Source organism: Phaethon aethereus (genome assembly GCF_964289735.1).
Source record: "Phaethon aethereus genome assembly, chromosome: 3".
NCBI lineage: Eukaryota > Metazoa > Chordata > Aves > Phaethontiformes > Phaethontidae > Phaethon > Phaethon aethereus.
The window spans coordinates 103,429,019-103,562,440 of record NC_138576.1 but is presented as its reverse complement, the minus strand read 5'-3'; the positions used below and the strand labels follow the sequence as shown (position 1 = coordinate 103,562,440).

The window sequence follows — 133,422 nt, the reverse complement described above, 5'->3', positions numbered from 1 at the left end:
GGGACCTGGGTAGTGTCCAGTGTCCAGAAAGAAAGACAGTGTTGCTGTCTGGGAGGGACGGCATTTTAAGAGCAGGATCTGGTGCGATGGCAATTACCCAAAGCCACTCCTGCTTGTCTGCTCCAAAACCTCCATCTAGCTACTGCACAGCTGTGTCAACCCTCTTGTTTATCCATACGGTGTGTGCTGGACTACGGCTAAACTCCAGGGACTGGGGAGATGTCCAAGCTAAGTCCTATCAAGTTTTCTAACTGCTGTGAGTAGTGGCTGGGGAGATGCCATTGCTTTAGTTTAAACAAACCTGTGCAGCAATACTCAAGATTTCAATAGAATATGCTATTTCCCAAATTTCAAAAAACAGAAGGAGGAAGATGTGGGGAAGCACTAGCGTATTCCTGTATATTTTCATTGTGGTTACAGTATATTGATATCCAATCCAGTGCTCATATCCACTTTCACCTCCATCTCCAGCAGCAATAGCAAAGACACTATATATCCAGTCCTTTTCAGGCATCCATTCTGGAGCTCAACAGTGACACTTTTTTTGCTAAAAGGAGAGAGATTTTTAAACTTCACTATCAGTTCATCCATCAAACCACCAGGAAAAACTGAATAATGATCAGCTTCAGTTCAATTACTCAGTTGATTCATTTTTGTCATTGCAATGAAATTGCAATATGAGCTCTAAAATAAAATTTAGAACTCATGTTAAATCTCTCAAGTGTTTTTTAGCTCTGGCTTAGCTGCTGTTCCATGATAATGAATTAAACATTCCTTTCCTTCCCATGTCTACTTCTGCCCGATGCGTTCCTGTTCGCCGTCCCTCTCTGTTACACGTGCTCTCTGCTTTCCACAAAAGGAGGAAAAGACCTTCCTCTCCATGCTTCTGGGGACCAGGCAGTGCCAGCCCAGCTCCCGCTGAACAGTTCCTCAAGCTCTCCTCACGCCGTGGACAGTTTGACTGAGCGTAGCAGGACTGCCCAGCCCGAATAAAGCTGGCAGAACCTGGCCCTGAGAAGAAAGATCCCATCAGTCCAAAGACAAAAACAAGCTCACAGCAACGTCACAGGGTGCAGCTCCAAGAGGCTCCAGCCCAACTTGAGGACAGCAAGGTGCCAAGTTTCTCTTACAGCTTGGGAGAACTTTGCGCAAGGTTACCGGGGGATTACGCAGACCTGGAAGAGTGATTCGCTGGCGACAGTCTGCTCGAGCAATTTATTATTATGAGCTAGGGAAATACACCCCGGTTGTCTTAAACAGGAGTACATCGCAACCTCTGAAGTATATATCATCTTAAAAAAGAAATCCCAACCTAAAAATCTGGATGCTGAGAAACGTTCCATTCAATTACAAAGTAAATTATATGAGCCTCCTGTGTGTGCTTCTGCTCTCAAAAAGCATTAGCAGCTTCCTACTACTTTACAGCAATGAGAGCATTTTCTTTACCTAGAGAAGCACAGTAAATCAGAAATAAAAGGTCCTCAAGAAAAATATCTAGGCAGCAGTTCCTAATCTGAGGGCCACAAAAGGAGTTAAAAAACAGCAGAGCATAGCCAGTGATTGAGAAAGAAATTGGTAGGAGAAATTATTCTGGGAGCCAGAATGGGTCACAGTAAGTTAAACCGTAGACTGTGTTTGTTGTCTGAAATTATTAAAAGCAAAATTATTCCAAGAGAGAAGGATAAATATCCTTGAACAATCCAAACTAAAAAGCAAATATAAAAGCAAGAATATGACTTAGTTGGATTCCAAGTCCATATCATCTTGAAGGAATTAACCACTCACCCAGGTTTTGCTCTCTATTTGTTTCTAAGTATGGAGGGAACTTAGAGGGAACGCAGGGAATCTCAGGCAAAGCACTAAAATTAAGTTTCTTATTCAGTTTATATACGGCATATGTTTTTAAATATAGTTGATTTTGCCCCCAAAATCTCAGACGGGTAACATGGAAGACATGTGATGTTTCAAAGTGTACTTGTACAAAGGAACAAATCACTTCAATAAAAGCCCAAAGTTAATACTTAAACTTGAATGCAGATTTCAGAATTGGGGTTCACTCTCAGGGCCGCCCTACTCTGCAGCAGGGTACCAGTTAGCCTAAGTTTGATTCACCTGGTACCAGCAATTCCTCACCGAGGTGTAAACATTAAGGCTTTTAATAATTCCAGAGTAGGTAATGATACTTGGCATGTCAGGCCCTTCTATGCCTGTGTGCTAGGAACTACACACCCACTATGAAGTTAAAAACAAAAGTAAATGCATAGTTAAAGAAGGAATAAACAAACCATGATCTCTGTTAGTTTAGCAAGAATTTAGCTCTAACAGACAGCATTAAAAAAATCTAAATGAATGGATTTGCTCTTTTCTCATTCTCATCAATGAAAGCGACCAAGCTGGCTACCTGTTGTTGCTGCTCTGGGGCTGTCCTGGTGCAAGGCAGCATTAATGCATCAGCGTTTCCAATTCCATATTGAAAGATTTAAGCACTCATATAAAGTTTGACTTGTGTATTTTTTTAATCTCTGACGTAAATACCTTCATCCGCATTTTAGAGGCTGTTGCTTTTAAAGGTATTTCTGTTGCAGCTGATAAAGTATCACGTACTAAAGGTGGTTTAAAATAAGAAAATGTAATTCCTTCTGTACATACAGTAACTTACATTTTGGGGTTCAGCAGGCTGACACAATTCTTTTCACCCGGAGAGCTTCAAAGGCAAACAATTCTAGTATCTGTAAAGCATCAATTTTCCTTCATTTTTATGCTGCCAAGGACTCTTTCGGTCATGCTTTTTTCCCCAACCATTAGCTATATTTAGAAATAAATATACAAGAAATCCAAAAGAACTGATGGGTATGGAAAAATCTATCTGAGGAAAGCAGCAAGTCTGGAGACCTTCCTCTTGTCCAGTCTACCTGAAGAGCTTAATCAACTTGTTTGAAATGATTCTGCAAATCAGCAGGATTTTTGAAACTAAAAAGTAAAAAAAAAGCCCAACTCAGTTGAATCCAATGTAGTTCAATTCAATTTAGTTCAGGATTTCTTTACTTGCTTAGTGGCTATTTCTTAGTATTGATGTGAGGGTTATTACTAAAATACATGAGCCAGCTACTCCTCCTGCAGGTCACCACATTGACATCTTTGTTGATGAGAAAATGGTTCTGGTGTTTCAGAAGGTGGCCTGTTTTTTTTAATGCCCCAGCCTGATTACAGGCAGCATAGTATTTCTGGAGGGAAATGAGCATTTTCTTCTATCTCTTGCAGGAGAGAGAAAACTGTGATCTCAATTGTTTGCATTCATTAAAGATCCTCTAATACGTTTCGTAAGAGTAGGTTCTTTAACCTCAAGGCTTTGGCCAAATTCCAACTCAATTACTGTCTACCTGAAAATTCTCCCATTAAATTAGGATTGATGTATTTGTCTCCTCCCTTAAACTGGTGTGCAGCAGTGGCTCAACCTGCTAAGAGCTTTCTAGGCTTCATCTTCAAACTAGCTCATTTCAGGGTTAGGTTAAGAACATCAGTACACTGACTTGACGTAGGACTATATACTGCAACTAATATTTGTTAAATATGAAAGTGAAGAGCATAGCTCCACATTGTATCCAGAGCTCCACATTGTATCCAGAAAAGAAACTAGGTAAGATTACGTGCAATAACTTGCTGAGAAACCCACTGACAAACAGAGTTAGTGGGTGCAAGCAAAGGCTGAAGATACAACTTGCAGACCGGCACAGTAACATTTTTTTCAGATCCACCCCTCGCATAAACTACAACGTTTCTACTTTTTGTGCAAGGCAGAAATGTTTGTCATCCAGTGGTTACATAGAGTATAAATTCATTCTATAGCTTTTGTTCTTTTGATTGCAGCATTTACAGGGCATGCTTAATTTGGATTGCCCAGAATGACAATGAACAGTTTAAGTATATTCTGTATTTCAGGCTGTTGCTGTAATAGATCTTATGCCGTAACAGATCTTATGCCGCATGTCTACCTTTTGAGAAAGCTTTCCGTGAAATATTAGGCATTATTGGAGGGTGGGATATGCACTCAGGGAAGAACTTGAAATATTTCTGGCAGTGAAATGCTTGCCCAAGGGTGCAACCCCATCCCCTGGAAAAGCCAAGAAGGAAGCGGAGGAGCAAATGTGCGTGCGAGATGCGTGGTGGTTTGGGTACCGGTGTCCTTGGATCTTTACAGATTGTCTGGAAACGCCTGCTTTTGAGTGGCCTTCAGCACTTGTGCGCTCTCAGCTTCCTAGTGGTGCTGGTGCTCCCACACGGGTCACACACCACCATGCTTCCTCTCAAAGGGCTCCCTGGGCTCCAAGCACCGACACCCGCAATCCTCCTACAGTGACTCTCGTGTCAGCTGGCAAGGGCAACCTATGTCCTTGAAGTGGGTCCTGCTGTGGGACAAGTGTTCTGGGGTTAGAAGAAGGAAAAAAAAAAAAAAGAGGGATTGTTGTTGGAGGTTTAGGAGAATCCTCCCCAAATTACATCAACTATATTAAATGTACGAAATTTTAGAGGATGACATTACTATACATTGTCTAATTGATTTTTTGAAAGGACGCATTATACCAGAAACAAATAGCAATTTCTGTCCCATCAAAGTGACTCTCTATGGTGATTCAAAAGCATTTAGAATTGTTTCTGCCTGCCCCTATGAATTTAACTTCTAACAATTTTTCCAAGTTTACTTCAAAACAGGATGAGAAGTGGTTGGATAGATTCATCACAGGCAACAGTCAGCAATGTCAAATGCCTCCATATTCATAACAGTTTTCTCAGGTAGCGGTTTCAGCATCATGTTTGGCCGAGCGAAGAGCGGATGGCCAGGGAAAGGCCAGCTCGGCTCCAGCGGTGCACTTCCACTCCCCTCCTTGCGCTGGCACTGGCACTCATTTAGGCTCTAATTCAGTCTCGCTGGGGAACTGATCCCACTGAAAACTTTTTCAAAACCTTCTTAGGCTTTACCCCGATCCCTCAGTGACTCTTTGTGATAGCAAGAATCACAAAAAGACTGCATAGCTGAGGTATTCAGCATGCATATTTGGCATGTTTAAGCATAAGCAGAAAAGCATACTTCCGAATATAGCAACACATGCACCAGTTTCTATATAGTAATTTTTTAGAGAGAGTATTTCATACTATCTTTCAACAGAAGAAAAGACATTCATCAGTTTTACTGATGAATTTTAATAGTATGACAGGTCATTTAGTGCCTGGGTACATCAATGACTTGGAAGAAAATGGGAATTTTGGCAATGAGAATAAGGGCCAAGTAAATCAGCTAAGGCTACAATGCCAGTCTGCATCAAACACGGAATTAAAGGGTATTCCCCGATTCCCAGCCCCATGCTTAGACCAACAAATACCACCACACCCTCACCCTGCTTTATGAACAGGTCTGCTCAAGAGCCTGGGAGCAGCCTGGTTGCCATTTCCCAATCAACGCTACTCCTTTACAATAAATACCGGTGCTGTCAATGACAGCAGTTTGTATTCGCTGGCAAGCCTTCTGTGGAGTGCAGCTAAAAAAACATGTGCTTGGAAGTAAGGAAACATATAGGACGACTCCATCCCGACTGCTGGCTTGGCTGTGTGCTTAAGAGACGGTGAAGGCTGTACGGTTAACTCTATTACTTAGCCTGTTGGCCTGGCTTGCGTGCTCCGAAGTGTTTCAGGCTGCCTCAGAGAACTGCAACAAGCTTGTGTGATGGCTTGCCACTGAGGCTTAGATCTAGCTACGTTTTCATGACTTTTAGCCTAGCTGACTGATTTGGAGCTTTTTAAAACAGTCGATTAAATGACTTTGCTTTTTCCTGCTTTTTTAAAAAAAGGGAATGATCTCTATGTTCTGTATCTCCCTGATTTCCTAAGAATACCAGACGTTTTCTGGTGAAGTCATTGATGAGCGAAGGCTTGTCTGACTGACATTTTAGTCCACTGGTACTTTAGGTCTCCGCATAGGCAGATGAAAATGCTGTGATAGTGGAAAACATGTACTTAACTCTAATAAACAAACGGGGCACAAATCTGGTCTCCTTCGGCATGTTTGAGCCTGCTCCCTTTCCGAACTGTCAAACCACTGTGACAGGAACTGATAGGACAGGATATAACTGAAGCTTTGATTACTGACTGATTATTATCTTTTATACTCTTACTCATTACATTTATAAAGCTGAGTTGGCCTGGTATTCTGAATTTCTGTTTACATTGAACCTTTAATTGTTAACAGTGGGTGACAGAGGTTGAACTACCTTCACCGGAGTTCTTGAAACCAGGACTTTCAACAGAATGAAAGCTGATTTGAAGTTTTCTTATTTCACACTAGCAAAATTAAAAGCAGAATGTTATTTTTGCATAACGCAATGAAATAATATGAAAGGCTATGAGGGGAGATGTTATTCTGCCTCTAAAATATACATATTAGTTCAACATGTTCTTACACAATTTGACAAGAGGATTTTCATTATTAATAAGATGAAATGTAAGGCTTCTAATTAAGTGGAAAACAAACGAGTGTAATCTACACTCGGAACACACAAACCTATTAGGTTTTGAATTTAATAATAAATCATTTATCTAAAGCCCAGCTGATTTGTTGCCTGATCTTACTTGATGGGAGTTTATTTCACTTCTGCATTTTTTGCTTCCTTCTAACCTTACTATTCTTAATGCTGATACAACAGTAAATTTGTTTTTCAGAATCCCTATGCTGAAATGTAGCTACTCAAAATGATTAGCCGGTAACAAAATGCCTCAGTAATGGCCTCAATTTTGGGGAAGCAGAGTAATTTATGAGTAAAATACAGTGTCTAATATGAATCAAACACTAAATTAGAACTGCAGTGATAGACTGTAAAAACAAAAATACTAGAGAAAGAAAAACCATGCTATGAGTTTCAGCAGGAAAATTGCTAAATAGCCCTTACCCACAGGATATTTTGGAAACAAGTAACTAGTGACTTCAAAGCAATTTAAAATAATATCTAATGTGGAATTTGCCACATGAAGACAACTATTCGGAGAAAACCTTTGACAGGTAAAGGTGTATCTGCATAGAAGTGATGTAACTTGGCTCTACCTGTCTGAGGCAATTACTGTTACACAACGAACTATTTAACAGCTATGAGCATTTACACGTAATTCAGCTCAGCTGCATGCATGAAACATTGCTGACTCAGAGGTGCCACACATGCAGCTGAAAGCTAAATTTAATTCACAGGTGTATTAACTCTTTTTTCTGTGATCTTTTGAGTAGGAAGCGGCTGTTCATAAGTGGTGAACAACTACCACCATACAGGTATCTACTTCACTTACTCTGCCATGTTTTCACAGCTTCATAAATCCTCACTTTTTAAGCAAATATCTAATAATTCATATTATCACCTTTTAACAGAACTCTCATCATCTGGGGAAACGTATTTGTGGTTTTCATTTTCCAATAGACAAGGGTACCAAATGTCTTGCGACATCTTCTAAAGAATATGGACACAACATTAAGTGCTCCTCTTGAAGTTTCTCAAGTACCAAACATGTACCAGTCTCCATATGGAATGACAAGTTATTTTTAAGTATATAGCCTTTTGAAAACGCCAGCCTTAACAGCAGCAAGTACCATGTTATCTTATTTGTAGAAGTCCTAGGACTTGCACAGATGACAAGGATGGGTCCAGATGATCAGGATCATATAGCAAAGAAACGCAACCCTCTCTCCACTTTCATCTGGTAAAAGTCACTGGACTATGCTCCTTTCATCTGCAGAAATGGGAAGAAATGATCGAAGATTTTTATAACTATGTCTGCCTGCCTTTAGGAGAGGGAAAAAATGCTTCAACTGTTGTAACAATTCTTTTTTTCATGTATGCTAATATGTATTAAAACGTACATATATTCAGGCACATCCTAAAGCAGAGCTGCCATCAGAGCCCAGAAAGCTTTTTTCTAATGTGTACCACAAAAATCATTAGAGGATAGTATAGAAGGTCTAAGCTGGGACACAGTAAAATTATAATTGTTCCTTATGGAAAGTGTTCTTTCATGTTTAAATCAAACTTCAATTATTTCAGCTTACTTTTTCCTTAGAAAGTGGAAGTTAAGCATAAATATGTTAGATGAGATCTTTTCTGAGAAATAGATGTGGGACAAAGAAGCAGAGATAATCATAGATGACCGCAGAAGAAAACTGTGTAGAGTCAATCAGAATGATCACCTGAGTGTGTCTTTATTTGCCAGTATACACACCATATTTGTCAGAATGTTATCACACTGGTTAATTTAAAATTCTCTAAGTAGAAGATTCATGACATCAACAAAGACTGTGAGGAACCAGAAGGGAATTGGCGAAACTTAGGGAATTTAGAAACCAAGCCAAAAAGTGTGTAAGGGCTAGGAGTAGTTACCTTGCCAAAATTAAAAAAGTTTTTCTTCTCTCTAACGCAGACAGCAGTTCCAATGGTTAACACCAAGCATCGCTATCTTCTAAACAGTGAAGTCCATTACATTTGTTTACGACCTAATGAATTCCAAAGGAAAGTGACAACAACCCATTTTAAAAGTGATTTTTCTTTTTTTTTTCCAAATATTTTCCAGCAATTAAGTTCACATGCAAAAAGCTGATTCCACATACAGAAAATAATTTGAAATACCCAAAGGATACCCATTCCAGTCCTCAAATTGACAAAAATACATTTCACAGAGTAATTAATACAAATAGAGAGAGCAAACAAAATACAAATCCACAGCTGCAAAGCTTCAGGTACGCAAAATGACTGTTTTAATGTTGTGACAGGTCCACGGTTTGAAAATATACTATAGCATGTTTTCATCAAACTAACATGGGATTAAAGTTACCTGTGCTGCACAGGTAAATATAACTAAAACCAGCTGGTGGCATTCTGCCTCCCCCCCAAATCAGAAGAGTAATGGGATGCGTATGCTGAAAGTCCAGCTTTTTTTTTTTTTACAAAAAGAGAACTGACAACATTAAACTAACCTTGCGTACTGGAAACCCTCAAAGTTAATACACAGTAGCACAAAATGATAAAAGTAGTTTTTTGCTAGATAATAATAAAGAAAACAAAACAACAGGTATGTGACAACGCACAACAGGAGATACTGTAGATATAGTGTGACACTTAATTATAAATCCCTCCGGTGATTTACAGTCCGACACCCAATATGCAGATCTGCACATTCATTGCCAGAACTCCTGTTTTCACCTGCTCTGGACCAAAATGCCATGAAATGTATGTCTTCACCTGGATTATAATGACAGTTTCAAACAAAGTCCTAAGACTTTACTAAGCTGCATAAACAGCTGCAAACAGTCATTTGCTCTAATTATGTTACTGTCAAAATGTAGGAAAAAAAAATTAGAGAATTTCAATTACTGCTTATTCAACTTAAAAACATAGCAGAAAAGCAAAGCAGCTCAAGGAATTCTGAAAATAGGGGGTGAATTTGGTGATGGACATTAGTTAGGGGCTCCAGGGTTCTGTACAGAAATGAAAGTATGAAAACAAAATAAGCAAATTCAAGAAAGGAAATGAGCGCTGACATTTCACCTCTAAAAACTTTAGCAAAAATGCTTTTTTTAAAATGCATCTATTTAGGAGCATGGTTGATAACATGACTGCAATATAGCCATTTTCTACAATCTTTGATCGATATATAAAAATAATTCTCTGACTTCTGTGCCAAACAGGACTTGCAAATATAACCTATACCCATTAAAACTGTGCTTGGTGTCTTACATGTTTAAGGCTATACATGCACTGCAATTTAAGAAATTTCAAGTTGAAACGGTAGTTGAAAACTCTGTTCTATTACAGAAATTATACAGGGAAGGGATACTGGTAGGAAATGCACGTACAATGCAGCATGAGTCTGTTTCTGTAAGACCCACATACACTAGACAGTTCTTATATCAGGCCTTCAGACACAGAAAAGCCGAATCTGTTCTCAAAGTTGCACACTTCAGATATAGGTATAAAATGTGTAAAACAAGCTAATTTGACAGCACTGACTGACTTATATTTTTGCTTGTGATAGGATTTTGATTAAAACGCATAAAGAAATACAACTCAAACACTTTGCTACTGATACAATAATGCACAACCAGTTAGAAAAGAGGTATCTTGAATTCTCAGCTATGAGAAGCTATGTCACATTTACAGAAGCCTATTTTATATTTGTTCAAAGAGATCCATTATATCATTTCTGTCTTCAAGTAATAGCAAGTCCAAACATTATTTGTCCAAAGAATTAGAAACAGACTTGGTTCTTTGGTTAACACCATGTGACTTACATCGGACACAGGACTCAATTAAGAAGAAACAGTCATATGAGGAGGTTTCTTGGAAAGGGGGGTGAGGAAGGAAAGGGGAAAGCTTCAAATTCAAAGAAACACATTGTCTTGAACTGAACTGCCATTTGAAACCTCCTGTACTAAGAATGATCAGGTTAAGACATCTCTTCAGTTGCAGTGACATTGCTTACACACCATACCTTTAGTTTCTCTACGTATTAGTTTCATACAAAAGCGAGAAGGCACCGAGTGCATCGGTGGCATACAGACAGTATAAAAGTATGCAAGAAAATGCTACATACTGTATAGTTCATACTTTCTAAAAATGCGGTGAATGTGTGCTATCTCTATGCAATAGAATGCTTCACAATTCCAATTCCTTATATCCCAATGAAAGAATAAATTAAAATGTGAAACACATTTTAATAATCTTGCTGATAACAGCACGATTCAATATTTGTATTCACTAAGATCAGTTATTAGCTTATAGTCACCAGAAAACAAGTTCAAAATTACTGAAGATCAGGGGAACTATAATCTATAACTAAACTTTTGGGACAGAGCCAGCAGCCTTTACTCATGACAGATGTCCCACTAAGAATGGAGAGGAGGCTCAGTTTTACCACTGTTATCCATGTCAATAGTGCCTTTCTCTGAGTCATCCTGGAGAAATAGATGGAACTGCTTATAGGGAAAGGTACTCCACAACATGAAAGACATGTGGTTAAAACAGGACCAGAGTAAAAGGCAGTAGGTTCAGGCCCTTGGTCATTATATTAGCACTTTAGCACTGTAACAGTGATATAGCTTGCTCATAGAGCATTTAATTTTACATCATTAAATCATCTTATATAAAAATAGGTAAGAAAGCTCTGTAAGAAAGTATATATACTATATAAGGAGAAATACCTCCTTAAAAAAAGCAAAGAAAGGGAAAAATTGAATCAAACGTTTCACTAATTACACTTTGTCATGAAAATCACATTAAAAACAGTTACCATAAATGAAACAGTACTGAGCACTAATGAACCTTGTGGTTTACTGGAAAGGACAGCAAACTAGCTGTATAGTAAAAAAAGATCGTTGCTCCATCTCCTTTTTTGTAAATATTCCCTAATACATCAACTGCTTAGAAATTTTCTTAAAATGTCACAAGCCATTTGCAAGATTTACTATCAAAATGTGTTCAAAGCCCTGCTCCTTGCTTGCACTATGGCCTACAGATTGCATCTCAACGCTATGTTAATGCTTCTAGTTCATTCTGTAAATTCATTCAAACTCATGCTTTAGAAATGAACCAAAAGTTATAAAGCAATCCACTTTAGTCCCTCGACATACAGTGAATGTCCACAGGATTTGCAAAACACAGCAAAAAAGTTAACTTGATACAATGGGCAAGACTCCTGTCCTCAGGTATAAGAGAAAAAAGGATGACATGAATTACATCCCTGAATGTCCATGAGGTATTCCTTCCGTGGTACGGCATTACTGCTTCTGCTCTCCTGAGTAGGGTCCTCAGACAGGCAGCTTTTGGAGGCTTTATGCCAGCTCGACCAGTAGATGCTTCCAAGGAAGTGAATGAATTCTCCTTGCTGTTAGGCTAGCCTTGCCCGTTTTCTGGGCATAGCTGTCCCCTCGTCTTCATTCCTACAGGAGCAATACTACTCACTTTCCTGACCCCTGGCACATTCCTCTCCATAAGGATCTTATACGTCATACCAGCAAAAGCCTGCACAGCAAAACCTGATCAACGTGCACCAGACTGATATATTAATTCGGTCACACCGTGTTACACGTGAACTAAGCTTGCTAGCATTAACATCATTGTGCTGTATGCAGGTAGGCATAATATAGGCAGATAGGCTGGGTGCATAAGACTTCTGCATAGTCTGCAGAAAGGAAGAAACCCTGCTTGAACTTAAGGAGGGGTAGCGATAAGTTCTTAAGGCTAAACTAATGCATGTCACTGTAGGCCAGCTGGTACTCACCCTAGGCAAATAAATACCATCTACCCTGCTTACATCTGTAAAGTCCACTAGGTTAAAAGCCATGGAGTGCCCACACAAACCTGTGCTGCTTTGAATGTATGACCTCCCACAATTCACGTGCCAGGGTTTCTCTGAGCAGGGTACTCCGAGGGCCACAAGGCTCCAAGAGTGGAACTGGAGTCACCGTCGCTGCCACTGAATGAAGCTGTCTCTTATTTTAATGCTCTCACTCTCAGATGTCTCTTCATTAGCTGCTGACAAGCAATCATTCCTGTGACTTTCCCCTCAAAAACTACCACCAGAACTAAGTAGTCTGAAATCCAGCTGTAATGCCCTACAAAATCTGGCAGTTGAGATAAACAGACCAAAAATACAGAACATTCCTGATGCCTCGTTCTACCAAAAAACTTTGCTGAATGTTCCAGTTAAAATGATCAAAATGTTTGGGGATTGCTTTAACATTTTTAATATTAACTTTTAAAAATACTTCAGAAGCTGAGGAAAAGATGAAACAAAAATAAGAGATAATAGTTAAATAACAAGTTTGTGACAGTATCTGGTATTTATTTTTTTACCTCCGTTCATAACTGAAATCACATTTGATTGCATTGCAGGTGCCATGCTGTACCACCGCTCTAACCTACTGATCCTATTGCACTTCACGCTTTCGGGGTCAGGTCCACTTTCCTGTTGATGCCCATGGGCTCCTCTCATTAACATTAATGACAGGCAGACATGCACATCAGTGGGAGAATTAAATGGATATTTAGCTGTCACTGAGAATTCAGCTTCAGGAGGAAGTCAGTCTGCCTTACAAGTGATAAGTCATAATTTTAAAGACTGCTTTAAACAAGACAGCTTTTTTTCCTCCAGCAAAGTGTGATGAATAAGTAAAGGGCTCAATACAGCTCTGAGTTAAATGAAAGGGCATTCTTCTATTAGTTTCAAGTTTGAACAGCTCAGGCCAAAAGGCCTCCCCTCAAACCTCATTCTGATTTTACTACAGACTTTTTGTTAGAACTTTTATGTTTAAGAGTGATCTGTATTCAATTCCTACATTAAAATGTCTCCTTCAAAGCAAAAAAAGTTTTCTTCTGCTGCTTCACTATATTAAAACTGACAGTTTGCATTTCAGAAATCTTAGGGAGTTAGACAGGTGACAGAAATTTTGCACCAGTACCTTATTGCAAGAGGTGCAGAGTACCCTTGACATCTAAGGTCCAGTGACTGCCACAGACAGCTTCTCAGGGTGCTGGGGAGTTTGCAGGAGCAAGTCATTAGGGAGAAAAGAGAAGAAATCAGTAACACAAACACAAATTTTAGACAACAAAAAGAACTGCTCCAAAGGTGTGAAAAATGTGAAGGTACTGATGCTGGCACTGCATTTGCCATCAGGAATGGCTGCAAAAATTTACGGGTGAAAGTATCTCCTACATTAAATGCCATAAAATCTGTTTTCAGCTCAAGTATTCTCCTAATTGATAAACAATGTGCAGCTCCAGCAAGAGCACATACATTGATTCCAAGGGCTCACCATATTTTGAAATCTAATCCTTAATGAGGTTAGAGGATTTCCCTTGGATTTAGAAATTATGTCATATTTCCCCAGTAGCAGAACTTATATTTTGCCTAACTTCTGCCTCAGCAGAAGACCTAACTTCAGACCTCGCAGTGTGGTTACAATGTGGATGTCTTAAGTCCTGAGCATGAGGCAGCACCATAGGGACCAAGCTTTGAACCTTACCAGCACTGTCCTCCCTCCTGGGGCCTCCTAGCTGAACGGGGAACAGAAGCATGGCTCCCACGTATGTGGGAGGCAGCCATGTTCTGCAGAGGCTGTACAACCTCTCATCCTTCTGCGCAGTGATTTCATGCTCGCTTGTACTGCCCTTCACAATCTTGCCCTCACCACAGAAAGGAACTAACCAACTTTTTCGTATTTATAATAGTTTAAAGACGACCTTATGTGAAATGTTCTCAACATTAAACCAAATAGATCATATGCAGAAAGGATGCAATATTTTCAAGAATAGAATCTGTAAGAACGTCACTGCTCTATAAGTATAGATAGGAAATTGATATTGATAGGAAACCAATTCAATTAAAGAATCGTAAACTCTACGTGGTATATTGGCACACAGAAAAGTAATTAAGTAACTTTATAAACTCTTCCAAATACTTACTGTACTTTTGAACAAAGGTAAACAACAAAAAGTTATGAAAAAAAAAAAAAGCACAGACAACTCCGAGGAAAACACAAATGCCTCCAATTTGTTTCCGATTCTTTGTTCTTTACAAATTCTGTTCCATGCTTAAGACTTAACTGAATGCACAAAACCACACTGTATACATAAGCCCTTATGCAGCATTAAAGAAACAAAATATCTAAAGGCAGATTTCAAATACAAAAGTATATGTTTGCACAAAGCAGTAAGAAAAACAAAATTACAAACAAATCATAGAATAATCTAGGAAGAAAAAACAGCATGACAGCTATTGATACTATAACTAATTCATAAAAATCCCAGGGCAAATCCAATTATTGGTGTGACTGGTTTTGCATGGCAAATCCACATTCTACTGCTTCAAAATTAAACATTCATTTCCATTCTTTATACATTCAGTTCCCAGACTTTGTACAGTATAAATCCAAGTAAGCCAACCTCCTTCTGTGAAGCACAGACTTGACCTGGATACCTTGGAAAAGTCACATGGATCTACAAGGAGATTCCTCTTCCCAAATGTGCCCAACAGAGACTACTATAGGTCTCTGCCATGTCTAAACTAAGATTTCAGTGTCTTAGAAGAATGGCTAGATGTAAAACTGAAGCAATGCAACCTACGAACAGAAACCCCAGTCATGACACAGTTTAGTTCAGTCTGGTTCTGTAAGACGTTATTTGCTGCACCTTCCAAAGTGACTTCTTAATTTGTTCAATGGTGATGTTAACTATATTCTTCATTGGAATTAATTTCCTCAGTTCTTGCTGTTAAATACTGTACATTATTTTATAAAGCAAAACCCATACAAAGAGACAACCATCAAGAGACAACTTTCAGGTTTAGGAAAGAGCATGTAAATATCCACAAACAGAATGAATAAAAACACTTCCACACCCATTGAAAAATTGCTTTTGATCAGCTTCAAAGTCAGTTGGGAAAATCTGAGCATTTTCCTTATGCATATAAAATTAATATTGATTTTTTTATTAAATTCTACACTCAACATTACATTTCACAAACTGAGCAACAAAAAGGACTGAAAGAGACAATTTGTATTACTGCAAGACCATTCCTCTTTAAAGAAAGTTTTTGCATTATTTGTATTTAGTAAATAAAGCTTCTGTAAATGAAGCAGCAGCACAATACCAGGGGAAAAAAAAAAGCCTGTACTAATGTTTTAAATCTTTAAATCAATAAAAACTGAAAGTCTGGCTCTGCAAATAAGCCCCTCAAAAGGCACCAAATAAATCAAGAAGTGGAATTACAGTATCCTTTAAAAAGGACTTAATGAAATTGTTAAGTAGTGTGAGAATTTGAGAACCATGTAAAATATCTTTATTATAGCATACTCGCTGTCTCCAATCTCACTGTACTTGACTGTCTGTATACCCTAAAGCCAGGATTGTTCAAAGATATTATAAAGAAATTCAAGAGAAGAACATTTGTCCTGATGAGAGCACTCTAGGCTACCACTAATTCTTTCAACAAAATCCAAAATTTCACTCTTCTACCCACCAAGTGCTACAACAGTTAGGGAGTTCTCGTATTTGTAAGACATCACCATAATTTATAAGACAAAAAACTGCTTGCTTTCCATAGAGCAACAATTAAAAGTAAACAAAACTTACAATTACAGGCAAAAAGAATATTTGAATAGGGAAACTATTTAAAAATATGTTTACTCAATAACCCACAATTTCAGTAATATGAATTAGATTCAGCAGTCAGTAAATTAGTGTGATTCCATTTAAAGTATTTGGGACAAATAGGAATCTCAGAAGCACTGCTATTTCCCTAATTTCAGTGGAAGCCATGAGTGTTTATCTGATGGCAAACTTTCTTGTGGGTACTGTGGCTTCTCAATTGTGTCATTAGAAAGCTGTGTTTCCCAACCTGAATATAAGCAAAGCAAACTTCTGTTTTGGGTGTGAACATTCATTCAATTGCTGGCAAATCACTAGAAAAATAACTTACCGAGTTCTCTTCTCCAAGAAGAAAGGTAAAAACTCCTGGTCTGCTCTCTACTTACAACAAACGGCATATGGTAATCCCTAAAACAGCTCAGAAGAGACTCAGATGGATACCTATTTCAACCAAAGTCACAGTATTTCACATTCATTCAGAGTAGTTCAACTGCTGCCACTTCCTTCACAGTCTTTAAACCCAACTTCCAACTTCTGACATTTTAAAGAAATCTGTATCAATTTGTTTAATGAAAATATATTTTAGTAAAGTCGTGCTCTATGAGCTTCCTACATTGGAATACATGAATACAGGAAGTGCTTTCAACAGAAAGTTACATAGTTTTACAGTACAACCTGTCCAAGGAGATTTGGAAGGGACCAAACAAACGATCTGGTCTCTTTGGATTAGGCAGAAGTACAGGCAAGAGGGAAAAACCCAATTTATGCCATATATAGAGCTCGTTCCTGTCACAGATTGAAGAAACATTAGTTCGATGTCAAAGTTCACCTGATGCCCAAATGCTAGCATTTTTCAAACCAACTGCATATCAAAAAATGAAAACTTACTTGTACTAAGCTCCTGGAAAGAAACTCAGTGTAAAACAACAGTATATTCATATTTGCTGTATTACTAAGTGTTCTCCATCAGTGGTTTTTTTTTTTTTTTTGCTCTACATATCATTAACTTTTTCTCAAAGTGCAAATTATTGACCATTAATCTGAATGCAGGCAGGTCAGAAGCTACAGTATTAGAGCAATACAAAAAGTACACAAGGAGGAGCTTACATTAATTTGGAGAACATTACATAAAATGTTTCTGAATTGAAAACCACAAAACAAACCCAAACAAATACAGCATCAGGTGGATAGGGGAGGGACTGCTAACATATCTGTGTACAGCAAGGCTTCTCCGACACCAAGGAAGTCTCTGACACTAAGTGAAGATTATATATTAAATCCCGCCATTTTGCATGTTGTGCATTCTTTACGATGGAATGTTAACCTCAATTTTAGTTTTTTTACTTCCACAACAAATCTGTTGATTGTGACTGTGGATGATGATCATCTTTGAGAGACTAAACTCCCTTAAAACCACGACTGTACTTTGTACCGTCTGTTACGATTCTAGTAAAGTATGCCATCTACATACTTGCTGTCCTTTAGATTCTTTCATTTCAGTCCAGTGATTGAGTTCATCTTCTCCTGAGCTGTTGAGACCTAAGGAAATCCACCCTATCATCTCTTTTCGTTTCATGCTGCGCTTATTATATACAGACAGTATAAGTGTCACATCTGAAAGCTGAAACAGCGCCACTTGGAAAACGAAGGTTTCTTTATACACTGGATTTGGCTGTCCTCGGCGGATTGAAGTTTTGCATTTGGACATCTCTTGCCCCATCGAGTTCAGCAGTGTTAACTTAACATATGTATCTACAAAATAAATTGTATTTTGGAATGTCAGATATCTTAGAACAAAAGTTTTTGAGACAGAGATATGTACAAGATACAAGGATATGGTGTATACCAGGCTGACTGAACACAGCTTAGTTTAGACATATGCAAAAATGACAAGTAAGCAAAATATTACAAACACACTAACAAATTAACTAGCTTCAGTACTATGTGAATGGGTTAAATTAAAGGTATACCTCATAATCCTTTTCCCATTGACCCCCCTTATTTGTTCTAACAAACAAACTTAAATTGCATTAACATGTAGCAAGCTCCAACTAGCCACAACACTGCAAAGCATACCACTGAATTTTCAGAGAATAAGAATAAACAAAGCGGAATGAAGGCAACTAATGAAGAGAAAAAAAACCAAACATTGATATGCAACGATGATATCAAAACAGACAGAATGAAATGCTTAAGAATAATCTCTGCATGGATGTGGTTTGGGCTTTTCAGTTTTATTTATTTTAAATACCAAATGTAGCAAAGTGCATTCAAAGGTAGAAGTTTACACAACACAAAAACCCTCTTAATTCCTAGGTCCGTAAAGGAATACATTGATACACCTTTAAAGAGAAATAAATGTTTGCATAATTCAAAATGGTTGTTTAAAACATAGCTTGTACAGTGCTCTTAGACGTACATTTAAGAAACTGATGCAAGTAAATGTGGTTAGTACACACTGGCTGGTAGTATTTGGGTATAAGCCCTTATTTTTAAAGCTCTATTTTCATTTGACTAGAAGCAAAAAGCCATGCTCCTGCAGAAGGATGCGCATTTCATGAAGTTAACTGATTTTAAGAAATATAAAACTGTATAAAACAATCTGGTGTTTCATCCTTTATTCCTGTCATATTCATGTTAATCAATAATATTATTAAAGGATTGGAGTTTATGAAAAAAGAAATACGTTGAATATTTTCACTTTGCAGGTACACTGAAATCCCAACATCCATAATCAGAGATAAATGCAACTTTTGCATTAGAGTGCCACAAATTATAAACATTTACTTTTATAAACCAATATGGTAGGCAGCTGTGGATAGCTTTACTGCTGGCAAGTTTTCTTTTGCATGAAAAAGACAACATCCAATTACTTTCTACCTACTCACCTCGGATTATATAAACCTGTCCACCTATCAAGTGTTTTAGACAACAGAACAGTCCGTCTGACAACAGGGGGTGGAAGGCAGTAAAAGAAATAATGACCAGATGTCAATAGTTGGGTGAGAGAGGATCAAAGGTTAAAGTTTAAGAGGAAACACTATTCACTGGAGTGGAGGAACACAAAACCTTAGCAGCATAGATCAGAAAAAGGATCGAACAAAAGGATTGTTGGGTAAAATTTAATGAAATGAAACTTTTGTGCAGTTTTTGTGTAATCTTTAACAAAAATTACACTGCTTACATAATGGGTTATCTTAGCACTAATAGCTACTGGGTTCTAAAGCACACTCAACATAGAAAGAATCATGCAAATGATTAGGTTATAGAAGACTCGGTAAAAATCACTGTATCCTTTTTACCAAACCTTATGCTTTTTCATGCAAACTCCAGCATATTAAGAAAAACTGCACACAGTAATTATAGTTCATATATTACAAGCAATAAAATGAAAATCACTGAACTGAAAACTAAGCTGGTTTTGCCCTTAGCTTTTATAGCTATAGATGTTTGATTGTAATACTTTAGTTTTTGAGTAGTGATGGACTTGGGCACGAGAATGACTCTAAAAATGGTTGAGGGATGCTTACATCTGAAATTCAACTATGGGTCTCTATTTAAAATGTAAAGATCTCACTTGTTAAAATCCATGTATTCATGGATTTGATGTGTGTGTGCATGCATACACAGACATGCATTTAATGTGCAAAAGCTCGTACCCCATTTCAAGACAATTTTAAAGGATACTAACAAGCATCTTTTTTTCAGACAAAATATTAACTGTCACACAGAGAAAGGAAGACACATTCTAACATCAACTGTTAATGCCTGCAGGATTTGGCCTATTTGCCAGTACTCAGTTGCTAAATGAGTTACTATGTAACATATAAATATGCAGCAGAGGAGTATATATTGCCAGGAAGAAGAAATGTAGGACTCAATCCATATTTGCTGCAGAAGCATTTCACAAAAATTGCGTAGGTTCACAACCCCTAGACTACAGAAAGGATTACACGTGGGAAAGAATAATTGCTTCCCTTTCTATCAAGGTTTCTCAAGACCTGAATGAAAACTGACCTGTGCATGTACTTTGCAGCACTCAGGATTTTGGACCACTGACGGTCCAAACAACAAATCCGATCAGAGCATTTCATCATCAACCCTATGTGCCTTAGTTTTCATTTTGTGGAAATGATGGCACAGAGAGAGGCTGGTATGCGTCCACGATGTACCTGACAGGGTGTTATAGAATGGCAGTGGTATGCAGGTCCAGGAGTTTACAAGAAGGTGCTATCACTGCTGTTGGGGAGGGGAGAAGGATGGCACAAAAACAGCTCACAGGAAAAATTTGGATTCCACAATATTCTGTCCACGGTCTTACCAGACCCAGAAAGCGCATTAGTTTCCAGCTTTCTAGAAACAACAGAACTCCAAACCCACATTTGCTTAAACAGAAATGGACTATTATTATTATTGTTATGAATATCAAAACTTCCCCCTGTCCTTCACAGGGGATGATGAAAGGTAACACACAAGATCTTCCCTCCAAAACGATTAGACAGAACGTGGTATTACAGGGCTGTGTGCCATGTTCTATGCTGCTTTCTTGCAATCTGAAACAGATTTTTGACCCCAGTGACACACGCAACTGTCAGCTAGACAGCATGCCCACAAAGCACATTTGGGGAATTAATACAGCAGGGAATGAACATAGCTGTCTTCAAAACAAGTACTGAACCCCCATCTAACTTGCATATTCTAAATATTAACAAAAACTTGGCTTTCACTAGAGATTCCAGAAAGACAAGCATAAGCCACCTACTGTTTTTTGCTTTAAGGGAACACATGGTCCCTTCTCTCCAAGTCCTCTCTCCATTTATTCCTTTCCCCACCCCAGTGTCCTTGGGCTCTCTTGGCTTTCCCTATCTATTTCTATGCTTTGTCTCCAAATAAGTGATTCTGGGGCAGCTACCTCATCATGTAAAGGTATTAGAGATTCTTCTTCCGCCTTCCTTCTGTGGCCATGTTAACAAAGTCCGGCTCCATCCATGTGAAAAGTATAGAGAAAGCAAAGCAGAGTATGGCTGAGCCAAATGTAATTAATGAATGGAATAAAACATAGGTCAAGAAAGAAAGATAAGAGTATCATTCTCAAGTTGGCTTACTTGAAGATACTCTGAAGATAAAGTGAGATGTGCAAACCACTTAAAAAATGTTGGCAGCCTGCTATGTAATCTAGCAGTGCCAGATAATCTGCTAGTGCCATACAAATCTGGGGATTAAGAAACAGAAAGAGGGGCTAAAACCTGAGCCTCCAGACAAAATTCAAGAGGAACAGGTAGGTATGTCTGGCTACAACTTCTGTAAATCAGACTTGTCATCTAAAGAACAACAAAAAAAAATTTTTAAAAAGTTCATTACTGAACTTTCTCATGCCATACCAAAGAATTACAGACAGTAAAAACATTCTGTGTGACATTCCATTTGGCTTCAATTTAGAAGTATATAAAGGTCACAGATATTTCAGACAAACGTATTTTTGAAGAAATGCTTGAACACACAGTTCAAGTCCTTTCCAATGGCGAACATTCCTTCTGCACAGTAAACATGCCAAAGGTCTCTCTTTTTTTCTCTGTTGTCTTCACTGATGTTCCCAAGTTACATATACTACTGCCACATATACACAGGCACATAAGCAATTAAAGATTGTAGTATCAACCCCTCTAGGAAAAGAAATAACTGTGCAGAGTGTATTAGCTGGCATGTACTTTCTCTTTAAACAGTAACTTTTTATTCTTGGCCTGTGATGTGAGGCATTAGTAATTTAGCAATTAATCATTATGATAAAGGTAATTTATTAGTCAGTCATCATGAAAAATTAAAACAGTCTTGTCAACTTACAATTAATATTTTGAATTTTAGATTTTTGCTATTTCCCAACTGACTAGAAATATAAAACATGAAACAGATTAGTTGATGATTGCTCTATTCCATTTTGATTGGGTAAGACTAAATGATAGGATTGAAGTCCTTGCTACTGAGAGCCCCACCAGTACAGAAGCATTAGGATGAAAAAAGATTTTCACTCACTGGGTGGTCTGTTCGCTGCCAAGTTTTTGAAGTGGCTGCCTTTTATGACTTCTGCTGATAATCTTCCAGTTGTAGCGTTATAAAGGAGGCCAACGAGGATTTCTGGAGCCGAGCCATGTACCAGAGACTGACAAGAGGAGGTACTTTCACTGCAGGACACTTCTGACATGCTCATTTGAGAGTCACAACCCTATAAAACACATAAAATGTTCTATGTATTTTATGGAATGATGTTACTGGCAAGTCAATTTTTAGAATATTGCATGGAAAGTTAGGAAAGCAACTTACTGACAGTAACAGAAATTCCATTCAATCACCCAATAAGAAACGTACATCCTTAATATATATTCAGTTCGCATACGTTAGAGGTAACAAAGACTAAAGCGATCTGGAATCAAAATAATTCTTAATCTTCTGTTCTTGTTGCTTCATAATTCAGGAGAAATAATAGCAGAAGATGAAGAGCAACTTTTATGGTCCCTATTCACTTCAATTGCTAAGATAAGACCTGTAACATAATTTGTCAGTATCCTGGAGAACATTAAACCTTGGATCTTTTACTTTCCAAAAATGGAACACACTAGTGGAACTTTGAAGATAACAAAATGCATGAAATTCTTATTCATCCTTTGTAAAGGTTATTCTCTAGACTGAGAATTTATGGGTAGCAAAATAACAGAACACATGCAAATATAAAAATGCACTCTGTCTAGAATAAATTAGCTTACAAGGACTTTAATTGATCCAGGGATACAAAATTGCAATAGACCCTTTGTCTTGGGTGGGAAAGGAAGAATGTCATCCCACAGCTCAACAAGTGATACTTTAATTTCCATCCTGCAAGGTTCCAAAAAATTAAGCTCTCTCATGCATTCTCACTACATCACATCTTTGATGGGAGCTTCTAATACTTATTTTTATCATTTTAACCCCTCATTATCTGCCTTAAAAAAAAAAATCTTTATGCTGTCATGCTGATCATACCATAGTTGTTCCTACTTTCATTTCTTGCTTTCATGCACTGTTACGTAGAGTTGTACCACTGAAAAAAGAAACTGGCCAAATCTAGCCAACAGCACAGCAATTCACTTGGTAGCCAAGAAGAGACTTCTGAATTATCAGTACATCCCTTTATAATGCTCTCAGAGAAAATGTAAATTGGATCCACAGATTTTTCAAATACGGCTTGACTCATTTGGGAATCTGGCAGCACTCTTTCAAGAAGTCATGATGATTTTGTGAAGCTAATTCTTCCAGATTCCAAATGTCTCTATCATCTCCAGCAACAGCTGACATGGTCGCAAGATCCATCCTAAAACCTAGGTAGCACAAACCCTCATCAAAATAAAAGTTAACTTTATAAGCAAGTAACTTAGTCTGATGTATAAAGCCCAAATGCATTACAGAATCTCAAATTATAGAAGATGTGATACCTACAAGAAGATACTATGAACCTAAAATAATACCCTTCATATTGACATTTTAACTTGTTCTTCTCAACAGAACGTTTCCAAGAAGTCTGGCAGAAGTTTCAAGTAGCAATCCAGTTCCTCATTATTAAACATTCACTGTTGTTAGCAAATGTAGTCTTACTACTAAAGAAGGACCTCAACAAAATTCCGTGACTTCCATTCCCCAAGCTGCAAATTCTGAATTTTAAATCTTTGGTTATTTCTCCAAAAGTTCTTTATCTAATTCCAGGAATAAATTTCAGATGGGTTGCAAATTGTAAATTGCTGAAAATGAATTACAAGTATACATTCTCTGATTCTTGGCACTCACAAACCAGGAAACATTTGATTCCTCACTTCAACAGTAGAATACAAAATGGAAAGTTTAAAACTTGATTCAGCAGTCACAGTATACACTGCACACTTGAAAGTCTCAGCCTATCACAGCTGCAGCTATTACTTAAGTTTTCTGGTCTTTCAAAATTGTAACACATTGACCCTATGGTGCTTATTCATCATCTTATTTTGTTGGACTAGGAATTTAACCACAGTCAACCTGACGCTGTTCAAAGCTTAGGTCTCAAATTTGATTGTGATCATGCTGCAAGTCCACAAAAAAGACAACACAAAGCAAGCAGCTCCCTCCCAAACCCTCAAAGGGCTTTGACATCTGTACTGGTGATGATAGCATTTTTTCCTAATTCTGACTTATTTGTACAGTTTACTGATGTTCTAATAGGGACTCAGTCTAAATCAGTTTATGACAGAGTTAAACTGACCACAGTGGGTATCAGAATAACATTTAAAATGCTAGAAATAGCAAATAGTAAACGAGTGATGACTGAGTGGGAATGAGTCCTGAAGCACCTTGCAAGGGAAGTAGCTTCTGTGTGATGTAACAGAGATGGGGGAAACAACTGAAAAATTAAACAAATGTGATATTACAAAGTTACTTAAGGATGGGCTAGAAATACCATTCCTTTACAGCAGAATCCCAAGTGGATGCGAGAAGGACAAGACTGCGTTTCTCAAGGCCAGAGAAAAGATCTCACCAGCTGAACAGTGGGATGAAAAGACCTAGGTGACACATCAGATCTGTAAGTAGATGGAAATGCAACTAAATGTCTGTACCTTAGAACTGTTGCACAGAAATAATTGGTAGATGTAGCCTTGGTGAAAATCTGAAGACAGGGTGTAACTTAAATGTTTTGCTACAATAATTTCTAACACAAAATATTTTGCTTATTGTTTTGAGACAGGTGGCAGGCTTGGAAAAAAAAAAAGCATGTTGTTTAATCCTTAGTGTATAACAAACTTATGAATCTCCTTCCTACAAAAGTTGTGGTGACAGAAATTAAAAGACATTATAAAGCAACCAAATTCACTGATGAAACAATCTAAATAATACATTGTTTTCCGTTTCACATGAAAAAAAGACTCCAACACATTTTGTTTCATGCCAAACCAAACCTATTTTAAAAAATACTCTGCTTTTCAGTTATGAACTGGAAAATCCTAATATAAAAGAAAGACGTTAAGAAGAAAAATGAAGCAGTGAGGTGTGAAGTAGATTAGAAGAAACACTGATGTTACTGGGTAAAAATGGGGTTAAACAACATCAAGTTTAATTAAAGTATAATTTGTGTCTACGATAAGGGAGAAAACAGAGAATTTGGGGCAAGCAGGTAAAAGACATGAGAAAAGGGGAAGGTGAGGTATTTTCTCAGTTTTCTTTTGAAAGAAAAATCTTATGAGGAAGAGAAGAAGAAACAGGAATCGGGGAAGGCAAAGAGACAGTGGAGATCAACAGGGCTCAGAACAAAAACTGAAGAAAGACTTTTCATTGCAGGACAAAGTTAAAATCAGGGATACTGAGTATTATTTGATGTCTTCTCAAAAATGTATTTTGGCACAGAGTTTATTGCTCATGTTGTAGAAATCCATTAATTGTTTTAAGTAAGGTATTCCATGATAATGACATCTGTTGGTAAGTAACCTGACTTTGTGTTACATCTGTAAGCTGCACTAGAATTGAAAGTAACAGTTTTTCAAGTCTCTGTTTAGCTGGTTTTTTTCTGTTTACATAGTCAAAATTGAAGAATAGTGCTAATAAACTCATCAAGAAAAAAGCAAGACAGAAAGTTACATTTTTACCTGCTCAAAATAGAAGCTTCATGACCACATGCCAAATTGTAAAATATTAACACTGAAATTGCTAATTGGTACAACATGAGTATAAACTTGGCTACAACAAAGCTTTCATCTCATGACAACATTGCAGTGCTACCAGATGCTTTTCATCTCCATACAGATCTGGATTCAATCTATCTGTAGGCCACTTTGATACTTTAGTTTCACTGTGGGAAACGTAATATTTAGACCAAAAGTTATTATTTGTTTGAAATAATCTGTCTGTGTAAGTTTATTTTTATCACTCTTCCCTCTCTTCCTCTATAAACACTGGGTGTATTTTAATATGCAGGGGAAAAAAAGGACTAAGGTTCCATAATAGCAAAAGGCTTTCAAGGTCAGTGAAGCGCCAGAATAGCCTAGTAAGAACTGTTGTAAAATCTTAACTGTAGATCTTTAAGAATTTAGATGAACTGTCAAGGTATTGATGATATGGCCACAGTGCAAGGAGCTGTCTCTTGAGGTTGTCTCCAGGATATTAATGCTAAATCTCTAACCTATTTTTGTCAATTTAGCCATAAGAAAAACATATTATTAACAGTAAACACAAGCAAAAAAAAATTAGGTTAAGTCTATTCCAAATATTTGGTTCAAAGGTCTGCCTTAATACAGTAAATTACAAATTGTCAGCTTTTCAATTTTATAACACAGAGCTTTGCACAAAGGCCCTAAACCTTTCCCATGTACACCACAGGACAGTGCTTTATTACAAAGTCAGGCGTTTTTCATTTGATCAACACTTACAAGAGTCACTGCTTTTCACTGCATTATAAGAGTAATATGTGTTATATAGTCTGTAAAAAATTAATTACTAATTCTCTAAATTATTGATGACTTCTTTGCATATATTATCTAGGGAAGAAACATTTTCTAATAAATATATAATAAAAACATTCCTATTAAGCAGTGTTTGTATTTCACATGTTCCTATTGTACAAAAGACAGCAATCGAAAAAAAGCCCACTCTTTTTTCCATAGTGCCAATGGAAGTCAGTGCATACAATGCATGGTGTCAGACCTGAACCCCTAACAAGTATTTTCAACAATCACCTTCTCTGCTCTCTGACAACATAGAGAATCCTCTATTTGCAACAATGACAATATATGTAAAATGCATTTATTTGTCTTCCTTCACCATAATTCCATGGAAACAGGACATTTGTTACTTACATATTCATCTCCTACTGTTATTTTTTTATACCCTTAAGTTCTGCTTATAAATTCTGCTCTTAAGCCAACTGGAGTTAATCACAGGGAATAATGTGGCCATGCTCTGAGGGCAGTTAGAAGTTCATTACAGGTTAAAATCATGCTTCTGTAGGCTTATGAAACAAGAACATCTGATTCTCTTGGCTTTTCAAAATATACACAGGAAAGATGAAACCTTGCTGACAATCCTTCAGCAACAAAAATCTGATTCACAGCATGTTACTTGTCAAAATGTCTCTCTCAAATTTTAAATGTTAATGTTATACCACTAATCTCTTAAAGAACTTTTTTGCATGTTTCTTTCTTCTACTTTTGTATCAATACAACTGAGAGGTTAGGGAAGGAAATTTGAATCCTAGTAGGCAAAAGAGGGAACTGAATCCAGGACTCCAACATTTTAGATAAAAGTATTCCTCTCTCTTAATCACCAGCCTAGTGCTGAACCCTGAAGCTACTGTTCCACTTTGAGGTAAAAGCTTGCTGAGGTGATGAGAGCACCCAGGTACCAAACAGCTCTTAGCCTGGAGCCCATCCCCTACTTCTGCTCTGAGAGCCAGAGAGGAGAGAACTGAACCTAGAGGCTCCACATCCCTCATTAGTGGCTTAAGCACTTTATAAAAACACATCTCAAAGCTAAAATACTTCTGAAAAATATCAAGATCATTCCTGTGAAAAAGAACTTAAACCACCTGAAGAACTCAGTCCTGAAAACAGAGGGATGTAAAATAATTAAGACTGTCAAAGAATGGAGCTTTATAATTTTGAATTCTGGCATCTAAATCCCATTTATATGCTACACTGGACACTTTGATGCTTTTGTGGAGATGTTTTCCACAGTTCCTCATCACTTCTGTTTCCGTTTCCCCTAACTCATGGAAGGACTGTGAGGATCGATATACTTGAAAAAAGGAAGTCCTCAAAAATACGATACTCATAACAAAACAGTTCCTTAAACTAAACCATTGATACTCTTTTTGTTTACTAATACCTGTAGGAAGTATCAAGGGTTTTTTTCTTAAGGTGAAACCCAAGTACTACATGATGCTGATGACAATATTAAATGTTTGAAATAATAAGATTATTATTACTATGATGATTAATAATAATAGCATCTAGAAAGAATGTTTCAAAATAACAATTAAATGAAGAAGCAAGCACCAAAAGGTTTTTTGTTTTAAAGGTTTCTTTCTGTACTGTATACCATTGCCATTTTGGGGCTTTGGCTTCATGCACCTCAAAGTTTAGGAGAGCATCGTTATTTAAGTCAGGTAATTATTTGGGTTTTTTTGCTTAATAACTGAAGCTAGTTCCAATGAAGTATAATGTTCATTTTTATTTATGTACTTATACTTTACCGTACATATCTAAGTCAACTTAAATCACAATCATAAAACTAAATATTCTAATAATATTTCCATTATGTAACTGGATTTTAGGAAACAAAACATACATATTTTGGGTAGAATGGAATGCTTTAAAGGCTACCAGGATTTCCTATCCACAAATTCCAATTTAAAAATCTTTAGGAAATAAATACATTCAACATTAATGGCATTCTTCAAATCAAATATGGAATTGTTTTGACGATTAAACTACACAGAAAAAACTTCTGGATGCAGAATTTAAAAAAACATCATTGTCTCACAGATGAAACACTGGAAAATGGAGATCAAATGAAAAAATAATTTTCTTGTTCACTACAGTCAAAACCTTAAACATTCTATGCACAGCTTTAATTTATCATAGCCACTAAAACGTACAGAGCTACAAAACTTCCTTAGCTACATGATGATAAAATTATTAAATCTGCCAAAGAAAACATTAATTCTCTACAGAAAATAAAACATTTTAAGTTTTCTATAACCTTTATTTGTTTGCATTTAAATTGCACCTTTGGCTTCCTTGCCACATTACGAAAGGACACCTAGTTGTTCCATAGATTTAATGGGCCTGAAATCTGCATAGCAAACCCGAGCAACAGTGGAGGCAATTGGAAATGAAGGCACAATGGAATTTACAGCATTTACAAAAGTGCTCTGTTTTTACTTTGCAAAAGCCTAGCAGCTTTTTATACAGCCATAGGCGAGAGGAGGAAAAAAGGCAGGAGGCCTTTCATTATTGAATCCTGTTTTCTGAGATAAGAAACATAGCATAAAGAAACATTCAAGATGTTTGTGCTAGCATTTTAGTTAAGAACATATGACACAAAATACAGACATTTTACCTGCACTCCTGAGGAAGCTACACTAACAGCTCCTACCCAGACTCACTCACACCTCCCCCTCCCTTTATACCCTGTGAAACTTGTAAGACCACGGAAATGTTACTGTGGGACAGCTTCCAGACCACAGGCTTCTTTAAATTATAATGCTCTGTCCAGATGGAGTTACTCTCTATGCTCACTGGGGACATCAATGGCAAATAATTTAATTTTTCTCTTTTCGCTCTTGATTATACTCTTTCAAACTGGGAAAAGAGAAAAAGATACAGTGAGCAAACAGTAAGCTTAATTTATGAGTAGGCAATCTACGGACTAGTATTTGATTGCACATTCATGCAATTATTTTCTACAATGAACAAATCCGTAACATTTAAGGTATGTTTATAATGCATTTGTCAGTTAAACTACTTGTGATTCAGAGTCCATCCAGCTCTAATTAAGTCTGCTAGTGGTACCCCTTTTGATTTGTTTGGGTCATGTTTAATCTCATGATCTGAGGATCACCAGGTGTTTGCAGTTGGAAGGGATCTGCTTCAGTTTTTAGAGCGATCATACACACCACAAAGAAGTGCAAGAGGTGGAGAGAAGATGGATTCTCTTGAGGCCAGCTGACAGCTGATTAAGCCCAACAGAAGGACAGGAGCTGTGAAAGATGCAGCTCAAGGTCAGACAATATAAGTGCTAAGCCCGACAAGAGGCTAACACGCTAAGAATAAAAGGATCCCTTGCTAAAGGCACCCTATAAACAGAAATGTTTATCTGATACCAAACACAGGCTGCTTGAATATACAAAAGAAGTGATTACTTGGAGATCCTCAAGTCTGAAATGAAGGATGCTAATAAAGAATACTTACATTATACTGCAAAGCCCAGGAGAAGAAGAATCATCCAGTAAGAAAACCAAAAACTAAAATTGAAAGTTCCACAAACAGGTATGTTATAAATTTGCAGACTAGGTAACCTCGTCTGTGCAATATCTCTGATTAGGGTTTCCCCCAATGGAAATAAATTGGAGGAAACCAGTGCACATGCTTTTGCTGAAGGGTGTTCAAACCTGCAAATAGAAACTCTGTTTTTCCTTTTTTTTTTCCCTTGAAAGACAGCAACAAAAGTGAGAACATGTTTGGATGTATACATACATGCAAACAAGGAAGAATTCAAATTATAAGAAAATGAAATAGTTGGGAAACACAGTAACTCTAAGGGAAACAGAAATTTCACTTGGATTCAAAAGTTACAGAATATATCTCCACTGAAAGAGTTGCTTGAGGAAGATTTAAGCAGCAGCTTGTAGTTTTCAAAAGTGGAAATTTCACACTAGTGACAACTTTGATAATCTTTACTTATAACTCTTTCTGCATAGCTACTTCTGGGATATTTACAGTATGTTTTTACAGTATGATTATTCTCCTTACTGCTCTTTGAAACTGCAGTCCAGGTTGGGAAATCACACTTATGCCACAGAGAATGATGAAGTAGATGAAATTCTCATTTTTCTAGCTTTATATATTGATGAGCTTCCCCCCCGCCATTTTATTTTTTTAAAGATAATCAGAACTAGACATACAATTCAAGACAATGTGCTTGTCACTGATGGACTGGTTTTCTGAGGAAATAAGAGTATTGCTCAAGAGGATTACTTTTATTTCATTTAGAACAGTCATTGACAGCCTGCTGTCATTTGACTGGGGGCATTTTAGAGACTGAAAAGCATCATCATACACTCAAAAGAGTAATATTGTGTCTGAAATGTAGTTTCCATTATTTATCAAAGATTGTGGGGATCAAACTGAGTAAACTTTTTCAAGCAACTCGTTGATTAAAGGCAAAAGATACCAGTTTCTAACTGTTATTTTATTCAGTGCACAAAACTTAAGGTAGAGAGACGATGTACAATTCTGGCTATGTGACCAACTGAGGAATTTGACAAATAGATTAAATTCTTTACATTGCTGACATCAAAGAATTCTCCCAGTATCCTCCATTCAGGGTCATGGTAATAGGTCTAATTACCAAAGTAGGAACTTGTCTCTCACCTGGAGATCACAAGGTAGTTGAAAGTTAATGTTAAATTCAAGTTCCATTTTTTGCTAATGTGTTGGAGAAAGCCCTGGTGTTATGCTGGCATGTTTTTTAAACCTCCAAATACCTGAAGACCAAGTGCACTTCGTTAACTCTGCCATGGCAGTGGCATATACATTGAGAATGCTTTGACTAGCAGCATTAGTCAGCCTATCTCAGAAACGTTATACAAACACTACTTTGATAGCATTTTTATTAGCTCTATTATAATAGAATTTCTGGGTTGGAAGGGACCTTTTAAGGTTATCTAATCCAAATCCCCTGCAACGAGCAGGGACATCTTCAAGTAGATCAGGTTGCTCTCTCCCATATTTTGAGGGATGGTGTGTCTACCACCTCTCTGGGCAACCTGTGCCAGGGTTTCACCACCCTCATCATAAAAACTTTCCTACTTATCTCTAGTCTAAGTCTACCCTCTTTTAGTTCAAAACCGTTACCCCTTGTCCTATCACAACAGGCCCTGCTAAAAAGTCTGTCCCCATCTTTCTTCTAAGCCCCTTTGAAGTACTGTTAAGGCTGCAATAAGGTCTCCCTGGAGCCTTGTCTTCTCCAGGCTAAACAAGCCCAACTCTCTCAGCCTGTCCTCACAGAAGAGGTGTTCCATCCCTCTGGTCATTTTTGCGGCCCTCCTCTGGACCCGCTCCAACAGGTCCATGTCTTTCCTGTGCCGAGGGCTCCAGAGCTGGACGCAATACTCCAGGTGGGGTCTCACCAGAGCAGAGTAGAGGGACAGAGTCACCTCCCCCAACCTGCTGGCCATGCTTCTTTGGATATAGCCCAGGATATCGTTGGTCTTCTGTGCTACGAATGCGCATTACCAGCTCTATGTCCAGCTTTTCATCCACCAGTACCCCCAAGTCCTTCTCAGCAGGGCTGCTCTCAAACCCTTCATCCCCCAGCCTGTACTGATACCAGGGGTTGCCCCAACCCAGGTGCAGGGCCCTTGGCCTTGTTGAACCTCATGAGGTTCACACAGGCCCATTCCTTGAGCTTGTCCAGGTTCCTCTGGATGGTATCCCATCCCTCAGGCGTGTCAACTGTACCACTCAGCTTGGTGTTGTCTGCAAACTTGCTGAGGGTGCACTTGATCCCATGGTCTATGTCATTGATGAAGGTATTAAAGAGCACTGGTCCCAGTACGGACCCACTCATCACCCATCTCCATCTGGACATTGAGCCGTTGACCACTACCCTCTGGCTGCAACCATCCAATCAATTCCTCATCCTCCAAACAGTCCACCCATTAAATCCATATCTCTCCAACTGACAGAGAAGGATGTTATGGGGGACATCCCTGACTATCAGCAATAACTGAAATCTAATTATTCTTCTCCTATCTTATAAAAAAGTCCATCAATAAATGTGAGAAATGCAAATTAATTAAGAAATGTGGTGGATGTACAAGATTCAGCTCAGGGCTCTCACAGCCTCATGAGAAGTCAGAAGCTGAGTTCCAGAGAATTAGGATTTTTCATCTGGAAAAGCTTTATACTTTTTAAAGTACTGATAGAACAGGAATTGCAACCTCAGCTAGCATAGACATGGCAAAACAAACCCTGAAGTGTTGCTTTGTGGAAAGCCTCCTGAACTGATGGATGAGGCCATACGATGGTATAAGCTAGAGCATTCTGATGACAAAGATCCTTCTCTTGATCACAGTGGAGGTAATGAATGATCCATCAAAGGGCTGAAGCACTGAATTTAGGTATACAGTTTAAAACAACTTGCAAGGACTCTTGCCTTTTACTCTGGATTCACTCAAATAACTGGTTATTAATTTATGTACAGGTTGAGGAAACATTCTAGTGTTTCTGGATAGCTCACGTGAGAGGCTTGTTCAATCTGTGACAGAAATAACGATATCACCCTCCACAACAGTAATCAGTTATCAAAAACAAGAAGCACTGGTCAACCATTTTGCTCCTGAGAGGACAGAATGGTTGCAGTCACATGAGACAAAGTTGTGATTGTAAATAAAACGAAAAGTATTGAAAACTATCTAAAAATGGTCTACAAAGTATCAAGGTTATTCTATATGGGACTGAAACAGTCTCAAAGTCTCAATGCCTACGCCAGTGCTTCTTGGATGAATAGACTAATTGCATGCCAAAATTTGCCATGAATGATTAGACATATTTACATAAGAAAAAATCAGGAGCTAATAGCACTAATTTGGAAAGCCAATTAATTTTTAGCTGTGACAACTGAACTTATCTAGTGGGAGGTTCTTATCATCTGGTCAGATTCTATTTGATTTTTCGAAACTCATATCTGTCAGAACAGTGCAGACACACTGTTGGTTTTAGAGCACAGTAGCCACAGTTGTCTTTGGATTCTCCCTGCACTCTCATATCCTGATGAGACCCGATAAGAAACAGCCATGGTTTAGCAGTTATCTTCTCAGCTGTCAGAAGCAGTGCTTGGGGAGCGCCACACAAGTTGAGGTAGCCATGACCTAGAGAAGACAACGGCTGCTGCTTGCTGATACTGCCATGAAACGTTGCACAACCAGCCAAACACAGGGAGTCCACTTCATTTCATAGAATCATTTGCCAAGTACTGTCAGGTTCTTCTGCAGCCTCAGTAACATGATCACCACTTTCCAACCACCTAGTAATTTTTTTCAAAGAAACTGCAGGAATTATCTTTCTTATTGTGCCAAAGGACTAATTCTGATCTTCCATGTTTTACACCACTAACTCAAATGAATTCGGCAAGCTATTCCTGAGATAAGAATGTGCTCAGTGTTTAAAGATAATTGCTCCTTACTCTGATGGACATAATTTTTACAAGCTAATTGAAAGCATTTTCACACCATCACATAGGAACTGATCCTTTTAGGTAGAATTCTAGTTAAATAAAACATTATAAATGAAATCTTTTAAAGTCTTTTCCTAAACAAGTCTTAGTAATTTATGTGTTAGCTGTTTTAAAGTATAATACTGGTAGCTACTATTCAGTAATGACATGTTTATACATATGGGTTTAAGTATTTACCCTTCCAAATACTTTTCTGAATAGACCATGCCATATGAACACAGTAGTAAAGTCACCAGCAGGTCTAAAATATTAGGATTTGCACAAAACCTGGCAGCTCAATTCCATAATGGCCAAGAATTCCCAAGAAATATTCCCAAAAATAAATAATTCTTTTTCTGAGACACTTATAAACACAGAAACATCCATTAGGAAGAATACTGAACATATGCCACACATAAAGGGCAACATGTAATTAATGCCTTAACCACAACGCATAAACAAACGTGAACTAGATTATTAACCACTGTCCTCAAAGTGGAGAAAGCACACCTGTGTGTGTGTAAAAGTGAGCATTTTTATACTTTGTATGCATTAATGCCTTCACTCAAAAAAATTGTAATTAAAATAATTCTCGATACTCTGGATATTTATAGTAAAGATATACAAAATAATCCTGTAAGCATGTATGATTGCCCACACCATCCATTCTTTGTTATAGGGATCACATCTGGGAGTTCAATGTTAGAAACGGAAAATGTTATGGAAAGAAGAAAAAGAAATCTAATTCTCCACAGCAAACATCTTGTAATTGACAGTACATAATGAATGATTACTAGATTTGCTTAGCACGAACAGGAAAAGGTATGTTTTGGTTGTCTAAATTGTACTTCCAGAATCAATTAAAAAAGAAAAAAACCCTCATGATTTTTGTTATTATTCTACACCAAAAAGCAACCTATGAGATGGTGAAGGGATTACACTTGGTTTTTTTGATCTTTTTGAAAGATATTTCACTCAATAAACTGCTTATATGTTTTTATAATTACATCACATCAGAGGCTGTTGTTCACTGTCAGGAAAATCTCTTTGGGTAAGAAGAATGAAGAGATACTAAAAACAGGTCCACAGGGATTTCCTGAAGAAAAATAAACAACATCACAATAGATTCTAAACTCCAAGGCGGTTGAAGAAAAAATTGTCTACTATTGTAGATTAAAAGGAAAATTTCTCTAAAAGGATCTTCCTAAGCAAACTATATCAGTCAAAACAGTGTGTAGACCTGCTATTAACATTTGATGGAATGGCCACTTTCTTTGAAATCTGAAAAGCATAGTCTTGGTAACGGTGACAACAGCACTCTGGCTATCCCATATTGGTTCTGTTGCTTCTTCCTCACTCAAACCTACAGTGAACTTAGAAGGAAGGGTGTGATAAATAAGGGGGCTGAGGATACTGTGTGAAGAGGAATTCCCTGTTACATGGGAGAACTGCAGCAACACAGGACTGTTAAAAGACAAACAGCAATAGGACTGTGGATAATAGCAGCTAATTCAAGACATTATATGCAATGTAGAAAGGTGAGCAACAGGGTGGAATCTTGGGGGAGGAAGATAGTTTATATTTGTAAATGTGAAGCCAAGTGTAGCTTTGAAACCTAAGGAACATACCAGTATCATGTACTCACCATGACTTGCACTTGTCCACCTTTTAACAACAACCAGAGCATTGCAGCAGGTGCCACTCATGTGAGCATGCCACTTTGAACTTGCTGGTCTACCTTTAACCGGATTCCTTTGTGAATAGCTTTAAGGTATAACTGAAAAAATACTAAACTTCACAGGATATAAACTGTTCTTATACAATCAGAAGGCAGATGATTAGCTAATGAAATACATTAATACAATAGCAGGCACAGATGGAAGCAAATAAAATACTTTTCCGCAGAAGAGATTAGCATAGATGTTTCAATGGATTAGGAAGTTTCAGTGACAGAAGGTATATTTAAGATATAAAATCCATATAATGAGAAGCAGTGGAAAAAATAGGGCAACTGTCATCTGTCTAAGAAATATCTTCATAAAAAAGCTGTCAAATATAAACACTTCACAGCAACAAAACACTCTGCAGCTGAACAAGGCAAATTTAATTCAGAATTTACAATGTACCTCATCATGGATTTTATAATTACAAAAACCCCTGAACAGCTGGATCTCTCCAAATTGAAACAACACTTACCTTCTCCCCTTAAATAACCCCTGCCTGTCATTTATGATTAGTTGGACATGAAGATTGTTGTTGGTTTATTCTAGCAAAAGGACAGTTGAGAAGGAATATGACCAATGCATGTAAATAGACGCAGAGGCAAACACCTGAGAAAGGTAAGAACTAATTAAGCTCAAGGACCATGCTGGCCTAAGAACATATGGTTATAGACTGGTCATGAAGAAATTGGAATTGGTAATGTTGGAAATGAAACAACTGGATGTTTTCAGGTGAGAATTCACAAATGTGTGATCAGGACAACCTGGCTGCCTGCAATAACAAGGGCTTGAACTCAAGTGACCCAGGATGCCGCCCCCTTCCAGTCATACATCCTAAAAACACAATAAATTTTAACAGTCTTGCAAAATAACTGTGTGTTAAATCCTGTAATAAATACACTCACTGAAAAAATATGGTGTAGGCTATAAATAATAATAGAAAAATACCTATAAAATCAGATATGAATGAATTTCCAATGGTTTAAAAACTGATTCGTGTAGTTCAAAAAACCCGTGGATATTCACTCAAGCTATCAAGACTATGAAGGTTCCTTTCCAGCAGCAGGTAGGGCTAAGATAAACCTGCCTAAAGGCCATTACAGCAACAAACTTTGGAAGACAATTTCACTTCCTACCAATAGTCCTTGTTCCTTCCCCCCAAAAATAAGGAGAAGAGTAAAATGCAGATATGGCATCCCTTACCATCACAGAAAATAAATAACAATCTTATCTTTGATGCCTTCTGGAATTTTTTTTTACTCTTCCTGCCACAAAAGCTCAAGAAAATAATACAGAAGAATAACCAATGCACTTATAGGGTATACCAATCAATCAAAAGCCTGGCCCATTCATTGGCCTCTTTCACTGACTTTGGTAAATTTTATACCAGAACCTACAGAAAACACACACAAACTTACGAAATATGTTTAGCGTATTCAGTGTTTTGTTTCATGGAGTGCTTTTTTCCTAGCTGTGAAACTAGCAACCTCTGCATTAGGAAAGTTCACACTAGGTAAGTGAACCATTTCATCCTTGGAACAGTCTGATTTGTACTTCTTAAGGAATCATAAAAAAGCTGTTCTATTGTCAATTGATCCTCCATCAGATCTAAGTTTTAGTCTCAGCTTTTACTAATTCTAATTAATATAATTTTAGCCATTAAATACAATGGCATTTTATTTTGAGTGCCTTTTGTAATAGTCACATTCCACAGAAATGCCATTTCAATTGATCCAAACTTTTTTTGAAAACGCAGAACAAATTAGCTGCATTGTTTCACCTGAAAAAAACTTTTCCTTTCTTTCCCTTCTCATCTTCTTTTGCTTTTATTGACAGTTTAGAAAAAACATAAAACACATACAATGTTTAAATAAGGATGCCCTTGCTAAATCACCTTTCTCTTTCACCCAAAAGTCCATTATTTAGCACATATACAGCTCTTAAGCAATGAACATTCAAGCACTCTTAGTCTAGGAAGTTCTGACCACAACACCACAAACATTGTATTTCTGGACAAAAGCATACTTAAATACTTACAAAAAAGAAAAAAGAGATACTGATCACCACCCATACAGTAATCTCCTGTGTTTTTTGATAGTGATACCTACGTTCTCCCTTAATTACTGTTGCTTTTCTTTCTTAAAAATATTAAAGTTAAATTATTTTGGGGGACAAAAAATTTTGTTCAACAGATAAGTAAGGGTTTTTTTCAGCAAACAAAAATCCTTTTCAGTTTGAACTACTTTTCACACTATTTTTCACTTCAGACTGAACCAGAAATCAATTATTTACAATGTTCTAAGCAGAAATTATTAAAATGGCTTTGTGCTCTCAAAATTCCTCTTTCCTATCTTTCTTTCTTGAAGGGAAAATACCTTTTGCAACCAATATTTAATTGGAGGAGGAGATGGAGGGCACTTGTGAGTATAGCTTTTTTCTTTTTTCCTCTCTTTTTTTAAAAAAATTGTCATGCTGTGGGTAGCAGAGTAAAGATTATACTATTAAATGCATGTATATGTATTTGCAGGTATACATATATTCACCACTATATCCCTATATATAGACTGGCAATTTCTAAGTAATTAAAAGGGAAAATATGGGCAGCTTTTGCAGGTGGAAAGTTAATGTACTTACAGAAACTCGAAGGAAATTATCGGTGTGCTAATATGGTGCTATGACTATTGAAAAAAATCAAGCGGATATGATCACTCTATAAATATACACACTATTCTTACAAAATTCAGGACACTGTATATCATTGCATTCTTATCCTGTCTCATTTAATACTCACAGACAGACTGTAAGAAGGTTCCAGTATCACTGGCACTGACATCTTCCCCTGAAGATTCAATTTTGTTAAGTAAAAAATCTTTTCGCCCACAATCCTCTCTTTTTTCATGCGACGTACGCTGTACAGTCTAAAGCGAACTGCGTAATTCCCAATCATCTCAGACTCAACGTGATTAAATTTGAATGTCTCTGTGAAGACAGGGCACGGTCCCCGCTGGATGCTGGTTTTTGCTCTCTGCTTCTTTATAGGGAGAAGAACTAGGTGTACTTGCCACGAGCTTCCACCTGTCCTGCTGTATGTGGGAATGTCTGTGACAGCTGTCACTGTCACCAAAAGCTTCTGTTCCTGTGAGTCATAGTCAAAAGTCACATCCAGTGTGCCATATTTAGCTACTGGCTCAGGATCAAAAGGTTTAGGAAGCTGTGAAGATGATCCTTGAGCTGACATATCCTAAAGAAGAAGAAAAAGCAACTTTTTATTTATTTATTTATTTATTGTATTCTATTATTAAATCTAGCATGGAAATATATGGCTTTCTCTAAGCAACACTTAATGACTATGATCTCTTTCTTCATTTCATAAACAAGGTAATTAAACACCGAAAGCCTGAGGAGATGACTGATTAGCAGCCAAGAAGAAATCAAAAGACTTTACCTGGCCAATACTGCCAAAAGCCAGGAGCCAATCAGACAGAGCTCAGACTAAATTAAGCTGTATTTATGACCTCTTGTTCCGTGCCCCACATGTTAAAGCCCATACACATTTGTTAAGAGATAAAACTACCTTATTTCAGTGCAAGTATTCACACATTTTTATATTAAGATATTATTAGTGCTTTAAGAGCTGGCTAGTGATCGAGAGCACAGTGGGACACCAGCAAAGAATACTGGAATTACAACACCTACTTGCACATGCAGCTCTTGTTGCAGTCCACAAGGGTTCTATAATGTGCCAAAAATGATTATAGCTTTATTAACATAATTTTACTAGAACTGTGTAAGACGTGTCCATTTTGAACACACTTTCTGAACTTGCTGTAAATGCCATCGGTCTTAAAACTGTATTTTAAACTTAGTTTTAAAATTGCCCATTGTCATTTCAAATTTTGAACAAAATATTGATCCTCTGTATTTTTAAAACAGCTAGTTTGATAGTGATACTGAAGCACAAAATACTTACAAGTACAGGTCAACCTACTGTGCATATAATAAATTATTCCAAGTAGGTAAAACAAATGTATTTCCTGTGCATTTCTGTATTATCAAAGATACTCTTGTTCATGTTCAAGCCTTTTGAATTAAAAAAAAGTTCTTATTTTAAACTGGTTGCTACATAGCTATGGGAATTCATTCCTTTGAAACTTCATTCTTCAAGTTGTTAAGTGGCTCTAAAATAAGTTGGCAGTATTCTCTCTATTCATTGGGTATGCTTACATTAATGACTGGTGTGACAAAAAGTGTGAAGAACTAGGATTAGATTTGCTGCAATCTGTTAGGGTTCGAGGACCATATGTACACACAGTGTCTTTACCAGCAATGAAGTTCATACGTATTGTGGTCCTAGCTGATCATCAGGTACATATAGACAGCTAGCTCCTGAAGAATGTTGCATTCACATAGCAGGTAGGCCTTCCGGATGTTGTACCAACACCTCAGGTATGCAACATCATCTTACCAAGAGCTCTACTAAGACAGAAACAGCTGTTGGCACATCAGGAGTGCTCCCTAATATGAACTTTAAAACTTCAGGTAGAGACAAAAGTCAAATTTGTACCAAAAAGAGCTGCTTCTTCACATGACATCACTAATATAGACTTATCCACAGACGTCAGTGCTGTAACTGGTTGTCAAAGACAGTTCAAAGAAATACCATATCAGAAAAAGTAATTTCTTCATATTAAAAATAGACACCGTTACCGTTTATAGCAGAAAAAAGAGGAAAATTAAATGGAACAAATCTTTATACTACCATCACTAATTAAAAAAAAGTCTTTGTAATAATTCTTTTTTCATAAAGACATTTCAGTTTGAAAAGTGTTAAAAGATTTTTTTTTTTTTTAGATTTTTGAAAAATTAAATGGAAGAAAAAGAATTTTTACTACAGTCCTTAGAATATGATGAAGTTTTCTGACTTGCTTAAAAAAAAATTAATTCTTACTGGGAGCTTGTTTGAAATTTAAGATGTCATAAAGGTAACTATAAAGACAAATCTGAAATAGACTGTAATATTTTCTGACAAACAAACTTTTTCTTCCATGAATGAGCTGCAGTATTAGTGTTCATATATCTGTACATTGATCTTTAGGAGAAAAAAAAAAAAAAATCCCTCAAAAGGTTGCACTGCATGATGGCTTCAGAACACTCAACAGTTTTCATTTACCTCTGGACTAAGGACAGCTGTGCTATCACTTGGTACATCCTCCTCGTATCCTTTGTTATGAAAGCTTTCTATTTCATGTCCCGTGCTTCCCTCACTTGGGCACTTATATGAACATCTTGGACTGTTGCTACACTGGGAAAATTCACATTTACTGTCTCCAACTTCAGAAGGTGTACAAGAAAGATGAGGAGAACCACTATCATCCTGGTATGGAGGCGGCTGCAGTTCATCCAGTGGAGGTGTTCTTCTCATCCTCTGAATGCAGTTCACTGAGAATAAGTGAAAATTCTTTACTTACTTTCTGATTATTTACTGTTGAAACAGTTCTGTGGAAAATGTTATGTCCAAATAACTGGACAAAGTATTTAAAATCCATAAATGTCCTTTTTTAATTTACATTTTACATTAGATACAAATACTACTGAAAAATACTTGTTTAAAAATGGAAACAAATGATCTCTCAGATGAAAGACGTAGGGATAAAGCAAAGTATTAAATATATAGTCACAATGGACTGTGTAAACCAGTCAAATATGACATGACAAAAATTCTAGGCTTGAATTTCAGGGATGCTTACCTTGCAAAAACCTTTGGATATCTTAAGTCAGATTCTGTGCAGGTGGAATGTAGACCAACTAAGGAAACAAAATGCACTCCCTAAAGCCATGATATCAAACTTCGGATTAACTCCCACGCTGTTGCTCACCCAGGAAGATATTAAATTAAACTCTGAAGACAAACAAGGCACTAATAAAAGCAGACACAAGCCTTTTCACACAAGTGTACTCTCATCACTGGTGAATTTAACAAGGGAAGCAGTGTCTCAGATTCTTTATTACTTGTTAAAGACAGCTAAAGTGCACATATCCAGTGCCTAGAAGTTATACACTAGGTCCACTCACTAAAGAGAGTGGAAAAAGGACCATGAGCAATCTTGTGCTTGGGATGAATACTTGATGCTGACCATCTTTGCTTCTCACTTACACTAGAGATAGATAGATAGAAATGTGGTTATACATCTCCTCAGAAAATAAACCCAAGATACATGGCTATGGATAAAGAAAGTTAATTCAAAATAATTACATTTCATTTTTTGACCTCATATTTTACTACAGAGCATTACACAGTTGAGTGGAGTTGGGAAAGGACAGCAAGATGTGCAGCAGCTGAAATGAAAGGAATACCAAGGATAGGTAAAACCTGTATCACATTTTGTTTACATCTTCTGTAGAGGTTTTAATGAAGATTTCTATGAGTTAACTTACACACAAAAATTTCAGAGCAAAAATGTTTTCTGGTGTCAGACATACCACATTCACCACAGAGAAAAAAAAAAAAATCTACCAAACAATGAAGTTAATGAAAGTATTAACATTAGAACCATATAAGTTTTGATTTAAGATTCATCTAAGAAACAAACTGATCTTTCCCACATGACAAAGGTGGTACATTTTAGTTTCATCATCAAATTTTTGTATACAGGATTGACCTGCCTGTGCCCCAAATTCTCACCAAGTACATCAACCTTTTAACTGCTTCAGATGTAACTACCAGTTGTTCAACATATCACATAAACAGAGTATACGTAAGAGTCACCCTTTATGTTATAAGGCTGAAAACACAGTAATGTGGCTGTCTTGGGAAACAAACAGTCTTAGAGAAAGGTTTCCTTTAGTTCTCCTTTCCTTTGGAAGTCTGGGCTGCACCCGACTGTGGCACGGAGGAACTTTTCACAGCTTCTGGCATTTGATGTAAGCCCAAATCACCGTGGTTTCGGTGCCCATCGTCCACAGGAAGGAAACCCTGACACGGTGGCTAGAAGGGAGCCCATATGCATTGCAGATCCCCAAAGTTGGGCAATTGAAGGACAGGGACAGGGCAGCTCATTATGGAGTATATCTACTGCACAGATAGGCATAAGCCTCAAGGATAATTGGGGAATGAATGCGGGGCTCTTCTCTATTTCACTGAGCTCCTAATGGAACTTAGCTTTAGCTAAGGCAAATGAGTAATTAAAACAACACCAAGCACTCCTACCAGATGATACCACTGTCAGGAATCCTCTCTTCTCTGATAAACCCATCAGAGACAGCCTACCATTCAGAGTGATTCTAAGTTACTCTTACAAGCACTCATGCAAAAGGTCTTCTGCTGCTAGTGAGCCCTGTGCCACTAACTCTTCAAACTCCAGTCCCACAGGGCTGGAAAGGAAAATGAGCAGGCAGGGCGTCCTATACTTGAAACATAGTCACCAGTCTAGCAGATACATGTAAAACCTTACATAGGACACAGAGTTAAGTGGGACAGTCGGAATCTTGAAATTGCCATAGAGGAATAGTGAGAAAGCTTTATTTGCAAAACATGGAGAGATCTGTGGAAGCACTTTTTTTTTTAATATTAGATAACTTGTGCCCATGACACTACATAGACATAATTTTAGGATCTAAACTGGTATTTTAATCATAATAAAAGAATAGTAAATATCCTTTGACTCTCTACACCATGGAAACAGGACTTCTTTTTCATAATTTCTATAAATAAATATTCTAGCAAATTTAGAGGAACAACATTTCTGTTCATTGTTGCGAAAAGGCAACGAACAAGCCTTAAATGAGACAGTAACCACCATGTAGCTATGACTTAATTTCTTTCTTTTCACTTGTAGCCTAGTCTGCAAGGACTTTTTAACTCCTAGCTTTTGCACATGCTAAAGAAATGAAAGCATGTCCAAGTAACTATCAACATCATTATTGTCTTACATGAGTAAATAAATGACTGTGTGACTCACTTTTTCACTTTGATGAACTCCATTATATATCCCTATGGGAAAACTGCACAGGCTGTGTGACATAAAAGGTACTTTCAATGTAGGCGGGGAAGAAGTGAAAAGAAAATTCTTATTATCCAGCTGTGATTCAAAAAATCTCAGAAAACGCTGAAATATTTGGGCTGGTTTTAACTATTTATTTCTGAAAGTTTAGTTTACCAAACAGAAATAGCATGTAAATTGTTAAAATAACTATTCAGGTTTAAAAATCTAAGGACACCTTTGTCTAAACAGGCATAAACTGTTCTTGAACAAAATGTTTCTCTACATAAGAAGATATAAAAGTTTTCAAATTAATTTTTTAAGTGAAAATGTCTCATTTGAAATTCATTTCCCCCTTCCCACAGTAAATGATGCAATAAAATAATAATTTCATGGCGCTCTGAAAATACGGCAAATTTGAATTACATTAAGACATTCTAATGACTGACAATATGAAAGACAAATTATATCAGAGACAGAAGTGAATACAGCAACAGCAAATATCTGATACTGGGCATTTTCCTTAAAAACTACATAGAAGCAACAACTACTTTCAACAATCAATCTGTCAACAACATTTTACATATGTATCGAAGTTTAAAATAAAAAAAACACTGCTAATGCATGCTGGCCTATCACCGATTGCATTGGAGAAAAACATTTGGAGCTGAAAGGAAAGCATGTTCTGAAATGTTGCATATTTACATATAGAACCACCATCTGGAACATACCTTGTGCCCTTCATTTAAGGTGTAAACTTACACACTGTTACGCTTGTGCATACTTGTATACTGTGGCAAAGCCAAAGAATACCGTCCAAAGACCACCGAATGTGGCTAATAACATCTTCTAAACAGTTACTCTTAACAATCAAATGGTTACAGTGAAAAATCTAGAATTAATTGTTGCATTGTTTCTATGCAAGCTTCCCAAGAAACCTTCTGCTCCCAAACCAGATAGAAAATAAGTTCTGCCAATTCCCCCAATGACATTAATCAAATTACTATACCATTTTGGGCTAGACAGGGTGAAAAACAAGCCAAAATATATCCCAAACCTGGAAGAAAGGAATAATCACAGAGAAACCAAAATCGGGTTTAGCCTGATGTTCCTACCAGCCACAAAATGCCACAACAGAGGAAAGACAAAAAGAAAGTTAACAGGATGAAGATCCCACACCTAGTTTTCCACCCAAAATATGTGAAATAACTTCGCATTCTCATATCATGAGCAAAACTAAGTTCTTTAGTAACAAATATTCAGTAAACTCTAAATTGAGAGTACAGTGTATCGCTGTCAATAGGCAGATTTGAATAATCAATCTTTTAAGGGTTAACTGCTTTAATTAAAATTTTCATCCTTCTTTAGTGGGCTGGGAAAACACTCATACAGCAGCAATAATAAAGTCCTTGCTCAACAGCTGAAGAAACCAGAACTATAAGCGGAATACCTAACAAACACAAGCAGATTAGTATTTTGCTGGTACACTCAGAAATTACAGCATGTAAACTGTGATTAGTACATTTAAGTCAGAAGTAAATAAATACCTTCTTTTTAGTACTGTTTGTTAAACAATGAAGGTTAATCTGCTTTCATAAGTCCTTGTACAGGGGACTGAAAGCCAAGGTGCAATGATACATACACTTGCCCGCAACCTCAAGGGAGCGTCAGTAAAACCTGACACAGCAACCATGGCCAAAATGAGTATTCCTAGAACACACAACTGGTAACTATGAGAAAATACACATATTTTCAGTCATTTTTCCAAGTGGAATCACAGTTTAAGGATACATGAACTTTCTATAAGAAATGTTTTTTCTTTAGTTTTTCAGTTACCATTTGAAATTCCTACTCCCAGCACTCCTCATTTCTCCTCTCTGTTCTGGTCCCTAGTGGACCACACTAGGCCGTACAACATTTCACCATGAAGCTGGTGATGTTCCTTTCCGTGTTTGCAATGTTTAGACTATCTTAATTAGATTTTCCTAAAGGTAGTAGGCAGCAGCACAAACGTAGCTCTCTTAGCTCGTATTTCCTGAGTCATTCCAAGAACATCCATCTCAACATATGGGAAAGGAAACTATCCTTGTGGTTTTAAATTCCCTGTCTCATAAGCAGTAATTAACTACACTTTTGCAACTTGGAGTTTCTCATATATATTGCTTCTTTAAATATTCATACTATTCTGGGAGGCAGCTTTACTGCAAAACTTCGTTGGGAATCTGGTTTCCATTTTCTTTAAAACAAATAATCACTATATAAATTAATAATTTTTGCAAGTCATATTTTGTAACTACCAGAGTATCTTCATACTCAAACAGTAGCTTTTCTTCCTGTAATATATCTCCACATGCACTACGCTTCATAATTATTTATTTTTTTAATCTAACGTAAATTTCAGGTTTTTAAGCCTTCAAGGGGTTCAATGTAAATGTTAAGACAATTTAAATAAAACATAAAATGAAATACATGTTTAAAAATTAAAGAAACCTTTCTTATTCTGAATGATTAAATACCCTTAGAGATTTCTGATATGCAGCACAGACAGTCCAAATGGAATTTTCATGTTTAAACTTTTCTACCATCCAAAAATATTACAGACTGAATTACTCCACATTATGAGGAGTATAAAATATAAACATTAAATATTGAATGAAATATCATGGCCCTCCTTCCTTTAAAATGAAAAGCTTACATGCATCTTTGTGAGGAAAAAGAATTTATTTCACAATAAAGCAAATTACTTGGCATTATTCTATTTCTTTTCCAAAAAAGTTATGGCATCACTTCCTTAATGAAAAAAAGTAGAATACAGGAGTGGTATGAGCTCATTATGGACAACGGGAAAAAAAAAATCTTTTATCAGATTTCTTTTTGCATTTGCCACATTTTAGACTTTATTCACAGTTGAACTATCTTCTCCATTAAACAATTCAACACTAAACAAGAAAAGTAAACATATCTGTTTGGGGTGGTGTTTTGTTTTTTTTTTTGTAAGAAATAGTTTTCCTTTGTTTCCTAATATTTAGAAAATTCCATACACTATGAGCTTAATCCAACACCTGCAAAAATGAAAACAGTGTTCCTGCCATTTACATCTGACTTCTCATGAAGTTCTTACCACTGCATTTTTCTCACCTTCCAAGGCTAATTCTACTGGTCATTCATGTAATAAAAAGGTTCTCCTTTGTTTGTTTTTTTTTTTTTAAATAAAACTAATCAAAAATTATTGAATTATCTTTAGGTTCAATCCTTTAAAGCTTCAATTTTCTTCCTGAGGAAAGGTCTAAGACCAACTGAAGGGTTTTTTTAAATTATTTATTTATCTGTTTACATCATGAGCCTGCAGAACTGCAGCTTGGTTTTGTTTTCTGACAAAATAAATTTGCTTTTTTCTGCACTTACTAGAGCACTTCTGATTTGTAAGAATGTATCATTCTGTTTTACAGAGCAATACAGAAAAGTGCTGCATTGGTAAAAAATTCCAAGCTTTCTCTTTCCACAATTAGCCCAAATTAGAACATTTAAACTACAAATACATTATTAAAGAATTATAGCGAACTAACTGTCAAAGACATTCTTTTGTTTCCTTCCCAAATATTTTGGTAGTCTTTCAATGAAAATTATACATTAGCATCTCTTGAATTCATTTTCTTTCAATTTAAGTATCATTCTCTGATTCCTTATACAGTATTTCTATTAATTTGAATAGGAAGCAGTTCTGCTACCTGGTTCTATATTTATACTTTCCAGCTGTCCAAAATACATCTAAATACTGCTTAAACCTATTGGTTCAATATTTTAATCTCTTATTGATGCAAATATCAATAAATCAAACACTTTTTTTTTTTGTACTTTTAAAAGGAGACTTCAAAAACTCCTCTTTGAGACTACATCCAGCTCTAAAGCTTTTTGAGCAGTGATCTTTAACAAGTGAAATTGTAAAATTGTTTGCCTTACTTTCCATAATTATATTTCCTTAGGTAAAGCATTTGTACTAAGTATGTTCATTCAGCTTCTTAGGTGGAAATACATATTTTCAGCTCCATTTAGATGCTGGTTTCACTTTTACTGTTTTTATAAACAGCCAACTTTATTGTTCAGGTCACTATGTTGGCTAGCTTACAGGTATTCCTTTGCACCTCTGTTCACTGTTCATTTTTTCTAAGGTATCAAAATTGTTAGAAAAATACTACTTCCAAAAAGATAAGCTAAATAAAGTCGTCGCATTCCTTTTTTTTCCCCCCCTCTCTTTTAAAATACACTAGAAGTCCTGCTTGCTGAAGGTGATTGACAACCAGCTTTGAAATCTTCACAGAATCACTAAGGTTGGAAAGGACCTTCAAGACCATCACGTCCAACCATTAATCCAGCACCACCATGTCCCCTAAACCATGTCCTGAAGCACCACATCCACACGTTTTTTGAACACTTCCAGAGATGGCGACTCCACCACCTCCCTGGGCAGCCTATTCCAATGCTTGACCACTCTCTCAGTGAAGAAATTTTTCCTAATATCCAATCTAAACCTCCCCAGCACAACTTGAGGCCATTTCCTCTCGTCCTATCACTAGTTATTTGGGAGAAGAGACCAACACCCACCTCACTACAACCCCCTTTCAGGTAGCTGTAGAGAGTGATAAGGCCTCCCCTCAGCCTCCTTTTGTCCAGGCTGAACAACCCCATTTCCCTCAGCTGCTCCTCAGAAGACTTGTGCTCCAGACCCCTCACCAGTTTTGTTGCCCTTCTCTGGACACGCTCCAGCACCTCAGCATCCTTCTTGTAGTGAGGGGCCCAAAACTGAACACAGGATTCAAGGTGCGGCCTCATCAGTGACGAGTACAGGGGCACAATCACTTCCCTACACCTGCTGGCCACACTATTCCTGATACAGGCCAGGACGCTCTTGGCCTTCTTGGCCACCTGGGCACACTGCCGGCTCATGTTCAGCCGGCTGTCAACCAGCACCGCCAGGTCCCTTTCTGCCGGGCAGCTCTCCAGCCACTCCTCCCCAAGCCTGTAGCGTTGCATGGGGTTGTTGTGGCCAAAGTGCAGGATCTGGCACTTGGCCATATTAAACCTCATACACTTGACCTCGGCCCATCGATCCAGCCTGTCCGGAACCCTCTGCAGAGCCCTCCTACCCTCCAGCAGATCAACACTCCCACCCAACTTGGTGTCATCTGCAAACCTACTGAGGGAGCACTCGATCCCCTCATCCAGATCATCAATAAAGATATTGAATAAGACCGGCCCCAGAATCGAGCCCTGGGGAACACCACTTGTGACCGACTTACAAGTGTCTTGGTGACAAGGAAATGCCTTTCATCATCTCTGTGAAAATTCACCCAAATTCAGCTATCTCACCAGCATTCATGGATGCCTAGCAGAAATTCAGACCTTAAAGGCTAAAAGCTTTGAAAACTCCACCCACTGCAAACCATCTCAGGCCCCTGAAAATCCCCATTTCTGACCAGTGTGGGCATACTAGCATCCCCTCATACCTCTGGACTGTAGCAGCCAGATGTGGGCTCAGAAAAGATTTTCCTGTCATTGCTATACTTCATTTGAGTACAATTTTCATTTTAAATTATAGTTCAAATTTGACTCCAGTTTAATACTACAACAACTGCAGTATTTAGCACAGGAGTTGAGCAGCAGGATAAAGTGCTGAAAAGGTAAAAAGATCCCAGAGAGGTCTAAAATCAATTCCCAATATTGTAATGCACAGCTAATATTCCTGTAACGTTCCTGCTCTCATTCTATTTGGTCTCACATGAGGAAAGAAAGCATGATTAGAAAGCAAGATTAACGTGTTATGTGTATAATTTTCTTAAACATTTTAATATTTTTGCAGATCATTTCAGGCATGTTCATTTTTTCATTTGACAAAAAAAATACAAAGTTTTCTAAGCAATACAGAAACCTCTTCTAAGACCTCAATAATTATTCATTTGATGATATAAACAAGATCTATTCATCAGTATATCCTGCACTTAAATGTGTTCCTTAATTATCAGAATTCCATCTTTTTTTTCCCATACTTTTATTTTAAATATGATACAACTACTTCCTTTAGTGAGAAATCTTTCTGCTACTTAAAATGCAGTAAAATAATGGTTTCTTAAAAACAGTTTCACCTTGGTAGCTGCATTTTGTAATTTATTTCAAAAAATTATGTAAAGTTCCCTAGTATTTTAGCTCTCTATTCGTTACTACCCTAACTGGTGAAAATGAACCAGGAAAGATATTTTGCATCAAGAACTGCTTCCAGAATAGGAACACAAAGCTTGCTTTGATTCCTTTGCCTTTTTTTCCTAATAATTTTCAGTGCAAAGGATACTCTGTTGGAGTGAGTCACTAACACAGAGCAGCACTACACTGATTCTACATGAACAATTTCAGTAGGGCATGAATTAAATTTTCTGCCCATCTACTTAAGAGATCTGTATGATCCCAATTTGGGTATCTCGTAACTGTTAATATATATAAGTGAAATATATATTATAGTGAATAATAGTACTACTATGATAGTAGAAGTTAACAGGTCTGGCATTTTACAAATGGAGAACTAAAATACAGGTTTAAATAAAAGGTAATAAAGATTGCTGTGAATCTAGCTCAGAAGTGCTCATAATCACAGAAAGCTTCCAACAAGTGTGGAACTGAAACCAAGTATTTTAAGATTACTACCCTAGCCATTTCTTCTGGGTTTTATTCCTTTTTATTCTTACTTCAAGCCTTGTAAATTATTATTAATCTAAAATTCACCTGAATTGTGTACCACCAACAAGATGGAAACCTCCAAGCCACTAGCTTCTTAAGAGACATACCCCCACAGAATTTTCCATTATCATCAGCTCTGTAGTGGAAGAGAAGGGAGAGAAAACAAAATATACAATATTAGGGTGAGGAAAAAAGTAAAGGGAAGAAGGGAAAAAAAAAAGGCAAAATGAGAAAATAGGTGAAATGATTCAAAAAAAAGTGATAGGTTGTTGGTAAATGAACAAAGGAGAGAAAGAAAGGGAGAAAAGTTCAGTAGATCTGTATAGAAAATGAGAAAAAGAGCAGGCAAGATGCAAACAGGAATGAAAAATTACAAACAGCTAAAATAACAAAGCAAAAATGACAGAGGAAGAAAGGTGAAGGAATGGGGAAAATAAAACAACACATGACATGCAGAAAGTGGTTCAGATCTGAGAAAAAAGCAACGTCAACAGAGCAAAGAGATAAAAGATAAATCAGTGATGTCTGACAGGTGGGGTTATCCATATTTGTAGGTGAAACCCTGTACAACCTAGAGAACACAGCTAGTTACATCCCAAGAGAAGCAAGACATTTCCCAGAATAAGTATTTATTTTTATATTTATATTTTAGATTTATTATTGTTTTTGCTTTTGAGTGGGGAGACAGCCATAATTATTTATTCAAATCCTGAGATTCCAAAGGACCTTGAATACTCTTATCTATTCAGGCACTTTTTCCCCTTCCTTCCTTGACACACTGGCACAGTGACTTGCTTTAGTAAAATGGACTGTACTTCCTATGGTGTATTAAAGTATTTCTGTAAAAAGGATTCTAGAAAATTCAGATTGTTTTGCTTTTGAAACAGCTCTCATAACTTTACCAAATAAAAAGCAGCTAGAACCCAGAAAAATCAAGGACAATCTCAGTTTACAGGGATACCTAACAGGTCAACAATAGAAGAAAATTGTCTACATAGACTCAAGAACTCCTCTAAAACATTTTAGATATCAGTGTCTCTAGAAAGTATGCTTAGGAATAATGGCACTAGTACCACTTTCAGAGCCAATTGTCCAGAAAAAGAAAGGCAAAATAGACACTGTGAAATCACAGGAAATGGATATGCTTCGAAACCGAGGTATCTTTCCTTCAGACATCAGTAAGAGGGCTATGAATTCACAGAAAAGGCACAGATTAAGCAGCAGGGAGCATGTCAGTCTGTTCCACTCACTCCAGCAAGACCTCAAACAAGTTCTTCCAGGCATAAAGAAACACAATTACTCAAAACTAAATTTTTTGCACTTCTTTGCAGTTCTTCTGAGACTTCCCACTATCAGAGATGAGCTCCTTTACTAGGCTTACATGTTAATATAAGTTGTTGCTATCTTTCCATACTTATCATACAATTCACGAAACACGTAATTTTCTGCATTTTGACAGGACTAGATGAATACCAGTCTGGCTGGTGAAGATACTTTCATTCAGCCACAGCATCAGTTGTAAGAGCTATGCAAGAACTTTTATGGAACAGTGGCCAAGCTGCATATTGCGTACAGAGGGCTCATAAGGTCTACAGAATGATGCTTCAGCCTTCAACAAAGGAGAGGAACTAGTCTTCCATGTCATCCATCCAAAGAAACAGTAGAGCTGGACAGTCAAGGATCAGAGTGCAGCATATCATTCTCAACCCATTTAACTTCCCAAAACACTAACTGGAAAATTATGTTGTCATGAACATGGTATTTTATCTACAATATTAAACTTACTGGCTGTTGTACCAGAGTAAAAACATGAGTATCCATCAAAATTTTTTTCTCATGGACCTTTCTTATACTAGCAAAAATTTATATACCTTATTTGAAATTACTGTTTAATGCTGCTTGTTGAATAAGAGACTTAAAGGTGGTGCACAGCAGTTAATTAGTAATCAAAGTCTGACAGCTACAGCTGCAAAATATTTGTATGGTAATTTCAAAATTGAAAATTATTTATTTCACTCTACATGAAATTAGTGTACACTCATTAGAAAGTCAGTGATTATCTTGAAAAGTACTACTGGAACATTTCAGTAGCTTTGCTACAACATTAGAAAGTATACAACATAGGTCTCCAGACCTAGTACCATCCCACCCTTTTTTCATAATTTGGTGTCAGCAAAGTTTTTAGATCTTGACATTACAATTGAAAACATACTCAGCAGAATGATGTTTAACATGGTTCATAACCAAAATGCTATTTTTTTTTCAAATCCCAGCATTAAAAGTTTAAACTACTTTATTAATAAACTGCTTTACTAAGCTATATGTAACTGATATGTAAGCTATATGTAACTGATATGTAACCAATATGTAACTGATACACGAGCACGTTGCAACAAAGGAAATTCTGATTAAATATAAGGAAAAAACTATGAAATAAAAGTGGCTATAGACTGGAAGAGGTTACTCAGAAAGGCTGTGTAATAGACAGCCTTGAAGGTTATAAAAGCTCTCCTGGCTACGGCTCTGAGCAACCTGGTCTAACCTTGAAGTTAGCACTCTCTCAGTCAGGAGATTAAACTAGATGACTTCCACGGGTCCTTTTCAACCTATTATGTTCACTGATTCTACAATATATATTGAAAAACTCAATTCTATACTAAAATAAACAAGGATGGGGATCATGTCAAATACAGGTATGTCAAATATCTATAAAGCTTCTGTAATACAGTAGTTTAACAATTCACAGGCAAGTACAGCTCCTCTGCATATGCTAGTTACATTGCTGCATCCTGCATTAAATACAGATACCTACCACCATAGTACTTTCATTGTTCAAAACAAAAAATGCAACAAAACAAAAAAACTCACCACCACCACCAAAAAACCCCAAACCACCAACAACCCAAACCCAACCCCGAAGAAATAAATAATACAAGAAGTGAAAGAAATGCAGAATACTTTGTTAATTGGTGACATTCTGCTGCAGTATATCTTGCAGCTGACTAGTTTTAGACAATGTAGTATCACTGAAATTTTTACTTTGATAAAATGAACATGTCAAGATACAGACTTTTAAGTTAAAAACATCCTAATAGTTTACACACACACATAGACATATATATGGAAACACACATGTATACATACACACAACCCATGACAATGTATCAGTAATAGGAACAATTTAAGATTCATGAAACATTAAATATAATTAAGATTAGACTGAGGAAGTAATATCCATTACAAAATGCTGATGTTATACAGCAAATATTGACCTTTAGAATTTATCAAGTGAAAAAGCCTTAATTTGCCTGTTATTCAAACTTGAAGTATGATAGCTTAGCAGAAAAAAACCCAAAACAATAAAACAAAAACCAGCATTTGCTATCACTTTGCATTAACATTTTGACCAGCCAACAATCCAGCAGCGATGAAATGTGCATGATTCAAAGTAAGACAAGGCTATTTAAATAACTCAAAATAAGAAATGGGTATTGAAACATTAGAATTTTGATAAGCGATCACAGCTGCACTAGAATTAGTTTCTATAGCAACAGAGGAAATAATGTGGAGAATTGCACTGCAATACAAGATGGATTCCTCACAAACACTGCTGTTCAAATCGAAAACTTTAATATTATTCACTGTATTATAATATTTCTATTAAAATGGTTATTCAAATATCCTATAACTTGTTCTTCATACATCGTTTTATTTTCGTTCTCCAGGATTCAATTCTACTGCATCCATTCAAGTTTCATATTAACATTTTCACACTTTCCCCCATTGCTTACCTCCCTATTTTAAAAATAATTTAAGTGACTTATTCTGAAAAATACTGTATCTTCGATAGCAAACTAATCTGCATTTTCAATAATTTTTTTGTTATCCCTACATAGAAGCACTCATTACATTTATTTTTCCAGCAGTGCACCTGTAAAACAGAAGAGATTGCTTTGCCCATGCTATTCATAAGAAACTGCATCACAGCCATGAGAATTAACATCACTATGGAACTTCTGAAACTTGTAGTCATATGAGACTTGTTTTCATCAGTGTGTGCTCTCATGTCTTAAGCATGATTAAGAAACCATAGCAAATCTATTAGTATTCATGGACCGAATACCCATAAGATGGTAAGATAAAAGCCTTTCAGTTGAGCACATCTTTAGATTTCAAATGTTGCCCATTTCTGACGCTAAGAATTATTGTTTCATTGCATTGTCTCTGATTCCAGCTATTTTTGGCAATTAATTAAAAGCATATGCCTGAACCTTTTATGTATTTTGCCCTTATAATGAGACCTATTACTCTGGCTTATTCTATCCCTTTGAGTTCCAAAGTATCTTTCGAGTTACCATGGATACAAGTGATATGCTTTCTCCCACAACTGCTTTGTGTGCCTTATCAAACACCAGAAAACTGACACAGTAGGAATCTGAGCCATCTATACAGAATGAATATCTAACCTCTTGGAAATTGTTTCTCTTTCCCCGCCCCACCAAAAAAATAAAAATTGAGGTATGCTATACACTAACATTTGTAATGAAACAAACAAGCAGGTTCTTTTCTATCTAAAATCTAGTACTTTTTCTCAAAGAAAACAAAATGAAAAAAGGTGCAGACATAAAATAATTTAATCTGATCAATCCTGAAACAGTGTCAAAATGAAAATGGAAGTTCACTGAATCATTCTGAGTTTGCGGTTTATTTTGAGTTGACAGAGTTTAAGTGTTTCTAGATCAATGTATCTACTGAAGATGTAAAACAGCAAATTTTCAGCAAGCATTTCAGAAAGGAGTTGCAGAAACATTGTATGCAACTCTGAGATTACGCATAAACTAGAGTAAATAAAAATCCCTTAAACAGAAATTGTTAGGCCTCTTTATACCTATGTATTATGGGCATTTTCAAATGCAAACTGCATTCCAATAAGCTGGGAATAATTTGTACTAATCAGTGAGGAAGAGAGCAGTTAGTAAATCAATTTTCCCACTATGTTTCAGTAATCTGACCTCTTCTTAAAAACAAAACACTCTCTCCCAGACAGCAAAATTTACACAGAATTCAAAAACCAAGTGCTGATACTAACATAATCTGAATTAATGTATGAGAAGGCGAATAACCAGAAGGAAAAATAAATTATTATAATATGAACTCGATATAGATTCATTCAGAATCACCTCCCAGCTTTCACTCTATTAAATCTATGGAAAGACATCAGCTACATAAAGGAGTGCCACAAAGGCAACTAAGAGCTAGAGAGACAGAGAAGAATGGCTAGGCAAATGCTCTTCGTGTACTCTTTCCTCAGTTATCTAAACTTCTCTAAGTATTACAGCAAAACATTTGACAAAAAAAAATTACCTGACTTGTTCATACCCACAAGCTCAGCCTTGCTTTAAAATACAGAGATTCTGAAGCATAATATCTGAGCCAGAGACGCTGAAGCATAAAAACCAGACCCTTACTCTTGTTTGTATTAACATTATGAAATAACTCTATCATTCTGGTAAGTTTTCCACAAGCACATACGAGTTAAAAACATATTAAATGTTCTCATTTTTCTAAGCGTCACTGTAGGTTAGCCTTACATTTGCACAGTTTCCTAAGACAGATGTCTTTTAACTTTTAAATTTAACTTTGATCTGTCTCAGGCTACGATATTCTCTTTTGGGGCCAAAAAACATCCACATAAAGCTTTTACTGTGAACATTCAACTATCATTAAACCTTACCTTTTTTTTCCCCTGAAAATTTAGAAGTAATTGGAAGCTAGGGAACAATGAAAAGGTACTCAAAATTGACTGTTACATTGTGGTATTTATGGTAAGTCATCTGTATTATCAAAATACTACCAGTTATGTAATTTAATGTTGGAACCACTCACAAAAATGTTAGCATCTGGAACAGTGGAGATATTTACACAATGGCTGTGTACTCCTGCCATTGCATTCCCCTTTACACATGCTATATATAAATATATATCTATCTCCTCTGTATAATACTCTCCTGGATTATCTGCACTGTGCACAAAAGCACACAAGAGATCCTCCATTCCTCTCTAAGTAGAAATAAAGTGCAAACTAGGATTTTTTAAGAAATAACTACCATTGTTACCATCCTTCATAAAAAGGGTTCTTCATTTGCAGAATCCCAGGGTTGTCTGGATATGGCCACTGTTGCTGCTTATACCTCTGAGGCCAACAGATTGCCTTGAACACTAATGACAACTAATATTTTTATTTCCAAATATTTTCTTCTTTTAAAGCTCCTTCTTGTTAACGGGAAGAAAATGGCACCAGGAAAAGCTGATGACTCAAAGCAGTGGTTCTCATTGCCAGGAAAAGGAATTATGCTCTGAAAACAGTCAAAGGTAACAGCCATTATCAAACAGCATGATGTGTTTCTCTGAAGGACCGCATTAGATGCTAGTCACTTAACAGATAAATTACTCCTCAGATATAAGACAAAATGACCATTGATTCAAAATATCTTTAACATCAAGAGTAATCTATTGGCCAAATTTTGTATGGACATACAATTCATGAACCAAGGTTTGACAGGAAAAGAAAGAAAAAACAAAACAAAACAATCTATCAGAGCAGTACAAACAACTTCAAGAAGAGCTTAAGTCATACATATACTTGCAAATTTTCACGTGATTATTTCTATACTAAGACATAAGCAAATAAACACTGTAAAGTTTGGGGAAAATACATTATTATTATTCTCCCTTGTTAATCTAAAAATAATTCCATTCTGGCATTATGTGCAGAATTTAACATAACCAAATACGAAGTACTCCAAGCAAAATAGTTTTGAAAAGGTGGTTATAAATTAATGCAAAATTAAGACTAGTTTTCTGGTTTGTATCCATCAGATCTTGAAAATAAGTGCAACGGTTTTTTTTGATTTTCACTCAACTCATCAAATTGCCACAAATGCTACATATGCAACAGAAACACTTTGAAGTAGAAAAAAAACTTAATAAAATGTAACATACATGGCATTGTACTTTTCATTTCAGAGTTGTCTTTTTACTATTAAAATTCACAGAAACTTACGACAAAATTCTAAAGAGATACTATCTGTTTTAAATCTTATTAATGCAGTGGTTTTAGTGCTGAGGATTTAAAAACAAAGATTCAAAAGTCATTTCACGTACTACCAAACTACAGTTTGCTAAAATACAGGGATAACCAGACAGATCAGATATAACAAAAACAGGAACTATGAGATATGGGAAGCCACAGGAAGTTTGAGCAAAATCAAGTAACATTCTAAACAAGATTCCTTGAAGATATGATGAAATGAGTCTAATCACTACTGTTAATCTTCAGCAATTTAAACAAGAACAGATGCTTGCCCCTCTTCTTTGCCAAAAGATGCAGAGTCGGCCCTGACCTTTCGGTTATGAGTGTGTTTTCTGGTACAGATGTCAACTCTTTGCAGTAAACAACAGCAATCATGTTACCTGTTCAAGTCATATACATAAGCTGTATTTGTTCAGGCTGAACATTGTCAAAGAAAAGAAAATCACACCTGAAGTCAGCCTCTTGAAGAGATGAACCTTTTGTAGTTTTACTCTCCACGATTTGGATTTTTCAGATACACATGCTCTTATCAGCTCTATTTTTAACCTGCCGCTCATATAGGATACTTAAAATTCTGAACATGTTTACATTATCCATCCAGCAGGCTAATGGAACTGCATACCAGACAGTCATGCATAATTCAAATCAATATCCTCAGGCTTGCAACTCTAAGTCAATGCTGCCTTTAAATAAGCTGGGTGTGACTTTAACATGAATAAAATGTATCTAATTTTTAACCTTTCTCTGACAAATTGATATATTTGCAAAGGAATGTCATAAATTTTCTTTAAAAATTAAAACAAATAGAAAACCACAAAACCTGAAAATTTTTAAATAACACACTTTTAAGGAAAACATTTGGAATGGTTCAACAAGACTGAGCATAAATGTTTCAAGTAAGAGAGCTGGGTTTGTTTTGTTTTTTTTTTTTAAGCAAAATGTACAATTATAGTAATAAAAACACATGCTGGCAGAATATTAAGTGGTCTTGAATTGGGCATAGGTGATTCCACACAGAAAATCTTATACCCAGTTAAGCATGTCTTCTAACTTCCCTCTAAGGAACAGAATCAGAATTTCCATAATAAAATAATTCTCCCTTTGAGTTCTCCTATGTGCTTTCATAAGACCATGATTCTCAGATAACCTTCAGCCACACTGAAATGACCAGAAGCATGGCAATTACACTAGCTAAGGGTCTATTTCCAGCTTGCTTGTAAATAGAGCTGAGGAAAAGTAATTGCAACCAATCCCCTGCCCCCCAATTAAAAAAAAAAAACCAAACACAAAAGAAGATGAAACAAAAAAAAGGACTTCAAGTTGTATAATATAACATATCATGCTTTCCCATTTCCCCAAGGAAAATATTCCAATAATTCCTAAAAGTTAGGGTAACTTTGTAAAACAAAAGTGTTAAGTAGCATGTAAGAGCTTATTTTAACAAGAAAAAAGGCAGATGTTTGCTTCCAGAGAAACTACAGACACAATTTCGTGTTGTTTACTCAGATATGACACAGTCCCAATAAATAATATACAAAATTAAAGTAGCTATGACAGTAGTCATCCGAACAATAAAATACATGTTATTAGGTAAAAATGGTAACATTGTTCATCTTGTATCAGGACAAAATATTAATTGAATAATTCAAGAGAATACTTATAATAGTCACAGCATGTAATGCTTATAATAGTTATAGCATTATATTATATGTATTAATACTATAATATATATTATTAATAATAATATTAATAATTATTAATATAATAATATATATTGTTAATACCTATGCATATGAAAAATTATCTACACTGACTAGATAACAAAACAGAAAGAGTTCAGTTACTAAAATAACCCATTGTTTTTCCTTTACCAGAGACAGCTAAAACACATTATAAAAAACAGTCCCAGTGGTAACTGGTCTTTAACCTAGGGGGAAAAAAGCACAATTGGGAGGCAAGCATTACTCTCAGACTAGAGTTAAAAATCTTTTGATTTTAGCCTTTAAAGGTAAGAAGAATGATCCATTTATCCACAGGCATTATGGAGGAAGAACTGATAAACTGTTCTTTTGTAATATTCTTATGTAAAGTTGTAATATTGTTTTTAGTTCTCATATTTATGTAACAAGTACTGCTCCATTCTGCTGACCAAGTAGAATGACTATTCTCAGCAGGTTAAGTAGAGTACCAGGCGTATGCAGGGTAAAATTCCTTTTTCCAATGGACCTAATAAATATCTACACTGAGATTTCCAGTCTACTGTTCAATCCTGTTTCTTAGTCACTTGTTTCACAATAGAACCATGGGTTCTCTTCAATTAGGGTTACGATTAATGAAAACTGTACCATCTTTTGTCTATTCTGCAGGAGTCTTTTGCAACAAGACATGTCTCATACGATATACATGCATAAAGATCAAAGAAATACCCAGAATCAGCAAAAGTACTGGGTTCATCAAGGAAGTGATCTTTTCTGCTGATATAGTACTACTACTTGTGATTACATCACAAATCAGTTCTACATTTTATTAATGTAGAATATCTATATCAAATACAATGCCACAAGGAACTATTTCAGCCACAAATATGTATGTGAACTTTTCCCAGTTAATGACAGATCTTGATCCTTTCATAAATTCCAGATTCAAATGGACAACAGACATATTAAAATAGTAAGTTTACAATAAAATGGAAACTTTCTTGTAATTATTAATGTATGATTTACATCGCTTCAGAGACATCACATTGCTAAGGGTGACTTTCTTCAAAGCCTTCACATCAATGCAAAGGGTATTTATTCAAAGACTTCAGAATGCTGGCAGGAGGAACCTAATTTGTGAGATTGCTTTGCTCACTTGTGCACATCAGGAAAAAAAGCCCTTTTCCATTGGAGGACATTTTTTCTCCTCTTTAGAGGTCTAGCTGGAAAAGGAATTTTCCTGTTAAAAATCTTACTATCACTGATTTTTGAGTTTTGTCACTATTTTTCTTCTCTCAGCAGTAGATGACATGCATGCTTTAACAACATCTTTTTCCAGTGCCTCTGCTGTTAATCATGGGGTAAAACCAGGATTTCAGAATTACTCAAATTCATTCTATCGAGCACTTTCACGTGCCTCCTTTGGTTGACAAGATACTTACTGTGAACAACTTTGACATTGTCTCTCTGGCTTTTCAACTCAAAATTTCTCAGTGTAACTCCATACTCTTCCAAACTGTTTAAACCCAGACACAGATATCCTTTGCATTTAAGTCCCATGTTTACAGTTTGCCACCTCTGTAATATTCCTCAAGAAAATTACGAGAATAATATTAACACATGTACTTTCTACCCTTATCTGTGAATTCTCTCCATTCCTGATCTCCAGAGTCTGTAAACACTATGCTTGTCTGCTGTTCATGCAGGATAAGAACCATAACCACAACATGATCATAGCTAATACATGAATTACTTACATGAAACGTTCCTTACTACCATGAACCTTTCAAAAGACAAAGGGAAACACTTTCTTAGGAAATAAAAAAGATCTACATTCTGTAAAACTGAATTAAATTCAGAGTAAAAGTTAATCTTTAAATCACCAAAGTCTCTGCAAAGCTCAGTTGACTATATTTTTGGGAAACATGCATCATCATTTCAAATACTTAACAGAATTTACTGTCTTCTACTATTACAGAAGAGTAATAGAAAACTATCATAACGCACTAGGAAAATACGTTGAAACTCGTAAAAAAACCCCAAAGCAGCGTCAGAGCAATTAAGTATAAAGCAAGCCAAATCAGGTTAGCTCTGGACGGTACACTGCAGATCCTTGAATTACAAAAGTATCTTTTGTACTACAAAAAACTATCCCCAAAACACTGTCTTGGTATAGATACGGATTGAACTGCCACACTTCCCATGGGCTTCAAAACCACAAGAAATTTTCTTTCTCCAGTTCTTAAGGGCTTGAAGCCAATGAAGACTCTAATTTACCAATAAGTGGGAGGCAGACACACATAATTAGGGATCAGAACTTTGCATAATTAGTATTGCATTGTTGCACTTTCTCCTGTTACAACATGAAGGTTTTAAATCACTCTTAAAATAAGAAGTGTCAAGGGTAGATGTCCACATAATAGAAAACAAGCATAAGGAAGCGGGATCAACTAAATAAATATTGTAATTAAAAAATCCCCTTTTTCTCTCCCAAAAATCTCTAAAAAGTGCATCAAGAATGTTATCAATTGATAGTACACAAGTACTATCAGCTGAGATACATGTATGAATATCTGGAATATCTCACAGCTGTAACATGACTCAGCCTTCAAAATACACTCTGAAACATTTGGGAAATACTGTTCTGAAGATTACTTAAGACTTGTCTTAAGTGGTTTTTACTGCAGACCCTTTCAAAGTATCTTGATGAGTGTACTATTTGAAGTACTAGGTCTATCCAAAGCTGCAGGCCAAAAAGAGTATTTTACTCCAATAGGTATTATACTAGAGAAATCTCACAGGTAATCTGATAAAGACATGGCAGAGAAAAATGGGTGGCCACCTTCTTCCTATCTACTCTTTCCATTTTACTTCTAATTAATTTCTTTAAAGGATAAGAGGAAAAAGAAAATAAAAAACTATTTAAGTTATGATCTAGACTTCAACTGAGCTTTCAGTCTTCCAGTCTGAGTAGAGTTCATAGTTCTTACTCCACATAAGCCATCTTCTTTGCCTGCAATTCTTAGCATCTGAAATGCAGAGATGGACCAATTCTGAGAGAACCTTATGGCCTTAATTTGCTGAACACGATACAACCATACGGAGGTCCTCACTCCATAATTTTGAAACAGTAAGTCTTCATCCACACTTGGCTTGCAACTGAACTCACTTAAAAGAATAGTGATCGAAACTAAACTGGAAAACGTGTCAATGAATCAAGGGATTCACTGAGGGATCCATTCTTCCTCTCTCAGCCTGTCCAGTGGCTTTCACCTTCGCTTGACAAGTCTGAAGAAACAGAATCCTGCTTTACAGAAGGTATTTACTGAGGAAAACTCCCCCAGGTTGCTTTAAGAAACTGGGGAGAATTCACCTGTATACCAGTTTTGAGATGTTTATGAAACAGCTTTTGGTATTTATGTTGGGAAGACACTGACATAAAATCTCTGTACTCCAAGCAGTTCAGTGAAGAGACTTCTCCTAAGACATAGAAACTAACAAGAGAGAAAGAAAAGGCAAAAAACTGCATAAAGAATCAGATCCAAGAGACTCCAGCAGAACAGTCACCTTCACATGCAAAGATTGACACCGAGGAGCAAGGCAAACATATGTCCAACAGACACATCAACATAAAGTGCCGAAAGCCTAGAGAAGAACCAAAGGGGAGAAGATAAACTACAAAAATAACATCATACTCTACCTTCACAATATGGAAAAGATGGAAAAAATCCAGTAGCATATGCCTGCTAGAGCAGCAGATTCTCATTTAAAAGAACTTATGTTTTCTCACTGCAGTCTTTTAGTGCTTCCATATGTTTCCAAAAAACCTTGTGAAATGTAAGGTACTTGGGCCAATCTCAGAAATAGAGCTTCTGAACAAACATGTCTTCAGCCATGGGGCTTTATCAATTGAAAAGTTAGAAAAAGACTTTAAAACAGTCTGGAGATGGAACCTGTGGTTGTAATGAGCTGGTAAACTACAGCAAAATAAAGTACATCTAAGTATGCCAAGGAAGCAAGTGAGCTTACTACTTTTTCCATCATGATGTCACTTACTTTGCCTCAGAATTGGGATCAATTCCCCTTGCTGATCTGGAATTTTGCACAGCTGTTTTGGATTTGGGCAAGACATGTTTTAAGAACATCACAAATTAACTATAAAAAAACAGAATGTTTTCTTCCCCCTTCCCTCTTCTAACTTTCTCATCTCAAGGGATTCAGAGAATCTTGATTTCAAAAAGCAAAGAAGAAACTACAGCTTTTGACATCTGCCTGCAAAATGCTAAATTCAATATATTTACCCTAACATTTCTAAGTTTAAAAACTTCTGTTTTTAGGAATTTAGGGGACTGCTTCCTTAAAGAAAATATATTGTACTTGCCTATGAAACTTACAGAGATAACAAAGACACAACAGCTTGCCTGTATAATGCTTGAGTCTTTGAAGTTCAGGAAGTAGCCACTACTGGAGACAAAGAGACTAGTATAATATCATATTGTACATTTTTTTTTGAAATTGAAGTTATTAAGAAAGCACGGTCCACTTAAGATCACAATCAAAATAGATACTAAAAAATAATCCCAATTACCAAAGTACAAAAGAATAGTGTCAATTTTAAATTTAAAGTTTGTACACTTCCTTATTTAGATCACTATTTCAGCTTCTAAATTCATTGTGAGCAGAAATATCTTATGGTGTTATTTTTGCTTTTTTTTTGTGTGCGGGTTTTTTTTCCTTATTTTTGTTCTTATTTTCTTAAACAGATGTGTAATATCACAGCCTGTATTAATCCCTTCTTCCAGAATATTACAAATAATTAGAGCACGTAAAGGCAATTCTACATATTCAACAGGATAATAAGAGCACTTGAAATGGTAGCGAATAATACAAGAAGTAGGATGCACATTAGAAAAAATTAAAAGGAATTTATATCAGGATATGTATCATATCGGGAAAAGGCAAAAGAGTCACTTCAGTAAGTATCCATACTTTACTGGGTAACATGAGAAAGAACACAAAGAACATAATTGGCAAAAATAAGATTTCAAACTTCGAGCTGACCCTAGAACTCTGGGCCTAAGCACAGAGCCTGTGTTAACTCCACACACAGATATCAAGAAATACTGTAGTTATACAGGTTTCTCTTTTCTGTGGTTAACAGTTATGAATCATTTGTGCAAGAGTTGGAAATTTCAGGTGTAAACCTATCTTCTGTACCATTTTACTCTGTCATCTCTACCATTTACTTCGCCATTCTGTACCATTTTACTTTTGATGATGACATTTGTCATCATCTTTATTTTCTGATGAACTATATTTTCATTTAGAAATACTCTGGAATTAAGCCTGTCCATGAAGAGCTCACTGCAAAAGTTATATATTTACCATAGCTCGGAGTGTGTAGAAATACTTGCACCTAAGCACAATATTTTTTTTTCCCATTTAAAAGATATATTATGACTCATCACAATCTAAGTGCATTAAATGTGCTATACAAATATATAAAGTGGATCAGACACTGGTCATAAGCAGATATTTGTGACCCAAAATTTAAAACCCTAAATTTCCTAGAATGAACTACCAGAACATTCCATCGTCAAAATACACCAACAAAACCCAAAAAATATAGAGCTTTCTTCATTTAACTATTAAAAACATTACACAAAATGCCACATCAGTTCTATATAAATAAGCTGAAGAGAAAGATTAATATGGCCATCTAGAGGACAATGTGAAAACATGCCACACACATTTTCAGGCTTCAGAATAAAACATTTTTGGAGGCATGCAACCAGAAAATAGATGTAATAAAATAATTATGTAATTAATAATAAGTGAACCTTAAAATAATATGATCAGAGATTTTGATGGTCTCAGCAATGCAAACATTAATATTATACATGTTTGCAGCAATGCAAGCAAAGGTTACAAGGTGTATCAATAAAGACAAGATTATATTTTTGTCTCACTGTGAAATTTTGTGTGTGCACTGTTATGTACAGACGTGTCTAAACAAACAAATTTTAAAAGTGAAGATTAAAGTGCAGAGTAAACAGTTGTTAGTAAAACTGTTTGACTCCTTTGAAAACAGACAGCAAACCGTTGCAAGATACAACATGTGATAGAGATTAACTGCTGAAGAGAAAATAACACAGAATTTTCTGAAAATGGAATATCATTTTCATTGCTCATATTACTCTACCTCTGATGGAATTTTTAATGATATCATCAGAGGCTGACATACTAGCAATGAGCAGGGGGAAACAGAGATGAGACAAAAATGAATTCTTGCCTCTGTTACTTCACTGTAACATTATCAAGCCCTGCTCAACATATGGACTGATTGGTGCCTTAAGCTGGAAGTATAGCTGAAATGTTTAAGTCCTAGCAGTAGAAAGGATAAAGTACATATGAGGAAACAGAAGCACACAAAGTCAAACATATTGACAATTGCATCTCATATTAAATAAAGTACATAGGAACACACTGCTTGCTCCCCCTCCACTACAAAGAATCAAGAAATCATTTGACTTTATACTTCTAATTAAAATAATTCAACAGTCATAAAAAATAACTATTTCATGAAAAATTTCAGGATTCCTATGGCATCAAGTCTTCTACAGATTTATTTTGCAAGTTTAAGGAACAGTAAAGCTTTGAATTTTTAAAAATTACACTGGAACACTAGAATGTTGATGTTCTCCACTTGGAATCAGAGATTTTTAACATCATCTGTTCAGTGAACTGTTTCTCTGAACACATATGAACTGTTTACTAGTGACAGCCAGTCTCTCATTTATTTTTGACTGCAGGCTTTCTTCATGAGGTTTCCACCTTCTCTTTTCATCAAAGTTCCAGGTTGGGCAGCTTTCCCTCTGTAATGATCATAACATATGAGGTGTGCTCTGTCTTCTCTATTTTAACACACTTTTATCATTGTGCAAAGGTTCTTTATGTTTGAAATAACTTGGGAAGAACATAAAAAGTACTAACACTAATTATTCTAGTGTGCCACTTCAGGTCACTGAAAAGTGAAAAATATTAGGTTGCTAACCTGTTGCCATGTCCAATACCACAAAACTCTTTTTATTACTATTGAACATAATTTTGTTGAGTTTAATGGATTACAAAAATGAGACAAAATCATCACTCTAATTTGCAAGCATTTTGCAGAGAACTGTAGAATGATTGCAGGCCATCAAATAAATAACATTGCTGATTTTCCACTCCTTGTAACATGTGGGAAGAGAATGCTCTCACAAGCAGCAGCAAAAGCAAAATACTGACAGTATTAAAGCTTTTTGTAAGTAGAAGTATGTGGTTAAGAATTTTCTATGTTAAAATGTTTTGATATTTTTTGCTTTAAATTTTTTTCCAAACCCTGAATGTTCTTTCATTATCATAAATTAATTAAATTTGCATACTAATTTTAGAGTATATGTATGTGCATATATATAAATAGGTTTTATATCCAGCCAGCTTCCTGAATTGAAAGAGCATTGAGAAGGCATAGCAGCTGGTGACAGATATCTTTAGCAACAGAAGAAAAAACGAAAAGAGTAGGAGGGGGTAGAACAATTGTAACTTTCCTGATGCAACACTTGAACTTGCCAAGAGGGTTCTTTTGTCTTAAATTCTAAGCATGACATAGATTTCCAGACTGGAGTCCACATTCTCCCGAAGAGGATAAAAGTCAGTGACTGAATTTTGATGGTCTGAGAGGATGATAAGGCAGAAAATTATTAAAACAAACAAAAAAACCCAACTAAAACTGGCTAGCACAATGCCTTTGGAGCTTAAGTCTTCTAGGGCCAAAGCGAAAAGCTCAGATGAAATGAGAACTTTTCACTGAGATGATGAACTAGGTTGGATAAAAAAAATTTGAACAACTGTGAAATAGAAAGAGGAATGTCACATGTTCCTTCCAACATGAATTATTCTATGACTATTTCAACAACCAGCCTCAATTGTTTAAGAGGAGACAAAAACATTTTTCTGGCATCTGAAAGTAGTCATCTTGTATAATTTTTATCTGGTATTATTTGCTAACAAATACAATTGAGTTTCCATATCCTGTTAATATACACCACCGTTATTTCCCAATAGTGATATAAGCCATACAAAAAATTACTACCTTATCTTTCATATTCCCCCCACCAATGCTGTTGACAGATCTTGGTAGATCTAAAAACCAAACATGATGCTTTCTTTCACTATCCCTCTTCCTTGTTGTCCTTTTCCATCACAGTGTCCAAGGATCGGTTCTTACCACCTGACATCACCTCTGCATCTCCTTCCCTATTTGCTGGAACTCAGAATCCCAGCCTTCCTACAGTTTAACAGCAAAGGAAAGAACAAAATTTTCTGATGATCAGAAGAGAATGCTCCTACTCTGCAACTTCCTTCAATTATGACTTTCATGTCCTTTGCATCTTAAATTGGAATCATGAATGAGCATGCACTAATTTCAAATTCCAGTGGCAAACAGACTTTTATATAATTGAATTATGTCACATAGAAAATTTTAATTTTTTCAAGCACTTCTGGACTGTATGGAACATTTAAGGATAGGTATCTTTTAATTATATATATCCACTTTTTATTAGAAAATACCAATATCTAAAAAACCTTTGCGTTTATTAAAGGGAGACCAATAAATACCTTACATAGCACAGCATCTATATTAGAATCTGACTTTTATGTAACTTCAACCAGAGCTCACTTTTCATGCTAGAAAATGGCTATAGACACAGTTCTCACATACAGCTATATTCGAGCACTAAAAGCATATTGACAAAATATTGACAGCAGAATTCTCAGCCTCTATGTCAGGTTGTCACCCTAACTTAAAATCAAGAAATACATACCACAAAAGAAAACATCAATTGTTTACATCCAACATTTAACGCCATGGAAAAACTGTATTAATCTAACCTTTGTAATAATTTCTTTCTGTGATTGTAAGACAAGAAAGAACATTCCAGTAATGCACACTGCAATGATCATATGCACCAAAACTAATAACCAATTCCATTTACTTTGCTGTTACGACAGCTTATCAATAGAGGAAGAACAGGTCTTCTTTGTGTTTATAACACCACAGAATTCATCAAGAGTTGCCACATTTCCTTCCTAAATTAAAACAGTTTAAATTCCCCCCCAAATGAAAAGACTAATGATAAAATTGTATGAAACTTAATATAACACAGTATTATACCATTTGCAGTATTTCCGGAAGAATGCGCACAAGTCCGTGCCTTTTTTTTTTTTTTGAGCATGCACAAATATAAAAGATATCTGGATATTTCTTGAAGACATTGACTATTTATAAGTCCAGGTGTCCTCATCTAGGACTTACTTATCCAGAACATAATTCTGAAATTTGGAATAAAAGGAATGCTTTTAAATCACTCTTACCTTCATCTATTGAGGCTTCACTACTGTATCCATCATATTCTGCAGACAGGGGACTATATTTTTGTCTGGTTTCCCATATATAGTTTTTTTGTTGTCTGCCATCCACCACTGGCAGCCTGGAACTCTGGGTTCTAGACAAGGCCTCATGATATTTACCCAGTGCTTCATCTTCACTCTCAGATGATGAACCATGCTGGTCTTTACTCATATAAGAGTTGTCTGTTTGAATAAAATAAAGCAAATCGACTACAACTCAAAATAGAATACAAGAAATAACCATAAGAGGTTATAATTGAAGATATTTAAGCTATTTCAATTAAAATGTCTGTAATATTTTAAAAATATAATCTTGTTGTAATTTTAAGTATTATGTGATTTTGTAATTGGTGAAAGCTTTTATTTTCTAGAAAAACTGAAAGATCATTAAGCCCCCAAAAACATTCTAAAACTCATTCAACAGAAAATGGATCCACTTATGTAAGGCAGCACACACTGAAGTTCTTGAAATCCTTCGTCAAGTAAGAAAATGCGCACAATAATTTATATAAAGTAAATCCAACACTGCTGCAATATTACATTTGAAATGAAAGTGATTTACAAAGAGAAGACTACAACAAAATCATCTTAGGATATTTCTGTCAGTAGTGCTTAAATTCACACAAAAAATGGGAAAATGATAGTGAAAGATGTTTGCATGCACAATTTTATTTAACTTACAATAAATAGCCCCTTGTTCAGTAACTGAACTTAATGCATATTATCACTGCAGACACCTGCTAACAGCAAAAACTGCACAGAAGTATCTATCTAGTTAATTCTTTTACATCAGGTCCTCTATAACGCCTACTCCTGTGGCCAACTTTTTCCAACTACATCTCAAGTACGACTTCCTCCCACAAGTCAAAGATTCAGCCACATTTTTATTTCTGTAAAAGGAAAGCTTCCTCCTCCCTTTTCCAAACCTCAAATGGATTCTATCCAAACTTAACATGCCATACAGAGGTTCTGTAAATCTCAAACTCTAATAGGCATTAAAAGAGTTCATGCAAACGCAATAAAGGTCAGCATTACTACTCTGTGAGCAAGCCTACGTGTCGTGGTTTAGCCCCAGCCGGCAACTAAGCACCACACAGCCGCTCACTCACTCCCCCTCCCACAGTGGGACGGGGGAGAGAATTAGGAAAAACCTCGTGGGTTGAGATAAACACGGTTTAATAGGACAAAAAGAAAGAAGGGAACAATAATGATAATACCAACAAAGGAATGTACAAGAACACGTGAGGCCCAATACAGAAATTGCTCACCACCCCGTGATCGACAGCCCGTCCCCGAGCAGCGATTTCCGCCCCCCGGCCAACTCCAGTTTATGTACTGGGCATGACGTCGGATGGTAGGGAATATCTCTTTGGCCAGTCTGGGTCAGCTGTCCCGGCTGTGTCCCCTCTCAGCTCCCCGTGCACCCCCAGCCTGCTTGCTGGCAGGCCAGCACAAGAAGCTGGACTGTCCTTGACGGCTCAGCAACAACCCAAAACATCAGCACATTATCAACAGTTCCTCATCCCAAATCCAAAACACAGTCTCACACTAGCTTCTGTGAAGAAAACCAGCTCCATCCTGGCTGAAATTCAGTCTCACACTAGCTTCTGTGAAGAAAACCAGCTCCATCCTGGCTGAAACCAGGACACTACGGTATATGATTTGCCAATGAATTTCCATTACTCTCAGATGCCCATAGTGCTGTTTTTCAGCTCCTGATTCTGCAAGGGAATATTGTCTAACATGCTATCCAGCCATGCTCAACTGCTTCTCCCCTCCCTGCCTTTATATCCTCCTCTCAGTTCCTGTCCTAGCTCTAGTTCTGCACTTTTGCTCCCTGGTACTCCCTGGCACAGAAAAGCCTACACTTTTTTTAGGTAAGACATTGTGCTGGTTTTGGCTGGGAGAGAGTTAATTTTCTTCAAAGTAGGTGGTATGGGGTTACATTGTAGATTTGTGCTGAAAACAGTGTTGATAATGCAGAGATGTTTTCGTTATTGCTGAGCAGTGCTTACACAGAGCCAAGGCCTTCTCTGCCTCTCACACTACCCCACCAGTGAGCAGGCTGGGGGTGCACAAGAAGTTGGGAGGGGACACAGCTGGGACAGCTGACCCCAACTGGCCAAAGGGATATGCCATACCATATGATGTCACACTGAGTGTATAAAGCTGGGAGAAAGAAGAAGGAAGGGGGGACGTTCAGAGTGATGGCATTTGTCTTCCCAAGTAACAGTTATGTGTGACAGAGCCCTGCTTTCCTGGAGATGGCTGAACACCTGCCCGCTGATGGGAAGTGGTGAATGAATTCCTTGGTTTGCTTTGTTTGCATGTGTGGCTTTTGCTTTACCTATTAAACTGTCTTTTATCTCAACCCATGAGTCTTCTCACTTTTACTTTTCTGATTCTCTCCCCTATCCCGCCATGGGGGGAGTGAGCAAGCAGCTGTGTGATGCTTAGTTGCCTGCTGGGGTTAAACCATGACAGACATCTTTTGCAAAGTAGACAGACATCTTTATACAACTAGAATCTTATCCTAAGTTCCTGTGTCCCAGCCACATGCTCCAGGTTCCTGCTCCAAGCACCCGGTTTTGATCGCTTATGGGGATTTCCTCTTTATTCTTTTTATCTGTTCAATTCCAAATTCTCTTTACTTGCACCTAACCAACTACTCATGTAACCTTGGTCTTTCACCCTTAGTTTCTTCAGCTTCATCTAGTATTATCAGTTCTCTGCACAGCTGTCACCCATCCTACTTCAAATCCCAGTCCACCACTTGCATCATGTCACATTTGTTCAGAAGTTTCTCTCCTCACATGTCATGTTCCTTCTCAATTCTTCTGTTCAAACTTCCAGTGTCCCTCAGTAACCATAAGTATCAAAAGCATAATAAGACCTGCTCTGTTCTTCAACCCCTACAATGAAGCATATGAGTGCAAATGGGATGGTCAGCAAACTGTAAGTGTTTATTACGCCTTTTCAAAGGCAAAGTTTCCAAAGATTTGCAATTTGGTCAAACTCTGCATGTTTTTTCATAGAAGAACATGGGCATCTCTGACATGGGAAAAGTCTCCCACATTTCAAGTACATACTCCAATATACAAACGTGACAAAACATCTTAGTGAAGCAGATGTGAAATCTACTTATTTTTTGCACAGATAATCAGCATGTTTTTCCTATACTCTATTCCTGGAAACAGCTAAAGCTTTTAAGATATAGCTTAAAAAAAAGATGTCAGACAGAAAGCACGCCAAATTTCATCCCAAATATTCCAAATTTGGCACACAGTTATAAGCAGATGAAAATAAGGTCTTGAGATGGAAAATGTCAGGAAACCTTAACTGCAGATGGTGCTACCAGCTCTACATGCAATGTGTATGTAATCTTAATTTAGTATTTATAAGAAAACTGGTGCCTTAAAAGACTGCTAACAAGCAATTAGATCTTTCAAATCTAGACTATCAGTTTTAATTCCTGACTGACAGACACAGTTCTTTCCATTGTATGGATAGCTATGAAGCAAATTCAATTTCACTGATCGCTTATTGAGAATATCACACAAAGCAAGACAGATTCTGGCTAGTAGGTTCACTGCAAGAGGCTGCCCAGAAAAAGGAGCCTTTGCTCATACAGAGTAACATTTTGGATCTCATATGGCCCTCAACAGGTTGAAACCTACCACCTAGGAAACTTCTACAGATTTCCACAACTATAAGTAAAGCAGGGCATACCAGGACTAACATACAGCATCAGACTTCAGTATTAGATGTATCATTTATCATTACAAGAAATGTACTCACAAATATGAAATCAGGTTCATTAATCAGTCTGCATAAAGTATAAAGAATGGAATAGTATAAAACACCGACCTGTCAGCCTCACCTCTGTGCCTGGGGAAATCATGGAACAGATCCTACTAAGGCACAAGGAAGACAGGGAGGTGATTCGAGACAGCCAGCATGGCTTCACCAATGGCAAGTCCTGCCTGATGAACCTAGAGGCCTTCTGTGGTGGAGTGTGACCACATCAGTGGACAAGGGATGAGCGACTGATGTCATCTATCTGGACTTCTGTAAGGCCTTTGACACGGTCCCCCACAACATCCTTCTCTCTAAACTGGCGAGAGGTGGATTTGATGGGTGGACTGGTGGATGAGGAATTGGTTGGACGGTCGCATCCAGAGGGCAGTGGTCAATGGCTCAATGTCTACATGGAGGTCGGTGATGAGTGGTGTCCCTCAGGGGTCCGTATTGGGACCAATGTTCTTTAATAACTTCATCAATGACATAGACAGTGGGATTGAGTGCACTCTCAGCAAGTTTGCAGACGACACCAAGCTGAGTGGTGCAGTTGACATGCCTGAGGAATGGGATGCCATCCAGAGAGACCTGGACAAGCTCGAGGAATGGGCCCCTGTGAACCTCATGAGGTTCAACAAGGCCAAGTACAGGGTCCTGCACCTGGATTGGGGCAACCCCCAGTATCAACACAGGCTGGGGGATGAAGGGATTGAGAGCAGTGCTGCCTGGAAGGACTTGGGGTACTGGTGGATGAAAAGCTGGACACAAGATGGCAATGGGCACTCACAGCTCAGAAGGCCAACCGTATCCTGGGCTGCATCCAAAGAAGTGTGGCCAGCAGGTTGAGGGAGGTGACTTAGTCCCTCTACTCCACTCTGGTGAGACCTCACCTGGAGTATTGCGTCTAGCTCCGGAGCCCTCTGCACAGGAAAGACATAGACCTTTTGAAGCGGGCCCAAAGGAGGGCCACAAATATGATCAGAGGGACAGAACATGTCTCCTATGAAGAAAGGCTGTGAGAGTGGGGTTTTTTAGCCTGGAGAAGAGAATGCTCCAGGAAGACCTTATTGCAGCCTTCCAATACTTCAAGGGGGCTTAGAAGAAAGATGGGGACAGACTTTTTAGCAGGGCCTGTAGTGATAGGACAAGGGGTAATTGCATTAAACTAAATGAGGGTAGATTCAGGCTAGATATAAGGAAGAAATTTTTGGCAATGCGGGCAGTGAAACCCTGGCCCAGGTTGCCCAGAGAGGTGGTAGATGCCCCATCGCTGGAAACATTCCAGGTCAGGTTACACGGGGCTCAGAGCAACGTGGTCTAGTTGAAGATGTCCCTGCTCATTGTAGGAGGGTTGGACTAGATGACCTTTAAAGGTCCCTTCCAACCCAAAGATTACATGATGCTATGATACTACGATTCTATGGTAGCAACATGTTTGAAAGAAGTGATGAAAGTTATGCCTCTCATAATGCACTAATGTTTGTAAGCATCCAGATGTTCTCAGTGATACCAGATATTTTTTCTCTAGCATAAAAGAAGAATGAGGACGTATACTATTATACAAGTGATGAAACAAGACTTCTTCAGAGGACTTTAAAACCTCATTACAGTTAAAACACAAACTATCCATGAAAACATTTGTTTATATTAAGCATACAAATTGTTTCAGTTTCTTGGGAAAAAATAGCTTCCTGCACATTACAAATCTTCCGGGTTTTATGCCTCTTCTTGCCACTTCTCTTTTGATTTTTATGTTTGTTGGAAACTTGCCTAAGAGAATTCATGTTCTTATTTAAAACTTTCCCTTATTTAGCTTAACACAGGTCATATTGAAAGCTACTGATTTGCTTATTATGGGACCTATAATGCCATTTTTGATAGAGACTATAGAAATATTGTATTACATGAAGAAATAGCAGATAAGATCATAGTTTATCATACAAACATGGAAACCACCTCCTAAATAAAATTAAAAAACAAAAACACCAAAACCAACAAAATGAATAACCGAAATTTTCAGATAAGGGAAAACACACACACTGAAAAAAAAAAAACCCTAACAACTGATTTCTATTATGAAATCATTAATTTCTCTACAGAAAACAGCATCTCCAGAAAAGCCTGTGTTGCTTTCTAAAAATTCACTACACAGCCTGCAAAACAATTGTGTAAAAATGCAAGGTTTTTCTTCTTACTCACAACCTATTATTGCAACCCCATTGTCATATTGTTTAAGATTGGATGTTGAAGATGGCACACACAGCATCCATATCAACAACACACAGGTTTTCTTTGTAAGACTACAACTTTCTTTAAGATAAGCCTCATTCAGTTCTGTCTATACTTAAAATCACTTAATTGCCACTTGTCACTGAGTATTGTGTCTTTAAATTACTTTTACAGAAATACATTCTGAAGATCTACTATGACGTAAATGTAAGAGAAGTTATTTGTTTTTCTTTTATCATCTTATCACATTTTATGCAATGCTTTTAAAATAAACAAAATAAAAACCACTTTCACGGAACATGTCTTAATTTCCAGTATTAATTAATTAATAATTTTCAACAGAAACCACACAAGGCACTGCAGAGAAGGTAAGAAAAACTTTTTACAGAAAAAGAAAAGTTAAAACATAGGAAAGGCATTTGTTAATCAGTTCCTTTAAGTAGTAGTCTAAAAAGTAATTGACTCCCAAGAAATATCAACATAATTAGAGAATGAAGCACTGACAACACAGACCTACTTTCATTCAGAGGAATCACTATTATTAAATGTGTAAATTAGGTGAAAAAAGTAGGAAGTATCATAAGTTTCAGGAAAGGTTGAAGAATGCAGTTTGCTGATGGACTCCTCACCTTTTCGTGCTGTCTTCTCATTACACAGCTCTCTTGAATTCTTTTCTGATTTCTTAGAGTTTTTCTTTTTACCCACTTTTGCAATTGCAGTTGACACATTGTCTTCATCCTTTGATACAGATTTTCCTTTTCTGTCAAAAAAAGCTTCAGATTTCTTTTCTTTGAATTCATTAACGCAATTGGGAGTGTCACTGTGTGTTGTTGTCAAGCTCGAGTCTGCTAATTTTTGCTTCTGTCCTTCAAGTTTTGTTTCTAAATCTTGGGGAACCTTCATATTGTGCACTTCCTCAGGATCCTTAAAATCAACTCCAGGTGACCGTGGATTCTTAGAATTATCTGATACTGCACAGAGGCAATTATCTTGTTCCTCAATAGATTGCTCTGTTGTAAATTTATTACTTTTCAGGTTACTATCCTTCAAGAACTTATCATTTACAAAACACTCATTTCCTCCTACTCCCTCCCTTTTAAAAGGTCCTCCTACGTTCTTCAAATCCTGAGGTACTTCCACATCACTTAAATGATTATTACTATCTCTGCCTTTTAACTGGCACTGTTTTTTGTCCACGACACGATCAGATACTCCATCCTGACTTGGGTTTTTTTTTACAAAATCTAATGAATTAGAATATTGAGTCTCTTTATGTTCTGCAATACCTCTCTTAGCTTTCATATTAATTTCCTGAGAATGAGTTAATGATGGTGTATGTTCCTCCCTCCCTTGCACAGGTTTATCATTCTGTATTTTGGAGCATTCATCTTCCCCACGAAGGCCATTTATCATGCTTGTTATTTGTTCTGTTACTGAATCAGCTACACTGTAGCCTACTTCTCCAACAACACTGGTCAGATCATCCACAGCACTGCTAAGCGTGTCGACCAGAGAAGACACTGAAGGAAGGCTCAGATTTTGATGAAGGTTTCTGAAAAATGCCATTTGTCCAACCTTTTCAACAACAACTTTTAATACAGAAAGGTTCCCCGTTTCACAAACAGATCAACTCATTTCTCAAAGTTCAATTTCAGAGCTATTTGCTTTTGCTATCTCAAACTCAATACCTTTACCAGGGGAAGTTGCAGCTTTGCTCTTTCCATTCAATATGCATTGCAAATAGTAAGAAAGCAGCTGAGTAAATATCTTGAAATGAAGCCACAATCAACCAGAAAAACCATAGTCTTTCATCAACTGCAGCATCAACTAGCCATAATAAAATTAATTTTTTTCAAAAATAAGACAACTGTGTGAGGTGGAAATATTTTTTTTTATCCTAACCTGCAAACAAGAAGTTGTGAGACATTTAAATTATGTCATTTCATCAATGTCACACTAAATAAGCTTTTAACATAATAGCTGCACAAAAACATGCATCATGGAAACCCCTTCACCCCAATAAAATTGAAAATAAAAATTTAGCTGCACCTTTTAAAGAGATAGAAAGGAAAAAAGCCTCTCAAATTTCCCATTCTGTTCTCTGGTGCCTGTCTCTTCCTCTCAAGTCAGCTAACAAAGTCCATTCAATTTCCACAGGTCAACAGTAGAAAGGGGTTATTTTATCAACCCTCAATATATTTTTCAAGGTCTAATTTTTTCATTTCACATTATCCTTAAAGACCTTGTTCTGTTAAAAAAGTATAGAAATAATTTGTAAATCAGAGGTAAGATGTCTTTAGTTTCTAATATCTTACTTCTTTAAAATTATTTTCCAGTTGAGTAAATGCAAGACTTCCAAAAGGTCAGTGAAGGATTTTAATAGGCTAAGTGAAAACCCAACAATCCCATTCACAAATTTACTTGAAAAGATTTAACTATACACAATTATGGAACATTTAAAATACGTTTAAAAGTATTCTCTTAGCGCAAGAAAAATATCTTCCCATAAGTAAATGTAAACTCTTTGGTTATATAGCTGTTGAATTTCTGTGGCTTGTGAATACAAAGGTTGCTTCGTTTCCACATACTGCACAGTCACGGGAAAAGTCAACATTGTGTGTTTTCATCACTTGAGTCAAGTGATTATTTGGGTATTTCCACATACCCTTGTACAAATGTGCATTCTTATAATTAAGTTTAGTACACTGTATTTCAGGTACTTACAAAGTTTATCTTGTGAATTCTTTCTTGTAGTGTATCCTGAATCAAGATCTGGGAAACCACTAACATTTTCAAAACACATCTTCTTATTAATATATAGGAAAAGTAGCAACATGAGGATAATGAACACACCAACAGCAGACAGAAATCCAATTGCTTCAGGAGATACTAAAAGAAACAGAAAGAAACACATTTTAATAGGTCTCGTAAAAGTTCAACTCAAAAGTTATAATATTTATCAGAATTGATCATTAATGAATACTACTGAAGTTCCAAATATATATGCAAGATATAACTGAAAAAATACCATTTAAATTTGAGTTAATGTTTAATACTGTTAAATTTCATCTTTTTTTCTTTTTTCCTCTTCAATCATCTTTTCAAATAACAGAAAAGCATTTGGTCTTAATCTAAGGGAGGACTGATGTGAGCAAAAGGTTCTGCTGGAGTACCGGACCCCATAACAAGACAGGGTGTCTGCAGAAAATGGGGAGATTATCAGCAGATGCCAAGAATGATGATTTTTGATGGAACTTCTAAGAGAAAGAGTACTAGAAGGAAGCTAACAGCTCTTAGCCCCCTGAAAGGGGCTGGAGGTTTGGCTATCTGGACTCAGGGCCATCTCTGAGACAGTGCTGCTGGGGGGGGGACTGAGCCCTTGCTGGTGAGGCCATTGCCTCCGTCAGCCCTGTTACACTCAGCTCCTGGCTGTAGAGTGTCCCTCTACTCACTACCATAAATCGCATTCTTGGGGGTTGAATTTTTTCTATTTCTATAAGATCTATGAAGATTTATCAGATTTACGAATTCTGTTTGCCAAGACCTTGGCACTTCACTTTAGGAGTATAATGCTGTGTGACAACACCTTTCACTATGTAAAAAGGAGTGGGACTAAAGAAAAGTTGGTGACAAACTCTGCATTCTCAGAGACGCAATACAAAAGGACAACAGCCCCAAGTAGCAACAAGGAAAACTCCAGTTGGAGATGAGGGGAAAAAATTCCAGAGTAAGAGGGGTTAATCACTGGAACAGATTGCCTAGATCAATTCTAGAATCCAGCTTTAATGTTAGCCCTGCTTTGAGCAGGGGGCTGAACTGTGAATTGCTTTCCCAGGAGCCTTCCAAATTAGATTATTCTCTGAGTCTACATACGCCCTTTGTAAATCTGGGCTCATACATCTATGTAAAAGTGCTGACTGAGAAACACACACAGTTCCACGACCTCCTTAGCTTGTATTGTGGGATGAGAGGGAACATTTGTGTTTGTGGTGCTGTTCTTAAATAATTATACAGGTGTGTTTTTAAAAACAGAAAAGAAAGATCAAAAGAAATGCACTAAAAGAAACTGGTCAGATTTGCACTTCTATTTTCAGCTGGACATTCACATCTATCTGAAACTTTGAAAACTATTGTTGCTTCATTTTTTACCTCTGACCAGAAGAGGTCATGTAACACTGTGCCTAGAACCCTGAAAATTTTCACATGAAAAGGAACCTACTGATAACTTCAAACCACCCATCCTGACGAAATTACTACAGAAATACCAGACTGGCAACCAAAGAAGTCCCAAAACGGTGAAGCAGAATCCCCAATTAGACTAGAACTTCTATTTAGTCAATATCAAACTTGAATACATTTTTTTCTTGTTTTATTAGATCATATCAGAAAGGTTAGGAAACACATGAGCAAATCTCAACTGAGTCAAGTTGGGAACACTGTCTTCTGAAGAACCAAAGGTAAATAATAGAAATAATTGGAAACCTTCAAAATCTGACCTCCACCTGCCAACCCACTGAAGTCCAAGAAAGAATAAGAAATACAAGAACACAGCATAACTGCTTAATAGGGCCAGAAGAAAACAAGCTGCAACAGGGAGGAGCAGGCACGTGGTATTTTCAATTTCAGACAACACAACAGAAATACAAAGACCCAGAGTTACAGAGCTCCCTATCAGTCATTCAGGATGAGACATCCTGCTGCATCAAGCAGAGCAACAAGGTGAGAAAAATGGAATTATATTCTGGATCAGAGAGGAAAGGAAGCTAAAACTTTTTTTAAAAAATCTTTCCATTATCATGAACAAATAGAAATAAAAATCCCTTTGTTCACAAAACACCTTGGCTGCACACCCTACTAAGATTACTTGATATTCCCTTTAGAAGTCGGTATGGAGTTGCTCATAATTTAATTAAAATCACTTGTTATCGCTGAAGTTTATGGCAACTCTGCCTTACACTGAAAGGTTTTTGTTTGTTTTTAAGTTCCAAAAGAAATACTTAAGCCATGACCAAGAATGAGCTGAAGAAAAAAAAAAAAAAAAATGACAGCTATAGTGGTGACTAATTCATGTTTTTTAAAAGACCTGGTATTCCCTGATTTAGAGCAAGGAAAATTTGGCGTGTGTCAGATGTTCATTTATCATTTGTCAGGCACCCATTTACCATTTTCATGGAATCTTCCTAAATATGGGAAATCTCTGAGATTTGTCGAAAGCCTCAGTTTGTGTATATTCATTTTTTACCTCAAAGTTTAACAGATGAAATCTCCCAAGGTCCTGCTGGCAGTAGGCTTGCTCCGTCCCACACCAAGACTGCATATGGGTAACTGAAAATGTCTGGGGCTATTGGAAAAACATTCAGTTTTCTTGGAACTATTGATGCTGACCCAAATGAGACTAGAGACTGGGCCAAGAGCAGAAAATCTTCATTCTTCAATAAGTTCCGGTTCTAACATCTACCAAACACAGATGCAGTGGCAGAAAAGGCAGGAAGAAGAAATTGCAATTCACCAGGACACAGGGATCAACAGAAGTGAGAGTGAAGTGGAAGGTGGTAATTAGGCACAAGTTAATGATGTCCAGTGAGGAAATGGGAAACATGAGTTATAAAGAAGGTGGAACATTGGGACGGAGTACACAGAACAAGTTGGAAAGTGGGGAAAAGGCAGAAAGAGAAGACAGATTCGGAAGATTGAACAGATAAAGGTAGTGGGACCACAGAAATTTATCTATGAGGATGATTGCTTTATTATTGGAGCAGGCTGTCCTAAGCAACTTTGCCTGAATTCAGTGTCAACACTACTTTGAGCAGGAGATTGAATTGAATTCCAATCATTCTAGGATTCACAATAAAGGACAGTGAATGTGCTCTTTTAACAGGATAGATAAACTGTGTAACATCTTCAGAGAAAAGTGCACTTTCAAGTGTTTCACATTTGATCTTTTAAAAAACTCTAGGTTTACATTTTTAAATTTTTTTTTTTACTTATGCTTATATTGTTCAGCAATCAAAGCTGCTTTGATTCATCAAAATATATGCTTAAGTAAGTTAACCACAACATAAAAGTAACTTGAAAACACAATGCTTTTGTTTTTTTCTCAAGTACTTCCTGGATACAAATTAGTTAAAAAAGGCACTGCATGCAAATTTCTAGTTCTCTATGGAAACACAGTATCTGATGACATCTTTCTGGAGTGAAAAAAAAAAAAAGACATTGGCTGATACCTTACAAAAAGAATGAAACTTTAGCTGCAGCAAGACTAATTAATTATTTATGTAATTCAGCAAGAAAGAGGACTTGAAAATTATATTTCCGTATCAATTTGTATCAATCTAAAGAATCTTAGAATGCTTGTTCACAGATTAAGCATATTATCAAGTTAAAATCCTTTAATGCATTACCATAATAAAGCCAGGAAAAAAAACCCAAATAAAATTGTACTTCAATTTTCCACATGTAAATGTGTACAGAGTCCCATCTACAAATAAATGTTTTATACATCACATTAATCCTTCAATTAGTTTCTCACAGTTGAAGTGTCAAGCAGTTACACTTTGTAGACAGAAAAAAAAGAAGTGTACTTTTTTTCCATACAAAATATAGCTGTGCCACATTCAGCACCAGAATTATTTTGATTCAAAACACATTGTCATAAATTCTGATTGGTTTGGGCATTAATTGTACATGAAAAGCATTTTTAAAACTCTCAAGCGGTTCCCAGTGGTTTCTTCTACATTCACAAACCAGTAGAAAGGCAATACTTTCTCAAAGTCATATTGTAAATTCCAATGTCCTACTTTTATAAACGTCATAATTATCTTCAGTTCTTCAGAAAAACCATGAGTGTTTGAAATTCATAATAATATAACGCAGCTTTAGAAATACCGAAAGAAGAAATGTCTTACTACAAAGTTATTAAGACTAACTGAATGGATTGGATAATTGAATTAAAAGTTATTAAGACTATTTGAATGTCTATGGAAATGGCATAGAAAGTCACACTCATTACAGAAGTATAACATTAACATCACATTAATTCACTTTTATTATTATCACTAGAATCAGAATTATTAGAACACAGAAACTTACCATGTCTTCATCTTAAATACCAAATTAGCATCTCTTTCTCAAATAACAACTTCCCTGTTATTAAACAATTTTTCTTTTCCAAGAGATGTTTCAAGCTCTTCAGAAAAATAATGTCATCTTTAAATAAATATCACAAACACAACAAAAAACCTCAGACATATTAAAAAGCATTTAATGTTTTTCATATATATCTAGCCCCCCAATTATATTTAATATCCAGTCAGTTATTTTTGGAGCTCTCACACTCCACATCATACCGCTTACTTAGCTAGTAATGTACAAAGCCACACAGTTATCTTAGTGATGTTTTAATTATTCATTTACAAATGCAATACTATCTCTTCTGTGCACAAATTAAGTAACTAGGGGTATGAGCCAACGAACCTCAATTACCTTTAAGAACCTAGCACAAAAATACTTGAAATGAAAAATGTAAGCTTGTTTTTAATTTACAACCCATTTTATTGTTCGGTTGTTTGGTTTTTGTCTGTGTGTGGTAGGGTTTTTCTGGTTGTTGTGGTTTTGGGGTTTTGTTTGTTTGCTTGTTTACAACTTGATCTAAGATATATTAGCCTTTCAAATTCTTTTAAATGAACAGGACTGTTGTTTTGTATTTAGTCCTGAAGAAGAATTATTTATCGTTATTAGCTTCTACACCATTACATCTCGACATTACATGACAAGAACTTGTGCTGTCCATCTCAAAAATATTTTCATACAAATGTTATTCACTGCTGCTTGTCACTTCACTAACTTTCCAACTTGCACAAAAACTTAACATATTTTCAGATAGCTGAACAGGTTACTGAACCACAAAATAAGATTCATGCCTTGACTGCCTTTTCTCCACGCTTCAATTATTTATCTCCAAACAGCACATATTTCTCACAGACAACTCATGTCATAATGGAAAACAAACAAACCAACCTCTATACCTCAGAGTCAGCTTGGAAGTAAAATACTTCGGTCTGATTGATTACTCAACAGGAATAAGAACTGTACTTTCATATGTGTCAGTTTACATGTAAATTTTTTTTCCTTTATGACTAATTACATAGGATGGTCTCTTCTCTAAAGTAACTGAACTTGAAGGCTACCTAAGATTTTGTGCTCTTTCTAAATGGCTTTTCTTTGGCAAGGTTAACTCAATAAAGTTGCACAACAATTTAGCAGAATTATTACCTTCCTGTTTGCTGGAGTAGTGGAAGAAGCAATCACAAGTGAACAGAACCTAATTTACCTAGACAAAATGCTACACGTACAGGAGGCAATATTTTGTCCAGTGTTGTGACTTAAAAAATGTAATTCTTGACTATCTGCACTGTTTTACAAACAAGTGGAACTCTACGTGGCAGCTGATGTTACTATTAGAATACTTTCCCATGTAAAAAACAGAAGCAATTTTACCACAAAAAGCGACTAGCTGATGTTTCTGCTAAAAATCAATGACAGGCAATGAACTCGGAATTCCCTCTAAACATTTTCTTAAATGTGTCAAAAGACAAATTCCAAACGTATTTCCTACGCTTCCTGTTTTATTTTGTATTCATCCTCCTTTCTCTCATATAAAACATTGGAACTGTGTAATTTCTTTCTACAAATTTACCTATTTATTTCATGTTTTTCCAAAACAAGCATCAGGAAAAGTATTTTAGCTCAACTTAAAACATGCAATTAAATCTCATCTATCTATGTTTTTCATTTTTTAGCTACATTTAGGTAACATTAAAACTGAAACTCTTCTGAATAAAGATGCTGCCCCTTCAATTCAAACTTGTGTTTTGTCATCTTCAGCACAGACTTCTTAACTTAGCCCAAAACTAATGGCTACATTTGTCAGTTTATTAGATTAAACACAAGTTATACTGCTAGTCTTATGATGTTCCTCCCTAGGTGTTTGCTTCTCCTGCGTCTTGCACCTTGTTATACAGCAAGTTTACACACACTCCAGTACAAATTACAGTCACGTGCAACATGAGCTACCTGTATTTCAACACTTTAAATATCTATATCCAGTATATTACCCTGAGCCACATGCAATTTTAAATGAACATAAACATGAAAAGACAACTGAATTTCAGTGCAAAACTGAAAAAAGCATTTCCTAAATAAGAAAATTATTAACAATTTTTGGTAACATGAACCTTTAAGAAGTTTTGAAAAGACTGACAGAATGAAATCAGGAATAAAGTGCTTATTTAACTTTCTATTTGGAATAACAATGCCCTTTAAAAATTCTATTTATAAACCTTTCAAAGTAATATTGGGGAACACAGAAATCTTACATTATCTGAAGCAATACATGATGAGATTCAAAGGTTAATTTATAAAAAATGTCATACACCTAACATTAGGTAAAAAATAAATGTGCCTGTTTACACAAAAAAATTTACTGGAATTACTGTATCACAACAGCTACACTGATTTAACTCCAGTGTCACTTTTATTCCAGTGTAAAGTTATCAGGAATAATAGCAACTTTTCTCACCATTTGGTTTATGTCACTTCACACTGGCTGAAGGAAAACCTGCACTGTTAGAGAGATAAATAAGGACCTTCCCCTCCCTACACCTACCACCCCCCCTTTTTTCAATGTCTAATTACAAGGACTAATAAGAAAAAACAGATTTTAACATCTAGGTTCCAGGACTTCCTTCACACAGGAAGAAAGTCTAGAATGTATTTTAATTTAAAAATTAAATTTATTTAATTCTGTTATGAGCAATTAAATTACTTGACTAAACATTTACATCAAATAGAGTCAAATATACTTCATAAATTATAGATTGTGTTGAAAAGGTCTTGGTTCAGCAAGTAACTAATCACATACGTAACTGCATAAAAATACTTGTAACAACTCTAGTACTGCCTCTGCAGTTTTTCATTTACAGGACTTTTTTTTAAAAAAGTCTTTTTTTCTTTTTCTTTTAAAATACCATGCTGAAACTGTCTTTTGGAGATAAATTTAATTATAGGAAAAAAAGGACTTTGGGCTCCAAAGTATCATTGATCTAAGAAAGAATTTAAGAATAATAGAAGCCATGCTCTGAGATGGAGATTTAAACTTTTGACAGAAATCTTTTAATTCCTAAATCTTTATAGGCTGAGGAAGCTGTCAGCCTGCCACCCCTGCTGATGGGGTTCTCAATGTCTTTTCTCTCTAATATGGAAATCATCTCCTATTAAGAAAGTATCTCACAACAGAATCTCTGAGAAGAAACAGTGAAGCAAAAATCACATTGCTACTTGGAATAGACATAGATCATGGTATCATCTTTATTACCTCCAAATCCCAATAATCTGTTGCAATTGCATAGCATATTACCCAACTGTATTCTCCATGTAGTGGGTACGAGAACAGCAGTGATTATAGATTTGTAATGGCACTCTCAAATAATAGTCCCAGTGCAAAGTATTAAAGACCTTTCAGGGGTCTAGAGGCTTTCGGTTTAAAAGTTCATAGCTACTGCAAAGTGGTTCTCCACTACTGGGGGCTAGGGAGAAAATCTATGTAATAAAAATCTTTTAAAACCACGTTTTTCCTATCAGCTACTACAATTAACAACAAAATGTGAGACAATCCGGGATCCAGATTTCTGAACAGCACAGTGATTAAGTAGGATACATAGCAAAGTACTGTGCAGCAAAAATGATTATATGAAAATTTTAAGTGATGGAATGCCAGGATTTGGATAAAGTTTTTACACAAAAACTTGCTACGGAAGAAAAGGTAGTGCAATAGTTGGAGTTAAGTGACCCCAGTAGACGCTGCTTTCCAGAAGACTCCAAAAATAAGGAAACACACAGAAACACAACTTTGTTTCCTGTATGGGCACCAATAATCTCAAAGAAAAATATTTACTTCGTACTAAATTTTCTCTAGTCCAAAATGTTTAAATACAGCTTAGCTTTCCAACAGAGTGCAAAATTTAGTATATATTCTGGTATTGTTAATTCTAACATTATTAGTTTCATTTTTTTAATATGTAGCCATACTTTTACAATATCTCCCAGATCTATTAATCTTAGTATTCATGGGATTAAGGTCATAAAATTTCTTCTAGCCTGGAAAAAAAAAATGTATTTGTCTATTTAAAATTAACTACTGCACAACTATGAACAGATTAATTACTACTTTCAGCATGTATTATAAAAGTAGCTTTAATTGTGTATACTTTTTACTGAAGAGGTTTTATTCCTATCTATGTAAAAAGAGAAAATGCATTTTACTTTGTACTGTCCTCATCTGAATCCTTAAATTAGTAGAAACAACATATATTTCTAACATTTTGTATTAATATGAGGTTACCTAATTTAAAGAAATTTGCTACCATCTGTGATATCACCTTTCTCTTGATGAAGAACAATAAGTTCTACCAACTGCATGACAGCAAAGAGAAAGGGGAAAATTAGTTTCCTTTTCAGAGGCACTTAGTGTTGACTATAAAAACTGTAATATAACTTGGATATCAGACACAGTTGACTTTAGATAAAAAGTTTCTACTTGGAATATGAAACTCATTAATAGATTATTTTTTCCATTTGAATTAAATGCAGCTGACAACTTAACACTCAGATATACGCAAGTGGATAAGGATAGCTGACCAGAACATTAGAGGACATAGTTCTACTTAAAATATACTTCTGACAAAACAAAAATTCATACCTTCTTATCTTTTCAAAATTATTATTAAAAGTGACATCTTTCATTGTCAGACAAAGATATTGTCTTTTTGCAGCTTCTTTATTTTGAATATTAAAGAGCATTTCTGTTCCATTATTAGTCACAAAGGCAGTTTGCTGAATAATTTCCTTTGTTTGCAAGACGGCCTCATCAATAGAAAAAGAACATCTTGCAAAAGAAAAAGGGGCTTAAAAAGTATTTTTTTAAAATCTATGCAACTCAGACCTTACTCACTCATTCTACACTTTTATGAATTAAATACAAAATACATTGCTGAATTAGAAGTATCACTTTGCATTATGTCAAAACTACATAAATGAAAGGTGAAAGACATCTAAAAATAAGATGGCCATGCCTTTTCTGCTTTAATGTCACTTCCATGCCATACAGTATTATACATATCAGAATGCATTAAAGAGGGTTTTTCTTCAGTTACAGCTCAATATTGTAAGCACTTATTGCAAGTCTCTCTCGTCTGTACAAACAGAACCTGAAAACAGCCTTAATTATAATATTAGTACATCTAACAACAGCCAATTCCAAGTTAGACGAGCAGCCTAGCTACAGTGCACTACACAGCCAAAAGAGATATATTTTTCTTAAGTCTGACCTTAAGTTCCCTAAATTCTTTTATGTCCGTAGAAGATAACCAAAGGAACAACTTAACGTAACTCTCATGACTCTCTCAAAAACATCTGTGTTAGGAGAATAGCCTGCAATAAGGCAAACCTTTAACTGCATAATTTCAGAAAAACCCTGTCACCGCCTTCTGCTGTCAAGAACCCTAAGTGGCTGAGTGAAATGACTCCGTCACTACTAACTAAACTAAGCAGGATTCTTCTTTCCGTAGCCAAGTCTTCGATTTGTCTTGTCAGACAAGAAGTAAGAATTTGAATATATGTGTGTACATAAAATAAATTTGCATTAAATAACAGAAGTAAACAAGAAGTTCATTTATAATAAAAGCAAAAATACCTTTTTCCTTTTTCCAATTTCCAGAATTCAACAATGTGTAAATACAAAACCACACAAACAGTTCAACCACTTAACAACGTTAAACACAGGAGTCGCAAATTTCAGTGCTGTATTACCACGCTTCTGTAATAACTTCTACAAGCTTCCACAAATATATCAACAACAAAAAGGGAGGCAAGGAGAATCTCCATCCCTTACTGGATATGGTGGGGAACATTGTCACCAAGGATGAGGACAAGGCTGAGGTACTTAATGTCGCCTTTGCCTCAGTCTTTAATAGCCAGACCAGGTACCCGCAGGGTATTAAGCTCCCTGAGGTGGAAGACAGGAATGAAGAGCACAATAAACTCCTCATAATCCAGCAGGAAGCAGTTAAGGACCTGCTAAGCCACCTGGACACCCACAAGTCTATGGGGCCTGATGGGATCCACCCAAGAGTACTGAGAGAGCTGGCAAAGGAGCTTGCCAAGCCACTCTCCATTATTTATCAGCAGTCCTGGTTAACAGGGGAGGTCCAGACGACCGGAGGCTTGCCAATGTGACGCCCGTCTACACGAAAGGCTGGAAGGAGGATCCTGGGAACTACAGGCCTGTCAGCCTGACCTCCGGGCCAGGGAAGATCATGAAGCGGTTCATCTTGAGGGTGCTCACGGGGCATGTGAAGGACAACCAAGGGATCAGGCCCAGCCAGCATAGGTTCATGAAAGGCAGGTCCTGCTTGACCAACCTGACCTCCTTCTATGACCAGGTGACCCACCTCGTGGATGAGGGAAAGACTGTGGATGTTGTCTACTTGGACTTTAGTAAAGCCTTTGACAGCGTCTCCCACAGCATTCTCTGGAGAAACTGGCAGCTTGCGGCTTAGACAGGTTTACTCTTTGCTGGGTAAAGAACTGGCTGGATGGCCGAGCCCAGAGAGTTGTGGTGAATGGAGTTAAATCTGGCTGGCGGCCGGTCACAGGTGGTGTTCCCCAGGGCTTGGTTCTGGGGCCGGTCTTGTTCAATATCTTTATTGATGATCTGGATGAGGGGATCGAGTGCTCCCTCAGTAAGTTTGCAGATGACACCAAGCTGGGTGGGAGTGTTGATCTGCTGGAGGGTAGGAGGGCTCTGGACAGGCTGGATCGATGGGCAGAGGTCAAGTGTATGAGGTTTAATAAGGCCAAGTGCCAGGTCCTGCACTTGGGTCACAACCACCCCATGCAATGCTACAGGCTTGGGGAGGAGTGGCTGGAGAGTTGCCCGGCGGAAAGTGACCTGGGGGTGCTGGTTGACAGCCGGCTGAACATGAGCAAGCAGTGTGCCCAGGTGGCCAACAGCGTCCTGGCCTGTATCAAAAATAGTGTGGCCAGCAGGAGCAGGGGAGTGATTGTGCCCCTGTACTCAGCACTGCTGAGGCTGCACCTTGAATCCTGTGTTCAGTTTTAGGCCCTTCACTACAAGAAGGATGTTGAGGTGCTGGAACATGTCCAAAGAAGGGCAACAAAGCTGGTGAGGGGTCTGGAGCACAAGTCTTAGGATGAGCAGCTGAGGGAACTGGGGTTGTTCAGTCTGGAGAAGAGGAGGCTGAGGGGAGACCTTATCACTCTCTACAACTACCTGAAAGGGGGTTGTGGTGACGTGGGTGTTGGTCTCTTCTCCCAAGTAACTAGTGATAGGACAAGAGGAAATGGCCTCAAGTTGTGCCAGGGGAGGTTTAGATTGGATATTAGGAAAAATTTCTTCACCGAGAGAGTGGTCAAGCATTGGAATAGGCTGCCCAGGGAGGTGGTAGAGTCATCATCACTGGAGGTGTTCAAAAAATGTGTGGATGTGGTGCTTCGGGACATGGTTTAGAGGGTATGGTGGTGTTGGGTTAACAGTTGGACTTGATGATCTCGAAGATCCCTTCCAACCTTAATGATTCTGTGATTCTGTGAACTGAACATACTTCTTTGATGTTCTTTTCTATAGCTGGAAAGTGACTTGTTCTGTATTTTGCAGCCATCAGACATTATATAATGGCCACAAAATATGCACATGTTCAGGACACATACCCCTATATTTATGCATTTAGAAGAAGCCTCTATTTAAAAATATATACACATTAGTTTTTAAGGCTTTCCAGAAAAGCCTATCAGTCGTCTTACTCCTGATCAGCTCTTTGCAGATTCTTCTCAAAAATGTATGAATCTGCTAAAAGGAAACTGAACAAGCAAAACACCGTAAAAGTACTGTAATCCTTCTTGTGCAGACTACAAGTGGACCCACCACAGTCTCTCTTGGGCAACTATGAAGTTGTAACAACATTACGTGACATGGAAGCCGGCCCTGTACTAGACAACTGCTACACCTTTGGTCAGCAAATCTGAGTTCTGTATTGATACCATATTGGTATCACATTTACACTAGAATTCCGATAATCTCAGATATTCAATAAGCATTATAATTGTCTTTGAGTCTGAGAAAGCTAAAAATAGATCTACAAAACAAATTAGTTTTATTTCAGTGGAAGCACTGTTAACATCAAAGACACTTTAATGATGCTTTTAAATGAAAATGCAACTGTTTTAGATGAAAATGCAAGCAGTCCCAGTACTGCAGCCTAGAGTACGTAAAAAAAAATTAAGGTAACAAATGTAAAAAAAACGCTCCATGATTTTGGCTAACTTGAGAAAAGCAAAACTTCAGAAGAAAAAAAAAAAAAGAGTGAGGTTTCTAATTATTTTTATTTTAACAGCTGAATATTCTTACTATTAGAGCACACATTTCCTTTTTAAGCTTTGGGTTTTTATTTTTACAGTTATGCCTTCATATATAGATAAGAAGTTTTCATTACATAATTTGAGCTAAATGGCATGGTAACACATAGCCTTGCACATCTTTCCGGTCCTCTGCCACATTTCATCATCTGATACCCCGTGGTTCCTATCTTCCTAGCAAAAATGAATGGGCAGGGAAGAAAAAGACAATTTAGGAATGTGTCACTTTGCTAGCCTGAAAGAAAAATTAATCACCATCAACAGGTGTTCTTCAAGTCATGTAATCCCTGTATAAATTCTAATTACACTCCATCACTTGAAACTGGAAAGTTTTCCTTTGCATTATTCATAGGAGACACATGCTTACTTGCTTGCTTGCTTTTCCCTTTTCCCTATTCAGTACAGAACAAATAAGATGGAACATCGCTGTTTATCATATTAGTTGCTTCTCAGCAATGTACTTGTAACGACTATGACAAAGATGGACAAACAAGCAAATCACAAATGTACGCTGGTTGTCTTGAAGAACTCCAGTTATTTACGCTGGCTATTTACTACTAATCTTTCTTTCAGAGGTTCCACACAGGCACTCTAACTACAGTTAACCTGGCAGTTGCTGTTACCTACTGTCACCTCACAGACGCATCAGAAGCTTTCAGGCAAATAGCAAATGCAGAACCATTTTGTCAAACACCGCACCAACTCTCAAAGCCTCATAGATAGCATTTGATGAAAATGAGTGAATGAATGCTAGGAGTGCCAGGGTGTACTCTACTGGTGCCACAGTCACACAGACACCAGTGAAAAAGGAGAGGGGGACAGTGCAAACTTACCTAGCACCAGATGAGACTAGAGGCAATTATCCATGTGTCAATGTGAATATTTAATTTGTCCATTAAGCTTCCACAGTGAGCACATGGACCAAGAAAGGCTTGGCTTTCATGGCACAGTCAAGAAATGGTGAAGGGGAAGACCCCTATGCCACAAAACTTTTAAACTCCATCCTGTATAACCTTGAAATGAGTACCCAGTGGCATTAAGGACAGAGCTGGAAGGTCTGATTTGACCAGCTCCAGACTGCTGGCAGGCAGGAATTCTCAGCTTGGAAAGGCCTTCCTATTCTGAGGAGGTCAATATAGATCTTGAGCATGCATTCTGATCCTGGCAAACAAGCAAGCCTAGAAAACTGGCAAATAAAGTAATCCTTAGGAGCCTGGCCATTGGTCAGACAATAAAAACATCTAGAATGCCTATCAGATGATATAAAGTCTTAGATAAAGTAACCAAAAAACTACACAACTGGAAGATTTGTAGTACAATGGCAAGCACCTTCTGCTTTATACGTACACCTGAAGCAGGGAGAGAGGAAAGACAAGAATGTACCTGCTCCACACACTACAAGGAGAAATTTTTCAGCAACACAGCTGGGCATAGGGGCACGCAAGGTTAGAATACACATAGAAACTCATCTGAAGAAAAAAGGAACCCCACATATTGCATGTATAAATAGCATTAAGAGGATACTTCTCTTTTAACCACACTTATCCCTAGGCTAATTTATAACTACTGATGCTAAAAAAAGGATTCCATGCAACTGTTATTAAAAAAAGATGTTTATAATATCAATGAAAAACAGAGCTTAGAATCTAATGTTCAAACACAACATAGAACCTTAAACCAAAAAATTGCACATCTTTTCAATTTAGCGTCCCAACCATAACATTACAAATCATAGAGCACGTGCCTCCAAGAACATAGAAAATTTGTTTTTCATAAGATCACTACAGTACCCTGAAATAAATAGGGATTAGCAAGATTAATAGATTTTGAAACTTTATCAGTAGGTTTCCTGAACTTCCAATGAGTTTCATAATTCAGAAAGAAAAACAGAGCCTTCTACAGAAGGAATACAGAGCACGGTGTGTACCAACTTATCCATCAACAGAAAAAACAAGGACAGCAATACATTTAAAAAACAAAACAAAAACAAACCACTAAAACATTAAAAGGAAAAAGTAACCTCCCCCCCAAATGAGAAAGAAGTAATAACAAAGCAAGACTTAAATTATTCACAATTTTAAAAAGCAGAAAGCTGTTTTTAATTACAATGTGTCAAACGACATAAAACACTTAAGCATTCTTTTAATAGATATTTAGAAAACATAACTTGTGATTATAAAACTATTTTTCACCTTAACTGGTAGACTTAATTCTGAGGTTAGGAGATACTATGTAAATGTTTCAAAAAAACATTTTACTAAAGCCTTTTAGTGAACGCAATGCAAACTAAGCTTTATTCAGAGGCCAAATAAAATTTCTTCCCACCAAGTATAATGTGGTTTGACAATACTTTTGAGCCAGTCTAACACTTAGTTGTCAAAAGAGTCTTGCAGCCCTCCTCTTTTCCCGCCACACTTTCTTGCTCCTTCTTTTGTTTTGAAAGCACTGAGACTCTTCTGACCTAACGGTGAGTCAATTCAAGGAACTAATCCTTGAAGAAACCTTTTTTTTGGTGAAGATTAGCTTTCAGATCAGAACACAGAGATTCAACAGCAGTGCCACAAAAAGGAGTGTAGAGCTGGCAAAGGGGACAGAAAACAGAACCGTATCTAGTCATTATATCAGCTGAGCTGTTCTGTCAGTCATTGTAACTCAGCTTTAAACCTATAAAAGTCCTCTCTTGAGCACAGCTCTGTGTCATGCCCTATCAATTACTGGTTTTGTTATCGATACAGTTGTTTTCAAAGAAGTTTGAGTCAGTAGGATCTCAACTGAAAACACAGGCAGAGACTGCCAGTCCATTACATCAGTTGTTTAAAATATCCTCAGAACATTCTATTACTACTGAAAAATCAAATCATATCGCAGATATCTGGACAAAGACCAAAGTTTTTGTGGTCTCCTATCACAGCTGAACAACATTAACAACTTCCATGTAACTCAGTAAATATTGGAAGAGAACATTTTTCCTACTTGTGAAAAATCAAATTTTATTTTGGAATTTCACATTTATTTATTTTTTCTTTTTTTCATTGAGTGTGGGTATCAAAAGATTTTGCAACACGAAGATGCAACAGAAAACATGGTAACATTAGGTAGCAGATTTCTCACCATTACTATCCACAAGCTAAGAAGTTCACTTTCACAAATCATTCCTTACCTTTTCTAATGCAGATTAGCTCATGTACACCACAAGTTCGTTCTCCACCTATGTGGAAATAAATAATTAGAAAATATTAACAAATAAAATGTGTTTGGCTTCTATTAAGAAGGCTTGTAAACAGTGTAAGAGAAAAAGCTGTAAACCTATGGCATTTAATAAAAAGATTGATTTAACAATTTTTCAAATTATACATTATATCCTTTGGAGAAAACAATAACTGTACCTTTGGCTTAATATTGCTAACAGTGCATTTTGAAGAGTTTTACATAGAATTTACACAAATAAAATTACAAATACAAGCAAATTAACTGAAGCCACACTAATATTTCCCAAGTATAAAACATAATTTCCTGTTCTGAGGGAACTACCATCTACAGAAGATTTTTTAAAATATCAAAAATATTTGTAGCATAATAGCATGCCAAAATAATATTATGATTACCTTTCACAGTAAAAAAAGAGAAACCCTGTTACTAAAGGCTGGGTTTATCTGGAATTTCTCCTTAACAGTTTTTTTTAATTAAAAAAAAAAAGCTTTACAGAATTTGAGACCTTTATATAAGAATAACACAGAATCACCACCACCAAGGTTGGAAAGGACCTTCAAGATCATCAAGTCCAACCATTAATCCAGCACCACCATGTCCCCTAAACCACGTCCTGAAGCGCCACATCCACACGTTTTTTGAACACTTCCAGAGATGGTGACTCCACCACCTCCCTGGGTAGTCTGTTCCAATGCTTGACCACTCCCTCAGTGAAAAAATTTTTCCTAATATCCAATCTAAACCTCCCCTTGTGCAACTTGTGGCCATTTCCTCTCGTCCTATCACTAGCTACTTGGCAGAAGAGACCAACACCCACGTCACCACAACCCCCTTTCAGGTAGTTGTAGAGAGTGATAAGGTCTCCCCTCAGCCTCCTCTTCTCCAGACTGAACAACTCCAGTTTCCTCAGCCGCTCCTCATAAGACTTGCGCTCCAGACCCCTCACCAGCTTTGTTGCCCTTCTCTGGACACGCTCCAGCACTTCAGCATCCTTCTTGTAGTGAGGGGCCCAAAACTGAATACAGGATTCAAGGTGCGGCCTCACCAGTGACGAGTACAGGGGCACAATCACTCCCCTGCTCCTGCTGGCCACACTATTTCTGATACAGGCCAGGACGCTGTTGGCCACCTTGGCACACTGCTTGCTCATGTTCAGCCGGCTGTCAACCAGCACCCCCAGGTCCCTTTCCGCCGGGCAGCTCTCCAGCCACTCCTCCCCAAGCCTGTAGCGTTTCATGGGGTTGTTATGGCCCAAGTGCAGGACCTGGCACTTGGCCTTATTAAACCTCATACACTTGACCTCTGCCCATCGATCCAGCCTGTCCAGAGCCCTCCTACCCTCCAGCAGATCAACACTCCCACCCAGCTTGGTGTCATCTGCAAACTTACTGAGGGAGCACTCGATCCCCTCATCCAGATCATCAATAAAGATATTGAACAAGACCGGCCCCAGAACCAAGCCCTGGGGAACACCACCTGTGACCGGCCGCCAGCCAGATTTAACTCCATTCACCACAACTCTCTGGGCTCGGCCATCCAGCCAGTTCTTTACCCAGTGAGGACTAAACCTGTCTAAGCCAAATTTGTTGGCCAAACAACAAACAACAAAATTGTTACTAGAAATATTAACTTTTAGTTTCCTTTTTAATAAAAAACATTTCAGTGTTAGAATTACAGCTAGTAAACAAAACACCAACCCATAATATACCTAGTAAGAACAATGAAGGAATTCACGAAGGAAGGAGACCACATACAGTCAACCATGTTGAAAGTAGAAGTTGTGCGATTCCGGGACAGGACATGGAACAAGCTATTGCTAAGCCTTGTAGGAGGAAAGGGCAGTTACAAACTGTTGAAGAGATTATTTCAGTGGTATCTAGAAATTATTATAAGAGTTGATTTTTTAATTATGATTACTTTATATTGAATACATTTACAGCATTCATGATCCTCTTCTCTTTTAAATGAGTATGTTTTAGAATGATATGCTCCGCAGTCAAACCTTAAAATTTCAAGCTACACCAAACTATGGCCTATCTTAACCATACCCTAATGCCCACTAAGCCTTTTTCCACTGGCAGCAAAAGATTGCATGTGTATGAATACAGAACTGAAGAGAACTGCCTAAGTTTTCATACCCAGTTCTCTGCAATCTCATGAAAATACAAAACAGACAGTTCCAAAAACTCACAAGACATCGATTCCACATGCATTAATCAACCCAGGGCTCCAAACACTCACAACACACTAAAACAAGCTTTAGGTAACAAAATTATTTCCATCTCAAAAATAGGGAAATACATTATATAGCACTTATTACTCTCCTTCATTCCATACTAAAGGAATTATGCCATATAAAAAAGGATATTATGATAAATATATAAACTAATATTTTAAACTCATAATTGATAACACTAACAGATGGTGTTGTAAAAGTTTTAAGAAGATACCTGTGTTTGTCATTAAAATTACATTTTAAAGAAATAACTGTAGGAAATGCATATGTAGAAGGAAAAAAAGATAAAAGGGATCAAATAAATGGAGCAAAACATAACTCCTCTAATATAAAATTAAACATCTGTGAGGTATGAAATTAAAAAGAAACCTCATTTTATGTCAACATAGGGTTTTTTCCATATTCAGTAATATGAAATACAAGCCTCAAAGATACTCGTGAATGGGAAATCAAGTATCAATGGGTCTGAGGATCCCATGAGTTTTGTGGAGTCATCACCATTACAAAACTCAGTTATAACAGCAATATAACAACTCTCTCTTTACAGTGTATTCTAGAAGCTGCCCAATATTGTTTTCATTCAAAAACATTTTGGAAGAAAGACATAGCAAAAACTAAGTTAAAAAAAAAAAATCATCTGATTTTACAACAACAACGCATTTTTAAAAAAACAAACTTTGGGAGAAGATGACAAGCTGTAAAGTCATTGCAATCATCTTCAGGCCACAAAACAAACCTAAAAGAGTGCCTGAAACTCTTCTCTCTAGACTTTCTTCCCCCTAGACTTTCTTCCCCCAATAGACTTAAATTCGTCAGTGAAGAAAGAATAAAAATTACTGAAAAAAATAAAAGATTTTCATTACACAGATGCTAAACAGTTAAAAATACAGATTCACCTAGAAATGACTGAGAGAAGAACAGCAAGAAGCATGAGATTTTAATTATATACTGCCCTCAGTGAAATCAACCAGATTGAAATCTCATCATAAAATACTAATTTTAGGTTTGGATTTTGCATTGCTACCTGCTGTTTCCTGAAGAAATATACCCCTTTTTCAATCATTTAGATGCTAAAATATGATGGTGTTCCACTAAATAAGGCCTTTATATTAATCCTAATGTTACCTTTTATTGACCACAAGGCTACATAATAAATTTATACAATTTAATATGCATTCATTCAGGGGTTTTTTTTCCTTTTTGTTTTGTTAAAAAATGCTGAATGATATTTCTTACTTAATAGGTGATTAATCAAATACTCTTTTTCCAAACTGCTTTTGGATGGAGATCAACTGTTAAATAAAAATACATCAAGTGACCTACATGTTTTGAAAATGAAGTTGAAGAAGGCATCTTTTATATTTTAAATTAACCAATTTATTAAACACATTAAATATTATCCTCAAGTAACCTGGGCAGATTCTTCTTTTCCCTAGTGTTCTTGAAAACTGTGGAACTAATACACTATTGACACCTTGCTTTTACTCACAGATTAACAAATGAACACACGTTTTTCTGTCTTTCAAACGACAAAGAAGTCTCTCAGCTTTGAATAACCTAGTCATTGAAAGAAAATAAACTGAAAATATGAAAACATTATGCAGTTATTTTAAAGGAAAATTTTATTTTAATATAGTGGTATGTCACCATACTTTAACAGTTAAATAAAATTTAAGTTTGATTTAGAAACAGATTATTATTAATTCTATTTCATCCTGACTTTGAACATGATCTCCTATTTAACAGTTTAAGGTTTTAAGCGAGTTTGCATATAAAACTACATAATACTTTGTCCAAAATGTAATCTGAGAATACAAGAAACCCACCTGGGGACATAAAGCTTTTCATAATTTCAGACAATGGAAGTAAAATAAGAAATAATTAAAGATGACGTAATTTTAGACTTGCACGTTCAACAAAATATTTGAATCTTCTTGAGCAAGAAGGACATCCTTGTGGCCCTAAAATCTAAATCATTCAAACATTTAGCACAAACAGAATGGCCAGATGTTTTAGAGGTAGATGAAACACCTGATGAAGTTTAATTTTCTCTATTTCAGACAGAGATTTTGCATATCAAGTCTCTATTTGCCAAGATGACTATCACACCAAAGATTAAAAGTTGTACATCAAAGAAGATAAAGCACTACCTGAATTTTGTATTGATTAAACTGTAAAATTTTCTGTCTCAAACTAGTACAATCAAAATTCAAAGTTCTACTATGTTTTATTTAGCTGAAATTCCACTACTAGATGCTGAAAATAATTCACTAGGAAATCTAACATAGCCTTTATCATGGCACTCTGAGACTTCAGAGCAGCACCACCTTTACAGGAGGTTCCTCTGGGCCTCAACCAACCAAGTTCTGCAAGGACTGAGATTCCATGACCTCTCCAGGCACTACTGGTTCTGAGGGGAAGGTGGGGAAGGTGTCACACCCTCACTGTGAGCATTTCTTCCTTATAGCCAGTCAAGATTTCCCTTGATGTAACTCATGCGCATTGCCTCGTGTACCTGAAAAAACCATTATAGAGTGAAAGGCTGCAATAAGAGTCCCCTCCATGTTTCCCCAGACTATGCAAACATATTTCCAAAGCCCCTCCTCATGTGCCATGTACTCCAGTCCCCCATCAGCTTCACAGAATCACAGAATCATTAAGGTTGGAAGAGACCTTCAAGATCATCAAGTCCAATCGTTAACCCAACACCACCATGCCCCCTAAATGTCCCGAAGCGCCACGTCCACACGTTTTTGGAACACTTTGCAGCACTCTGCTGGAGTCTCTCCAGTTTGTCAGCCCTTCTCATACTGGCCTAACACAGCTGGACACAGGGTCAGTCTACATTGCTGCAGAGGCACATGGCTGATCCATGTTCAACTTGCTCTTCACCAGGACCCTCAGGTTCTTTTGTGCAGAGTTGCTCCTGGCCAGCCTGTCTGCAGCTTGTAGTGCTGCTTGAACTTTTCATTTGCCCTTGTTGAAGTCCATGCGGTTCCCTTCAGCCCATTCTTTCAGTTTGCTGAGCCCCTGCCAGACAGTTGCCCTGCCCTTCAGCATATTAACTGCTCCCATATCTGGCATCACTCACAAACTCAGTGAGGGTGAATTCTATTCCCTCAACAAACATGTCACAGTCTCAGATCCAGCATCAATACTGCAGTAGAACTTAGGGTACTGCATATAAAATACATTATTCTCCAGTTCAGCAACAAATACATATTAGTAGCTGCAGTAGAACATTACACCATATCACAGAAGTCTTTGTCATCGGGTGTAATTTGGGACATACTTTTTATGTGATAAATTACTTTCCTGCTGAGGACTGTATTTTAATTAGCATTTTCAGAAGTTTGGACTACATTCAACAAACATTCACTTAACATTTTATTCAACATTAGCAACTATTTTTTTCCCTTGACAAATCTGTGAAATTCCAGTGCAGAATGACACCACCACACAGGTTGAGTAGCACAAAAAGGGCGAGGGGCACAGCATTCATTACAGCCCTTGAGAGCACACCTTGTCGGATTACAGAGGAGTAGCTGCTGCTCAGGCACAGCAATGGCAACAGACATGCATTTCAGCAGAGCTCCTTCACTCCTGCTCTGTGACCCCATGTCAGACACCGTCATAGTCAATCTACAGATCACAGGTAAGGCTGGCCACCTGCCTTGGGCATGCAGGATTGTCAAACAAGAAGAAAACAACAGTGCTGTGCAGCAAATGCATAAAATAGAGGCGTCATGGTGCAGAAACATAAAATGGGATATAAGTGAAAAAGTCTACCGCACTGTTAATATTAACGTGGCTGAAGCATATGGAAATACTAACGCTTTCGCTATGAATACAAGATACTTAGGAAACCCATTCTTATGTTAAGCTGTTTCACATAATATACTACAAATCTATTCTAAAAGACAACTATAATGAAAGTGTTCTGGCTTACATACACCCACAAATCAACTCCTTGAAAAATTGCCTCATACCATGAACTGCGTTTAAGGAAGAATCTGGTTTTAGATGAACAGACAGCTAACTGTAAAGCGAAAATAAACAAAGCTGAAAATACTTCCACAGAACAGCAACTCTAGAGTGGGCATCAGTATGATATTTTTTCTAAAAGGGTTATATACACTCATTAGCCCATCATTGTCCATGGTGAAAAAGCACCTCCGCATTCCTTTAGTACTCTTTTCAGAATTTTAGTCTACAAATAATATTGCATATGTAAAAATGGAAGTGTAAAAAGTTGAATGCTTGCAAGTGGTAAAAAAGCAAATATTTGCATTTATTAGGAAAGAGGCAGCTAGTTAAAAAAATAGCAAATTTGCTACTTTATATACTTCTTATGTGTATATATATTATTATCTTGTATATTCTGTGCAGTTTTGGTCTCCTCTCTGTCCCATCATCTTAAAGAATAAAATAGAACCACAGAGGTCACAAAGAAAGGGAAAAAAAAAGGCAATAAAAATGGATAAAACACAAATGGTTTCCATATGAGGAGTGATTTAGTAGAGTAAGACTCTTGGATGTGGGAAAAAAAAAAAAAACAAAACAGATGGTGGACATAAGCAGGTGAATAAAGAACAATTATTTACTGTCTAACCCATTAATAAGAGAAATAAGTATCAGATTAAATTATCAGCAGACGTGTTTAAGACCAGAAGTTTTCAAGAGTAAAAGTTAGAAATCAACATTCTGGTTTTATAATACAAACTCCTACTGTAACGACTATCCCCTCTGCTAGCACAGTTTGGAATCATAGCTTAGGTTGGAAGGGATCTTTAAAGGTCATTTAGTCCAAGCCTCCTGCAATGAGCAGGGACATCTTCAACTAGACCACGTTGCTCTGAGCCCCATCCAACCTGACCTGGAGTGTCTCCAGAGATGGGGCATCTACCACCTCTCTGGGCAACCTGGGCCAGGGTTTCACCATCCTCATTATGTATGAAAAATTTCTTCCTTATCTAGCCTAAGTCTACCCTCTTTTAGTTTAAAACCATTACCCCTTGTCCTATCACAACAGGCCCTGCTAAAAAGTCTGTCCCCATCTTTCTTCTAAGCCCCCTTGAAGTACTCTTAAGGCTGCGATAAGGTCTCCCTGGAGCCTTCTCTTCTCTAGGCTGAACAAGCCCAACTCTCTCAGTCTGTCCTCACAGAAGAGGTCTTCCATCCCTATGGTCATTTTTGAGGCCCTCCTCTGGACCTGCTCCCAGTACACCCAAGTCCTTCCAGGCAGGGCTGCTCTCAATCCCTTCATCCCCCAGCCTGTGTTGATACTGGGGGTTGCCCCAACCCAGGTGCAGGACCCTGCACTTGGCCTTGTTGAACCTCATGAGGTTCACAGGGGCCCATTCCTCGAGCTTGTCCAGGTCCCTCTGGATGGCATCCCGTCCCTCAGGCATGTCAACCGCACCACTCAGCTTGATGTCATCTGCAAATTTGCTGAAGGTGCACTCGATCCCACTATGTCATTGATGAAGATATTAATGAGTCCTGGTCCCAACAGGGACCCTTGAGGGACATGGCTCATCACCAATCTCCATCTGGACATTGAGCCATTGACCACTGCCCTCTGGCTGTGACCGTCCAACCAATTCCTCATCCACCAAACAGTCCACCCATCAAATCCATCTCTCGCCAGTTTAGAGAGAAGGATGTTATGGGGGACCCTGTCCAAGGCCTTACACAAGTCCAGACAGGCAACATCCATGGCTCTTGTCCTTCCATAGAAGGCCACTAGGTTGGTCAGGCAGGACTTGCCCTTGGTGAAGCCATGCTGGCTGTCTCGAATCACCTCCCTGTCCTCCATGTGCCTTAGCATAGCTTCTAGGAGGATCTGTTCCATGATATTCCCAGGCACAGAGGTGAGGCTGACAGGTCGGTAGTTCCCAGGGTCCTCCTTGCTACCCTTTTTAAAAATGAGTGCAATGTTTCCCTTTTTCCAGTCACCAGGGACTTCACCTGACTGCCATGACCTTTCAACTATCATGGCGAGTGGCTTGGCAACTAGATCAACCAATTCCCTCAGGACTCTGAGATGCATCTTGTTAGGTCCCATAGACTTCTTATGTATGTTCAGGTTCCTCAGATGGACACGAACCTGATCTTCTCTTACAGTGGGAAGGCCTTTGCTCCTTCAGTCCCCATCTTGCAGTCCATCCACTTGAGAGGTGTGGGAAGAGAGACTGCCAGTGAAGACTGAGGCAAAGTAGTTCACTGTCATTTCTATTGATAGCTATCTATTAATTTATTTGCCTAAGCATAGGATCATCTACCTGTGCTGACTTAAGAACAGTTTGTTGTTATCTGACTTTAAAAGTAGTGACAAGCATTAAAACATTTTTCACACAGAAAATATTTAATTTTTCATTATATTTGTAACCAACCGAACCAACAACACTGATCAATGAATTAGCAATCAATAACAATTAATCAAGAATAGAATAGCCATTTCTGTTTCTCAAAAAAATTTTGCATCTCGTCCTACCCACACTGAAATAAATGGAAGAATCTCCACAGACTTACAGAAGCCAAAAAGAAATTGAGATAGCACAGCTTTTTTAAGCTACGTCGTAAAGTAGAGAGGTTCTCGGGGACCTTCTCCCCCATCATGAAAATAATATTATCTCAGCTTCCTTTCTACCCAAAATGACAAGACACTTCTTTTTCCTTACTCTTCTGACAACTGAAATATAATTAGCACTAAAAACAGATTAGTAAGTTCTTTATTTTATCTTGTTTTCAAATACTTCTTCAGATAAGTCTTACTAGTGGAAATAAAGAGATACAGTAAATATAACTAGCAACAGAAACAGTCAATATAAATAGTTCATATCTGACCTGATATAAAACCTGTGGATAATTTTTAAATAATACAAAAAGAACCAGCAGCTATAAGAATTGTTACTTCAGTGCAAATGACAAGATTAAATATACATTGCCAAGCAATGTACACAGCTATCAAATGTTCAGGAAACAAAAAGGAAGATGTCAACAACAAAAGTTGATAGCAAAAAAGGGATAAAAAATTAGTATAACTTTTAGTTAATTCCTACAGTTTTTAGTTTACACCACTGAATCACCACTCTAGAGCAAAGTTTCACAACAGAGAGTAAGCTGAGCAATACTTATTTTTGTTAAATAATTAATGACCTATGCACTTGTGTGTGTAATTTATTTTAAAAGTGTACATTTTAATAATTTTAGTTACTCAAAGAAATTGTGAGAAAAGTATACTCACAGCAATAGTATCAGTAACTGGATTTCTCCTATTTCAGATAAAAAAGTAAGTTTGTGATACAAAGGGAAATTACTACCAATAATTTATACCTCAAAAGATCCCAGTTAGTAGGAAAACTGCTTAATTTAGACTACAAAACAAAAATACCTGTAAGATGTGTGTCAATCATACTGAACACTTTTCACATTGAAGAATATGTTCCTCTGCAGAATGTGACCTGCTAGTTCACAAACTCAACATTCATTTGCTGTCTTACAAATAACTTTCAAAACCATCTCAGAGTTTCTCCATCTAACTCTAGAGACAAATTGACACAGAACTCAGAAAACATCTCCCATCTCCAAGAGTTAAACACTCAAAAATTAGGAAATGCAAGGATTAAACGCTGACTTGAAATCCTCACTTCAATCCCCTGGCACATTTAGTTTTATATGCAGTATAGGAGCTTTGCCTTATGCTGTCCAAAACCTGACAATATTAAAAAAAAAAACTGAGAGCATCAGCTGTGGACCCCTCGCATCATTCATTACAAAAGCTGCAAGAAGTGTAGCTGTATCAGGCTGGGAATAAGGTGGAGAGAAAATATGACCTAATGGTTAAAGCAGCTGAAAGTTCTCGAAGACTCTTTCCTCTCTTATAGATCCCGTGTATTTTGATGGGCAGTAGTATAAGCCAACATTTTTAATCAAGTAGCGACTGTTTGTTTGCTTTCCTGCATGCCCATCTCGAACACCAAGCCTTCCAATTTGCAAAAGTGCTAAGCATTAAAAATGAACAGAATTCAAGAAGAATTCCACTCTGACCATACCAACTGTTCTTATATCAAGTACAATAGTTCCATCTCAGCCCACGAGGAGCTTGTCAAAAGAAGTCTGTGGAGCATTAGAGGTTAGATTTATTTTTTTTAAAAAAGGGAGCCCACTCTATCACCTAAAACGCAATAGAGACCTAATGGCTTTCCTTGTTTCAACAGATCCATAACACCACAGTGATGATGTAACACAAATCCAACCAGGAAATTGGTAATTTTGACAGTAAAGCCTTGTGCCTTATACACCAGCAAATAATGCAGGGAATCACACTTACAATAATAAAAATATTAATACCACGTAACACTCACTGAATAGCTTCTACCAGAAACAGTGAATGAGCCTAAGACAGCGTTAAACAGATTCTATGTGGCTGATCAAATCCGATACCCTGACATTTGATCCATCCCACATGTAACAAATGTGTTTAAAAGTGGGCCTAAGTACAAAATATGGCTTGTTACATTTAGGCTTTATTTAATACTGCTGCTGCTGCTCCACACTTGCCCTGGCTGCACCAACTTGGATTCAGAAGCACTACGGCCAATTCAGGTCAGCACTAACTTGAGGCTCTCTATGTCATCTTACACCCTTCTAGTACATGCTGCAGTGACACCTCAATATCCCACATAACTTGGAAGTCAAGATAAAACTGTTCCCTAAGGCCAAATTCAACCTATGAGCCACATATATGATACTCCTACCCAAGTACTGTACACAGCTCATTACTCTTTTGTTTCCTTTTCTGGATTCTGGAGATTTGCAACTAGGCATAGTTTTCATGTAACCTATATGAAAGCAGAGTTCTAAATCCTCTCCCTTCTTATATCCATAAACAAAGAGTAGGTTCATTCAGTAATTCTTGTCTTTGTTTACCAAGGAAATTAGGGTTATATAATTAGACAGTTCATTCCTTGCCCCATCCTTCTATTGCTTACAAATTCACTGGCTAATTTAAGACAAAATTGACAGAAAGTTTTAAGAACTTAATACTTTTAGGATTCTATGTTTCATAAAAAATCAGCAAATACAGCACAAACACAGACCCCGCCAATCACAGGGACAGACAACCAGCCAATAAATCCATGCACAGTGCATACAGCTGCAGCTGCCTGCTCCCAACCAAACAGCTGGTAGATGAGGAAAGAGAGGGAGGACAATCTTGTCAGAGAAATTGGAGAGCTCAGGACACTTCAGAGACACTCAGGAGATGCAGGGACAAAATGAAAGGTATTCAAAAGTCTAGATACATGGTGAGGACCTTGGCACACTACATCAGGAAGGGCAAGTGTTACACTGGTAGGATCATGGGGAAAATATGGGATGCCATGTTCATTAGCCTCATTACTCTAGCAATAACTTATTAGATGACAGCACCACCCCGCAATTCTTTCTTCTCTACTAGATTCCTTTTACCTGTATAGCTCATTGTTCTCTTTAATACTACTTCTCCATTCTTAACGCTAAACTCCTCACATGGAAACCACAGGAAAGACTTTAAAATCAAAAAGAATTAACTCAGTCTGAAAAGGTTCATCCCTAAATGTATTCCCCTCCTTGAGAAACATACATTTTTGTAGAACCTATCATGTTCAAGTGCAGCCCAAAAACCTAGTAAATGTGGATTCATGAGGATATGGCAAGATATGCAATTCTGCCTTAGGTTACAAAGCATCCCACTGCAACCTTTACATTTCTTTTCCCTCCTCCACGCAATGGCAATGTGATTCCGATTGCTAGCTCCTCACCCAGACCTAAATTCAACAGAGCTCTTAAGGCAGGAGCCAAAGTTTTGCTATTGCTCAAAAGAGGAAAACCAAAATAAAGAAATTAAATTAATGCTGCCACAAGGAACATTACCATGGCAATGCTGAAGAATCCTCAGAAGTGACTCAACTCTCCCTCTTCCCAACCCGAGCAAATTGCCATAAGACCCCAGGCCTGGGCAGCTGTGGGTGAGAGGATCTTACTCTCAGACTGCCTACCAGTCTGGACTTAGTACTGCGTTCAGTTTGGCCTTACTCTCTACTGTATTTGCCATTCTCCCCATTCTGATACTCTCCATATTGGATTAATTTAACCTTTCCCTATGAAAAAGTGGAAATACTAAGCAATAAATAACCTTGCATCTTAAAATAGAGCTCCTACTAACACTAAGTTTGTTTTGGAAGAGCAATACACAGAAATAAGAACTGTAAATACAATTCTTTAATATCATTTAAGCCAAAACTTTTCCAATTGGGTTGCCTTCTGCTGTTTCCTAGCAAATCTGAGATTGCCTGACCTATGCAAACTATATACCCAATTTAAAACTAATAAAAAGGAACATGTTTTAACATGACTAACTTCTAAAGAAAAAAAGTAATTATTATCACAATCACTGCATTAGAGCTTTGAACTCAGTCACATGAAGAATACTTGTTTTTTGTAAAGTCTGCCATTGATCATAATGCAAAAAAATAACAAAGCATTGTCATCGACCAAAATAACAAGTCATTGGTCATGGCCAATGGCTCCCTGTTTCTCTATAACACTTGATACAGAAGGCCTCACTTTCACAAAAACCTTGGGGTTTAGCGTTAGAACCAATGTAAACTGGTCTGCTGCCACAGCGACACTGGAAATGGTACTTACAGGTTTTTTTAAGAACAGCCAAAAGAACTTGATTTCTTGCAGCTAACAAATCCTAGTGATTTGAGCTCTTTTAATTTTGTGCACTCTTCAGATATAACTCCATATGTACTGCTTTGGAAGAGTTTTGAACTATTTTGTATTTACTCTTCAACCAGAAGTTTTCAATCTTGCTTATTTACCATGCCTTTACAAAAAAAAAAAAAAAAATTTAAAATCTGGACAACAGCAGTGTCTTTAAAACTGAGCAAAGTATTTTTTCTGTTTACTTAATTACATACATTTACAAATTTACTTGGACACAATGTAAAGTGTCTATTTTGACACTTCAGACTAGAATTCCTACGGTTTGATCCTGACTTCCTACTGAGTTAGTATCCACCCAAATCAAACTCTCATATTTAAACACTGCTGGCCAGGAAATAGTACTGCTAGATGGTACAGTCAAGGCAAGATACTGTTGCACAAGCAGAGAAAGAACACCAAGATGAGGAATAAAAATTGTAACACCTACCAACAAATCCACAGCAAACAGCTATTCAGTTGAAAACAAAGAGGATGCTACATGCCTGCTACAGACTACAGCAGGAAAATGCATTGCATTTTCTGTCTTCAGAAAGAGTACTAAATCAAAACCTAGCAGATCACTTTCTTGATTGGATTTTTTTTTTTAATCCTATCTCACATTTAACTGATAACTATACACCAAATTTTCTGAAGAGCTTAAGGCCCATTTTGGCAATTTCACATGTCTACAAGACAGTTGAGCTACTTCTGAAGTCTGGCCCTAATAAGAAGTGTTGCTTTCTTTTCAAAAGCTCGATTTCTTAATTCATTCATGAGTATTTGCCTTAACTTTTAAGAAGTAATACCCTAAATCCTCTGAAAATATGAAACATGAACTTCGCATTTTGTGAATTTTGTTAGTATCTTCCAATCTAATAAATTCTCACAGATTTCTGGGATAATGCAGCCTAAAATGAAAACAGGGACTGATTTTTAAGGACTGACATTTTTTTTTCCCTGAGCTTGAGTTATGTAAAAAGTCCAAGCCCAGCAGAATTTTTTGTTATGTTCTTGATAATATTAAGAGGGCTTTTCAGCAGAAGAGAACCTAGCCAACTTAAAGCTGGCCAACTTAGACTCCCGGTGCACACAGCTTCCAAGACAGGGTACACACGCAGCTTTGCTTGCGCAGTGCAACTTCTCCTCCTTCAGAGGCCTGAATTACTAATTCAGGGAAACTGAGAGCACAGAAGCATCCCACATACAAAACAAACAAGAACAGTTTGGTTTTTTTCCCCCTCAGTGTTTTCCTAGATTCTTTAAGTTATAACAACAGATGCTTTCAGAAAGAAACACCACGGTTGAGGAAGCAACATACCCTAGGGCCTTTTTTTGCTGGAAATAAAGTTCTGGGATTTTCTTTTTAAGGATTTTTAACCAGGTGTAAAATTACTCTCAGAATCGAGAGGGGAGGTTTCAAAGCAAAGCTCAGAAGCCCTGCCTTTTAAGATGACCATCTCCAAACGAACCCAACAAGTGTCTAGTACATCTCACTCCTTTGTTTTGTTTTTAAGTGATGACTAGAAAAATCCGCGGACACAAGCTTCTATTACAGCCTGTTAGCACTGCTGGGCAACCGGCAGAGAGCGGGGAACCTCCCTCGCCTGGGGAATCAGTTTTCAGAGGCTGCAGGGCCAGGAGGGACGATTACTTTTAACGCAGTTGGCAAAGTCTCTCCGGGGAGGATGGACAAGGCTGCGCACGTTCAGCACCTGACATTACAACCAGGGTGCGGGCTGTTCCGAGACAGACATCCCCTCGCTCCGGCGGTCTCGAACCAGGCGGCGGGCACAGCTCCGGCCCCACAGCCGGCCCCAGGAGCAGCCGCCCGCCCCTAATTCCCCATCAGAGCAAGGGCGGCTCACGGTACGAAGAGCATGGCTTCGTCCTCCTCAGGTCCCCTCCGCGGCGCCCACCCGGCATCCCCGGGGCAGGCGGCGGCGAAGGGGGAGGAGGGAGAGGAAGGATACCGGCCACGGTTCCACGGATTATTTACCCCTTCCCGGCTCCCCGACACGGAGACGGGAGGGAGGCGACACTCGCCTCTCCCCCACGCACGAAACATCCCCTCTGCTGCAGCCCCCGCCACCGGGCCGAGGCGGGGTGGGGGGAGAGGAGGCGCCCCCCACCGCCCTCCTCAGCCCGGCTCCGGGCACCGCCGGGCGGGGCTGCCGCTCGTCTTCCCGTGCGCCCCCAGCTCACGCTGCGGTGGGAGCCCCCCCGAGCCACCCCATGCCCGGGGAAGGAGGGGGCTGGGGGAGGAGAGCGATTCGGGGCGAGAGGAGCCCGTTATTGGCCTACTTACCATCAATCGCCATGATCCCCGGGGTGGGCCGTACCAACTGGAGCGCACGCAGGAGAGGCGCTGGCAAGCGCCGCGGCTGCGAGACAGGAGCGCGGGGCGGAGGCGGTGGGGAGGGCGGGCCAGCGGAGCGTGCCGGGGCGCGTGACTCCTCCTCCTCCTCCTGCCGCCACCGCCCTGCGCGCGCGCGCGCCACCGCGCTCGAGCGGCGGCCGTTGAACCGCCAGGGCTTGCCGCCCGGCGCGCGCGCCCGCCCACAACGTACTTGAGAACCCCCCCGCCCCGCCCCGCCCCGCCCCGCTCCGCTCCTCCCCTCAGGGGCTGGTGGTGCGGCAGGTCCTGAGCACCTCCCGTGTTTGGGGAGAAAACGCCGGTACTCGACAACGGACAATCTCATCGCTTTCCATGGTTCTGTTTCGTGGGTTTTCTTCCCAAAGCCGTGGGCTGAAACAGAAAACAAAGCTATTAAACAACTAGTTCCAGTCGGCTGACTGTGGTTCCGTACAGAAATTCACGCGCCAAGCACCTGCAGTCAAGCCTGTGGAGCTTCCCTGTGTTCGTACAGGTACGACTCCACTGAGTGCCTGTACAGCCCCATAAAAATGCTGAAAAAAAGTCTTGCTTTTGCGAAGTAAAGCAGCTGAAAGAGAGGAAATGTCAGAATTAAAATTGCCCGCACAGTTGTGACTTGCTCCACAGCACAGGTAAATACATCATGACATGGTGCCACTGCACGATCACCGACTTTCCTCCCCCCCCCATCATACCTTTGACTGACTTGGTGCAGAAGACAGATGGCATCTGAGAGTGAATCAGGATCCTGTGGTGAATAAAGACACCATAAATCTTGTGTTTGGTGGCTTCAATTTCTAACTGTAACATTCTGTAACCCTAGCATCCAATTTCCCATAGTTTTGGGGGTGTACTACTGAAATAACATTCTGTCATGCGGAGTCACATTCACAAGCATGCTATGTACCTTCAGAAGGGTTTGACACCTTTGAATTTATAGCAATTTTCAAAAAATGCTTGAGGTTAATTTAATGCTGAAAGGGATTAAAACAAATGAGAAGGGGTTAATGGATCTTCAGTACTTTACACAGGTGGGGTTTTTTTGGGGGGGGGAGTGTTTTCTCATTGAAAGTCGACTATGGCAGCCACTTCTCCATGGCTACACCCTCTGTTCACTCCTCCTTTCCACACCTCAGGTCCTGCCTCTGTTGCTACTCTTTCTCCTGTCCCACCTGCCACAGGTCCTTCCCTTCCGTGCCTTTTCCTCAGCTCCCTCACGCTTGGACCAGCCTCTCTTCCCTTGGGGTCTGCAGTTGCTGTCCCACCCAGGACATCCTTCTGTTCTCTCCTCTTCTTCCCCCAGGAGTTCCACACTAAAAGAGCAGCCTGGTGAGCAAAGGGGACAAGGTCTCTCGAGGCCTTTCCAGCAGGATCCTCGCAGCTGGAAGGACGTCTGAGCCACACTATGCATGGCTCCTGCCACTGACAGAGAAATCAGCCGAGCAGATCGTTTGTGTTATGGATTTTATATTGTCAAAGACAACGGTATGCACATAAAACTCTGTTGCTTGTAGGTAAGTCCCACTAGTATTTGGAGCTGTAAGGAAACACAACACGTTAGTATATGTGAATGGGTTTTTTTGGACATGTATGGGCTGGCCAAACGTAGGAAAATTTTCACAAGATCGGCAAGAGAAATATCTTTGGTACCAACATAATCTTTCTGCCAAACGTTAAGTCACTGTTCAGCTCCTGGAAGCATTAATCTCCTTCAGCCTATGGAAAAATCAGTATGTTTTCTCAATTTCATTCTTCATCTCAGTTAGAAAAAGCAACTTAAAAGTGAGGAGTTTAAAAGCAAAGTCAGCCTGAGCAAAACGGCCATCATGGAAAACATGAGTCTCAAATGACAGGCATTTGTCCAGACAAGAAGCAATTGTAAAAAGGATCTTAAAAGAGAAAATGTCAGCAGAGCTTAATGGCAAGTAAATTTCTCTGTACTAGCACTGACATTTACCTCAGATATCCGGATGATTTTCTGTTTGTTCCTAGAAAGTGTTCCAGCCCTGAAGTTTTCTTTACAATTTGTCTTGATAGCCATCTTTCTGACAGTATTACTGTATTGAGCACAGGAATGAAGACTCCTGTGGGATCAAGTACATAGTTAGAGTTATTATTCTTCTCTACTTTTTTTTTTATTTCTCCCCCTGCTTTTGGCAGCTTCCCAGTACAAAGGAACTACCAGTCACTGATGTCAGCAAAACTTCCCAGGGCACAGACATCCACCCATACAGAATCTGGGATTCAGTTTGTGAGATGCTTAAAAAGTCATCTAAATTTTTTTGAAAGCCTCACGTCATCACATTTCTGTGATTCATATATGCAATTAACATAGTGGGATGCAGAAGTTCATATCATTGGACAAACTCTTTTTGAGGGTGAGGAATGAATATACGTTTGTGAATTAGTAACATTATGATTGGAACTCTTACTCCAGGCTTTTGGTTTTCAAAACACAAAAGAAACACATAATTTCTAGCAAAGTAGTGATTGGCTCCATTTGGAAAAACAGTTTCAGGACACAAGGAACAAACATGGTTCCACCTCATCGAAGAGATGGTATGAAAAGTATGTGTGAGGAACCAAAACACGACTTTTCAGATCTACACTGAATCAAATCAGTTCTATTTGTGCTTTAGTTTGACAAGCACATGTTTAAAACTTCTAAGCTTTATTGAAACATCAGATGCTCCTGCCCACCACCACAACAGTCTCATTTTTCAATGTTACAAGGAGGGACAGATCTTGAACAAACTTCCAAAATTCAACTATTTTTGTTTTGTTCCCGCTGTATAATTGCAACAGTATAAGCTATAGCTTCATCCATTCCCTACATAAAAGGAGCACAGCTGATCCATTCGGATGTGTCAGAGGCTTTCTGCTAAATCCAATGGGCAATTCATTCTGTTGAAAGCATTTACATGTGATGCTACGAGTCTGCCATTTGCAGAAAAGGACAGCTGTACACAAACGTGACTACAGCTCAACACAAGACCTTAAGCAACTGTGATAAATCAGGAATGTGCAAACGATTCACAGGTTATAAATTTTATCCCATAAGCCCTAAAGGTTGCAACAAACTACCTACACAGGAGAAACTTCTCCCACTGCACTGATGTGAAATGACTTTGGCAAATAAGATTGAAAGTTGCTGGAAACTTTGGCATAAGGGCCATAGGAAGATAAATACATTAAAGATCATGAAGATCTCAGTTACTGGGAAAAAAGTACATTAATAGATATGTTAATTAATATTAATTAATAATTAATTATTGATATTGCTTATTAATTATTATTGTTATTAATTAATATATATGTATGAGATACAGTATAGGTTTTTTTTTTATATATATATATATATATAGCGTGGAGACACAATTCCATCTTAAGACCAAGTCTGTTTAACATATCTTAGTGCCATTGTTTCTATACATTTTTTGTGTGTGTTTGTTATATAAAAGTAGTTGCTTTTTCTGAGTAGAAGTCTGCACCGATTTTTCTCAAAAGCAGCAAATATTTTATGGGAGATTACCTCATAATTCTAAGTTATCTGTTACTTGTTATAAACTGATTCTTTGGACATTTAAGGCATGATCCACCCCAAACCTATTTGGATTTTCTCTTCCACCTTAGTGAGATGATTAAAGTGCCTATGCTTAATGAAGACATAGAATATATGAAAACCGTAGCATATATGAATGAATAGACTAACTGAAGGGTTAGAAAACACAGGCTGTCAGTAACCAGAAAAGTTGAAGTCCTAGATTAGTAATCTGCTAATTAAGATGCCAGACAGATACGCTATCTATAATTGTTATCATGTGAACAAAATGGGTTCACAATTAAATGAACAGTGGAAGAAAGCTTCAAACAGCTGGATGTAGATTTTCCAGTGGAACGTTGCCATTTCATTCAGATGTAGGTACTTTGCAGAAACATAATGATTTCACTGAAATGCCATTGGGGAGGGGGGCAAAATTAAGAGCATATGCAAGGTCTTTCATTTCAGAAAAAACTTCATCTCAAGCCTTTTTACTTCATATATTTTAACATAATATTGACATTTAAATGAAACATCTTGATATTATCAATATAAAATCTTTCAGCTAGAAAACACAACCCTTTGTTGAAATTCCACTGAATGGAGTGTTCCAAAAGTGTGTGTGTGTGTGCATGCACCCGCACCTCTGTGTGTGCGTGTGCCTTTTCTCTGGTTGTATTTCAGTCTGGAATAAAAACAGATTTTGAAAGAAAACTCACAAAACTGAAATTCTGGTTTTTTAACTTACAAAAGTCTCAGAAAGAAGTAGAATGATGTGCAGTTCTAGGGTATTCTACCCTTGTGGATTATTTATAGGAATGCAAAAAAACCCCTGGTGCAGCAATGTTGAAACAAATAGACACACTCAAAAACTCTAACCCATAATGCTGAAGTTAACACGTGATCTCAGAAACATCTTCCAAAGATATTATTGCTCCAGCAGGTGAAAAGATGGCTGAGAATAATAATACAGTGCTGTGCCCTAATTGCTCTGGGTTATCAGTTTACATCTTTCCTTAGGAATTGTTGGCAGCAATTTTGTGAACACTGCCAATCAGATTTGCAACTTACGTCCATCCAGATTAGTATCTTACACAAAGTGTTCTTTATTAGGACATTAAATACCTGACCTTTCAATATTAAGGTTTTCATTATCAGGTTGTTGGCACTAAGTGAATAATCTATGACTCTTAGTTTCTCATGGTTTTTGAAAGCTAGGAAAGACAGCCTGGGCCCTCTGGCAGAAATTGCATAGCTACATCTGGTAAGAGTGATCTACCAGATACCCTCAAGTCTGCAGCCCTTGGAAAAGGATCATAAACCTGACTCTTGAAGCAAATGATTTGGCCAAATACCACTCAATGTGTAACTTCATATTCATGCAGAAATGATTGAGAAACTGGAAAAGAATATTTCCAGCAGCACCCTCCTTCTGCCAAATTCCAGACTTCACAAGGTCAGATTTCCAACTAGGATACAGTTGGAAAAGATCCTATGAGCTAAGGCAAAGAGCAAAGATTTTTGTTCAGTGTCACATTGTTAATCTATGGGCAATGCATCTGCTACAGAAATAAAAACTGAAAACATAAATAAAACCATGATTTTTGGTTATTCTAGCTGGTGTTCAGTTAGCCACAAGTCACATGCAAACTTCAGAGCTGGATAAATTAGATAGTAACTCTTACTGGTACACTTGTAAAAAACTTAACTGGCTCAAGTTACTAAAATAAACATTATTCCATTGCGTTGTCTTGCTCTGTTCCAAAATAAAACATCATGAAGATACAACTAGGACCATTAAGTGCAATTCCAAACAAATGTGCCTATCAATGAGCACATGTGCTCATACAAACCTCAGCAGTTATAAGCCAAAACCATGCCAAAAATTCCGGTACCAAATTAATCCAAGTTCCATGCAGACATGCCGGTTTTTCCAAGAGAAGCTGAACCAACGACGCAGGTTTCCTGCAGATGTAGTTCTTCACCACCTATCTCCACTCCTCTTCAGTGGGATGTCCCTAGCTCACCTCCATTGCATGCCCTGTTATATCCCGAGCAAAACCAGCATACCTTGCAATTATTGCAGAGCTTTGCACATGCTGTTTGAACAGGCAAGAAGCTCCTAAACAAAAACTAAATGATGAACTGTCATGATTCATAATTCTCCTGGCCTTTTCTTCAATGCAGGCACTAATTTCATTCTCTCTTTCCTCTACGTGGAAGTTAGTTTCCATGAAACTAGAAGGAACCTAATTATTTCTGGGCTATGATGACCAACCATTTCAAAGCTGAGGCTTCTCTCAGCTTTGACAGGCAGAAGCATTTGACAAAGAGAGCATGTTCACATAAGCCTCATTTGCTTGGGAAATCAGGCTAAAAATCTCAAAGCCCAGCAAATGGCCTACGCAACTCCAGCAAAATATGAAAAATGAGCCATTCAGATACACTTGCAGAATAATACATACAATTTAATACAAATGAACAACAACAACAACTTGCTTTTTCAAAGACAGGTATCACATATGATTCTCTCAACATACAAGTGGATGGGAATTATGGTACTTTCTTACAGAGCAGTTCTATGGACTTCTTTTTAGAGAAACCATAGCATACAATAATGATAGGAAAATAAGCAGATATGTAGTATGAACAAACAGCCATTCAGAAAGTCATGTCTATTTTTTTTATGGAATAAATCTTCTTCATCAAAAAGCCATCAAAGTTAATACCATGGAGCAAAACCAAATTCAATTTCCGTTATTCATATTTAAAATATTAAAAGGGGATGGGAAGATAACGATCCAGCTCTCCTGGAGGGCTATTTTTAGAAAAAACAAGATCCTGGATGCTAACAGCCTACTGCTCTGGTTCATGCCAGCACAAAATGACCTTGCTCTCACGACTCGATCTGAGAGCACAATGAGAGGCTGCGAATGGTTTGACGGGAGACTGAGCTGTATCAAGCTGCAAACCCATAGCATAAGCAGAGGCAGAGCTAAAGTTGTCACAGTGTTGGTTACTAAAACATTCTAATCTCAAATTGCTTTGAATGGTATGAAGGTTTTTCTATCAGGGTGTTCTTGAAGCTGATTGCTCACCAACTGGTGTTGAGAATACAAGAGTGGGAGAGATTCCCCTCCCTGTGGCCCAGGGTGCTCGTGAAAGTGGTGCAGGCATAGGAAGTGGTGGCAGCACAGGGAGTTAATTGCCCTCCCAAAGAATGGGAAATGATAATGGAACTGCAAAGTGGTTTACAGTGTTAGTTACAGCATGTATGCCAGTCCTGTTTTATTGGCCAGCCCTGGCCAAATCTACCCATGGTTGCTGTTCTTGGCTAACCTTGACGAAATCATTCCCGTTGCCATGAAACAGCTTCCTTCGCTCTCACTCTTCATCTCCCTCTAATTGCCTTTAGTGCACTCTCTGATCCTCTGCTTTGTCTCTCTGCCCTCCCACCTGTAACCTGGTTAGCTCGAGGCCGCCACTTCTGGATTGCACGGAGTACTTTCTTGTAGCTGCTCTGCATGTAAACGAGGACAAACTGGTCTCTGTGGAGAAGGATGACAGTATCTATTAACAAAAGAAAGTGCTTGACAAATACTGTCCCCTTAGCAACCGGATAATGCTGGAGCTGCAGCCAGACCTCATCGGTCTCTCTGGAACAAACTGGTATCCTTAACTGTTCCTACTGGGAGGCTTGTGCAGAGTATATAACCTGCATTTAAATTCTTTCTAATTGCAGTGGCTTATTTTGTTTATGCTCCTGCCCAGCTGAGAGCTCAAGCCTGTGGAGTACTCAGCACTTTCCCATTGGACTTAGCCCCTAGGAGCAGTATTGTAAAAATTATTTTAAAAGCAATGAGTGTTCAAAAGGCTGCATCCATCTGATTTCATCCTTCTTTTTACTAATAAAAGCTTTAGCCTGCCTTTTAATGGTTTCAAATATTCCGAAGGTATACAGCAACATATGATCTGCTCTGATTTCTGGACTTAGCAGAGCTGTTCTGAATGCTGTTTCTGAACATATGTTCTGTTCTTACTTTTAAAATAACTACCAGAATATGTCATTCATTCTGATGGCACCACAAATATTCTATTGATGCATTAATGAGACTACTGAATCTAAAGAAATATTTTTACTAAAAATGTATGCAACCTGGTTGGATGGTTAAATGGTTAAAATCACTGTTAAATGCAGAAATCTGTTTAAACATCTATTTTTTATTAACATTTCTATTGCCTTATTAAAATAGTTCCTTCTGTGAAAAAAAACCCACATTCTATGTAAACTGGAAGTACAGTCCTGGTTCTTTTAAAGATTACTCCTTTATACAATTACAGCAAGATTAAGAATTCTGCAGAAGAGTTGTAGAATCACAAAGTTAGAGTATTATTTGTATGAAGTACTCAGGCTTTATCTACATCTTTTAAGGTAATTAATAAAAGCTATTGAAGTAGTTCATTAAAACCAATTTATATTTGCTAGCTTAAGCATGTGATTTTGAAAATTGCCCAACCTCCAGTCTGGCTGTTATTTAGCAGAAACTTCCACGAGGATTTCTAAAATGTAAATACTCATCAATGGGGAACTTCACAGAGGCAAAAATGATAGTTTTATTTTGTAAAAAACTCAGTAACAAACTAATCTGAGGTTAGTTTGCAACCTAAATACGTAAACCAAGCTGTTTAAAAGTCAATCAACTAACCACTGCTTTCTCCTCCTTCCCCAAGAACCAGCTTCTTCCTTTAGAAGAAACAGAGTGATATATATTCTAGTCTGAACTCCTTCCAATTCCCTTCCAGTCTGAATTATCCTCTAATCCTACTGATACCCCATGATAACAAAGAATTCAAATACTGCAAATATGTATATTTAACTGATTTAACATGATTCCCCCAGGGATGCTGGCACTAGGCAGAGCTGCCAGGGCATGACAGCAGTAGAGCAGGGTTGGTTTGGTAGGGGAATGGATGAGGTGTGTTTGTAATGTATGGAAGCATATGATAGGGGCAGTAATGCATAAGCCATATAGCTTAAAAACCATTATTTCTGCTTGATGTGAGTGTGACTTTGGCATAAATTTACTTTAGCCATCTAAGTGTTTTTCACAAAAATATGTATCTATATTTCTCTGCTTTTCAAAAAGCTTAAAGTAGACATACTGAAATAAAACAGTGTTTAATTTCAGGTGTATTAAGTGTCCATCTAGTACTTACATCTTTTCTAAGAAAGGTAGATACACAAGTACCTTTGGGAAAAAATGTAATGGCAAATTCAAAGGAAATGTGAAAAATATGCACAAATCCACCACAAAACTTTAAAAAATTGTCCTAAAAACCAAGTTACTGTGCTGGGGTTTTTTATTACAATATTGTTAAAACTGTGAGGCAACAGCTGTCTAGAATGGTGCTTTCTTTCTGCCGCCTTTGTCCCTTTCCAATATTAAACTTATTTTTCATTCTTTCCAGCTACATGTTACCCCCGCATCTGGAACCTCTCCACTACTGATCTCAATCTACACAATTGCTTTGCCTTGGCAGTTCTTATTGGCTCCCAAAATTGTTTTCCATCCAAGAGGTGGTCCAAGTGAAAGCTGTATTCTCCACCACCATATTCTTTGCCAGTTCTCCCAAAGTCATTGGTGCTTGTTGCTGGTTACCATCTGTGTGCTTCATTCCCTCTCCTCTATGCACACTTAGCATCCTTGGTAGGTCATTCTTTGGCTCTGCATTTCATTTGAACCCGCTCCCAAGCCTCACCTTTGATATTGTTCCAACTGCAGCCTGTGTGACTCTCCAAAAGAGAGAAGTGTTTCACTGGAATTATATCACTATAGTTTAGGACAGGGTCTGGCCCTCCTTTAAATTATTTAATGAGATTAATCATTTGTTGCATAATAGAATATTTTAGGTGATGAGAAATCAAGTTCCTTTGGTTACAATCTCCTTGAGGTGCTTTAACTTGCAATAACTGCACACATAGAATGAAGCCTTTTCACAACAGCTGAATTTTATTAATTTCTTATTACTGCATAATTGTTTTATTTTTTATTTCAAAGTCAGAATTTACTGCCATCAAAATGGTAAACGACTAGCCAATCTATTTACATTCTATCGTGTATAATCTAAATGATGCACAGGGGGAGTTGTTTTTGTCAGCATTTCCTTAGATTTTTCATTAGTTGCAAAAGAGAAGTATAAATGATGGCCATCCTAAAAAACGCCTTTGACTATTCAGGCTTTTGTGTCAGGGAAGATTTAATTTTATTAAATAAATTAAAAAGAAAACAGTGGGAAAGAATCATGTGGCAAAATATTTAAGAAAAATTGGATCATGTCTAGACTAGAAACATGTAATGAGAAATTAAATCAAATGGGACAATAATGAGGCTAGATGTATGTATGTCAGACAAATTGAACCTTAAACATAGGTGGTAGCTGCATGAAGAAACGTAGCATAATTTGCACTAATTTTATATTACATCTGCGGTATCCTGTAGTTTACTATCTTCCTTGTATTGATCCCACAACACTATTGGCAGGTAAGGAAATTAAATTTCCTTTCTTTTACAGATGAATAACATTGATATAGAAGTTGTGACCACATTGCTCAATAAAACAGGACCAGGGACCATCCTGTGGCTCTGGGGTCAGTTGGCACAGCCTGGATGTCTCCACACTGTGCGTGGCCCTGGGTTCTTTTTCTGTCTCATGAAGTACTTCTGTGGTCTTAAGACATTATTATGGTATACATGATTTTTTTCTACTCAAAATGTCGAATAATGTAAGCGCTATGTGTACATCAGAGTGTATATTCATGGCTTTTATTGCTATGTGACTAGGTGTTGCATGCCATTGGGCATGTTATGATGGTACAAAGAGGTAGTTAAGGGTGAAAAGTCTGCTGGGAATGTGTTGGAGAACTATGTAGGGTACAGGGACCTGGTGCAGGTTTTTCTGTACCACCCAGTGGCAAGAATTTTGGTGTGGCAAATGGCTTACAAGCTTTTTATGAGATTAAGGAGCAGTCTTCCCTGAAGCAGGGATCTGTATCCCTTAAAATAAACTTACTGGGCAGTTTACAGAGGTGCTATGGTCACTGTGCCCAGCCATGAAAATCCAATGGAGTAGATTTTTGTCACGCTAATTAAATGCAAGGCACAACTGTGGGATGTAAACTTTCACATTACAAGTTGTATTTCAGGATATGGATAACACAATGACACTGATACCAGGCAATTCATAGCGTGGAAGATGACAGCATTGTAAAACAACTTGGCTTTGTTCATTCTCTCTAAGGAAAAGTTACTTCCATAAGCCATTAGGGAATTTATTTTCAAATAGATCTTATCTTCAGCAGTGTTTCTCTGGTGGCTGAGTTCCCTTGGGATAGTATTTTTTATGAAAAGTGCACTGGTATTTTTATTACATGTCTCTAGCCTAAAATATGGTTTGAAACAGAAACAAGTACTTACTCATTTAGCTATTAAGTTGATAAGATGCACAATTCCTGAACTGTGAAGCAATATACAAACTGAATTAATGAACTTACATAAATACATAGACTTACATTAAATGAATTAATATACAAACTGTAAGAGGAGATGACATATGGGGCCTGATGTTGCATGGAAACACTCTGCCACTCAGCTATATGTTAACATTGCTATCAGCAAGAGACAAACAAAAATCCAGCATATTCAACCTAGCAGACCAGGGCCATTATTTAATCCATCCAAATGACTAGTACTACTAGATCTTTGCCTTGGCGCAGAGTACAATTCTCTTAGATAAGGCAAATCTGCCTAAGTTTAGACAGCCAGCATTCAGGTGGAAGCTTTTTGCTACCATGAGCACAGCAAACAGAGATTAGAGCTTACATTCCTATGTTGTGATTGATTATAGACCACAAAATATTCTTGCTTGATGAAAAAAGTAGTATGTAGCTAGGGTCCTTGATGCTTGTTGAAGGATAAGCAGTGGAGTTTTTTTGTCTTCTCATCCTTCCTCAGTTATAGAACATGCCCATTAGGATTATTTCTTCCCATTGGTGACCAGCTTTATAAAACTACCCTGCTTTGTTTTATCAGCATCCTAAAACTACAGCTCACTGAATTCAATGCTGTACCACCAAATCAGAATTAGGAAACTATTTGCCTCTTGCAATAGCGACACAATAGAGGACACCTGGTCACAACAAAATCACGACATACCCTCCTGCCACTCATAATTCACTTTTCCTTGGAATGAGAGGAACATGCTGTCCTGTTGCAAAAATAACAGCGTACTTGGTTGTGAGCCAGAGTCAGTGATAACTATATTTCTGATTACAGCCAGAAACTTAATTTACAAGCATCTGATTAAAAAAAAAACAACAAAACTAACAACCTTTCAGAAAATACAGTGATATAAACAAGATGATTGTGATCTAATGCACTGAGCACAAGATTGGAGTCAAGAGACTTGATATTCCCACAGCTGCCAGTAACCTGCTGTATGACCATGAGAAGTCATTGGATGTCTTTACCTCAATTACTTTGAGTTGGTAATTAGCTACCTTTGGACACAGACTAGAGAGCTAGGCTTCAACTGTGATCTATGGATAAAGTGTCCTGTTTATATAAAAAAGTTTCCATCATTTTGTGGAGAGATATACAGTTTCAACAGTTGAAACTCTTGAACTGAACCATACCTTGTCTGCAGGTATTTATACTGGGGAATTTTAGCAGAATTATGTGCCCATGTGATATGATTAGGGCCAAAGGAGTAAAGATAATCCAGCTTTATGCAAAATAAGCTCCACACTGTACAAGTCCTACTCACAGGTTTTGCCACAAAATATACTGGTCTTGTAAAAGTCTGCATTTGCTTCAAGCCAGCATATTACAACTGTATCAGACCAGTAAGATCAGCAAAATGAATATAATTTATCTTCTGAGTTAATGATCAGACATTTCTTTTTAAAGATAATATACTGCTCTCTGTCCTAAATGAGCCAGCAATACGTGATTGAACAGAAAGTATGCAATTATGTGCTGATGCTCAGTAGGCATAGTCCTGAGTGACTCCAGTGATAAATCATAAAATCATTGTAATACAGAATAAATGTATCATTGTGTAAAAAAATGCACTGAGCCATAACATCAAAGTTAAATGCCAACCCTCTAAAACTTTCTGTTTCTGGAAAGGAAATAAGCAAACATTTGCCATCACTGCTTGTGAATGACCATATAGCCTTTTTAGTAATAATTCTAATGGGGTGAGCCTTTTAGCACTCCATTATTTTGGCTGCCCAACTTTTCCCTATAATAGCTTGTTTTCAATTGCCCATAGAGTTGCCAAATTTAAAACATTTGCCCAATGTTTTCCATCTTTAGCCTCAGCTGTGAAAGTAACATTTTGCAAAGTTTAGACAAACCTTTGGTGTTTGTGAGAGCATGCTTAGGGGAAAAGAATGTTTCAATAAGGTTGACCAATTAACGCTTACCTTTCCCGCATCTCTTGGCTCTACTACTTACCTTCTTCAGTATGGGGATTTGTAACAAGTCAAAGTTTAAATCCAACATACTTTTGTGCTCCCCTGTGGAAGCCACAGTAAACTACCATTTCCACAGATGCAGCAGAATCTGGAAGTTTGCTCTGAAAATGTCAGTGCATTTCATTAAATGTGCCCACATTGTTCTGAAGTAACCAAAGACACCAAAACACCTGGGGAATGGATCTTTCCTTTCCTGGTGCATGCTTGTTTTCATTGGAGACTTCTCTGATTCAGAGCACAGACTGAACAGAGCTCTTAAATCAGAATCACTCTTATTTTGTTAAGGAAAGACTTCTCTGTAAAACTCATATCCTTTAATTTAGAACCTGTAAGATGTGCACTGTAATAATGAGGAACTATAGGGAGAGAAAGAACAGTTTTCTCAATAAAGAACTGGGCAGGCATTGGAGAGCTGTGTTTTATTGCCAGCTCTACCACACGCTGCTCATGCTATGCTAGACAAATCAACATTTTTTAGACAGAAATTCCTTATACAGATGATAAGGGAAAGAAAAAATAAAGCTCATGGTTTCTTTTAAAATTGTTTGTCAGAACAGTTTTTCATTGGTTATCTTTCCAAAATTTCTTGATTTCAAAAACAATTTTAAAAAAACATTATTGGAAAAGATTGATTCTTTTTTTATATTTTGGATAGGAAAGAGACAAGGAGAGAAAGAAAACAGCCATGTTTCACTTTCATATGTGCATAAATTAAGATCATAAAGCAAAAAAAAATTCAAAGGATCTGAGTTTCAAGCTTTCAAATGCATTATCCCATCTGGCTTACATTTTGCCCAAAGAAATAGATTCTGCTCTCTGGGGACAGGGAAAGAACAGCACTTAGGAAGCGTGTTCAGCAGAGTCTCACCAGGCTTTGACCTGTGAAGCTATGCTCCTACACTGATACTTGGTGACAGTACAAAAGAGCGCGTAGGAAGCGAGAGGAGGTGTGTGGTTGATGAATCCATGCCAGTGTCATTCCACTGGCAAAATCCCCTCTTGGGAAAGGGAAGCTGATGCAGAAGCTCCTGCACGCTGAAGGCTGCAGCTGTGCCCATGGAGTACTTATGCTAATTTTGCCCAACCTGGGAAAGGATCGGGGGCGGTTTTATCACCATCACAGTATACCTCTGCTAAACACACTCATCTTTTGCTTGGGGCAGTGAACAGATTCTATTAATTCGAGAACAGAGTCTATTAATATAAGTGGAGAGAAATAATCAGTTTATTTGCTACCACACAACTTGGAGATGTCAGAGTTTTTCCACTGCGTTTTAAGAAGTTCAGAACAGTGAACTGCTGTTCATGGCAGGGACTGGCTCTGAGGAGTTACAGAACAGCGGTTAAAAAAAGGACACAAAGGCAATTACAGAAGCTGCAGGGAAATGAAATCTTTTTTTCTTTTATCGCAATGCTTGCAGTTTCTGTTTTGACACTGGTGGCACAAGAAAAAATGCCAAGAAAAGAAATTTAATCTACATTCAAAGAAATGTGATTTCAAAAAGACAGATCAAACCATATTCTCAATACATGGTGACAGTGTTCTTGAAATCAAGGACTGCTTCATGTAAAAATAGTCATGGATTAGGCCTACGTCCTGAATTTTATCCTAGGATCAATATTTTATAGAACTACTAAAACTGGTGTATTTTCATCCAAAAAAAGAAGAAATATTATGGGTTATATTTACCTGCTACTCAGTTCTCGTTGGAGGTAATTAATGCACATAACAAGACACTATATCTTTAGATACTGCTTTCTTTTCAATCATCTGTTACATAGCTTTATAGAGTTAATTTCAACACCTGGCAAGCTGAAAGAAACTGCTATTATGGGACCCTTTTACAGCCTGGGAAGACAAAGTTAACAAACTTACAACTTCCAAGTATTTATACAGGGAGACCATTTGCAAAAGAATTACATAATGTTACTTTTGACTGCAGTTATTCTTAATAACATGTATTTTTTAGACAGTTGTGCACTTCTAGAGCCCAAGCCAAAAGATCTTGTTCATCCAATGCTCATTAAAATTTTGAATCTTTAACAGAAGTAGGATAGGATCATTGCTATAAAACTATACAAAAATGTACAGAGCTTTGATTCTGGATATATTCAGTTTTGCATCACTGAAGGTAAATCTGTTTCACAAATGCAGAATGAATACATCTTTATATTTCTGCCAACACCCACATTAGTTTACTGCAGCTAACGGAGAGGCTATTGCAAATGCTGTGGTTTGTAATACAAGAACAAAAACCTCCTGAGTCTCTGGGGTGGGAAACTACAGTAACAATTATCAGCTTCCAATCTTTGTTCTCGTGAATTGATGCGGTGACACATATTTGCATTTCTCTGATAGCAAATGATAGGGCATGCTAATAGCTATTTAATAGTTGAACAATTATTTAAATTCAGGTTAACCCTAATTACTTTTTCTATTAAATCCAGTGAGCTGTTTCCCCACCTCCAATGGAAAGAACCACGTGGTGAGGCTTACATGCAAAGAAGGGTCCCTAAAGCTTTTCTCATGCTGGTTCCTGGGGGGGAGGTCCTGCAGAAGCCATCACTTTTGACTTCTTGCTTCTTTACCCGGGATCAGAAAGGATGAAGACAGTAACTGTCCTAAAGCAACAATATTTAGCTTTGCTGATCCTCTTTGATAGCCCACTGGATGCATCCACCTGACCCAACCAATAAAAATAACCCTGTGCTGTAAAAGCTGGATGCAGGGCAATTTGTGTTCTGTTTCACATCACTATCTTCTTTGTGGAAACTCTGGTATGAGCCTTCAGCAGAGGGCTGCCCAGGCAACATCACATCCCCAGGTGCAGAAGACATCTCTAGAAGTGTTATCTCCTAAATGGCATGAGGAAGCCAGCAGACCCAGAGGACCTCTTTTTCTGAGCACAGCTAAGGGGGATTTATCTTCAGACGCCCTTGCTTATTTTTGTTCAGCAAAGAAGAAACAAAAGCATATAAGTAAAAACAAATTCTCTCTGTATACCAAAAAGAGATTAAATTGTTCCCTCACATCTTCTGGAGGTCAGCCCTGGTTCTTCTCTACCCTCTAATTACTTTATTACTAATGAATAGTTATTGAAACATACACGTGGTCCATCTCTATTATGTAAGTGAAGGTTTTATTTGGGAAACCTTGAGATGGTGTAGCCAGAAATGCAGCCATTTGTTCATTTTCATTGTTGACTAATTTAATTTAGCTTTAATCGTGTGATCAATTTTAATACTATGGGAAATTAATTATGTTTGTGCTCTAATGATCAGTATTAACCTAATTAGTGACCATGAAAATTCCCAAGCAAAGCACATAATTATATTAGAATTAAGATTGTACATATTGTACATGTTTTCCTAATGGAAAACTACCAGTAAAACACTAATGTTCTCAAAGGCTACAACCACAAGAAAACATGTAGCTTTTGTAAAATGACCTCCATAATGAGTTTTTGATTGCTAACTCTGCTGCACAAGGTAACAGTGTTTGTAATATGTTAGAAATCTATCCATACATCACAAGCAAGCTATGCAACACTTAGTGCTTTTAAGCTTCAGTTCACCACATATAGCAGAAATCCTTTTCAAGAATCTCTTTCTCCAATCCCTAGACAGAAGTGGTACCCTGCCCCTATCCCCAAGGCCACTGAGAACTGTTTTGGGGACAGGAACAAATCCTTCCCTCAACCTACCTGTCCTTCATGTGCAATCATCTTCCTGCTGATAACCCCTGGGTACCTGCTTCCAGCCTCTCTCCCTTTCATTCCTCTGTTCTCCACCCTTCACATTTTCTGTACCATTGTAATGCATGACAAGTAGCTCAGAAAGGAGCTGCTGCACCCAGGAAAACATGGGCCAGAGATGCAAATTAGATGGGTAGAATAGAGAATGCCACTGCCAAATCACAAGACAACTGTTTTTGCAAATAAAAGGACAATCTCCAAAAAAGCAGCATTACCTTCTGTCTTCCAGGAGACATATGGCTCTCCTAACCTAAGCACAAGTCTATTGTAAAGAGCTGGTGTATACAGTACCCACAGAAAGTATCTTAAGTCCACTTTTTTGTTACAAAACTTATGCTCTGCTATGTTATTCTACACAGCCCTTCTTGTAATTAAATGACATCAAATAACCAAAAGAATCATTACAGTTCCCCTGGGATAATATAGTTATTCATACCTAAATCTGACCCCCCTTTCATTTACTTTGTTATAAAAAGCTTTCTTTTATGTTACTTGTTGCAAGCACTGCCCCAGATTTAAGCCATTTTGTAGTACAGGGAACATATTGCTCAGTATGACCCCCACAGGCTACCTATCATTCCTAGGTACTAGGATGATTGCAATTAAAGTATTTATTTAAGAAAAAAGTTTTGTATTGAATTAGAAATTGATCTTCCACTTGACCAGATAGTATTGTTTTATGTATTCATATGCAGGTCTCTTTTGAATGCTCTTGCATCTGTATGCTGCTCAGAGTGAGTGAGTCTTCCCCAGACACACAGAAATAATACTTGGAAATATAATTCCTGGGTTTTGTGGGGCTCAGGAGGAATGGGACAGGCACTAATCCTCTCGTCACCTCCCAGCCTGTGGTTAAACAATTTATCTCAGTTACCAACTGTATGCAAAGAGTGCCAGAAATGTATGAAGTCAGTATTACATCTTATCAATTATGTATTGTCTCCAAACACAATACAGTTCATGGAGTCTAAAACACAAAACAGAAAAACAGAGAATGTGTTCCTCCAGAGCTGCATCATATCATTTTTGCACAGGATAAAGACTTTCACTCTGAAGTGAATTCCTCTCTTTCTTGCAGCTTCTTCTTTTTTTATCTTATCCTGTAGTTTCTAATTTAAGCTACATATTTAAAACATAGAGACAACTAATCCAGCAAAGAATTAGTGGAGGTAAGATCCTGAGGAGATGCTGGCTCCAGTAAGGTATTGGCTTACCCTATGAAAGAATTTGTAAGGAAGATTTTTAGTTTCCTGTTTCTTTACACCTAGATTAGCTGCGTTATATATGCCTCTGTGCCTGAGCTCCCCTTGCCTGCATCTCCCAGTGTTATTGAAGGTGTTTATATATATGGGTTCATTAATGGGTGGCTGCGCTCCAGTGTATGCCACGGGCTGTTTACTGTTTTGTCTTTCGCTCTACTAGCTTCAGTACCTTGTAACAGCATACCATGGATGGTAACATTAATGACAGTCTAGCAAGACAGGTCTCTAGCAAGACTGGGTCACCATCAAGCGGCTCCTCTTCTCGTGAAGTCCATGGCAAATTCAGAGAGGAAGTGGAATACTTTCCTGCACAGCAAGAGTTTAAAAAATAGTTTTGTATTGCACAAATTGAAGCACCGGGAAGTTTTATATTTCTAACTGGAAAAAATTAGTATTTGCCAGTGCCAAAGAAAAGCAACAAGTTTAAGACGGTTTTGGTCTTTCATCCAGATAGAAAGAGCAGCTTTTCAAATTCATGCCACCATTATCTGGCACAAACCCAAACAAATATAATGGTATATATAAATTCACCTTTGAGTCAGCATCTCGTGTTTCAGCACTCCTAGTCACAGCATCTTTCAGAACAGTACATCATCCATATGCCTCATACACATCTTTTACCTTCTCAGTAAATCAGAAGATGGATGCTAAAATCCAGAATGCAACCTTAAAAATTCTTTTGTTTTTTTAGCAGGTTTTATCGATACTGCTGATCGAGCATATTTTGTAGTGCGAGATGGCAACCTCTCCTTCACAATTCAGTCAAGTAATTGGGAATAAGAAAGAAATTGTTCAGCAAGGAACATTTGTGGTAGCTAAACAGGAATATTCTTAAACCAATGGAGAAAAACAAAATATATGCAGATAAAATAAAGAAGAATAAAATCCTTTTCACTGTGATTTGTATGCAGTATGAGAGAGGTATAAAACCATCACATGGGTCCCAATCCCACAGGAGATTCAAAATAGTGCTTTATAAGGAGAAATGGGTGGGGTTGGGATTTTTATTAAAAAAACAACAACAATACCCCAAACATTTTTTTGTTGGGTCAGGACTTTTGCCACCGGGAAATAATACCAAGATCAGGTTCCCAATGAAACAGATTTACTTAAAACACATTTGATCAGTAGCTAGAAGAAAATAGAGACTGACCGGAGTCATCTACACTGTAACTGCTGTCTTTGTGAGCTTTTTATTCAATCTCATCCTTTGAACTTTTCTGCAGATTAGTTCCTTCAGATTAAAGGAGGATAACTGATAAAGCTTACTAAATTTCATATGGTGCATGATCAAGCCCCTTCACTTGTATAACACTCAAATAGCAAACACTTATATTTTTTAAGGCTTGTTGCTGCCACTTTAACCTGTGTGGACTATGACTACATTACTGCATGACTCAGGGGTCCCTCAAACCAAGTGATGATACTCAGTGCTAAACCGCCCTCACATCCCACTAATATGATACCCCCTCAGATTTATTATAAGAGCATAGTTAATTAATAAAGCAAAATTAGGACAATGACACCACAGAGTCATTTATATCTAGAGCTTCATAAGAACGCTGTGCTAGGTAATTCTGTATCCCTGTTTTGGGCTTTGTTACAAAATTGAGATGAGCATCACCAGCTGAGTTAGAGAGTGTGCTAATCATGCCACCACTCTCACTGACTTTCAGCTGAATTTGAGTATCCACAGCCCTCCCAGACCTTCAGAATTACAGCTTAATGCCATAAACATACTTTCCCAACTGTATTCTTACTCAAAGATCATCTGCTTTGTGCTCACAGATTGTCCCCTTCACTATCACATCTAAGCACCCTGGTATAAACCTGAACATTTCTGTTAATGTTTTATAGGTAGCGAATGCTTTATATTTGGCATTTTCAAGCCTTCCAGAGGTCAAGAAGGAAGGAATATTTGCTGTATTTCCAAACAATCCCTCTGGTGACAGTTGGAAATGTTAATAACTAGATGAAAAGTTATACCTGTTCTTGCTGAGGATTCTGAATGTAATTGGATTTCTTCCTTCCATTAGGTTCAGGAGAAAATTAATCCTATAACTCATCTCATGAATATGAACTTTAGAGGCACTGTTAATTTGCAGCTTGTGACTGAGCTAAAGGGATGCCAGTTTTGAATTGTTTCTTCTCATCCAGCCCAGTCCAGTCCTCTTTATTTGACTTTGAGCTTTTACATTAAGCAAACATGTTTTTCAAGGTGCATTTTATAAATTAAATAAGTAAATGAATGTGAGGTATGTGATCTAAGTCAATTTATCTTACATTTTGAAATGCAGCTGTGGGTCTCAGTACTGAAGTAAGACAGTTTCTTTAGCATGCCATTCCTTCAGCGCAAGAGCAGGGACAGCATAAATTGGCAATGAGTCCAACCTCCTGGCCTGGTTGTAGTAGTAAGCTACTTAAAAAAATAACCATAGCAGTAATTACCCAAAAACCCTAATATTATGCATTTATTAAGCTATGTAGTATTTTGTAAGATAAACAGGAGCATAATGGAATAATTTCTTCCACCAGTGGAATTTAATCATTTAGAAGCACAAAGCAACTGTTTAGCACAAGGGGCAAGTATTATACTTAACAATTTAGGACAGTAGTCAAAGAACATAATTTCCAAATAAAGGTTCACACAGAAATCTGGGAGGCAGAAGGTGTCTTCAGGAGTAGCACCTGGTCTTTATGACACACACCTGAGCAGCAAAAGGTTCTGCAAACTTTAGGAGGAGGCAAATCAGTCTTGAGCTGAGCTGTGAGTTGCACAGTGGAAGGTTCCATCAATCACAGAATAGGTTGGGTTGAAAGGGGCCTTCAAAGGTCACCTAGTCCAGCCCCCCTGTGATGAACAGGGACATCTTCAACTAGACAAGGTTGGTCAGAACCATGTCCAATCTGACCTTGAACGTTTCCAGGGATGGGGCATCTACCACCTCTCTGGGCAACCTGTGCCAGGGTTTCACCACCCTCATCATAAAAACTTTCCTACTTATCTCTAGTCTAAGTCTACCCTCTTTTAGTTCAAAACCGTTACCCCTTGTCCTATCACAACAGGCCCTGCTAAAAAGTCTGTCCTCATCTTTCTTCTAAGCTCCCTTGAAGTACTGGAAGGCTGCAATAAAGTCTCCCTGGAGCCTTCTCTTCTCCAGGTTGAACAACCCCAACTCTCTCAGCCTGTCCTCACAGGAGAGGTGTTCCATCCCTCTGATCATTTTTGTGACCCTCCTCTGGACCCGCTCCAACAGGTCCATGTCTTTCCTGTGCTGAGGGCTCCAGAGCTGGACGCAATACTCCAGGTGGGGTCTCACCAGAGCAGAGCAGAGGGGCAGAATCACCTCCCTCAACTTGCTGGCCACGCTTCTTCAGATGCAGCCCAGGATATAGTTGACCTTCTGGGCTGTGCATTGCCAGCTCATGTCCAGCTTTTCATCCACCAGTACCAAGTACCAAGTACCACCCCAAGTCCTTCTCAGTGGGGCTGCTCTCAATCCCTTCATTCCCCAGCCTGTGTTGATACTGGGGGTTGCCCCAACCCAGGTGCAGGACCCTGCACTTGGCCTTGTTGAACCTCATGAGGTTCACAGGGGCCCATTCCTTGAGCTTGTCCAGGTCTCTCTGGATGGCATCCCATCCCTCAGGTATGTCAACCACACCACTCAGCTTGGTGTTGTCTGCAAACTTGCTGAGAGTGCACTTGATCCCACTGTCTATGTCATTGATGAAGGTATTAAACAGTCCTGGTCTCAGTACGGACCCCTGAAGGACACCGCTCATCACTGATCTCCATGTGGACATTGAGTTGTTGACCACTACCCTCTGGGTGTAACCACCCAACCAATTCCTCATCCACCGAAAAGTCCACCCATCAAATCCATCTCTCTCCAATTTAGAGAGAAGAATGTTGTGGGGGATCATGTCAAAGGCCTTACAGAATTCCAGATAGATGACATCCATGGTTCTTCCTTTGTCCACTGATGTGGTTACACTCCATCATAGAAGGCCACTAGGTTGGTCAGGCAGGACTTGCCCTTGATGAAGCCATGCTGGCTGTCTTGAATCATCTCCTCTCATCCTCTTGCATTAAAAGTAGCAGTTGCCTCTTTCCCAATACATGATTATAAGAGCATGATTTCTTTTTATATTGCTTTTGATTGACACTCTACTTCCACCCAATACAATTATTTTGTGTTTGTTCATAGAAATAAAAATAGTTAACTATAGAATTTGTATTAAAATATCTTTCAGATAACTTAATGTAAACTTACTGGATTGTTTTAATATCCCTTTTGAACATTTGTTCTCTAAAGTAGCAAAGGAACATCAAGAAATTTGATTTCCAAGTGTAACCTCTGAGGGGACCCACTGACATAAGCATTTCTTGTACAGTTTGGTTTTGCAAAACTTTGACAGAGAAATATTAAACTTTTTTATTCAAGTAGATGCTGGAGCAAGAACGCACATCCTCTCAAGCTGCTCCAGGAGCACGATTGCTCTTTTACTTCACAATGTCAGCCCACCTTAGCAGAGGTCACTGCTCACACAGAGACCTCACACAGAGGTCACTTGCCTCCCCTGACCAATTTTACCATGATTCTCAAACATGAAATTTTAATCCTCACCTTCAGGACTCACAGCAGCAAGGAGAACATTCATTTCATAGTGAAACAAGAAAACGAGATTTACCAGCTTTGTGGGACTCTCTTCCTGGACATTGTAAGACACTAGAGCTGCAGCACTGGGGACATCTGGAAAACCACGCTGGAGACATCACTAACAGGGTAGCAGATAACTTCTTTCATTTCTTTAATTTCTATTCCTAGAGGAGGTACAACACCATCCAAAGACATCTGGACCTGTGAGGTACTATGGCAACTTTTCCCCTACACTCTGGCCAGTGATTACACTAAAAAGCTACTGCTCTCTTTATAGTCAGCACTAACATTTTACAGGATAGTGATTTCTTAGTAGGTCAACTTCTTTCGTTTTTATTCCCAGAAAGTCTCCAAAAACCCAGAATAGATAACAAGACTTAGAGAAGAGGATGAGTAATTCAGTGGGTTGTATTTAGTTAGTGAATAATGAGATCCTTGCTGAGAGAAGCATGTTTTCTATGTTTATTCCTCGGTTGACAGCAGACTGCCTGTAATTATTGTTATTGTACAATTACAGAATGGGGGGACAGGAAGGGGTAGAGTTGATAAGATTAACTAATTAGACTTCTGGTGGACATGCAAAAAAACTGTGAAGGCAAAGAGCTATTCAGACAGACATGGTGATTGAAAACCAGCCTTCAGTCGTCCTGCTAGTCCCCATTGCCCTGGCTTCCTGAGATCATCCGTTTCGGTCTAAACATGATCTGTGCCACCTATTAAGCTGTTTGTTCACAATAATGCTTGAGTAGATCCCACACTGGGTTGAAATGTTGCCTGGCAACTTAAATTTATTTAGCAAAATTTAATTTCCTTTATATTATTACTTTTATTCTACAATACGCAGGGCCAAGTAACAAATTCTTACATTTTGCTACCAAGAAAGGGTTTATTTTTTGTTAAAACGTTCCTTTGGAGTGAACATAAAAGCATTCAGAAGAAAGAAAGGAGGGAGGGAGATGCAATATAGACCAATGTTTTGACCTAGCTTTAAGTTACAGCAAAGCAATAGAATGTCACAGTATGCTAATTATTTAATCAACCCACATCTTCTCTGCTGTTCATGTATTATTCTGACTATCAATTGAACACCATCTGCCCTCACAGAAAAATGTTCCTGCAACATACAGAATATTTAGCTGGCAAGCAACTATCACCATGTTCGCACTAGAAAGTCATGAACTTGAGAAAGCTTGAGGAGCTTCAGTACATTCAAAACAGTGCCAGCTCTCTCTTGGCCTTCCTCCTCTGGAGGAAGAGGAGAAATTTAAACTTTAAATAATGAAATAATTTCATTAATGGCTTTGAATGCAAATAGGAAGCTGAGCTTTGGAATCCGGCGTTCCTTTTAATGAACAATTTCTGTCACTTGGAGAAGCGTGGGAAGCAGCAGCAAGGAGAAGAGAAGAGGAGGCGGCTACCGTATCTCTTGTCCGCTGACTCCCACCCACCTGAGCTGGCCCCAGCTGGGCTTGGGCTGCACCTAGTGCTCTCCTCCCTGGCCCCAGGCAGGAACCCTTCAGGCACCTGCTTCATATACCCTGGGAGAAGGAGCCTCTCGCTGTATTCATGCTCATCCCTTACCTGAACAGCAAGTCCTGGCAGGGTATGCATTATATAAGGTAAAGAGATAAATTCCTGTCTCAGGAGAACAACTGGCTTTGTCAATGAGATCCTGGTAAAATACTCTAGGGAAAGGATTTTGGAAATATTGCTTAGTAAGCATGGATTATAAGGGGATGTTTACCTCAAAT

At 37.6% G+C, this 133,422-nt stretch overlaps 1 protein-coding gene across 3 annotated transcripts; it reads right to left on the bottom strand.

Moving 5' to 3' along the window:
* Positions 1 to 17,607: 17,607 nt before the first annotated feature.
* Positions 17,608 to 77,698, bottom strand: SYT14 (synaptotagmin 14; the record flags this gene model as incomplete). Of its 3 annotated transcripts, XM_081998059.1 has the most annotated exons (7): positions 17,608 to 17,921; positions 19,058 to 19,114; positions 22,200 to 22,389; positions 38,664 to 39,113; positions 41,043 to 41,311; positions 68,785 to 69,003; positions 77,572 to 77,698. In XM_081998059.1, the coding sequence occupies 7 exons, from the start codon at positions 77,681 to 77,683 to the stop codon at positions 17,608 to 17,610; spliced, it is 1,611 nt and encodes a 536-aa protein (XP_081854185.1). The 3 variants fall into 3 exon arrangements, with proteins under 3 accessions (XP_081854185.1, XP_081854184.1, XP_081854183.1); XM_081998058.1 differs by lacking the exon at positions 19,058 to 19,114 and having other exon boundaries at positions 77,572 to 77,683; XM_081998057.1 differs by lacking the exons at positions 19,058 to 19,114; positions 77,572 to 77,698 and adding an exon at positions 75,477 to 76,413.
* Between the last annotated feature and the right edge of the window lie 55,724 nt (positions 77,699 to 133,422).